Source organism: Aethalodelphis obliquidens, unplaced genomic scaffold (assembly GCF_003676395.1).
Source record: "Aethalodelphis obliquidens isolate GAN/ISIS:26980383/991018 unplaced genomic scaffold, ASM367639v1 scaffold25, whole genome shotgun sequence".
In the NCBI taxonomy this organism is placed as follows: domain Eukaryota; kingdom Metazoa; phylum Chordata; class Mammalia; order Artiodactyla; family Delphinidae; genus Aethalodelphis; species Aethalodelphis obliquidens.
In genome coordinates this window covers 6,244,304-6,372,050 of record NW_020837969.1, presented here as the reverse complement: position 1 = coordinate 6,372,050, position 127,747 = coordinate 6,244,304, and the positions used below count along the sequence as shown (strand labels likewise).

The window sequence follows — 127,747 nt, the reverse complement described above, 5'->3', positions numbered from 1 at the left end:
GAGAAGGAGGGAGATAACAAAATGTAAAAAAGGTGTCTGTCAAAGACCAATCAGGCAGCTAGGGACAAGTTCCCTCTCTGGTCCAAGCCTAAGCCGGGACCAATCAGCAGGAGAACACAACCAAATCCATAATTTACATACGGGGAAGTGGGAACCTATAAAACTGACATATTCGCGCCCAAAAGGGTTCCTTCTTCGACCTCCTGCGTGAGGACCAAGGAACCCCGGTGCACCGGCCTTCAATAAACCTCTTGCGTTTTGCATCGGCTTCCGACTCTTGTTGTTTCCTGGGCGAGTCGAAACTCCTAGGAGACCGCGAAGGTCTAACAGCAGCGAGTCACAACTACTGAAGCCCGCATGCCTAGAGCCCATGCTCCGCAACAAGAGAAGCCACCGCAGTGAGAAGCCCCTCTCACTGCAACTAGAGAAAGCCTGCACACAGCGATGAAGACGCAACGCAGGCAAAAAAAAAAAAAAGAATGACTGAGGATTTTAGCCACCAGTAGATTAGAACTGCTGCTTACTGAGCTCCTTCCTTCCTGCCTCAGGACCTTTGCACTTGTTCCCTCAGCCTGAAATGCTCTCATCTTCCTTCTGCTCATCATTCCAGTTTTAACTTAAATGTCTCCTCCGTACAGAGGCATTTCCTGACCTTATGATTTAAAGGAACTACTTCACAACTCTCTCTCACACCTCCCTATTTTAATTCACTGCTGCCCTTGTAACTGGATCCATCTCTCACTGCTGACATCGAGACAGGGACCTTATCTGCCTATATGACCAGGTCCTAGACCAGGGCCTGGTACATAACAAGCACTCAATAATTGATTGAATGAGTGAGCAAATGAATGAATGACCTAGTGCCAATGGGTGTAGCAGGAGAGGAGCAGGGAAACAGAATAGCCTCTAGGTTTCCAGCAGGGAGGACTGAGTAGATGAGAGGTGAAACCCACCTCAACCTGGCTTTAATAGAGGCTTCTTTGTTCTTTAACTAGAACGCTGAGAGATGGGCTGTTGAATCAGATCAGCTGTGAAACACACCCTAAGGATTTCAAAGCCTTCATGTCCTATTTCTTAGCTCTGCCTTCAGGTTGAAGCCGACTTCCTGGCTGTAGAGTGCCAAGTTTCACCCTAATATTAATTCATCAGCCCAAAGAGAGGAAGGAACATTTCTGGTAGCATCTTTGGCAGAATCAACAAGCTTCATTTCCAGGACCCACAATAACCTCCACTTCAGTCTCAGAAGCCCTAAGGGGGTCCTCCACTTCAGTCTCAGAAGCCCTAAGGGGGTTAAGTTCATCCCTAAACAATTTTTGTGTGGAAACAGAAGTAGGGCTGCTTTGATTGTCCTAGAGGAGTGGTTCAGGAACCCATTACCCGTTTTTTACCTTGTTTTTTTAAACCCAGGTTATACTTACTGCTATTTACTATACTGGAAATTGAAGTGGAAAGTTTAAAATATTTAGTAAGTCCTTTTAGAGAACAGTAAAGTCCATTGTATGTTAATATTTATGGAAAAAATTCAAAACAAAGAATTTAGAGGAGTGGCATTGTTTTACATTTTTTGTTAAATCTCTTTAATGTCTGGCTTAATTGAATACAGCTGGATTCTCTGCATTCCATCTGCTGCCATGATTTTTTGGTTGAGGCATCTGAAGAAAATCCAGCCTCAATCAGATATGTGATTAGAAAAGGGAAAGAGTTTTAATAGCCTTCAGATAATGTGAATATTATCTCGTATTACACTAAAACTCAGGAACTGGTCATTTCTTAAAGGTTGTTAGCAATGTGGAATTTGACATCAAATTTCTGTACCCTGTTACATTAAAATCCATTTGTCTGTCTTGCACTTTGAAATAACCATTTACCCACACGTGATTTTTAGAGTCCAAGCACTGATTTATAAAATATTGGTTCACTGAGTTATGCAGATCTTCTAAATGTTGACATACAATACTGAAAGCACAATAAGTAATATCACCACAGAACTAAAGAAGTCCAGCTACTGAGAACATGTCAAGTTCATGAGAGCAAATCTAGGTTTTCCAAAATTCTAATGTTCATTGAAAAGCTCGAGGTTATTATCAGCAATACTATCAGTTGTTTTTCTCTGAAGTGACAGAGACGGTTTATTCATTTTTGATAAAATATCTACCAGAATAACCATAGCTTATCTATTATTCAAGTAAAATTATGTTCTATGAAAACACTAGCTAGTTGAGCTCACAAATCCATGTTTTTCCTCTAGAGAACTACTATACATTAATCAGGGTGCAAACATGCTTCACACATACTTACCTTTTACTCACACATGTTAAAAGGATGTGTACTCAAGGGTCAGGATTTAATAGAATTCATGTTTATTGTTTTGTCAAGGGTATTCTTAAGTGAAATGAGTGGTTTTTCACCGGGAGTCCATGGCGATGAATGCGTGGCCACCATGCACTTTGGTATCACTGCCTTGATGCCAAGGTGCTAGCAGGTTTACCCACCATTACTCCAAATTCAATGCAAATACTGTTTCAGTGTCATTGTAAATATACTTTTGACTTTGGACCACCTGAAAAGGTCTTCAGGAGCTTCAAGGGATCAATGTCCAGACTTCAAAATGAAAACAAGAAAACCCACAAGAAACCACTGCCTTACATGGATCATGGCCTCTCCTGAGACAGTGGATGGAATCAACTTTCCCCAAAGCACATGAGTTCTGTTGGGGAGCGGTGGATATCTGATCCAAATGGAAATCTTAGGGCTCAAGAGCGGAACAGGGCAGGGCACGCACAAACATCCACTGACGGAAGCACAAGAAAATAACTAGAAAGTTATGTTTATTACAACCATAACCTCTAGGTGTTCATTACAACCATAACCTCTAGGTGAGTAAGTCGGATTCGAGACAGCAGCAAGAACTTCATTCAATATTCAAAACAGTGTTTAAATCTTTTAGAACAAGAATGCCTTCTCTTGAGCTTCCCTGGTGGCGCAGTGGTTGAGAGTCCGCCTGCTGATGCAGGGGACACGGGTTCGTGCCCCGGTCCGGGAGGATCCCACGTGCCGCGGAGCGGCTGGGCCCGTGAGCCATGGCCGCTGAGCCTGCGCGTCCGGAGCCTGTGCTCCGCAACGGGAGAGGCCACAACAGTGAGAGGCCCGCGTACCGCAAAAAAAAAAAAAAAAAGAATGCCTTTTCGTTTTAGTTTTACAGATAAAAGTAAATGAAAGCTCGAATGGAGGCTGAACAAACACAGGCAGTGCTGGGCTACATTCTAAGTTGTTAGTGAAGAGAAGGTACTCTTGTGCCCTTCCTTCACACCGAGACAAGCTTCCCTTTGCTTCTACATTCAGATAGCACCCTTCTGTTCCCACTTAACGGTAGTTAGTTTACAGTACAGCTGATCATGTTACAGCTTTCTTTAATTACATTCCACACCTGAGTTCAGGTAGGATCAATTTAGGTGTTCCAAGGCCCTCACACACACTAAGACCTCACAGCATTCAGGCTGAACGTTCGTGGTTTTTCAGAGACACAAGTTTATTCAATTCTGCTGTCAGATTGCTCCGTAGAGACGCCAAGATCACATGAGACTCAATACTTTGTCTTAGTATCATGCCAAGTAAAATCTCCTCCTCGTGAAGTTTATCAAACGATTACCCTGTATCTTTTCTAGTATTTTACTTTTTATTTTTAAAATTTATTTATTTATTTATTTTTGGCTGCGTTGGGTCTTCGTTGCTGCGTGAGGGCTTTCTCTGGTTGCTGCGAGCGGGGGCTACTCTTCGTTGCGGTGCGTGGGCTTCTCATTGCGGTGGCTTCTCTTGTTGCGGAGCACGGGCTTTAGGCACGCGGGCTTCAGTAACCGTGGCTTGTGGGCTCTAGAGCGCAGGCTCAGTAGCTGTGGCGCACGGGCTTAGCTGCTCCGCGGCATATGGGATCTTCCCGGATCAGGGCTCGAACTCGTGTCCCCTGCACTGGCAGGCAGATTCTTAACTACTGCACCACCAGGGAAGCCTGTTTTTAACTTTTTAGATGAAGTTTTATGTTTAAATCCTCCCGTCTGGCTTTTATTTGGGTGTAGGTTGTCGAATTTGTTTATATAACATTTTCCCCAAATGTACAGAGGTAGTAGCATTTTTTGACTAATTCATTCTTTTCCCTCAGATTTTAAACGCCACTTTCATGAGACACAATACAAAACACACGTACACAGCAGCACCTGTGTCTCTAGACTCTTCCTTTTGCCCCGCTGAGCCGTCCGCTTCCACACTAGCAAGACATTATTACTGTAGCGTTACACTATGTGTCGGTACCTGCCGGAAAAATCCCTCCCTCCATGGACCCGCTTCCTATTGTTGCTATCAAAAATCACCACCTACTTAGAAACTTAAATAAAACCAACGTATCTTACGGTTTTGAGGTCAGAAGCTCAAAGCAGGTGTCACTGGAGTCGGCAAGGTACCGAACAGAGCTGTGTCCTCCTGGGGCTCCGAGAGACAGTCCGCACCCGCGTCCCTTCCAGGCTCTGGAGCCTGCCTTCCCTCGCCGGCCCCCTTCTTCCGTCTAGGAAGCCAGCGAGGGCGAGCGAGCCCTGCCCCCAACACGTCGCTCTCCGCTCCTTAACTGCCCCCTCCCACTTTTAAGGCCCCTCGTGACTACATTGGGCCCACCTGGAAAACCCGGCATTCGCTCCGTAAGGTCATGCGTTGGCAATCCTAAATCCACCTGTGCCCTAAATTCTCCTTTGCCAAGCAAATTAACGTATTCATGGGTTCCAGAAATTACAGGGATGTCTTCGGATGGCCGTCACTCCGACTGCCATGCTCAGTAGCCCTCCTCTTCAAAAATTTTTGAGTCGTTTCCCTACATGAATTTTACAATGCGTTTGTAAAGTTCCCTCTCCTTCACACCTCCCCCTCTTCACGAAATAAACCTAGTTTTACTGAAAATGTACTAAAGTCATAGTGTGAGGTTGAATATCATGCATCCTGACAATGAATGATAAAAACCAAGTTTACATTTATCATGCTAGAAAGGCAATTACTTTTCTGTAGAGAAAATGCAAAATGGTTTTCACAGTCAAAAGAAAGGTATACTTTATCACTGATCTATGATAGTTACATAATAAGTTATTTTTCTGAATATTTTATTTTTGTGATGTCAGCTTGTAAAAATTTATATACTTAAAAATTATTTTTCTCATTCTAAATAAATATCCATGTTCAAATCCAATTTTTTATTTGTAAACTTGTGTTCTTTTCCTTGAAGTGCTCTCTGCAGCACAGGCTGATTGGAAGCTCTGCGCTCCGCAGAACCTGTTTCCACTCCTCGTAGATGAAAGCAAATGCCACCGGGTTACTCAAGCCTGCAACTGGGGAGGCATTCTTCACCCTCCCTGCCCCTCCTTATCACCAAGGTCAAGGCTCCCGTGGATCCCACCTTCTAGTTATCTCCTGCAAAAGTCATCTCTTATTTTTCTCCTTTATTTTTATTTGCCTCTGAAATAAATTAATCCCACTGCCCCACACCAGACCGCAAGGGTCATGACCTCAGGGCCTTTATCTGTTCTCTCTCTTTACCTGACACCCAGCATGAAGTGGGATATGGAAAACTGGATACATATTTGTTGAATCAATATTTCTTTGTAAAAACTTGAAACAGTACAGGAAGTCCAGCTGAACTTCATCTAATCTTACTTCCCCTCCCCTGAGAAGACCGCCATCATCAGTTTTTAGACATTTGCATCTAGAAATATATTGTTTTATTTTTTACAGAAATGAGGTAATAGTGCACGTATTATCCAGCAACTTGCTTTTTTCACCTAACGTGCAGATCATTTGGGTACATTTAGGTACATTTGGGTCTACTTGGTCTTTTTCTAACTGCTGCATAACATTTCATGTGTCATCTTTGTGTATTCATGTAACCACTCTGCTACTGACTGTTCATTTAAGTAGATTTCTTGATTCCAAAGTATCTGTCCATTTGATATGCCTGAGAAGATTCATGGAGTACAGACCACCTTGCATTTCACAACCGTCCTGCCCACTTGCTCCACTGTTCTGCAGTGAGGTGGGAAAGGTGTAATAACTTTAGGACACCAGAGGATAATTCGCCAATTTCTTTTAATTAAGGTACCATTAAGATAAGCATTTCCAATCAAACTTTACCTTTATTTACAATAATTATCAGATTTTGTGATATACATTGATTAAATTGTATATTGCTAACAAGAGTCATAGCTCAATCCAGAAGAAATTTTAACTCTTAGGATCCTGATGACATAGTCTGATCAATAAAAGACTTGGAAGCATAAAATATATTCCATTAAGATAAAATTATGTGGCAGAAGTGGAATGAAAATGTTTTCAAGGAGACAAAGGATCAATGTAAAATTCTAATTGGTAAAAATCTTTTTTACATGGAGAATGTTGGTATTAAATCACTATGGTATTTATAACCCATGGGGTCCACTTAAAAGATTTCTGTAATTTTAACTATTTTTTAATTCCGTAATTAATTTTAAAATTTCACTTATAACTCATCAGAACTTATTTCTTTTGTAACTAATTAAACTTATGATAAAAATAATTTTAGCTATTAACTTACAAATGTGTGAGGGAAATACACAGCACACTTCTAGGGGGCATCCGAATAAAAAACAGAGAAGAGCGGCTCATTACCATGCTGCACACACGTCTCTTCAGCCTTGAGAAACTGTGGGCTCTTAGCTTCAGTCCTTGAGACTCGCTGCTCTCACTTGGAAGGCTCTTCACCTTCCTTCCCTTCTCTAGCTCTCATCTAACTCCACCCTCAAACTTCATCTCAAATCTCTCTCTACCTGAGAAGCCTTCTATGTGCCCCGATTAAATGAGATCTCGTTGGTATACGTCCCCAGTGTATCCTGAATATCCCCCTTTACGTAAAGCTCACCCACACCTAAGTCCCTGCTAAATGCAATCAGTCTTTTCACTGTTATATCCCAGAGCCACTGTATGCAGGCTGGGTTAGACGTGCTCTTTACAAGGAACCGTTTCAGTAGAGTGGTGGAAAAGGAAGTCAGACTGCAAGGGGTTAAAAAATGTACACCGTAAGGAAGTAGAGGCAGAGGGTGCGCGCTGAGTACAGCTTGAGAGAGGGGAAGGCAGAAAGGAGGGTAAATCTGTGACCAGCAGGGAGAGAGGAGGCTGAAGAGCACAGGGGATAAGTGAGTGTGTCGGGCCGGGTTTGGATATAAACAGGGGACGAGAGAGGCTCACATTCTCAGTGTCCGCATGTCAGAACCTGGCACAAAACTCTACAACCAGGTGACTAACAGTAATATGGGGGTAACTCACAGGAAGTAACATACTTACACATCACTACATTTACTGACTGCATGTGTACAGATTGTAACATTAACACTGAACCAGCTTTATCTCTTCATACATTTTCCTAATTGTAGGGATGTCTGGTCTCAGTTAGTTAAAGGAAGCGTGATTAGCATTGGTTGTGCACAGTATCCATACCCGACTTTTTCCCTCCGGAATGAGTCTAGCTCTCACAGGGCATTACTTTCCACAGAAAGAGGGGAAACCGCGTTGAAAATCTTTTGAGTGTTTAATGCTTCCTGGTGGCAATATACCTGTCCAAATAATTGTTCCTTGAGCAATCTCTATTCACCTGGACTTGTCCCTCAAGGTCACCATTTACCAATCACGTTACATGATGTCAATCATGCAGAGACAGTCAAATCAAGCAGCCACCGTCCTGGCCCTGATTAGAATTTTCCGCTAAAATGTCTTCCTGCATAAAGCTACGCACAGGCTTGCATTCAGGCAAAAAAAAAAAATTTTTTTCCCATTTAAATCATTCGGCATTCTTCTGAAGTGCAAATATCCCTGGAAAGGATTACACAGTAAACCACACTCACTGTAGCCAAAGGGCAGTAGAAGGATTCAGAAGGCCTCAGAGTCTGTTTTGACATCAATAAAACGGCTGCCCTGATTTCCCAGATTTTTGTTAAGGTCACAGAAGTAAGTTAGTACTTTATCCCACATGTGCACTCAAGTACCTTCAAGAACTACTCAAAAACTGAGGCTCATCATAAACTATCAGAAGTTAAAGCGCCAGGCCTGGGGAGGTGAAGCAAGAGTGAATTTGATATAAGGCCTGATAAAACAAACCAGTGTGTCAAGCACCTTGTAAACAGGCTGTCCAGCTGTGCGTAAACTTGTAGCGATGGGAAGGCAGGGGCCTGACTCAGAAACATGCAGGTGGGCGAGTGAAGGGCAGGAGAGGAGACCCTGTGCACCCGGCTGGGAGAAGAGGAGGAAGCCAGGAAGGCGGAGGGGGTGAGAGCCACCGTGGAGAGGAAGGTGAGCCTGGCCCGATAACCCAGGGCTGACGCCTTGACAGCGCTTATCGCACTGCTGTCACTGCGGGCCTTCCCACAGCAGGCCTGACCAGTCTCCGTTGCCACCAGGAGTCCTCTTAGCCGCCCGAAGCCAAGGTCTGCAGCACCTGCGAGGTACCGCTGGTCACCGGTGCGCCCCTCGGAAGGGGACATCTCGGCTTAAGGGTCCATCCCGGGGTCCAGGGGCCCTCAGGTGTGCAAGCAGGAAGTGGGGCGTTCCCTCAAGCCAATCTGCGCCCAGAGCCGGACCAAGGGGCACAAGGCCGCCCGGGCCCCTCCTCGGCCGACACCCACCTTCAACCCGTTCCGCCCGGAAGTCGCCGCTTCCCTTTGGGGAGGGGCCGGGGGGAGGGCAAGCTTTGGAGCATGCGCAGTAGCCAGAGCGGGCAGTCCACGCGTCCGGGCGGCAGTTGCGTGTCGACTGTCAGCACGACTCGACCAATCGGGAGACGAGTTCTTGCCGCTGAGCCCCGCCCGCGGAGGGGGACTATGGTAACGGGCGGCCAATCAGGAGTCGTGTTGTTGGCGCGGAACCCCGCCCCCGGTAGGGGCATAGGGTGACGGGCGAGGGTCATGGGGTGTGAGTGATCCTGAGCTCTCGACCCCCCGAGGGCCGCGTCTTCCTCTTGCCCCGTGGCCGGGAGCAGCGCGCCGGGCCCCTCATTCGCCAGCCCGCCCACCGTCCAGCGGCGGCGCGGCCCATGCGGCTGGGGGCGGAGGCCGGATCCGGCGCGGGCTGGGCGTCTCAGGGGCGGCCGGCGGCCGGGCGAGGTGAGGGGGCGGCGGCGGGGCCCGGCCCAGCCCGGTGATTGGCCGCCGACTGAGGGCCGCCGGGCGGCCGGCGGCGGCGGGGCGGGGAAGAGCCGGCGGAGCCTTCCTCGTGCGGAGCCGGGAAGATGCTGCTGTCCCTGGTGCTCCACATGTACTCGATGTGCTGCGTGCTGCCGGCCGCCGTGCTCCTGGGCACGGCTCCCACCTACGTGCTGGCCTGGGGGGCCTGGCGGCTGCTCTCCGCCTTCCTGCCCTCGCGCTTCTACCAGGCGGTGGACGACCGGCTCTACTGCATCTATCAGAGCATGGTGCTCTTCTTCTTCGAGAACTGCACCGGCGTGCAGGTGAGGCCCCGCCCGCCGCACCTGCAGCCCCTCTCTGCGTCTGGGGCTCTGGGGGGTCGCAGGCGCATCCCCCAGCTGCCACCCACCCAGCGTCCGTCCAGCTAGTGTAGGCTCGCCCCGCCGTGGCGGGCAGATCCGGCCCCGGGAACACGTGCCATTACGCCGTCCTCCCACCGTGGGGGCAGCTTCACGTTCTCGCTTAGGGTTTGGCCAGGTGCTTCCTTGCGGGTACTCCAGGATTACTAGGTAGCTGCGGTAACGCTGCTCTGCGGCCCCAAGCGGGATCCACCGCCCGCCCTCCCCCTCTCTTGCAACTGCCTGTCTTGATGCTGGGAGAAGTAGGTGCAGATGAACGTTTAAATAGGGCAAGCAGTTGACAGCTTCTGGCGTTTGGTCTAAGAAGATGGTAATGGTTGAACTCAACAGTGCGCTTTTAAAAATCGGAGACCTTTTCTTGAAACAGATTGGTGTTACTGTTTGGGCGAGAAATACAACTTTGTTTTGCATTCGTCCGCAGTACAAGTGAAAGCTGGGCAAGGAAATTAATCCATTTGTTACTGTAGAAGCCTTACCGGAGATAAAATTCTTGCCAACTTTGACTAGGCTTACATGTGTGGCTAATCTTTTGTCTGCTTACTTTCTGTTATTTTCTTTCTCTGTAGAGATTGGATTTGTAGATTAAATTTGTAAAACAAACAAAAGTAAAAGGCCCTTTTAACTCTATTTAATTATTTGAAGTCTCTTACACAGGAATAACAGTTGTGTTTTTCTTCTGTTCCCCAATTTGAAAAAAAAAAAAAAAGAGAGCTTAATTCTTGGTTTTCCTTATATTCAGTTAGTCCTCTTCTTTTCTTTTCTTGGTGGGGATGGGTTGGAGTGAATGGGGTGGCATTATTTTGTCTTTTTGTCTTTTTTTTTCCCCCTAGAGCAGCTGCTTTCACCCTTTTGTCCACCAGCTACCATTTTGAATTTATAGTTGCATTGCTGTTGATTCCTGATGACTCTGTGCGTTTGCCCCAGTTGGAGGTTTGGGGGAAGGGAACTAGAAGCCAGGGACTGTGTTTAAATCAGTATCTATAAGTGTTTCCTAGGAAAGAAAGAAAGATCGCTTTTCCAGATACTGGTTTCCTGATAATTGACTTTTTCAATGGGCCACATTTAAAATTTTCACTAATTCAGACCAGTCATTTCCCCACTCTGTTCTTACCTCACCACGTTTGTCTAAATGTATGGTTTTATCATGATAAGTATTCAATTTCACATCATATGACAACTGGCCTGGGCTAGGATACAGGATCAGAATATATGACATTTACCTCTTAGAAAAGTAATTCTACCTATGGCGGGTTTTAAAATTTTCGTTAAAAGCATATAATATGTCCCATGCAATGTAACATATACCATTGAAGTAATTTGTGTTTAGCGAGTTTCTTATTTTAAAAAAATGACTGTAAAATTTCACAGTATTTCTCAAATTGTATATCTTACCTTATATTTGTTCCGTATAGACCTCCAATTTATTGTTTGAGTTCTCAGCACATGGTTTTTAAAAAGTTTAATCTGATTGATCAACGGACACTCAGTTCTAGGATTCCTAACAAACTTCATCAGGGAACCTGCGTGAAATAAAATTTTGAATTATAATTGAGGGCCATCAGACATCCTTTTATAAATACATGAAGAACCAGTATTCAGTTATAATCTTCTAAATGTCAGAATTCATTTTTCTTTATTAAAAAATTTTTTGTTGTTGCTCTTTCCCCTCCTTCTACTGGAATACACCAAAAACTGATCATTGATATTTGCAGGCCAAAATATCTAGTGATATTTATTTCTAGGCATATGCAACATGCCTCGTCATTAACACCCTCTAAATATTTTAGTCACCATTTTCTTCCTGCTGAAATCAATACTTTAAAATATATTTTACACTAATGGCTCTGTCTGCTAATCCCCACTTCCCCAAATGCTAACATGATACATTATAACAATCAAAAGTAAAATTTGATATAAAATAAATTTAGTTTTTCAGCTGACCTGCTTCAAGTATAAATTAGTTCAAATAACACTGGAAGAAAAACATAGAATTTAAGTCTAAGATTTTAACGTTTTATATATATAATGTGTTCAGTTAGAATACCCTTAACTTCTCTAATAATTTATACATTTACTTGAAAGATTGTTTCAGTTTCCTCAGAAACCCTCAAGGCCTGCATGTCTAGAGGCCATTTATAACTAGTTCTTTCTTTTGGTAGCACTGTGTCCTCAAAAATAGTCCTAAACTCTTAATGAATTAAATTTGTATTCTGTATCTTGTTGAAAAAGCAGCTAAACTGTTGTATTTGAATGAAACATGTTTATTTAGAATCAGAGAAGGGACCTCACAAGTCCAACACCTTTTTTTTTCAAGTCTGGATTCTTTCTGCATTTCTGCTAAAATGTTGCCCAGATTCCTCTCAAATATCAGTAGTTCTAGATAGAATATAAATTGTTGCTTGTGTCCTTAATTTTTTTTTCTCTGCTTATTTATCATTCATGTTAAGACCTTTAAAGACCTTCCTACAGTTTAACTGGGAGTAACAGAGCCAGGGAGATCTGGATGTGCTTCTGGGTTTGCTTAAGTAGAATGACACAAACCTTTAAGAGGAAATTAAACATTTCTCAATCAAATGTGATTCCAGTCTAACACAATTTAAGTCTGGCCAGGGAATAGACTTATAAGAAACTCTTAGAGAAATGTAATTAGAACCTTGTTTCTATACTTTCTATAAACATAAATCCTGGACTGCGCAAGACAGTTATTTTAGTTTGCATTTGTGCAAGATTTTTTAAAATACCTTGTTTTTCTGTTATGAGTCACAGGTACAATAAAATATTCAAACACTGCAAAAATATATTGAGAAAGTTAAAGTTCCCCTTACCTACACACACCTTTCCTAGGCCTGCAACAGTTTGGTGTGTAACTTTGGATTTCTGCCAAGAGCTTTTATATAAATGTATGAATTGTGGGAAGACTCCTTCTCCATTAAATTAACTTCTTGGATGGGTTTTATAGTAACACTAAATATACCATAACCTATGGGGACACCTCTGTGCCATTGTTATGGAAAGCAAAAGAAAATATGACTCTCTATACACAATTTACTTTCCCTCTTTCGTAAATTTGTCTAATTTTGTAGAACTGAATACACTGAGAGTGGGCTCTTCTTAAATGGAATTATAAGTTAATTTTTCCTTTGATATTTTCTCATTTTATTATGGTTTTTTAAACAGAGGTTAATATTAGTAGTTAGACGATCCAAAACTAAGTAGTAACGTCTCAGAACCCGCTCTTTATTCATTCATCTGATATTGGAGTGTGCCCTGAATTCCAGGTCCTGTGCTGGACTATATGGGATGGAATGAAGAAAAACATAGACAAGGTCCCTGCCCTCATGGAACTCACATTCTAGTGGGACACGAAATATAAGAAGAAAGTTAAAATGCACTGTATTCTGTGACTTTGTTAACCTAGTGGGTAGAGGTTGGGGGTTTGGGGAAATGTCCCTGAGCAAGTAACATATGCATTGAGCTCTGAAAAGGGCCAGTTTGGGAAGTATTGTAGCAATCTAGGTGAGAGATTATGGTCAGAGTCGTGGAAAGAGTGGGCACGGAGAGAATGGAAAAAATCCCAGAAGTATTTTAAGGTAGCTGATGGGGCTTTGTAATTGGATACGGAGTGGAAAGGAGAGGATTGTGTTAGCAACACACCTAGCATTTAGTGAGCGCTGACTGTGTGCCAGGTACTGTTGTCTTATGTGAGTCATCTCATCCTTACCAGATAGGTGCTGTTTTTCCCATTTTACAGATTAGACAACTAAGGCACCCGGAGTTCACACTTATAATGGTCAAGCCAGGATTTAGTCCAAGGCAGTCTAGCTTCAGGGTCCATTTTCCAAAGATGCTTTGCTAGGTGGTGTGGTTATATTTGTTGAGAGAACAGCCCCACTCTCAAGGTGTGCCTTCTAGGAGTGCCTTCTACTGTAACTGGCAAACAGTTACAGTAGAGGATAATACTGAAAGTAGAGTTTTTGTGTTTATTAGCTTTGTGCTGCAAAGGGAATGTGACTCTGCTGGGTTATTCAAGAAGCCATATCAATTGTTATGAACCTCTGTGAGTTTTTACTTCAAGCAGGAGTAGCATGGTGTGTTAAGGGAAAAGAGGTTCTCAACTGATAACTGAATGAAGATGAATACTCCTAAGCATGGCATTCAAGGCTGTCTGAATTCTTCCCTGGCCAGCTTTCCCATTCACTGATTTCACTGTAGCCCAACTACTGCTTCCTCACCAGTCCCTCCCCTAAATTACCAGTGCATTCTCAAGAATGTGCTTTTGGACTCCTCTGTACACTTCCTTCCAACTCGGGCAGCTTTTCCTCATCTGTCATGATCTCACCCCATCTCCATGTCAGGATCACTTATATGTCATATTAACATAGCATTAGCTTATTTTAATATATATGTTATCCCCTTTACAAGATTGTAGCCCCACGGAGGTGGCAATAAAGTGGAGAGTGACTTGCCTTGATTGTTCCCTTTTAACAAAAGGGCAGAGCACTCTGCAGGGAACAGTGGTCTGTGTTTCTGTGGAAATGTGGAAGAGAATCTCACTTTTAAGGCATGGGGGCTCTTGAATGGCCCTCTAGTTGACAAGTTTTGATCTAACAGGGTCAACAGGTGGACTGAGTCAATTTGCTTTCTTTACTTAATAGATGGGGGGAGAAAACATGCACTCCACCCACAGAAGTAAGACTGAGAATAAGGTCAGAGAGCTTATAAAAGAGGGGATTCTGGAACAGCTAGCAATGCAGAGAAGGCTTTGTTTACTTGTCAGTAAAAACCTGTACTTTTTGCAAGTTTTAAAGGTAAGCAATTCTGTAAGCTTTGTTTCCTCTGCTTCTTTGCATGGTCTAGCAGTGAAAACCCCAAATAAGCAGTGTTCCATGGGGATTTAGAGGGCTGTATGTGTGTGTAAGTGTAAGTGATAGTTGGAGGCAGAAAGAAATGAGGCGGGTGGTACCTGGAAAGGGGAGTTATGTTAAGTGCTAACCACATGTGAGGCACTAGCATTTACATTGATAAATTAGTCTCTACGCTCAGCGCACAGTTTAGCAGTTAGAAAGAGGTCAGTTTTTTAAAAAATATATATTTATTTATTTATTTGGTTGTGCCAGGTCTTAGTTGCAGCTCGTGGGCTCCTTTAGTTGTGGCTCGCGGGCTCCTTAGTTGCGGCACATGGGCTCCTTAGTTGCGGCATGCATGTGAGATCTAGTTCCCTAGCCAGGGATCGAACCCGGGCCCCCTGCATTGGGAGCACTGAGTCTTAACCATTGCACCACCAGGGAAGTACCCTTTTTTTTTTTTAACTGAAGGTATAATGAGATGTTACGAAATGACAAAATGAGCAAAGAGCTGAGGAAATACAGGAGTACTACAACTGAATGCAAGTGGTTGCTTAACTGAGGGGAGGTGTGTGAATATAAGGAAATGATTCTTCCACGTTAGATGCGATGCACTGAATGCCAGCTCTTCGTGTGCTTACGTGTTGCTTTGCTCTCATTCTTAATTTGTATTTTTCTGTAGGAAAGTATTTTATGTCAGTTTTTCTTGAGTTTCTTATCTCCTTGTGGTTAATGTTCAAAGTGAAAGAATTGCATAAGCTTCTAATTTATGGGAAGCCTCATTTGACATTTTTTATTTGGAATTTTTGCAGATAATAATTTTGTTGTAGTCAAAAGATTTTTGGATCTGGGGTGAGAAACCTGGGTATAATTCCTAGTTCTTTGCTATTCTCTGTCAGCTTGAATAAATCAACTTTTCAACTCAGCATTCTCATTCTTAAATGGAATACTTATTGTCATGTTATTTTGTGAAGACTAAATGAGATAATATGTGAAACTGCTGAGCTCAGTGACATCATAGATGCTCAGGAAAAACACGCCCTGTAAATGAGGACAATACAGAGAGACAGATATGACGAATGTATAAAAGGAAGTTTGTGATTTGTATGGTTCCATTTAAATGTTGCATAATAATTATTTTTGTGTACTGATTATTAGACAAATGACTATGTTTATATTTTAACATTGTTTCGGAGGGGCGTCATACTTTTCCTATTCAGGGAAAGCTTTCAAATTGGGCAGAAAAAGACCATAGTTTTGTGTGTATTACGGTAGAGGTCTTGTACTTGATCTTGAAATGATGTATTTCATTGGCACAGAAATACATTTAAAAATCATTTCAAATAATTATAAACGTCATAGAGTGTAAATTATATCTGCAAACTTATTTATGCTGCATTTCTTTATGGCTGCATTTGTATGTAATCAGAGACCTTTTTTTAAGGAAGAGAAATTATATAGATGTTTCTCCTATCCATTCATCATTTAACACGATTTTGAGTAAACAATCTGACTTTGTTGGATAATAATAAGAGCAACAGCTAACATTTTGAGGGACAGTTCCTATGATCCAGGAGTTGTGGCAGGTAGCTTACATGGTCTTGTTTACCTCACCACACCTGTGGTGAGTAGTTACCATTATTACATTCACTCTACAGGTAAGGAAAAATAGGCATGGGGAGGTTAGGGACTTCTGCTGCAGTTCACGTAGTTGGTGAGGGGATGGGCTAGTGCTCAGGTCCGAGGCTCAGTTTAAACCCAGGGTTTCTGCCCGGGCCCTTAGTGACTGGTGTGCTGTGCATAGAGGAGATAGAGCTGTCTGTAGCTGGGCCCGCAGATCAAACTGACAAGGCCAGATCCGCAGGAGAAGAGGCACACAGATTTAATGGGCGTTGATACTTTACGTGTAGTTTAATATTTTACACGCTAGGGTTTTTACTGGCCCCTCTCAGAAAAGAAGGGGAAACTAAAAGAGGCGGTTAGAGTCAGCGCAAGGCAGTAACCTGTGGAGGCACAGCTAGGTGCAGGAAAGGTGGGTTTGGGCTCCTAGGGCTGGTACATTGTGGGACGGTCCCTAGGAAATGTATGGTAGATAAGGACTGTTAAGTAAGGCTTGCTGACTCATCTCCGTGCTGTCTCTGATCTTCCTGGTCCTCTAGGAAGGAAAAGCTTTACGAGTGTTTTTGATGTCACTGTTACAAAGTGAAGTTTAGGCCTCCTTTAGGCGGAAAAGGGGAGGGCAGAGAGCTGTGTGTGCTGCTTCTCAGTTGCCCTCAGCTCAAAATAATCCTCATGTCAAAGTGGCATGTTTTGGGGCGGCGTGTTCTGATCCCCTTCTACAGCATCATCTGTATCTAAGGACAGTGAAAGAAGTTTTTTAAAAAAAATTTCAATGTGCATGTGGAAAGGAAACAAATATTATTGAGATAAATAATATCTCAATTTTTTCTTCTTTTTTTGAAGAGGAAGAATGCTGTGCCTTATGTGCCCAAGGTGGTGTTGCTTAGATAGCCCACCGCGTTAGACACGTGGTTACTGCAGAGTCCATTTTACCACCTCTTCAGGATACAAAAGAGGGAGCTTATCAGATCATGGGAGCAAATCAAAAACAAGGTGAAGAGGCGAGCCCCGTGAGAGGAGAGTGTCTGCATTTAAATCCAAGTCTTCTGAAAGGCGCTTTGTCCAAGATAAGCAAGCTTGTTTGACTAAAGCAGCATTGTAACTAGTGTGTCAGTCGCAATGAAGATAATCATTCAAAGAGCATTTTTACTGAATTAATAAAATGAAGAGAGAACATTGTTATTTTTCTCTAGAGGGACTTTACATGAGTGTTTTAAAAATGGAGGACCCTCAACTTGAACAATTATGATGACTTAAAATTACTTAGAGAATGAGGAAGAACCAAAAAGCCGTGTTTTTCACATGGCTTGTTCGAAGGAACAAATTACCTGCCGGAAAGTGATTGTAATTTGAAATACATGTACTAGAAGATTCACAGAATGGTGCCTTTAAAACGTCACTGGTGCATTTAAAGTATTTGTTTATTCCCCGCCTCTTTACTGTTGAAAATGAGGTTTAGCTTATCCACTTGTGAAAAATAAACGTGCAGCTTCTTGATTCAGTGAACATCTGTTGAAAAGCATTTGAGTGCTGGGCTCTGGGTCAAACAAGGATGCAGTCCTTGCCCCTGAGGAGGCTGTGGGCCTTGAGGGGGATGTGATGTGAGTTGGAAATAAGGATGCACAGCGTGACCGGGTTCGTTGTAATGCAAAAGGGGGAGAGATTAATTCTGAGGTCTGGGTTAGAAGGCAGGGGGGCTTCGTGAGGAGGTAAACAAGCGGAAAAGCTGATCTAAGATGACTACAATGAGAGAGCGCAGGGGGCTTTTAGGTAATCAGAGAGTCGTTTAAGAATTTATTTGTAGGGGCATTTTGTAAGTTATTATTAAATTTTAAATTCGGAAAACACTACAGTTATCTTATTAATTACATACTTGTTAGTAAGATAGTAGTAACTGTCTTATTAAGTATTTTGAGAATCTGTACTCTTAAATGAAAACTTTTACTTGCCCTCCATGTTAGTAAATTTAAAAGCAAATAACCTTTTCACTTCAATGAACAGAAGAAGTTTGATAATTTTAAGTTGGAGTGAAATGCTTTTTCATTGAAGCCTCGGAAATAAATTAAGTGAAAGGCCTTAAAAACTGCATATATGTGGTACATAAACATTGTAACCATGCATTCCTTTCTTTGGATAATCAACATTTATTTGAAGTACTTAATAATTTGCGTCTATTGCAGTAAGATTTGCAGTTCATCATTTCATTTACTTTGCTTTTAGAGCTTGTAAATTTTTAAATACGAAGGGCTATTCTTTGTAACTTTTTATTTCTGTTGAATTCCAAACAAGTGATAATGACAAATAAAAAAGAAACAACTTAAGAGGCAACCAATCCAAATACCTACTTTGAGATCCTAAATTATGTTACGTCAGAGGCTTACCATCTTCTTTTGCATCTTAATTGGAAATAGCTTTTATTTCAGTGAGATGCATACTGAAAAATAAACTTTAATGAACTTTATGAACTATGTATTTATTATTTTCCCTTCAATGGCTAGGAATTAAGATTTTGTTCCTTTCACATTTCGCCCATCTGTTTTGCCCACCAGAATTCATTACTTATCTTACTTTCTCTAGATAACCACTGAAGATCTACTTTTAAACACTGGGCATGTTTAACTTTGTTACTGAGATAAGCTAAATATAGAAAATGTCGATTGTTTGGAAGCCATTTAGGGATGGGGAAAATTAGTGAGTTTTACAGGGATTGCAGAGATGGCTTTCCTGCAAAGCTTTTCAGTTCATGTTTGTGTCTGTAAACAAAGTGGAAAACTGTGGCATTTTAAGGCCAGCTTGGTATATAGTATATGGACTAAGCCCAAGTAGTGGAGGTGTGGCATCTTAAACTGGTGGTGCCCATTAACTGATCATGGGTCACTGAACAAGGCGACTTGGTGGTTCTGTGCCTCAGCCCGCTAAAGCGTGAAATCAGAGAGCTGGACCAGATAGCGGCCAGACGTTGTTCTGGTGGCAATGCATGTACTGACTATATTCACTGTTGGGAATTGTTTGTCATGACATTAGATGACTGTGCTTATTTTTGTGGTTTCCTTTTCACCCTCAACATGCTTGTTTTATTTTAAAGTGGGATATATTGGGTTTTATAGGAGATAAAGTTTGCAGTGCTGTTTTCTGTATGATTGACACTGTAAATCTTGTGAGACATGCACATTATTTAAATTTTTTTAAAAATAGATCTTTATTGGAGTATAATTGCTTCACAGTACTGTGTTGGTTTCTGTTGCACAACAAAGCGAATCAGCCATATGCACACACATGTCCCCATATCCCCTCCCTCTTGAGCCTCCCTCCCATTCTCCGTTTCCCACCCGCGTAGGTCATCACAAAGCACCGAGCTGATCTCCCTGAGCTATGCTGCTGCTTCCCACCAGCCAACTATTTTACATTCGGTAGTGTATATATGTCCATGCTACTCTCGCTTCTCCCCAGCTTCGCTCTCCCTCCCCGTGTCCTCAAGTCCATTCTCTATGTCTACCTCTTTATTCCTGCCCTGCAACTAGGTTCATCAATACCGTCTTTTTTTAGATTCCATTTATATGTGTTAGCATATGGTATTTGTTTTCTCTTTCTGACTTACTTCACTCTGTATGACAGACTCTAGGTCCATCCACCTCACTACAAATAACTCAATTTCGTTTCTTTTTATGGCTGAGTAATATTCCATTGTATATATGTGCCACATCTTCTTTATCCATTCATCTGTCAATGGACACTTAGGTTGCTTCCATGTCCGGGCTATTGTAAATAGTGCTGCAGTGAACATTGTGGTACATGACTCTTCTTGAATTACGGTTTTCTCAGGGTGTATGCCCAGTAGTGGGATTGCTGGGTCATATGGTAGTTCTATTTTTAGTTTTTTAAGGAACCTCCATACTGTTCTCCATAGTGGCTGTATCAGTTTACATTCCCACCAACAGTGCAGGAGGGTTCCCTTTTCACCACACCCTTTCCGTCATTTATTGTTTCTGGGTTTTTTGACAGTGGCCATTCTGACTGATGTGAGGTGATACCTCATTGTAGTTTTGACTTGCATTTCTCTAATAATTAGTGATGTTGATCTTCCGCCCATTTTTTAACTGGATTGTTTGTTTTCTTGATATTGAGCTCCATGAGCTGTTTGTATATTTTGGAGATTAATCCTTTGTTGTTTCATTTGCAAATGTTTTCTCCCATTCTGAAGGTTGTCTTTTTGTCTTGTTTATGGTTTCCTTTGCTGTACAAGAGCTTTTAAGTTTAATTAAGTCCCATTTGTTTATTTTTGTTTTTATTTCCTACTCTAGGAGGTGGGTCAAAGAAGATCTTGCTGTGGTTTATGTCAGAGTGTTTTCCTCTAAAAGTTTTATAGTGTCTGGTCTTACATTTAAGTCTTTAATCCATTTGGAGTTTATGTTTGTGTATGGTGTTAGGTAGTGTTCTAATTTCATTCTTTGACATGTAGCTGTCCAGTTTTCCCAGCACCACTTATTGAAGAGGCTGTCTTTTCTCCACTGTATGTTCTTGCCTCCTTTGTTGTAAATTAGGTGCCCATATGTGCGTGGGTTTATCTCTGGCCATTCTACCCTGTACCACTGATCTGTATTTCTGTTTTTGTGCTAGTACTGTACTGTCTTGATTGCTGTAGCTTTCTGGTATAGTTTGAATTTGGGGAACCTGATTCCTCTAGCTCCCTTTTTCTTTCTCAAAATTGCTTTGGCTATTTGGGGTCTTTTGTGTTTCCATACGAATTGTTAAATTTTTTGTTCTAATTCTGTGAAGAATGCCATTGATAGTTTGATGGGGATTGCATTGAACCTGTATATTGCTTTGGTTAGTATAGTCATTTTCACGATATTGATTCTTCCAATCCAAGAGCATGATAAATTTTTCCAACTGTTTATGTCATCTTTGATTTCTTTCATCAGTGTTTTATAGTTTTCTGAGTACAAGTCTTTCGCCTCCTTAGGCAGGTTTATTCCTAGGTATTTTATTCTTTTTGTTGCAGTGGTAAATGGGAGTGTTTCCTTAATTTCTCCTTCTGATTTTTCGTTGTTGGTGTATAGGAATGCTAGAGATTTCTGTGCATTAATTTTGTATCCTGCAGCCTTACCAAATTCATTGATTAGTTCTAGTAGTTTTCTGGTGGTATCTTTAGGATTCTCTATGTATAGTATCATGTCATAGGCAAACAGTACAGTTTTACTTCTTCTTTTACAATTTGTATTCCTTTTATTTCTTTTTCTTCTCTGATTGCTGTGGTTAGGACTTCCAAAACTATGTTGAATAATAGTGGCGAGAGTGGACATCCTTGTCTTGTTCCTGATCTTAGTGGAAATGCTTTCAGTTTTTCACCATTGAGTATGTTTCCTGTGGGTTTGTCATATATGGCCTTTATTATGTTGAGGTAGGTTCCCTCTATGCCCATTTTCTGGAGAGTTTGTTTCATAAATGGGTGTTGAATTTTGTCAGAAGCTTTTTCTGCATCTATTGAGATGATCATATGGTTTTTATTCCTTGATTTGTTAATATGGTGTATCACATTGATTGATTTGTGTATATTGAAGAATCCTTGCATCCCTGGGATAAATCCCACTTGATCATGGTGTATGATCCTTACAGTGTGCTGTTGGATTCTGTTTGCTAGTATTTTGTTCAGGATTTTTGCATCTATGTTCATCAGTGATATTGGTCTATAATTTTCTTTTTTTGTGATATCTTTTTCTGGTTTTGGTAGCAGGGTGATGGTGGCTTCGTAGAATGAATTTGGGAGTGTTTCTCCCTTTGCAATTTTTTGGGAGAGTTTGAGAAGGATAGGTGTTAGCTCTTCTCTAAGTGTTTGATAGAATTCACCTGTGAAGCCATCTGGTCCTGGACTTCTGTTTGTTGGAAGATTTTAAATTACGGTTTCAATTTCATTACTTGTGATAGGTCTGTTTATATTTTCTAATTCTTCCTGGTTCAGTCTTGGAAAGTTGTGCCTTTCCAAGAATTTGTGCATTTCTTCATGGTTGTCCATTTTATTGGTATATAGTTGTTTGTAGCAGTCTCGTATAATCCTTTGTATTTCTGCAGTGTCAAGTGTGATTTCTCCGTTTTCATTTCTAATTTGATTGATTTGCGTCATCTCCCTTTTTTCTTGATGAGTCTGGCTTTATCTTCTCAAATAACCAGCTTTTATTGATCTTTGCTATTGTTTTCTTTATTTCTATTTCACTTATTTCTGCTCTGATCTTTATGATTTCTTTCCTTCTATTGACTTTGGATTTTCTTTGTCCTTTTTCTAGTTGTTTTAAATGTAGGGTTAGATTGTTTCTTTGAGACTTTTCTTGTTTCTTGAGGTGAGATTGTATTGCTATAAACTTCCCTCTTAGAACTGCTTTTGCTGTGTCCCATCAGTTTTGGGTTGTCGTGGTTTCGTTGTCATTTGTTTCTATGTATTTTTTAATTTCTTCTTTGATTTCTTCAGTGATCTCCAGGTTATTTAGTAGTACACTGTTTAGCCTCCGTGTATTTGTGGTTTTTTACGGTTTTTTTCCTGTAAACTGATTTCTAGTCTCATAGCATTGTGGTCAGAAAAGATGCTTGATATGATTTCAATTTTCTTAAATTTTCTAAGGCTTGATTTATGACCCAGGATGTGACCTATCCTGGAGAATGTTCCATGTGCACTTGAGAAGAAAGTGTATTCTGCCACTTTTGGGTGGAATGTTCTATAAATATCAATTAGATCTATCTGGTCTATTGTGTCATTTAAAACTTGTGTTTCTTTATTTATTTTCTGTTTGGATGATCTGTCCGTTAGTGTAAGTGGGGTGTTAAAGTCCCCTACTATTATTGTGTTACTGTCGATTTCTTCTTTCATGGTTGTTAGCATTTGCCTTATGTATTGAGGTGCTCCTATGTTGGGTGCATAAACATTTATAATTGTTATATCTTCTTCTTGGGTTGATCCTTTGATCATTATATAGTGTCCCTCCTTACCTCTTGTAACAGTCTTTATTTTAAAGTCTGTTTTATCTGATATGACTATTGCTATTCCAGTTTTCTTTTGATTTCCATTTGCATGGAATATCTTTTTCCATCCCCTCACTTTCAGTCTGTATGTGTCCCTAGGTCTGAAGTGGGTCTCTTGTACACAGCATATAGATGGGTCTTGTTTTTGTAACCATTCAGCCAGTCTGTGTCTTTTGGTTGGGGCATTTAGTCCATTTACATTCAAGGTTATTATCGATATGTGTGTTCCTATTACCATTTTCTTAGTTGTTTGGGGTTTGTTTTTGTGGGTCTTTTTCTTCTCTTGTGTTTCCTGGCTTAGAGAAGTTTCTTTAGCATTTCTTGTAAAGCTGGTTTGGTGGTACTGAATTCTCTTAGTTTTTGCTTGTCTGAAAAGCTTTTGACTCCTCCATCGAATATGAATGAGATCCTTGCTGGGTAGAGTAATCTTGGTTGTAGGTTTTTCTCTTTCATCACCTTAAGTGTATCCTGCCACTCCCTTCTGGCCTGCAGAGTTTCCACTGAAAAATCAGCTGATAACCTTATGGGGATTCCTTTGTATGGTATTTTTTTGTCTTTCCCTTGCTGCTTTTAATATTTTTTCTTGGAATTTAATTTTTGTTATTTTGATTAATATGTGTCTTGGTGTGTTTTTCCTAGGGTTTATCCTGTATGGGACTCTCTGTGCTTTCTGGCCTTGGGTGACTGTTTCCTTTCCCACGTTAGGGACGTTTTCAACTATAATCTCTTCAAATATTTTCTCAGATCCTTTCTTTTTCTCTTCTTTTCCTGGGACCCCTATAATTCGAATGTTGGCACATTTAGTGTTGTCCCATGGGTCTCTGAGACTGTCCTCAATTCTTTTCATTCTTTTTTCTTTATTCTGCTCCTCGGCAGTTATCTCCACCATTCTGTCTTCCAGCTCGCTTATTTGTCCTCTGTTTCAGTTATTCTATTATTGATTCTTTCTAGTGTATTTTTCATTTCAGTTATTGTGTTCTTCATATCTGTTTTTTTGTTCTTTAGTTCTTCTAGATCTTTGTTAAACATTTCTTATATTTTCTCAATCTGTGCCTCCATTCTGTTTCAGAGATTCTGGATCATCTTTACTATCATTACTCTGAATTCTTTTTTGTAGATTGCCTATTTCCTCTTCATTTATTTGGTCTTGTAGGTTTTTACCCTGCTCCTTCATCTGTGACATATTTTTTTTGCCATCTCTCTTTTTTTTTTTTTAATGAGTGGGGCTGTGTTCCTGTCTTACTGGTTGTTTGGCCTGAGGTTTCCTACACTGGGGTTTGTAGGCTGTTGGGTAGGGCTGGGTCTTGGTGCTGAGATGAGGACCTCCATGAGACCTCACTCTGATGAATATTCCCTGGCGTCTGAGGTTCTCTGTTAGTCCAGTGGTTCAGACTCGGAGCTCCCACCGCAGGAGCTCTGGTCCGACAAGGGGCTCGTGAACCAAGATCCCGCAAGGCATCTGAGGCAGCAAAAAAACCCAAAAAACAAAAAAAAAACAATAAAAAAAATAGCAAAGTAAAAAATAAAATTAGACTAGGAAACTAACAGGTATGTTAGGAAGAATATAAAAATAAAAATATAGCTGAATCAACAACCGGAAGGTACATTAGGACCACAATAGTAAAAAAGAGGAGGAGGGAAAAGAAAAAAAGGGGGCGGGGGGAGGCCTTGACTGTGGAGGGCGGGGCCTAAGCAGGGGCAAGCTTTGGGTGGTGGGCGGGGTCAATGCTCAGGACCCACAGGGCTGGAAAAGGCCCTGGGGGCTGTGGGCAGTGGGGCTTGAGCTCAAGGAACAAAGGGGCCCAGGCGTGCCCCCCATCCCTGGTCTCAGAGGTCAGGGGACCTCACCCGGGAGCCCAGCAGGCTTCCTGGGCTCCAGTGGGCGGGGCAAACACCCTCCTCTCCTCTCCTGCTCCTGCGGTCTGGGAGGGCCCCTTCCACCTGCCTCTCCTGATCTGCCCGGCCTCCATCCTATGCCCCCAGGGACCTACGCAGCCTGGAGGGGGCTTTGGAGGGCAGGGGATCGGCCTGGGAGCTCTCCCATTGTTTAGATTTTTAGTTTATTTTTCAAAAATATAAAATTATACATATTTAAGGTGTTCAATGTGATGTTTTGATATACGTATGCATTATGAAATGATTACCACAATGAAACTAAAAAAAATGCCTTTTAATAGCTTGTATGCCATTTACCTTAAAAGGCTGTAGTCTCTAAATGAAGCTCAGAGCAAGAAAAGGGAAGGAGAGTCTCCTAGTGGTTCAAGTTCTGTCTTCAGCCTGGGGGCAGGCAGGTCTCCAAAGAGTGGTATTCAGATTGAATCCGTTAAACCACAGCCTTCCATTGTGAATGTCTCATCCACGGAAGTCAAGCCAGAAATACTCTGTTGTGTAGCTGCAGTACTTTAAACCCAGTACGTGCCACCCAATGGTCTCAAAGCAATTCTGGCTCGTTGGTAGGAAGGGGCATTGCTCACACACCAGGACTCCACTTTTAACCCTGCGTGGATCAAGTGATTGATTTCGTCCTTTTGTTTTGGCACTGATACGCTTTCTTAATGAAAAACTGTTGAGGAGAAATCTAAACTCATATTACCTGCATCGCACTGTATAGTTTTCTGGGGAAGATATAAGAAATCTCAGTCTGAGTCCCTGGTCTCCAGAACTTTGTCATCTAACTCTGTTTATCTACAGAGAGGTTGGCTTAATGTCTTTTTCTTTGTTCTGTTGTTAAGATATAAATGAGTAGTGGTGTGATCAAAAGATAATCTCTGTGGCTATCTAAAAAGATAGATCTGTAGCTAATTCATAATCTTGAATAATCTGTGATGACAAGATACAGAAACAAAAACGCCCTGAATAAAAAAATACCACTGTTAGGAGTCATTTCGTTTGAAGTCTTTAAAAATGTACTTCCAATTTCTTTAAATAATTTATTATGAAATATTTGAGACAGAGAGAACTACAGAAAGACTCATAAGGAGCACCTGTGTACCCACCACCCAGCTAAAGAAAGGAAGCACGACAGCTGGAGTTGCAGCCTGCTGTGTACACCCCGCCCTGTTGTGCAGCTTCCCCTTCCTAGAAGCCACTGATCCTGAACTCCCTGTGCTCTGTATAGAGATGTAAAGAGTCCCAATCGTGTGACCAAGTTTCCCCATTACTTACAGAATAAAGTTTTCATCTTTAGCTTGGTATTCAGAAGACTGTACGTTCTGGTTCAGATCTCCTCCGGTCCGCCTGCACCCCTCACCGTCTCTAGGTGCAGCCTGGGTGTGCCGGCACCCTGCCAGGTGCACCCTTACTGGCCTCAGATGCTGCTGCTTCCATTCCTTTGTTCCTCTCTTCATGAACCTTCTCTGCTGAAACCACACCTAATGAATGCTACTACTGCCTGCAGTTGACAGTTCTTTAAAATAGACTGTATTTTCATAATATCTGCATTATGTCTCATCACAGTTATTGTATGCACGCCTGTCTCTTCCACTGCACTGTAGACTCTTTGAAGGACGCTGTACCTTATGAACAGTGTTTCAGATGTTGTGAGCAGTCAGTAAAAACTCAGGAGGATACTGACCATTGCTTTACTTTATGACCATTAACCTGCCCTGCACTCAACTGCTTTATGGACATGTGCTGTTTATGGTCTCTGAGACTCCTAAGAGAAGTCTAATAGTTGTTAATCATGGGTGGGACTATTCATGACATCGCGTATTTGTCAATTTTTTGACATTGTCATATTTTGTATGTTACAGTAGTACATGTTTTAAAATATCAAAGTAATGTCTCTCTTTATTTTATCTTTTAGATATTGCTGTATGGAGATTTGCCCAAAAACAAAGAAAATATAATATATTTGGCAAATCATCAAAGCACAGGTTTGTATTTCATTTGCATGAAACAGGTGTCTCTACGCACAGTAGGAAAGTAATTCAAAGTAATGTTCTGATATTTTTAAATGGATTTGTTGTTGTTGGTAAAACATGAATTTTCAATGCAGATATTATATGTGACCTCGTATTTTTGTGATTTTAGTTTTTTGGAAAATCAGGAATGTGAAAGCTATGAATTTTCCTTTTCCCTCTGCTGGGTGTATATAAGCTATTTTCTTTCCTTTTTTTCTCTTTCTTTGAATATTCTTCCTTTTTAAGTTTTGTTCTTGGAAGTGGAATTTGTGCATCATACTGTATAAACATTTTATATTTTTGATTGTTAAGCTGCAGAAAGGTTGTACTGATTTGTGAGTACTCATTTCCTTAAACACAGTATTAATTACTAATGTCTGCAGTTCCTTTTGCTTCTTCAAATGTTTGGGTTTAATTATATCTTGCTCTTCTATCAGAGGAATCACAGAAGACTCTGCTCTCCAGTGTAGCGCAGTATATACGTTAAATTAGCTCAAGGTACTTAAAAAAAACACTTTTTATATTGAAATAATTGTAGATTCACAAGGATTTACAAAAATACTATGTAGAGTCCATTGACTCCACCAAGTTTGTCCCAATGACGGCATCTTATACAGTAACCAAACTAAGAAATTAACAGTGGTTAAGGTACTTTTCAGTTCTCCAAATAATTCAGTCCAAGAAACATCCCACTTTATATTTTTTCAAAGCTGTAACTGCTTTTGATACACACTTCCTAAATTCTATTTTTATTACTTTAAAAAATGTAGTACCCAGAAGTTCAAAGCTAAAAACAAGCTGATGAATGATAACACATGATTGAGAAATCACTAATGCCTGTGGCTGTCCTTTATCTTCCTCCTGTCAGCTGTGTTTCTTCACGGTTACTTTTATTACTACGGATACCTTCTGGAAGGTAAAGAAAGGTAAAGAAGTTGAGGTGCATCTTTCTCAACTTATCTTGTTACTGATTACACTCAGTTTTCTAGGTCAAGAGCTGATGCTCTGAAGGGTGAATAGGAATTTGATGTATCTGTATTTCCCTGGCTTTATTACCATGACTGCTAAGACTATTTGATTTAATTACATTTGACTTTAGCAAAGCAACCAGCCCTGTGGTCAGGGTCTACTTCTAACTCTGACCTATAAAGCAGCCTGACTTCCTCTTTATTTTGACTGTTTCTTCAGTCATATCGGGCTTTTTACTGCTAACACAGTCTTGCTATTCCTGTTCTGCTGCTGATGGCATATGTCTACCAGGGTTCCAATATCCAAATAAAAAGGATTTGTGGGTCTAGGGCAGGGAGTGGCTCATGATAGCGCAATTTCCTTTATGTTGCGCCCCTGGTTAATTTCATTTAGAGTTTTCTTTCTGTTTAAAGAATTCTCTCTTAAAATTCCTTGTTAGGTTCCATGCCAACTTTCCTTTTTCCAGGTTTCAATGGAAATAGTGTTCTGCTAACAGAGCTTTGGTACTAGCACAAACCTGTGGAATAAGTACTCCCTGAACATTCCTGGAGGTGGGAGTAGTAGCAATAAAAATAATAATACAAAAATTATAGCCACTGCTGTCATTTGTCTGCTTACTATGTGTTGGCCTTTATATCCATTACTTCAGAGTGAGGACTTCTGGGAAAACATTTGGAAGGACACAGAGTTTTCACGATTCTGTGTTTGGACCTGGAAAGGTAAAATGGGAAGTGTGAGCTCCTTAGGCAGCCCACGGCTGACGTGAAAACGTTACCTGTCTCATCACAGAGAACCAGTCTGCATTCCCGTCCTCTCACCCGACCTCTGAGTGCCTGGACTTTTAGTACCGGCCCCATACCAGTCCGTCATTCAGGGTTAAGAAGGTTGCTTTTTGAATGCTTTAAAAAATCCATAATTTAGGAACATAACTAGATAGTGACTTTAAATTACTTTAGAATTATAGGCTTCAGTTAGAATATGATAGAAGATACGTAGCCTTTTCCCAGAAAAATGGGCACATAAAACTTTGCCTAGAGTTTGAGGTTCCAGAGGTCCCTAAAGCTTATCCAGGGACATGGCTCGTTGGCCTGCTGTGTCTAGGTACCCCTTTTAAAACCCTTTTGAGGTATGAAAAACCACAACCGAGTAATCTGAAAATGTCAGTAGCAGAAAGAACAGAAAGCTGCTGTTCGGCTTAGGCTTCCTTGCTCTCCCTCTGCGAGGCCTGCCAGAATACAAGAGTCTTTCCCTGGCCGGGCAGCCAAAGAATTGGCATTTGAATTCGCCCCTCTGGTCCCGTTTTCACTTGATGTGCCCTTGCTGTCTCTGCATTCTTAGTCTCTGTTAACTTATTTATCTCCAGAGTCAGCAAGGCTGCAGTGACCACTATTCCTTCCTCTCGGCCTTCTTTAGCTCTCTGCTTTGGACACTCTGTACCTTTTTAATCTCACGAAGGTTCCCTTTTCTTGGTTTAGGTGACATTTGTCTTGACTAACAACATGTATGGGGAGGCCTGGGCTGTGGAGTCAGAGCCCAATTCATAAGCTATTCTGCAATAGGCTGTGTGACTGTGGGCAAATGACTTAGCCTCTCTGAGCCTTATTGGTCAGGTGTGAGTCATGTCTGCTGGTCAAGGCTTTTAGGCAGTTTCCATAGGCTAGCTCGTAATCTCACAGAGAGCCCGGCTCACACGGGCAGCGAACAGTAGGGGTGATGATGATGACAGCTAATCCCGAGGGCACGCCGGATCCGTGTTAGGCGAGTGCTCACATGCAGGATCTCCTTCAGACCGCGCTGTGCCCTTATGAGTTGGGAGCTGTTGTCACCTGATAACACAGATGAAAAAGCTGTCATCTTCTCTTGCTGCCTCTCCTCACTGCCCTCCCCTCCTCTCTTCCCAGTTAATGGGAACAACGGCTTGGGCCGGATCACCATAGAAGAATTCTTACACAGCTGCATTTCTTGATCTCATGCCAGAACACAAAATGTGTGAATAGTTATTATAAAGGTAATACATTAGCATCTCAGCCGTCAGTAACTCAGCTGTAGTCTAGTGTCTCCTATCTGAAACCTAGTTGAGAATTTAAAAAAGTAAAAAAGATAATTGAGTAGCAAAAAATGATGGCACAAAGCTTGTGTCTCTTGACTGCTAAATTAGTTCTTAAAATTTTTCCACTAAATATTTCAGAAATCTAAGGGTATAGCCAGGACAGTCCGTTACAACATGACATACTTTGTAAATTTTACACTTTCTCTTAAAAGTTATTGGAAGATGTATCCTAGCCTACCATATAACCATGTGTGTTTTAATATAAAAATGAATTTTCAAATTCTTCCACATTTTAAAAAATGATTGTTTCAGGAAAAGATACCAAATCTTGTTTTTAGCCTTGTATCCCAAATATGTTCCAGAATATACTGTAGCCTGGAAACCATACGCTAAGTTCTCTGAATTTATTCTGAGTCTGTTTACTTTTACATTAGGTATAGTTATAACATTAGCTTGATTATTTAGTTTCCAAGACATGGTTAGAAAGAAATGTGTTTATCAGTGACTGTTTAATTGATCTGAATTACAGGGAAGGGGATAGGGAGAGGGCTTCAATAGGGAGGTACATACTTTAGAGAAAAGTGATAATTGATAGTTCCATAGAGTAGGCGTCACCAACTGGTAGACACCACTGCTGGGGATCATTTACTACAGGGGAAAATCTTTGCATCACTCTATTTAAAGGAGCCATAATAGGAATTATAGATGTAATCATTGTACCTCTTAAATCATCAAGAAAGAGTTAATTATGAATGATAAAAAAGATTAAAAAGAAAGATTTATAATAATTGATAAAACATTTTTGCAAAAGGATAATTTTTAATGTTTAACTTGGCTAATATACTTCTTTAGGATATTCTGTCCAGTATGGTGCATTGCCTAAAGAATATCACACAGCTAAGAGTTAATCTTCCTGTAATCCTGTGGAAAACTGTCCCTTTTGGTTGAAATTTTATTGTTACTCCGTTATTTTCTTGGTTTTAATTTCCTACCGGGTTTTTATTAAAAAAAAAAAAAATTTCCTCTCGAATTTGCTCCTTTTGTTTTCATTTCCCTGGCCCTGAATACACTTGTGATCCGATGACTGAATCCTTTCACAGATTCTTATTAATTTTTTTTCAAGTATCCCATCTTCCAGTTCATCTGTAGATACGAGAAAAGTCTCCCTCACATTTCTTTTTTTTTTTTTTTTTTTTTTTTTTTGTCGTATGCGGGCCTCTCACTGCTGTGGCCCCTCCCGTTGCGGAGCACAGGCGCCGGACGCGCAGGCCCAGCGGCCATGGCTCACGGGCCCAGCCGCTCCACGGCATGTGGGATCTTCCCGGACCGGGGCACGAACCCGTATCCCCTGCATTGGCAGGCGGACTCTCAACCACTGCGCCACCAGGGAAGCCCTCACATTTCATTTTTATCATTTTCATTTTTATGAAGAAAGAGGGTAGTTGGCAGCCATTTATTTTCAAATCCAGATCTCTCTGGTCCTCCAGACCCTTTACCATTTGCTGGCTTAACTTCATTTTATTTCCTCTTGATCTCTTTAAATCATCTCTTCTGTTTGCCATCTTCTGTACAGTTTGCTGGTCTCCGGTTCTTTGCTTTGGCAGGAAGGCTAGTCCCAAGGAAGGGCTACTTCTGTTCAGAATTTGCTCCGCTTGAAAGATCAATTAACAACCTGTTTCTTCCTATAGGTTTTTTGAGTTCTTTGTTGGCACCTCACTTGTGCCTTCTTATTTTTGTTTTTTTTGAACTTTTAGTCATAACATATCTATGGAATTAGAGTCATTAGCAGCCTGGCTACGTGTCCTTTGATTATGTAAAGAACACATATGTGCCCAGCATAGTTGTAAGCTTTGAGAGATCTTTGTTTTGAATTCCATTATAACCTATTATTGTGTCCTGAAAGTCATTGGTCAAGATAAAATGTCCGGGCTTCCCTGGTGGCGCAGTGGTTGGGAGTCCGCCTGCTGATGCAGGGGACACAGGTTCGTGCCCCGGTCCGGGAAGATCCCACATGCCGCGGAGCGGCTGGGCCCGTGAGCCATGGCCGTTGAGCCTGCGCGTCCGGAGCCTGTGCTCCGCAACGGGAGAGGCCACGGCAGTGAGAGGCCCGCGTACCGCAAAAAAAAAAAAAAAAAGATAAAATGTCCTTGCCTCTTGTTGAACATATTGGTATATACAGAATATTTACTTGCACATGACAGCTTCATTTAGCCATTTTTTTGCTTATAATTTCATGTTTTCTAGACGTCAAGAATGAGAGAAGCCTATTTTATTTTGTTCATGCTGCTTTTGGATTACTCTGATGGTTTGTGACTTTTGCATTTTATCCCTGAGACGAGAAGCTTTTCAAGAACCGTAAAAACAAAAAAACCAAAAACCAACTAAAAAACTCCACAGAATTTATATTTTGCAAATGTCTGAGGTTGTTTTAAAGTAATTTAACAATTCCAACCCTAATATTTTTCAAAGCATATCCTCATACAGTCTTGTGAAGAGGCATTTTGTGTTTCTGTGGAGGGGATGCTGGCGTTCAGCCAGGGCCGCTTATGCACTAATTGGTTCTGTCTTTGCAGTTGACTGGATCGTTGCTGATATGTTGGCCATCAGGCAGAACGCTCTCGGACACGTGCGCTATGTGCTGAAAGATGGGCTCAAATGGCTTCCATTGTATGGGTGTTATTTTTCTCAGGTAACTTTCCCATGCTTCTTTCTTTACATATATGTAGCTTATGAAAATTTTAGATTTTAAAATTTTACATACATTTAATATGAATGTATGAGGTTTTTTGGTTTATTTTTATGGGTTTAATAGCTTATTCTAAATTAACATGATTTTGTCTGGCATTTTTAATGGTGTGTGTTTATATATATATATATGGTTACCCAGATTGTTAAATTAAATAGAAAAAAATGCCAATGTACAAAAACCAAATAAACAGAAAAATTTAAAGACCTAGAACTTGATGGACACTTACCTTAAGAAACTAAAAAGTAATTATCTGTAGGATATAAAAAAACAGTGAGCTATATATGTAAAGTGCCTAGCATGAGTGTCAAGTACATAATAAATATTCAATATATGTTACTTTATGCAAATCCTTTAAAATTACATAATAACCATCAGGTCATGGAACTATATAACAGGCTCTTTGATATTCAGAAGGGGATTACTAGCATTTTTCTATGCCTTTTCTGAATATATTATTTGATATGTAATTTTCTAAATATTAAGAGTGAAATTTGTATGGAAGACAGACTTGTTAATAAGACTTTAATAATCGATTAAAGAAGAAAAGCTAAAGTTATGGTGAGCTCTGAAAATATATAAATCTGAAAGTCATCCGCTGGACACAAGACAGTGGTACCACCGATCCGTGCTGCCCCAAGTCCCATGATCAGTGACCCTGTGGTGTTGGAGGTTAGTGTACTTACTGCCCGTCTCCTTTCCTCTTTTCCTGAGTCTTTTAAAGGGAAATAAAATTCATATATATTTTGACAAAAAGTATTTTAAACTACTGGGTGCATGTATAAACGGGAATAGATTAATAAGTAGTGGAATTTATGCCACGAAGTAAAATTTTCTTTTAAAAGGATTTTTTTTTACAGTTTGTATGAAACAGAAATAATGCTATTCAAAAATAGTTATTTACAAGCAAAATACGAGGAAACAGACTCTCCAGTTTTATATTTCTTATAATTATTGTATTTATAAAATATTAAGTATTTTATATGTGTAGAAAAATGCATATTAATATATAGACATTCAGAAAACTAAATATTTCCAAACTGCCAACTTGTGAGCATTATAAGGTGCAGATTAACTGTAGCATGCAGAACAGAGATCTCTTTGCTCCCTCATCCCAACCAAAAGCAGGTGTTTTGGGAACCTTACTGTTGGGTTAAATTAAAAAATAAATAAATAAAAAGGGCAATAGCGAGCTTTTGCTCATTTAAGCCCTGTGAGTATAACTAGAGATATGTATGACAGCTGTGACTGACCTCCACTCTCTTTCCTCCACTCTGCTTTCGTGTCTGGCTATCTTTATTATAACACTTATCAATTTTCTTTATATCACACACGTATACATATTTTGCTTCCTCACTAATCAGGGAGTTCCTAAGGAAAGATACCTGGTCTTCACTTCCGTGGCTTCCATATACCTGGGAAAGAACTCAGATGTTTTTTAATTAAAATAGACTTTAAGGGACTTCCCTGGTGGCGCAGTGGTTGGGAATCCGCCTGCCAGTGCAGGGGACATGGGTTTGATCTCTGGTCTGGGAAGATCCCACATGCCGCGGAGCAACTAAGCCCGTGCGCCACAACTACTGAGCCCACGAGCCACAACTACTGAAGCCTGTGCGCCTAGAGCCTGTGCTCCGCAACAAGAGAAGGCACTGCAATGAGAAGCCTGCGCACCACAGCGAAGAGTAGCCCCCGCTCACCGCAACTAGAGAAAGCCTGCATGCAGCAATGAAGACCCAACACAGCCAAAAATAAATAAATAAATATATATATTAAAAAAAAGAACAAAAGATGCTCCTAGTTCTCTAAAAAAAAAAAAACTTCAATAAGCAAATTAAATGACTGGGAAGAAATAGTATGTGAAGAATAGACGTCATGGCATTGAAAGCTTGGGAAAGTGTCACACTGCAATATATGCATTCTTTGGCTTTAATTCTAAAGAGTTAGTGAAGAATGAATTTATTCTCATCAGCCCTCTTAGTTTGGGTAAATAGTGACATACATTCTGTAGAGCATTTTGAGTTTCTTCTCCGTACTCAGGCAAGCCAGTTCATATGTGGAAGGAACCATGACCAGAATCTAAGACCATCCTTCCTCTCCTCTTTATCCTATCCCCTCCTTGCTTCTCTTTATTTCCTTTGACTCATATTCTTGATTAAGACAAAATCAAATTCATCCAGTCGGTTAATTTTACAGATGCGTTCAAATTAGTAGAAAGGAGTACAAAAAAATAGCTGACCTGATGCAAAGTTTCAATGAAGTGCACTTATGAGGTTTAATTAAGGTTACCTTAATTTTTATGAAGGTGCCTGTATTAGCCTGCTAGGGCTCTCATAATAAAGTATCACACTTTGTGGCTTAAACAACAGAAATTTATTTGCTCACAGTTCTGGAGGCTGGAAGTCCAAGATCAAGTCCTGGTGTCAGCAGGGTTGGTTTCTCTTGAGGTCTCTTTCTTTGGCTTGTAGACAGCTGCCTTCTCCCTGTGTCTCTCCTTTGCATGCACTTGTCTGTGTCCTAATCTCTCCTTATAAGGCTCCATTCCTGTTGGATCAGGGCCCACTCTTATGACCTCATTTATTTTCCTAAAAGCCCCATCTCCAAATACAGTCACATTGGGGGTTAGGGCTTTAACATAAGAATCTCGGGGGGGAGAACAGAATTCGGTCAATGACAGTACGACATAAATATGTAGCAGGGTCAGTTTCTAAAATTTCGAAGATAGTATTTGTTGAAAGGAGAATTTTTAGTTATTCCATAATAAGTCATTGGAGAAATTGAGAGCTAAGATCCATCTGATTGAATTTTTGATTTTAAAAAAATGTATTTTTAAGAAAGAAAGCATTTTTAACTGCCAAGAGAACTAAACATTCATGTGTTTTCCAGTAAAATGTCGCACACAGTTTTATTTGAATTGTATTAAAAACGTAGGAGAATCTTCAGCTAGTGTTCTCTAGATGCTAACAGATGAATGTATTAAATATAATTTAATTCCTAAAATGTAATTTTATTCTTCACTCTTTGGGAATAAAGTTAACCCTTTTGATGACTGGCCGTTGGATATTTTAATAGTAAATACGTTTTTCCCCTCTTTTTTTTCCTTTTTTTCTTTTTTATGTGGCAGCATGGAGGGATCTATGTAAAGAGAAGTGCCAAATTCAATGAAAAGGAGATGAGAAAAAAGCTGCAGAGCTACATCAATGCAGGAGCTCCAGTAAGATTACGCTCATTTTCATTAATTTTCTTACCATCTCTCATTCTTTAACTTAAACATTAAATTAGCATTTAAGAGTTGTTTTGAAAATATAGTATCCTGTGTGTAATAAATAATTCAGAGTTTTCAAGGCAACAAAAACCCTCTAAATATAGGTAAGCAGTTATTTTTGGCCACCAGAAAGATTGCGGCAGGCGATTGGATCCTTTGCTGGTAGTTGTCAGTATTGACCTTAAAGAGGAGTAACAACATTTGCTGTCTTCAGTCTATAAATAGAAAACAGAACTGCGCTTGTAACCTTAGCTTCAGGCACTTCAGAGCTCCTCCAACTCCGCTTCTTCGGTCACATGGAGTTTTAGAACAGCTGTTTTCTGTCGGTATAAATTTGGATTTCTTGTATCTGTTGAGTTATTTGAAAAGTCAGGAAAAGTATGAACATCTACAAATGAAGAATCATTGAGTGTAAATGTTACTTATAAAACCTTGCTCCGCCCAGAAGGAATCTCAATATTCTTTTTGAAGAATGCCGATTGCTGCCCTATAGCTTTTCCCCGGCGCTCTCCGAGGACAGAGCACCATGACGGCAGTGACCTCCTGAGCTTTATTCCCCAGTGCATGGCATGCTTTTCTGTCCTGGTGCTCAGGGGCTTAGCTCCCAGTTACCAGTTCTTTTCTTCTTTCCTTCCCGCTCTCCTCCTCCCCGCCCAGTTGCCCCCTCTCTCCACCTTCCGCGTCTTCTCTTCTTGCTCATGGTGCCTTCTTTCCTTGTGTGCTTGGTGATCTTTGTCTGCTCCTGATTGTACCTGGAAAATTATTTGCAGAAATCAGCTCAAGCGTAAGATGAAACTGCCTTCCCCCAGAGAACGGTGGCATTTGTTTTAGCTGGGCCCCTCGAGGCGCCTCTCGTCCGGCCCGCCCAGACCAAACGCTGAGCTTGAGGCTGACTGGACCACCCAGGCGACGCAACCAAGGTGGCAAGTGCACGTGAGGCCTGGATTGCCTGCTTTACTTTTGCACCAGGAGTGAAGCCCGTGGCGTTCCCTCCACTTCTGGTTCACTCTCACTGTTTCCAACAGGAGGTCTGTGGCCTTCGATTTCGGTTCCCCTCACCTTTTGAATCTCTTAGAACGAAAGTTCTTTTCTGGGCTTACTTCTGCCTTACTGTGTTTGCTTTAATCTTGGTCTTACCATCTTGTCAGCTCTTGGATACTTTGAAGATGATGTTATATCCAGCTTTTTAAGTTGTTTTCAGTAGGAAAGTCAGTTCAAATAACCTAATCTTGGGCCACCGGAGAACTTTTCTGTTTTTCAAGGGCAAGAGTCTAGTGTTTTGATGTTCATGCAGTGATGCTGAATGGCAGGCTCGTGAGGCAGTGCTGTGAGCCGCTGTCACTTCAGGTCACTACAGGTCTGAGGCCGGTTTCTTAGAGTCTGGATGAATCGTCTTTTTTTTTTTTTTTTTTTTGCGGTACGCGGGCCTCTCACTGTTGTGGCCTCTCCTGTTGCGGAGCACAGGCTCCGGACGCGCAGGCTCAGAGGCCATGGCTCATGGGCCCAGCCGCTCCGCGGTATGTGGGATCTTCCCGGACCGGGGCACGAACCCGTGTCCCCTGCATCGGCAGGCGGACTCTCAACCACTGCGCCACCAGGGAAGCCCTTCATTTTTTAATATTAAAGGCTATGAAACATACATAATCTCAGACTCTTCATTATGCTCTTCTGTTTCTGAAAGTTAATCACATAATTGACAGGGTGGAATATATTTATCAAGTCAACTTCCATATGGCTTAATTTTCCTCAAAGAAATCTATGGTTAATCATTAAATCAGCTCTTATTATTCACTACTAGTATTATTTGAGAGACTGCAGAATTTTGTTTCCAAAAATATGTCTGAATTATCAATTACTAAGAAATACATCTTCTCAATAAATATTGCTGAGACAATATTTTTATAAGGTACTTATCAGTTGGGGGTGCAAATGAAACATTTATGACAAAAATAACTACTTCATCTATAGAAGTCACTTAGTCAGCATTGGAGCCATGCAGTTTACAGCAAAATATGGAATCTTGTGCTTTGTTTCTTCCCAAATTTAACTCAAGTTCCTTTTCAAATGTGAGGTAACCTAGTGCATAAGAGTATTGGCTTTGATACCAGACTTGAGTTTAAATTCCAGATCTGCCATTTAAACTTTGTTAGTTTGTACATCACTTAACTTCTCTAAGCTTTAGTTTCCTTATATGGTAAATTTGTTAATATTTACTTAATTTGGTAGATAAGATTAAATAACATGTTTGAAAATTATGCTTATTGTATTTTCCTATTGCTGCTGTAACAAAGTACCACAAACTTACCAGCTTAAAGTAACACAAATATTGGATATAACAGCAAAAGCACAGATAACAAAAACAAAGATAAACAAATGGAACTACATCAAACTAAAAAGTTTCTGCACAGCAAAGGAAATAATCAACAAAATGAAAAAGCAGCCTACAGAATGGGAGAGAATACTTGCAAACCACATATCCTATCCAATAAGGTGTTAATTTCCAAAATATTTGAGGAACTCATGCAACTCACTAGCAAAAAAACAAATAACTCAATTGAAAATGGGCAAGGGACTTGAAAAGACATTTCTCCAAAGAAGACATACAAATAGCCAACAGGTGCATGAAAGGTGCTCAGCATCGCTTATCATCAGGAAAATGCCAGTCACAACCACAGTGAGTTATCACCTCACACCTGTTAGGATGGCTGTTACCACAAAGTCAGAAGATGGAAGTGTTTGTAAGGATATAGAAAAGTTAGCCGATGTTGGTGGGAATATAAGAATTCCATAGTGGTACAGCCATTATGGAAAACAGAATGGAGGTACCTCAAAAGATTAAAAAAAGAACTACCGTATGATCGAGCAATCCCACTCCTGGGTATATATCCAAAAAAATAAAATTACTGTCTTGAGGAGACATCTGCATTCCCATGTTCATTCACAGCAGCCAAGATGTGGAAACAACCTAAGTGTGCGTTGACAGATGAATAGATAAAGAAAATGTGGTGTACACAGACACACACACACACAAAATGGAATTTTTTCAGCCTTAAAAAAGAAGGAAATCCTGTTCTTTGCAACAACATGGATGAACCTCAAGGGCATTATGCTAAGTGAAATACGCTTGACACAGAAAGACAAACACTGCATGGTCTCACTTATATGTGGAATCTAAAAAGGCTGAATTCATAGAACCAGAGGGTAGAGTGGTAGTTCCCAGGGCTGGGAGTTGGGGGAAATGGGGAGATTCAGTTACAAGATGAATAAATTCTGGAGATGTAGTGTACAGTATGGTGACTATACTTAATACTAACATATTGCGTTCTTGAAATTTGCTGAAAGAGTAGATTTTAAGTGTTCTACCATAAAAAGAATACGGTAACTATGTGCTGTACACGTATAGTAAGGCATCGCATTGTACACCTTAAATATATACAGTTTTTATTTGTCAATCATACCTCAATAAAGCCAGAAAACAAAATAATACTAATTTATTATCTAAATCATTCTGGAGGCCAGCAGTTCAAAATGGGTCTCACTGGACTAAAGTCAAGGTGGCAGTGCACTGAGGTCCTTAGGGAGATTCCGAGGGAGAATCCATTCTCTTGCCTTTTCCAGTTTCTGGAGGTTTACTGCCCTCCTAGCTCACGACTTCTTTCTGTCTGCAAGGCCAGCAGTGGCCGGTCTGTCTCCTTCGTGCTGGCCGTGTCTGTGGTTCTGACTCTTCTGCCTCCCTCTTTCCTGTCCTTGTGATCACGTGATCGCATTGCCCCCACCCCCCCACCTGGCGTTCTACGATCAGCCCTTACCCTGAGGTCCAGTGGCTGGTAGTCTTAAATCCCCCTTTGCCGTAACCTGCCCTATTCACAGGTTCCGAGCATCAGAAGCTGGACGTTTGGGGGAGGGGCCGTTATTCTGCCTGCCACGCCCGTGTGCATCTGTGTGATTTTATCACTTTTCTGATCATACATAGGGCACTTGCATAATTAAATAATATACTCTTTGAGGAAAGAGATACTTTGTATCTTCCACATTTTTGTATTCTTTCATCTGTAAATGTGCAATGGAATTTTTAATGGGTTGAATGTTTCTGATTATAAATGTAGAAAACTTTGTAAAGAAGTTATACTGTGCTAGATTGGTTTAATTTGGGAGACAGAAGGCAGAGAGGAACCATCTTATTTATATTCTGTGCATCTCAGTATGAAATAGCTTTTTATTTAAAGAGAAAGCAAGTAATTAAAAGATGTCTAGCTAATCAAAACTTATTACGTTCTGAGATATTATTTCTGTATAAATGCGCCTGCTTTGGAACTCTTCAGTAAACTAGTAGAATTTTTAAAAACCAGCGGGAGAGGAAACAATATGTTTGAAGAGCTGCCACACAGGGCTTGATATTCTCACATATTTCCTTTAATCCTCACAGCAACCCTGAGTCTTCATTTGGGAGTGAGAAACTGAGGTTCACTTAAAAAGTAAATTAACTTTTCCTAAGCATGGAGAAAAGGCTGTTTTTAGTAGAAAATCATCAGTTCAATAGTTGGTTACAATTTGAATATATTTTAAACTCTTAAATAGCTCTTTTCTTTTCGAGTAGACTGTTAATGTGAAATATAGCCTGCTAATTTTCCGGTAGGGGCCAAAGTGCGTGTGTTTAAAGTGGTATGTCACATCTTGAATATAGATTTTTCCTATGTGGAAGGTCATCACTAAAGAAAAACAGACTCTGGTTCCTTCCAAATGAAAATTTAGCAGAATAAAAGAGTTATATGAACAGTAGCAAAAATCTTTTGCATAATTTGATTGGTTTGTGACAGTTTGTCAGTTTTTTCCTGTCCTCCTCATTGCTTCCCTGTCCTTGAGCAGGGATTTCACTTATATTTTCCTTAATTGAGAAGCAGGTCCAGAAATGTCAGTCCCTGTGGCCATTCTTCTCTTGCCCTAGTGCTCTACTTTTAGTCCCTCCACTTCCTCTGCTGCCACCTTCTCTATTTCCAGGGGAACTAAAGAAGGGAGCAGCCTTTTGGTCAGCAATTTGAAAGCCGTAGCAAGGAAGTTATCAGATGAGAACACCTCTGTTGTCCTGGGCTCTCATTCCTGAGAGAAGCAGAACTGCTTTGTCTCATGGCCTTTGGAGGGAGTTATTGAGAAGGCAACACACCAAGCTGGTGGCAGGGAAGGCAGGTCCCCTCGGTCAGGGTGATTAGCTACTCATGTCACGTTGTTCTTCTTCCCACCAGATGCACCATCGCAGATTTCTAAAGCAGATCTGTTTTCACTGTAACAGCAAATTGCAGCGTTATTTTGCACCAGGCACCGTACTGAGTAGACTATATGACTTACCACCTTCTTTTTTTTTTTTCTTAAGAAGCAATATGAGTTTAATTACTCTGGAAACAGTCACCCCCCAAATGATGCCTGAACCTGAAAGGTACATAAAAATGACCAAAAATATCTTAAAATAATAGAGCTGAAGGTTAATTGTCGTTTTTCCCTCAGAGCAAGTGTGTGTTCAGCTGGACAGTAAATTACAAACCATGTTAAGGCAGATGATAAATCTGGTTGCATTTGTTATGACTCCCGGGCAAGTGACCTTGTGGGAGCGGGGCGTTCTTCCTCCCAGCTGTGTGGTCAGTCGGCCCAGGATGGGGCAGCCCTGGAGGCAGCAGGTGGAGACCAGGCCCTGCCTGTCTGGCCACTGCTCGTCCTGCTGACCCTCTGTGACTGAAGTGGACACAGCGCCCTGGCCCTTGTTGACATCACTGATGCACACCCACTGCCCGTCGACCCGACTCCTTCCACAGGGTCACCCTGTTGTCTCCCCTTGAGGCGGCCAGGATGTTGGCTGTGATGGGCTGGCTCCCGTGCCATACAACATCACTGAACTTGTGCAGCAGTTTGGGGGACCACGCACTGCCCGAGGCACCATCACAGGCCCAGATGAACACTGGGCCATCCTGGGAGCAGCTGGCAATGGTGCTGGTGGGCAGGCCGATGGAGGGGGCCCAGGCCACATCTCAAACCCAGTCAGTGTGCGCTTCCAACTTCTGCCCTTCCTTCCACTGCCGCCCTCCTCCTCCGTCCACGGTTTGATGAGGTTGTCACAGCCAGCTAATGCAAACTTCTTGATGTAGTTGGGCTTCTGCCCAGATGGCTGGTCTGTGAGGCTTCCAGATCTGACAGCAGGGGCCCAGCAGACGGCATTGCAGCCAATAGTGTGAGCACTGTTGGTCTTCTTCACTTCCCACCGGCCCAACCTGGTGTAAGTCAGCAGAGAAATGGCCCCATCCGAGCTCCCACAGGCTAGGATCGGGCCGTAGTCATGGGGGGCCCAGCACACAGAGTTTACTGAGGAGTCGTGTCCCGTGAGCTCATGCGTCTTCTCCCAGGTGCCATTTTCCTCTTTCCGGTCGTAGGAGCAGGATGCCAGGACATTGCCATGCATGGGGTGGGCCCAGGCCACTCGCCACACAGGACCCTCATGACGCCTGAGGTCGGCGACGAGGATCTTTCCTCCGCTGAGCACGTCGAAGGTCTTGACGGGCCTGTCATCAGATGAGCAGGTTGCCCGGCGGGTGCCGCGGTGGTCCGCCTGGGCATCTCGCTGCAGAGGGAGGGCTGCTCCGGAAGCCTGCGGAAATCACGCCCTCATGGGGCGTGTCCGCAGTGGTAATGACTGACGCCACGGTCACGGCAGCTCCAGGCCTTGGACATGGCAGGTCCCGGCGGCGCGTCGACTTACCACCTTCTGTCGTTGTAACATCCCAGTGAGGCGTAGGTGCCACTGTTGCTTCATTTTATAGATGAGGAAACTTAGGTGCAGAGAGGAGGAGGTCATCCAGGGCCACAGGGCCTGTGAGGGGAGAGTCGGGATTGAAGTCAGTTATTCATACTGCTCTGTGCTTTCTCTAGTGACAGTCTTTGTAAATACAATTTCCCATAGAAGACCACCTACTCTGTGGCGTAATGGCCATAAAATAGCTTTATTTATTGTTTAGCCAGTGACCTTAATAATTTAATAATAATTCATTGTGTGACTGTCATATTTTACTTTTTTAATGTAACTTTCATTCTGTGTAATGATTAGTTTCTTTTAAAGTTTGGAACCCATTCGCTGACTTGTGGAAGATAGTAATGGGCTTTGGCCTGTTTATTTGTTTATTGAGATGTAATTCACATACTGTGAAATTCACCATCCTAAAGCATGCCATTCAGTGGTTTTCCACGTATTGGCCAAGTTGTGCAGCCGTCACCACTATGTAATTCCAGAACATCTTCATCACCCCAAGGAGCCTGTGCCTCTTAGCAGTCGCTCCCTGCTTGCTCCTCTTCCCATCCTGCGCCTAGAAAATCTGTACAACTTGTGTGGTCTAATTTTGCTTCATGCCATTCTTCCACTTCCACATTGAGTTACATTGGCTTTTTCTTAGTCCTGCAGCGCCCCAGCTCTTCCCCACCTGAGAGTCTGCACACAGTGCGTCTTCTGTCTGGTGGCTCCCTCGCTCTCTTTTACTGAAGTACTGTTGGTGAGGTGTGATTGACGTGCAGTAGGCTGCAGACGGTTACTGTGCAGAATTTGATGAGTTTTGGTGTCTGTATACAAACCATTGCCACAGTCGAGATACTGCCCATATCCACAAGCCCCAAAGGTGTCCTTGTGCCTCTTTGTGCCTGCTCCGTCTCAAGGCAGTCACTGAGCTGCTTTCTGTCACTATGGATTAGTTTGTACTTTTTAGAACTTTATATAAATGGAATCATACAGTTTGTACTCTTTGTTTGGGAGTGAGTTTGGCTTCTTCCACTTAGCATAATCATTTTGAGATTCCTCCAGTCATTGTATGTATCAATAGCTTGTTTCTTTTTACCACTGCTGAGCAGCCTTGAATAGAACTGGTGAGGGTGGGCGTCCTTGCCTTGTTCCTTGTCTGCTGGGGAAAGCACCTGTTCTTTTATCATTCTTTAGGCCTTAGACCCATCATCCATTCTAGTTTCCCTCGTGTCATTTTCTTTCATATCACCTTGTTCTTTTTCTTCGTAGTCACATAGTGTGTAATTATATATTTGTATTTGTTTAGTGTACTTTTTTCTCACTTGTCTCCAAAGACCATATTGTTTTGTTACTCTGTATATAGCACCTGGCACATAATAGGTGTACAAGAAATATTTCTTGAATGAACCCTGCATGAATAGTTCTTTCTTACTTTCTTGCTAACCGTCAGTGTTTTGTTTTGTTTTTTTTGCGGTACGCGGGCCTCTCACTGTTGTGGCCTGTCGTGCTGCGGAGCACAGGCTCCAGACGCGCAGGCTCAGCGGCCATGGCTCACGGGCCCAGCCGCTCCGCGGCATGTGGGATCTTCCCGGACTGGGGCACGAACCCGTGTCCCCTGCATCAGCAGGCGGACTCTCAACCACAGCGCCACCAGGGAAGCCCCCGTCAGTGTTTTTTAAGTAAAACATCTGAGAGACAGAAAATAATACCACATGAGTTATTAACCATTCCAATCATGAATTGTTTTATTTATAAATGATTGAGTGAAAAGCTAATAACCTTCACTAATTGCTTTCATGGCTTTGAATACAAACTTCACTAATTTAAAATGTTTTCTCATGAGAATGAATTTGTGGTTTTGGGAACTAATTTTAGTATTTTTCTTCTGGTTTTTCCTTCTGGCTCCTGGAACATAATAAGGAATTCTTAATTAAAAAAATTTTTTTACCCAGTTTTCTACATTTTTTGACCACTCTGAAAAGATAACCAAACACAACCTATTAATTTCTAAGTTAGGCAAAGATAGTAGCTTCTAAAAATTATATATGCAGATAGATAAAAAGCTTCTGCATTTGCATGGAAGTTGAAAACACAAAATTGCAGAGCCACCATTATACCAGCTTTTCAGGTTAAACTTTGGAAGAGAATGATCGTATGTTTATCTAATGAAAAAATTCAGATTTTCACATAGGTTCATTTATATCTATGTGAAAATCATAGATCATTCATATAAAAGAATATTTCTGTGCTGGACATCTAGGTAGATGGTCTTACCTGGGATCTGGTAAGGATGGATAAAATGAGCATACTTTTCTCTCATGAGCTCCTTAAGTTTAGACTAATTGATTACTTAGTAAACATCCAGGTTGATTTATAACTCATTTATAATTGCATTGTTTTAATTTATGAGGCCACTTGTAAATTGAGTCATTTAAAATGCATTAAGGGAGTCTTATAAAATAAGAATACTGTGTGAATCTTTTGAAATACAAACGTCTATTACCTTTTATATTGTGGAAATTTATATAGTTATGTATATAACTATATATCTCATCCCTCAAATGAGATGTACTTAGGGACCCTGATGTCTAAAATTTACACGTTTTCTTTTTATTTATTTATTCATTTTATTTATTTATTTTGGCTGCTCTGGGTCTTCGTTGCCACGTGTGGGCTTTTCTCTAGTTGCGGCGAGCAGGGGCTACTCTTCGTTGCGGTGTGCAAGCTTCTCATCGCGGTGGCTTCTCTTGTTGCAGAGCACGGGCTCTAGGTGCATGGGCTTCAGTAGTTGTGGCGCACGGGCTCAGTAGTTGTTGCTCGTGGGCTCTAGAGCGCAGGCTCAGTAGTTGTGGCGCACGGGCTTAGTTGCTCCGCGGCATGTGGGATCTTCCTGGACCAGGGCTTGAACCCACGTCCTGTGCATTGGCAGGCGGATTCTTAACCACTGCGCCACCAGGGAAGTCCTAAAGTGTACACCTTTTCAAAAGTCATTTTGCAGAATCTTAGGGGGAAAAAAACCTCTTTCATTGATGAATTGAGGCTTTGTATGAGTCATTTATGGCCAGTTTTTAAATTAGTGAATATTTGCATGTAATTAGAAATGTTGGATTCTTAATGACTGACCTACAAATGAATGTAGGACTGTATTTCACATATAGTCTATGTTAATATTAAGACTTAATTGAATTTGTGCATTTTGGTTGTTCTGCTTGAAATGAAGGTCATAGGTAATTGAATATACTTTTTTTTTTCCCCACCATGGGAAATACTCTTAGGATTAATAGGGTTAGCATTGATAAGTTAACAGCAACAATAAAAACACTCACATAAAACAAACCAAATTTTCTTTATGGCTTCACAGATGTATCTTGTGATTTTTCCAGAGGGAACAAGGTATAATCCAGAACTAACAAAGGTCATTTCAGCTAGTCAGACATTTGCTGCTCAAGAAGGTAAGTAAAACATTACCTGTATTTGAAAATAAAATTTTTAAAGATAATGACCTTTTAAATTTTTGTTCCTAGAGAAGATATTTATGTTTTACGACAGATGAAATGAATGAATGTTTTTATTCCTTGAATGAATGTCTGTATTATTTCTTAGGAAATGAAGTTTCTTCTCATTAATTCATATGTATGTTATTCTATATGTCTGAGAGCTTAAATTCGAGTGCTTCCTACAGTACGTATTTCGGTGCCGTGGATTTAGGCAAAATCTATCTGGGCATGTGATTATTTAGATGGAACCTTTTTCTGCAGTCTGGGTTCTGTGTGATGGACAGAGTTTCTATTTTGTAGGTTGACAGACCTAGATTGGAATCCAGATTCTGACATTTATTAGCAGTGTGGCTGCAAGCTGCCTGATGTTACTGAGCATGAGTTTGCTCGTCTCTTAAAAAAGATCTGTGGATTCTGCATCCATGGATTCAATCAACCACAGATGGAAAATATCTGAAATACATTTTTTTCAGGAAGTTCCAAAAAGAAAAACTTGAAATTGCCATGCTGGCAATTATTTACAAAGCATTTACGTTGCACTTACAACTATTTACGTAGCGTTTGTGTTATATCGGTTATTAGAAGAGATCCAGAGCTGATTTAAAGCATACAGGAGGATATGTGCAAATACTAGGCCGTTTTATAGAAGGGGCTTGAGCATCTGTGGATTTTGGTATCCAAGGGGTGGAGTTGGGATTGGGGCTAGTCTTAGAAGCAATCCCCTGTGGATACCAAGGGGTATGCCTAAGTCTGTGTAAGAATTAAAGTAGAAGATATGTGAAGTTCCTATTGGAGAATATTACACACAGTTAGTTCACAGTTCTTAAAAGCTATTAATGTCCCCAATAATGAGAATGTTCTTAACATCATATTTTAGAAAATTGGATAACTGATACACCAATAAGCTATACAATTTAACCAAATTGGCTGTGTTCTCAAAGGTGTCTCTAAAGATTGACCGTGGATTAGCACGTGGTCTGCCTACTTTGATCAGCAGCGCTACCTGAACAGATGCCCTGTTGCAGCGCTCTGCCAGGGCCTCTGAGGTTATGAGAGCCTGCTGCAAGGGTGGTACTGTTCTGTGTCTGCTCTGACCCATGTGGTAGTGATCATTCGAAATGTGGCTGGTGCATCAGAGGAAATGCATGTTTAATTCTAGCTGGTTTGAGTCAACTCATCACGATCTGAGACGGAATTCTCCCCTTAGACTTCCATCTGGCTAGTCTCCATTTTCCTCCTACCCTCTGGTGCTTCCCGCTTAGTCTCCTTTCTAGCCTCCTCTTCTGCTTCATTCTTTCCTGTTTCATGTTATTTCTGGTGTCTGACTTTGGTCTTTTTCATTTATTTCACTTTCTGTGTTTTTCATGGTGGCCTTCATCTAAAATCCAGAGCTGTCGCCACCATGTATTTCACTGCAGATGACTCACAAAAAGCTTTCTCCCATCTGCACCTCTGTGCCTGACTCAAGACCTGTATTCACAGTGGCCCAGCGGAGAGCTTCACCTGACTGACTCAAAGGCATGTCCCAAACTTGGTGTGTCAAATACAGTATTTACCTTTCCACTCATGCGCTCTATCAGCTGGGCCTCTCTCTTCAAGGTTCCTTCCGCTTTTCTTTACAGAATATACACGTATCCCTCTTGAACTAGTATTTAGTCTTAGATGAACATTACCACTAGCTTTGGGCTGCATTCCCAAGCACATATTAATTCATATAACCTTAGGCAGGTTACTTTATTTTTTTCGGTCTATTTCCTTATCTGTAAATCAGGAATCATAATATCTCCTTCATAGGGCTTTTGTGAGATTCAGTGACATAATGTTTATAGAAAGCCTGGTATGTAATATATATTTACTAAGTCATTACTGCTAACTTAGAAAATGGAGGAGAGGTACCACCACAGGTAAATCTATTAATAATGGCAAAAATTGATAGCCGATCCTGAGGGATAAAACAGAAGGGCTAATAAAATTGGATGTAAGAACTCCAGTCATTACCATTTGGAGCTATTATGTAAAAGGCAAGCAAGGCTATGTCTTGTAACCACATTCCTTTAAGAAATATTTATTACAAAGCAGATATGAGTCCTTATCCAATCGAGGATAGATAAGAACACACGTATATGATGTACAAAGAGATAAGATGTGAGAAGTACAGATAACACTCCGTGGGAGTTGAAGGAAAAGAGAACTAGTGACACACAGGGTGTCTGGATGACTGCCAAGAGGAGGTGACGTCGGAAATGTAGAATTAGGGCCGACACGTATGGGGAAGGGAGGGAATAAGAAATAACAATAGCAAAGACATGGAGTTAAGAGCAAAGAGTTTGATGTCTTCAAGCAAAAGATGAGTGAAGGAGAGCTGTGTGAGTTCAGTGCGTCAGGCTGGCGTGAGTATCAGTCACGGAAGGCGGCGAATTTTAGGCTTCGTGGTCTGGACGTCACTGCAGGGTTGAATGGAAGTCATTGAACAGTATTCTTTGTAATTAGTTCATTATGTTTTATTTAAGAAGTCACAGTCTTAATTCCATTTTTCTAAAAGCATGTTCTATAACTGAGCCCACAAGATATTTTGGGGAAAAAAAGGGTTTCATGTCCAAACGGGTTTAGAAAATGTTGCATTGTGTATCCTTTCCTTAGGGAGTTATAGTTCACGTTTGTGTATTAGTCTCAGAAAAGTACTGTTGTGAAAATGTCTTATTTTGTTTAAGGAACCGTTTTCTAGATTTGTATAAGAAAACAATGATCTAAAATGGTTACACAAAATTTGGGGTTTTCATGAAGTAAATTTTTATGGTTTCAGAAAATTGCGGCTCTCCTGAATTATTCCTTCTCTAATGATTCTAGGTTGCTGAGCCCTGACTTTAACAAAATATATATTTTACTCTTTGAAGCTTAAAATAGTTTATAGATGAATTAGTTTGAGACTCTTCATAAAAACTTGAGTTATGAAGGCCATAAACTATATAAATTTTCAGTTACACTTGTGTGTCACCTCTTATATCCACTTTAATTCTGTTTAGGAATTACAATTTTATGTTAGATGAGATGAAAGGGAAACAATAAACTTAATATTTGGGGATTTTTTTCCTGTTACTTTTCATGTGTCTTGTAAAATCTGATGCATTTTGTTGTCATTAAATAATCAACTACATCTTGGAACACGTGTTTTCAATGAATTGAACAGAGAGCTGAACTCTGGAGAAGTTGACCTAGAGTGCTTTAAGTCCTCACAGACTGTGCTGATTTCATTTTTGATTTCTAACATGTAACACATTCTGCTAAGGTGGTACAACTAGCCATAATATCTTCTAGGAGTTGATAATTTAATAGGAGAGAAAAACACGATTGTGTTTGTTATCTATTGAGGTGTAACATATTATTCCGTACCTTAATGGCTTAAAATGACAAACATTTATTATCTCACGGTCTCTGTGGGTCAGATGTGTTTAGCTGGTGGCTTCACGCTCAGCGTCGGTCTGAGGCTGCAGTCAAGGTGTCCGCCGGGGCCGTGGTCACATCCTGGCTTCCCTGGGGAGGAGCTGCCCCCGCGCTCATCACACGGCTGTCAACAGGCCTCGGGTCCTCTGTGGCTGTTGGCTGCAGAGTCCGTTTCTTGACACTTGAGCCTCTTCACAGAGCTCCTCACAACAGGACAGCTTGCTCCTCTAGAGCGATGGATCAGGGAGGGGCGGGGACAGGAAGAGGGAGAGGTAGTGACAGTGGGAGCATAGGGGAGGGTGAGCGAGACAAGCATGGTCTTCTCAGAACCTAACGTCAGAAGTGACACCCCGTCGCTTTTTCCATATTCTCTTCGTTAGAAACAGTTCACTGAGTCCAGCCCACACCCCAGGGGAGACTGTACAGGGGTGTGACTGCAAAGAGGGCCGTGCTAGAGGCTGCCGACCTCAGTGGTGCTCAAGTAGGAGTTTTGCGTAAATAGTGACATCGCGCTAGACTGTGATGAGACACCGATGAGCAGAGTGCACTTGAGGTTAACTCAGTTCCAGATGCGGGTTCGGTGAGGCTTCCTGGGAGAGGAAGCATCTGGGCGGCTGTAAAGAGCCTCGCTGGAAGAGGCGTTGGTCGTGGGGAGGCTGCCTTTCAGTAGGAAAGCGTGGCACGAGCCCAGGAGCGCTGAGAGCTCTCTGCTGTCTCAAAGCACAGTCAGTGTGTGGGGCGTAGGGCAGAGTGAGAGCCTGGGGGGCTTCCCGCTACTGGCAGGAAGGCCTGAGCGCGGCTCCGCAGGGGCAGTTGAGGTCCTCACAGTAGTAACCAGATGTCCAGAAACTAGTACGCTGTTTTCAACACCTTCGCCTCTTACAACCCTTTTATAATGTGTGATGGACTAATTCATTAAATATATTAAGCAAGTCAGAATTAGCCCTGGACATTTTATTGTATCTTGTCACGGGCCAGATCACTAGTTGTTGTTGAGGTATAATAAGTTTGCATGATGGAATGAGTATAATCCCAGATTACTGTCTGTGTGGAGAATAACATAGAATTATTGTGTGTTTTGGCTTTGAAGGACTAATGATTTCTTTTGTACAATTTACGTGTGTGTGTGTGTGTGTGTGTGTGTGTGTGTGTATTCCTATTTAAATATTGGTGTACTTTTTTCAGTTGGGTGAGACAAATGGTTATTTGCAAATAGATTTATTTACTGTGTTATGTTTACGCAGATTTGTCATTTCAGTCCAGGTTTTAGGGCCTGTGTTAGTCACCTCGGGCTGCCGTAACAAGCCACCACAGACTGAATGGCTTAAACAGCAGACATTTATTTTCTCCCAGTTCTGGAGGCTGGATGTCCAAGATCAAGGTACCAGCAGGGTTGGTTTCTCTTGAGGCCTCTCTTCCTGGCTTGTGGGCAGCCACCTTCTTGCTGTGTCCTCACATGACCTTTCCTCTGTGGGCTCGCTCACAGAGCGAGGTCTCAGGCATCTCTTCCTCTTTTTATAAGGACATCAGTCCTGTTGGACTAGAGCCCCACCTTTATGACCTCATTTAACCTGAATTACCTCCCTAAAGACCCTTTGGGGTTAGGGCTTCAAAATGAATTAGTGGGGCAGGGGTGGGGTGGGGACAGGGACAGACACTTCAGTCCATACAGGGCCTTAAATTATTTTTCTATATGTAATTACATTTAATACTAATATTTCTTAATTTATCATTTTAAAAACAATGTTTATAAATACATTATATAAATATTATTACCTTATAAATTTAATAGCTTATATATAGCTACTAAAAGTTACTTATTTTTAAAAATGCACACTAATTTTGTAATGCTAAAACAAGTACTTTTTTTTTTTTTTTTTTTTGCTGTACGCGGGCCTCTCACTGTTGTGGCCTCTCCGTTGTGGAGCACAGGCTCTGGACGTGCAGGCTCAGCGGCCATGGCTCACGGGCCCAGCCTCTCCGTGGCATGTGGGATCTTCCTGGACGGGGGCATGAACGCGTGTCCCCTGCATCGGCAGGCGGACTCTCAACCACTGCGCCACCAGGGAAGCCCTACTTAAAAATTTTACCAGAATAAATATTGCTGTTTACTCCTCCTGCCTTTTCACAGTCCTTTCAGCTGCTTGCGAATTCTTGATCCACTCAAGCCTGGTCTGAACTCTCAGTCAGCAGTTCCCAGATTGGTGCCGGAACCAGCAACATCAGCATTGTCCAGAAACTGGCGTGAAATCCAGATTCTCAGGATCCACCCCAGACCCACTGCCTCAGAAGCTCTGGGGCTGAGGCTCAGCCTTGCAGATGACCCTGAGGCATCCCAAAGTTTTAGAACCACTGGTCCAAGCGAGATTAGTTGTGTGCTCAACAGGCTAGTTGGGTCAGATTCTGGTGTTTTAACTAGAACATGTGGATCTATTATTTATTGGTAAACTTTCATTTTATTCTTGTTTCATTAAGAAAAAGAAAAAAATAATAGCAGTTACTTACCCATTGTAGGGAACAGACATGGGGAATAGGGAAGGGGCTTTCCATCTGGGTCCTGTAAACTTCAGGTACTGCTTTCCTAATTTAAATCTTTCTCAGTTATGTGAGGTGTTTCATTTGAACTCATTTTCCTTAGAAGCGTTTTAGATATTTTGCTAGGAAAATTGGCATCTTATGTACCTTAATCTTCCCCCTGCAGCTATTAAAGTGAGCTCAGAAGTGGTTTTTACCACAGCAGCCAGCAGGATGATAGACATAAACTTTTAGAACTCTAGTAGTAGAAGACAGAAATTTTAGTGACACACCTATAATGGCAAAACGGATACCTAGAATTTTCATGTTATTGAGCAAGTTATATTATTGATCAAGATCTTTGTAGTTTTAAAACTCTTTAGGATTTGTGGAATTCAGCTTTCATCCTTTGAATAACACTGCCTATTGTATAGGTTTAAGGGTCCTTTCAAAACATAAAAGCAAAAGGATTTTTTTTGGTAGACTTCACTCAGTAGAAGTTATTAGTATATCTGGAACATCATATAAACAAATTTAAGTGGCAAATGGCAAGCTAATAATATTTGTAATATATGGCATATTAATAAACTTAGTATAGAAAGAGATCTTGCTAATTAGTAAGAAAAAGACAAATGAAATAATGGGGAAAAGGACATGAATAGGAAATTTAAGAGATATGAATGATCCACACCAGTGAACAAATGTCCTTCCTCCCTAATAATCAAAGTAATACAAATTAAATGCGCATTGTGAGACCAGCTTTTGAAGGCCAACCTGGCAAACATTAAAAAAGAAAGTTACTGCCCAGTATTGGCCCAGGTTTGGTGGAAAACACACACTTCTCTTTCTGCTGGGCGCTAAGACGACATATTTGTTTCCCGTGGTGCTGTGACAGATTGCCACAGATGTGTCCTCTTACAGTGCCGGCAGCCGGGAGTGTGAAATGGGTCTCACGGGCTGAAATCAGTGTGGGCATAACTAGTTCTGTTCGTAGGCTCTCAGTGAAAGTCCGTTTTCTTGCACAGGATCCAGTGATGGTTTAATGCTCTGCGTTTATGGTCTTGAAATTGCACTGGGTCCTGCAGATTATGTAGCTGGTTCTGCCTCTACCTCCTCCTTGCTGTTCCTTCCTCTGAACCTTTTTCTTTTTTGGCTTAATTCTGACCTGTCTTTCCTTGGCCCTGCTGTAACTCTGAAGGCCTTTGGGAGCTCTCCTGTGTCTCCTGGCCCTGCACTCTGCTCCCCCCACCTGGTACTTCCCGTCCCCTGGCCTTTTGACAGTCCTTAGCTGTCAGTAACCCGGCTTTTTCTACCTTCTCAGCAACTGGGAACGTGATAAAAATCCATGCTGATTGCCGTCTGCAACCAATCCACACCATCAAATCTCAGCTGAGCCAATTACGCTGTGTTTAGCGATTCTTTATTTTTCTCTTTTTGACTATCTGTTCTGTTTTTCAGATTTCCCCCCTCACATCTCAGGGTTTCTCTGCCTTGAAGAAGTTATGTTTCTCTGACAAGATTGTATCATACAATCATATTTATCTCTCTTTCAAAATCTTAATGTTGCTGCTTCAGCAGTTGCCTTTTGCTCGCATTACCTCCACACTGTTCCCCCGGTTCACAAGCACAGCCTGTTTCTCACGTGGATGGATCGTGTGTGTGTGTGAGAGTGTGCACATACACCCCACCTAAGGCTTTGCTGTTGTCTCTGTCCTTTTCTTTGGCGCTAGAGAAGTGTGGGCCCCATGCATGCTCACATTTACTCCACCCAGCCTCCAGGAGCTAATCCCAGTGAGCTCTGACTCAACGGAGTGTCACGTCCCTGTGGTCACTTGTCGTATTTGTTAACGTGCACGTAACATACAAAGTCATTCCTCATGCTCGCCTTGTCATCTCTCCCTTTGGTATTCTCAGTCGCTGCCGTTACTTCAGTTGTCATGTCTAGTCAGATGATTCCCAAATGTTTACTTCTGCCATTTTATAGACCATATTTTCAACTACTTGTAGAGCGTTCTCTCCAACTTCAGCTTCAGCGCCCCAACTGGACTCACCTTTTCCTTGTTAGCTGCCTCGTGTTCTGCCACTCGTGCTCTTTCTGCACGATGGGTATCCGCACACACGTTGACACACACACACCCTCCGCCGCGCTTCCTCATGCCCATCTCTTCCTATTGATGGCCCAGCCTCGTCTATGTCTTCTAGGGCAGAAGCCTCGTTACTTTTTACTCCGTTTTTTTTTTTTAACTGCCACATTTAATTTTTGCTGAATCGATGTGTATTTGGTTTTTTGAACATCACTTGACTACATTTTCTCTTTCCAGTTGCACTACTTCAGTCCTAATTCAGGACCTCATTGCCTATGACCTGATGTCCTAAACTATTTCTGAAACCTAAACCGTTCTTCTTAGCACCTAGATATTATTTCTCCTTTGGCCTAAAATCCATGGAGTCCCACAGACCAACATAAGTACATCCGCCCATCGTTCTAAAGCCTTCAGCAGTGTCTCCCGGTGCACTTAGCAGTCTTAACTCCTTACTGGCTCTGGACATGTGCTCCACAGACCTTCCACATCCTGCCTCTCTTCCTTCATTCATCCGCTAGGCTTTCCCCCACTTTCTACCCTACTAGCCTCCATCCTGGCCTCGCTCCAACGTGCTGTTTTTCCTGAAGCCTTTACCAGTAAGTTATGAGAGAGTGACAGTATCTTTTAAGTGTGAGTAATATTTTTACATTCTGAGGATATTTTTAATCTCTTAAGACATTCTACCGTGTACTATAGCTATTTACTTTATTGTCTCATTAACCTCTAACCTACATGTTTATAGTTTTAGAGTAGTATCTTGTTAATAATTACTGAATAAGAAAGTACTGAACAAGACATTATAAAGTCTTGTGAGCTGTGTGACTTTGAGCAAATGATTTTATCCCTCTGAACCTTGGTTACTTAATTTGTGGGAGTAAAGTGAGATGATAATACGTATGTGTGTGTGCATGTTCATATATATTATATATATATAGATATATATATAATGTAGAATCTCCTGCATGGATCAATAAAGATTTTCTGTCCAATGAGTATCATTCATTTATGTTTCCAATATATAATACTAACAACACAATTTCAGTTATACCAACATCACTATAATGGCCCTCGGGGAGAAGCTTGGTCAAAAGGTAAAGTAGAGTATCGTTAGTACCAACTAGAAGTTCAGGAGATCTAGAGATGGAAACAAGGCACAGCAGATACTAGAACAGGCTAGATATTGACCAGAAGCAATTTAATTAGCTACCATTTTCCTATTTAGGGCTCAGGGGTTTTCTCTTCCGTAGAGGCAGAGGCAGTCCTCAGTGTGGTGAGCTCGAGCCCAAGCAGTTAATTATAAGTGCCTGTTATCTGGCTCTCTCTGTACTGAAACTCTAATTGGTCTCTATAGTGTTATTATGAAATTGGTTTTATTTTTTATTTTATATTTATTTATTTTTGGTCGCGTTGGGTCTTCATCGCTATGCGTGGATTTTCTCTAGCTGTGGCGAGCGGGGGCTACCCTTTGTTGCGGTGCGCGGGCTTCTCACTGCGGTGGCTTCACTTGCTGCGGAGCACAGGCTCTAGGCACGTGGGCTTCAGTAGTTGGTGGCACGCGGGCTTAGTAGTTGTGGCTCACATGCTCTAGAGCGCAGGCTCAGTAGTTGTGGCGCACGGGCTTAGTTGCTCCTTGGCATGTGGGATCTTCCCAGACCAGGGCTGGAACCCGTGTCCCCTGCATTGGCAGGCTGATTCTTAACCACTGTGCCACCAGGGAAGTCCCTATGAAATTGGTTTTATAATAATGACCCAAGGTTTGGAGCGGCCCCTAGTACATTCCTCAGTGAGAAGACTTTGCCTTCACTTTGTCTACATACTAGTGATAGGTATTTCTTATTCATCTGCCACAAAGTTGATTTTTCCAAACCTTCACTATAACTCATTTTTAGGGAAGTATTACTTTTCTGTCTTCCTATCTTCTTACTGACTTAACTTAGATTCTAATAATTGTTCTTACTGAATACCACAGTGTGATTCTGTAGAACTATGGACGTAATAAAACTGGGTGAGTTCCAATAGCAAAGAAGGAAGTATTAACTAATTTAATTGACAAACCAATGTTTCCCAGCCTGGTATACTATTCAGATTTTTGTTATAAGTTTGTGAATAAATTAAACTGTTTCTGCCCTAGGGACTCAAGTCAGACATGTGGTTGTGGGAATCTTTGTCTTTCCCACACCACTCTGCATTTTAAAAATTCTTCTGCGGGAAGATCCCAACATACTATAGCTGTTCTTTCTTACGCAGCTAATTTTCCCTGGAGAGAAGCCATAGAAAATCCAAATCAAGTTTTTTTCTAGTCTATTTTCATGTCACTTCTTCGGAGAGCTACACTTTTCTGTTAAATTGTCAATAAATATTCTAATCCAGGAAAAGGGGGACAGTAGGAAATAGGAAGGGGAAAGGAACAAATTCTTAGCGTTAGCAGGCACACTAATGAATGTGTGATGAATTATTCTATATAAATTGCAATATTGTCTCACTTAAAGAAGCTTTTGAAAGTATAGGTGTGGTATATAACTGATTCAGTTTGCTGTACCCCTGAAACTAACACAACATTGTGAATCAACTATAGTCCAATAAAAATTAAAAAAAATAAAAGTATATGTGTGTGTATATATATAAATAATATACTCAAGAGAATTGAAATCGTATGTTCATACCAAGACTAGTCCATGTGCAGCATTCATATGCAGTTTATATGAATGTTCATAGCTGCATTGCTCACAATAGCCAGAGGGTGAAAACAACCCACATGTCTGTCAGCTAGTCAGTGGATTTACAAAATGTGGCATATCCATACGATGGAACATTATTCAGCCAGAAAAAGTAATGAAGTACTGATGTATGTGCCGGACACAAACGTCCACATGCTCTGATTTCATTTACGTGAAATGTTCGTAATCGGGAAATCCATAGAGACTGAGAGTAGATTTGTGGTAGTGGGGTGGGTGTGTGCCGGGGAGGATGGTGTGCAGTGTCTGCCGTGGCTGAAAGGTGTCTTTGGAGTGGTGAAAATGGTCTGGGATTTGTTAGTGGAGAGGGTTGTATAGCTCTTTGAATAAACTAAAACCATTGAATTGTATGCTTTACAATGGTGAATTTTATGGTATGTGAATTAGAGTTCAGATTTTTTTTTAAAGTTTACCGAGGAATTAGATTCTTTGGTTACCCTAAAAGTCAGGCCAGTATTTCATGTTATATAGACCACATCAGCTCTTAGTTCAAATATTGTACACAGTGGGGGTCATTTAGGTTCCCACCGCATCTCTTTTGAGTAGAAATAGAACTGAAAGAATCAGGGACTTGGAGTCAGAAATTAGGGAATTGTTCCTGAATCTTGAGTGACCATGGGCAAGGTGCTACCACCTTTATTCTGTTGCCAGAAATGAGGATCATATGTTTACTCTTGTCAGAGTTTTCCAAATCAAAGGGTTTCTGAGAGGCCATAAGCTTCTTGAGGGCAGGTTTTCCAACAGCTTCCCACCGGGTCTTAAACATGTAGATGTTTAATAAATGTGTATTAAATGAATGTTGATTTAAATTGAGAAAGTCATGTGAGAGTGCTGTCTAAACTTTTAACGTCCTGTAGGTATGAGATTTAACCGAAAGTGTATACTGGTCTATTAGTGGAAACTTAAAACCAATTTAGATGTTATGTTCTATTTCGAGGGTGTTCTGTGACTAATGTATGGCCACACTGAATCAACTTCTTTTCTAGGCCTTCCAGTATTAAAACATGTGCTGACACCAAGAATAAAGGCAACTCATGTTGCTTTTGATTCTATGAAGAATTACTTAGATGCAATTTATGATGTTACAGTGGCTTTTGAGGGGACTGTGGATGATAAAGGGCAGCGGAAAGAAGCGCCGTCCATGGCTGGTAAGTTGGTTTCGAGTGAGTCATGTATGTTCACCCAGGTAGAGTTATTCTTTAAAAAGGTGGGTGTGTTCTACTACATTACATTGATATGGTTTCCAAGTATATATACTTGTATTTCTCACATATTTTTTATTAATCTGTAACAGTTGAAATTTCATTAGTCCTGCTAAGTTTGGTACTTCTTGGCTGTCCTATTAGTCCTTGAACTTGCCCAATATCATTAACTCAGCCTCTTTCCTCCCAAGGTTTACACCAAGAAATGGAAAAGTTACATAAATCTAAGGAAGGAGTGAGGCAGGAGAGTGGAACCTAGCAGCGCTGAGGTGTGCACTGATGCTCAGTGTCTATCTTTGTATGTGTTTTTCATATAACATCGGTGACATCTAGTGTCACTAACAGTTACGTGACTTTTTCTTTTTTTCAGCCATGTGCTAGGTATTAGGGACCTTTGAGCTACCGTTTATGTCAGAATAACCAGAAAAAACTAGAATTGTAAGCAAGCAGAATGTTTTAGTTAATCATACCCACAGACACTTGTGATTGCTGTCGCCGTTGGGACGTGGGGTGGGCACAGGACGCGTGTGGAGCCGCCGTCCCCTCCTCGGGGTGTCAGGCTGGGGCCTCACGCTTCGCCTTGGCAGCTGGCGGCCGTGCGACTAGCTTGCTTGTCAGGTGCTTCTCTCCGTAGCAGCTCTTGAAGGCGGCTGTTCAGAACGTGTTCAGGGGCACAGAGGGTAGCTCCCGGACGTTGGGAGAGAGGACAGACGGCTGAGGCGGGAAGGGACTAAAGGTGGAGAATTTGATGGTGGCGGGAGGAGGTCAGACCTGGGGCGGCTGCACCTCAAGCAAGACCGACGGACGCTCTCGTGACCGCCGTCAACTCCGAGGAAAGCCGGAAGCTCACGCTTCTTAAATTTTATTTTCAGTGTAATTCTTTGGCATGTATTATACATCATACAGTTTAAAAATCAAAAGTATATAAAGTGTACAGTGAAACGGCCTGTTTCCACCCTGTCCCCATCCACCTGGTCTCCCCCTTCCCCTCCGCAGCGGTAACCACTTTTCTTCCTTTCTTGTGTATCGTGTGTACAAATTTACTGTCCATCCCTCTTACAGAAAAGGCAACGTATAATACTTTTTTTCTTTTTTAACCATGGAAGGAGTCATTCACCCAGTTCTGCATTTGAGGACAGTGCATTTAGTTATTCAGCAGTATTGCCATCCATTTACCAAACGTTGTTCAAAAAGTAAGATTAAACACATTTTTATTGTTTATGAAAACCAGATCTAATTCCCATAATAACCTTTTAAAAATGCTGCTTTATCATGTCACCATCCAGCCCTAGGAACTCGTGGGCTGGGCCGCGCCCACGGGATCAGCGCTGGCGTCCCGGGACTCAGCATCCTGGTCCCTAAGCCCCTCCTTCACATCGTTTCCTCCTACTCTGTGCTGCTCGCTGGGTGGGCCCGCTTTCCTCGCTGTCACTGAAACCCTCCTGCACCTCCATGCGGGCTCTGACCGAGGGCCGTGTGTAGGCCAGGCCACCTTCCCCTCTGTTGCTGTCATCCAAGTCTGCAACCTTGTCCCCATGAAGGCTTCCCCCGCTCCTCTGCTTGCTAGCTCACGAAGCTTCCTCTTGCTCTCCACTCCCGTGGCACAAAGTGCATGTAAGGTTAGCACTCGCATGTGGCTAATCTGCCCCCGCCCAGGTAGATCAGAAGTGCCTTTGGAGGCAAACCATTTTCAGCTGTGTCTCCCGGGCTCCAGACCCAGCGCCCCATCTCGTTGCTCCACTTGCTCTGCACCGTAGCCGACGGGGCTTTGTGTATTCATGACGGAGGGTCTCTGTTTTTGAAAAGGCTGGCTTTCCTAGCTGTCACACTCAGAAGCCATGTGGAAAACAAAATGTGTCATTTCGTCAATTAAGAGTAAATATTTCCGCAAGGAAGCCTACAGCAGAGTAAAAGCAAAAGACAAGCGGAGGGTTGCAGAGAAAAAGGCTGATTTCCTTACTGTACAAAGTGTTCCTATAAATTGATATGATCAGTAGTAACTCAGTAGAAAAATGGGTAACGGGCAAGAACAGACAGTTCACAGAAAAAAATTGTTCAACCTCATTCATAATAAGAAAAATTAAAACGTATAATGAGATACCATTTTTTTACTATCAGACTGGCAAAAATCCCCATTAACAGGTTAGATAACAGGCCCTGTGGGTGAGATTAAAGTATCTCAGAGACTTTCATACTTTGCTGGTAGGAGTGCAATACAGTACAACCTCTGTAGAAGTTGGCCAGACAATGTCTATCAAAGTTACAAAAGCATTTACATTCCCACTGCTGAGACATTATTCTACAGATATACCTGTGCATGTAAGAGATGACATCTGTTGTGTGTTGATTTTGATTGTGAGTTGAGACCTGTAGCTTGAAAAACTCTCATTATTACATAAACTGATTGATACGCTGCTCTACTTAGTCTAGTATAAATTAAGATTCACTGTAAATTTAGATGTAAGTAGGGTTAAATATAAAATTCCATAACTTGGAATATTGTAGGTACCTTGTGGCTGAGTTGCATAAGTATTAAATGTTATCTCCATACACAGTGGGCTGTTATTTAATATTCATATTTGATAGCCCAATTAAAAATTTTTTTCCATAAAGTTGCTAGATTGTTCATAGATATGCCGTAGACTGGTGTTTCTCAAAGCCCTGTAGGAGGATCGAGGTTCCATCAGAATTACCTGGGTGGCCTCAGCTGCACTGCAGACTGCTGACGGGCTCGCTGCAGCGGGGCTGAAGCTGCGTGCTGGTGGCCCTGCAGGGGTCCTTGCGGTGGCCAGCGTCTAGTAGTGTGGGTCTCAGGAGGCCTCGTGTCAGAGAGGGCGACTGCAGGTAGTGAACCGTGTCCTTCCCGTTTCGTGGTCTGTTTCATTAGAATGTGGGTATGGCTCAGAGCCATCTGGGCGTCCTCTTGTGGTTCATCTGGTCTTTTCAGCAAAGTCTGAACGCTTTCGTGGACAGCGTCCATTGGGCAGAGGTGAGACAGGGCAGTTTGATTGTAATTGATTTATAAATCCTGTTTTTAAAATGGGTGGTGTACCAGAAGAAATTGTGAGCTAAAGGGCAACAATTGATATTCTGTTTAAGCGTTTTATATGGTTCTAGGTAACTTTTTTGTCTTAATATTTTCTTATACGAAAAGAAAACATATTCAGAGGGAAAGAAGGGAAAAAACTCTACAAACTCACCTGTCCAGATGCAGCCCCAGACAACAGTTCAGATGTTTCCCTCAAAGTCTTCTTTTCTGTAATGTCTGTATGTTGGCGTGATGTGCCTTTATGTATTTTTTTAAATGAGATTTTATATATGTATATATATCTTCATATCCTGCTTTTTTCCCCCTTAATAGTGTGTCATGAACATCTTTACATGTCAGTATATACACTTATGTAATTTTTGTATAAGGCTACGTAGTGTTCATTGGTGTGAATATACAACAATGTATCTATCCAGTTTTTGTTGGATTTAGGTCACATTGGTTTTTTGTTTTTGTTTTCAGAGGGAAGGGGGCAGGTTGTAAGGCGGACGGTAAGCAGTATGGGCACCACCTGCGGGCCCGGCGTGCAGAGGCGCACAGCTCAGCCCGCACACATCCTGGGCCCCGCTGTCTGTGCTCTGCCTTTCTCGCTAGGTTCCCCAGGCACAGAGCACTCGGTCTCTGAGAGACTAGACCTTGTGACATGTGTGGATACTTGGAAGACTTTCTGTTTGGCCCTAGCGTATCAATATACTCTAGGGACCTGCTGGAAAAGCTGTAGTTAGAAAACAATTACACCTTAATTTGAGTACTTTCCTACATTCCCTAAATATTATGGATAATTGTTGCTCATGCCCTATGAAATGTGCCCCAACTAAAAGCGTTTTTACTAATATAGACACAAAAGCTTTATTGACTATCGAGGAAAGTATTCGTTATTCATTTCTTATCTTTGGTGGGAGAATCTCCTGGGTGCGCTGAGAGTTGATCTGGTGCTTGTATGGTCTGTATCTGGACGCCTGACCACAGGGACTGGGCCAGCCTGTCTCCACTGCTGACGACACTGGGCCTTGGTTCGTTCATCCCCACGGGGAGACAGCAGTCCTTGCCTAGAGAGGTGCACGAAGGTCCAATGAAGTGACGTGCACGAAAGCGTGGTGTAAATACCACAGTACCGTGTACATTTTAGGTGGGAAAACCTAAAAGCACCCATGCGAACTTCAGGGCCCTTTCCTCACGCCAGCATCTTACTAGAGGCCTTGCTGACACGTCCCAAACACTTGAGTTCACAAGCATTCGTTCCTGACGCTGGAAGTGCAGTCGGTTTCGTTTCCTTGCAGACTCTGTACGTCTGTGCACGGGACTTGGAATATCAAGGATAAACGCAGTGTCAGTTGGATGACCACTTAATTAACAGAAGTGTTGAGGGGCAGGCGTAGGTAATTAAGTGAAGGTAGGAAAGTTGGTGTCGGCATCCGTGTTTTTATGTATCAGAAATAGAAATAGGAAGGTGAGGTGAGAAGTCACGTGCAGCCAACAGATTCTGGTCAGTCACCTGCAGCGCACGCATGTGTGGGGTCCTGTCCCACGTGCTCCCAACACCCTCACGTTGCAAAGAGGAATCAGAGGAGGTGGCTTTCGGTGGTCGGCTACGTCTTGTTTCCCTTCATAATAGCGTAGCTCATGACAACCTCTCAGGCAGGGGCTGCTGCTGTCACCTCCCTCGTAGGGACGTGGAAACAGGCACAGAGAGGCTGACAGGTATGCGCAGGGCTGACAGGTATGCGCAGGGCTGGTGAGGGCTCAGAACCCAGGCCGCTGGCTCACTGGCTGTGCTCTTGGCCCATGCCCAGTTCAGCTCCTGAAAGCACTTCTTAAGCCAGTCTTTGATTTAAAGGGAAATGGAACTTGAGGAAAATTAAGAGAAAAATATTGAAAAAGTAAAATCTTCCCTGTGGCAGTGTTTTTGCACATTTATCGTCAAAGCCAATTCATTCCTAAAAGTGTAGAAAAAATGAGAATCTTTGATGACCTAAATGCAGCATGTTACTCAGAGCAGTTGTAGCGAGCACTTAGCAGAGAGAGGTGTGTGTGGTCCAGAGGCGGAACCCTCTTTAAGGGTTAGCTTAAAGTCTTCCGCAAACTCTGCAGCACACTAGTCACCGCTTCTCAGAACACGTCTTTGGACGCATATCGGCTTGAGATAAAAGGGCTCGGCCTCCTACTTGCGTACCCACCCAGGGAACATAGTCTTCTCTTAAATCTCGTAGCAATATTTCCTTGTTCTCCAGGAATTTAAGTATGTTAATATGCTCATGTCTCCACAGAAAGCCACCTGCAGAAAAGGGTATTTCCGGACTCAAAGTTCTGTCTTATCTTGGAATAAATCCTGACCTTATCCCTTGTGCCATGTGGGCTGCAAAAAGGACCATCTGCTTTTTTCAAATTAGCATGTTTTGGGAGCTGTAATTATTGAAGGGCTCATAGCTATTCCACGGAAAGAAATTTGGTTCCCGAACCACGTAGAATACGTTAAAATACAGCAAGGATCAGGAAAGCAAGGAGTACCAGTGAGTAGAAACCACTGGCAGGTCACAGAGGAGCGGGGAGGACTGTGGAGCCGTGGAGGCAGGGCCCGGGCCGGCCCAGCACTAGGACCGAGGGGTTAAATGCCCCTGTGCGCCCAGTGCTGCCAGCGACACCCATCCCTGCCCTGTGGGGCTCACCGCCCAGTGGGAGCAGCGGGGACGCGCGACAAGCCCTAAGCTTGGGACTGGAGGCTGGTGGCCCCGTGAAGGGGATTGGTGGGTCTGATGGTGGTTGGCATCTGGGGATCCCTTCGGAGGGTGGGTCCGTGCTTCTAGTAGAGGCCAGCCTCCTGACCCTAAAGGTTGTTGTATGGAAAGTCACGTTTGGTTGATTTAACTCGTGACCTAGTTAACTGTGGAAGACTTGGAAGTTATTACTACTTCAGCTTGAAACCCAAAACCACCAGTTTATGATCTTTGTTTTCTTCTTCTGTTTTTTTTTTTTGGCTAAAGAAAAAATCTGGTCTTCATTGTTTTTAAACTTTTTTAAAGCTCATTTTTATCGTTTTATGTAACTGTGAATTCTAAAATAATAAAAATGAAATATTTTTGTTTCTTGTTAGAATTTCTCTGCAAAGAATGTCCAAAAATTCATATTCACATCGATCGTATAGACAAAAAAGATGTCCCAGAAGAACAAGTATACATGAAAAGATGGCTTCATGAACGTTTTGAAATAAAAGATAAGTGAGTAACGACAGTTCTAGCCCTTCAGAAACAGTGGCTCAACAGTCACTATAGTAAACAGCGTGAGACGAATGTAAACAGTTTTATTATCTTAAAAAAGCCTTTTATGAACTCAAGTCAGATCTCATTCCATGCCTCCTCTGTCCATGTTTTAAACTTGACTGTTACAGGTCACTGTGAAAGATCTTGTTATGGGGGCTGTCCTTTGTTATTTACTGCATTTCAGTAATTTGTGTATAAAGATATAAAATTTTTTAAAGAAGAGAGAGACACACAGAAAGCTTTGTACTGTTGAGCTGCCCCAGGCCCGCCCTCCCGGGTCCAGGGGAGTGTGTGCGTGCTGAGGGCAGGCCGGCAGGCCAGCGGTGTGTAGAGAATCGGGCTGTGGGGTGGAGGATGGTGTCTCACGTGTATGTGGAACTGACTCCAGTGTATTTGTTGGAAGAAGAAGGGGCGGTTGACATTTTCACGAAAAAAGTGTCCTTTTGCTTTTAGTATTTTGGGGCCTAAACCGTTTCTGGGGTTGGCCTTGTGTTTCTCCCACCAATAACATGACTTGGGAGCTAGTGCAGTGTTGGCCCCTGGCTGAGAGTTGCTGTGAGTTAAGTTCCAGGCGGGGCCTCTGGATGCCTCTGGCAAAGGCGGAGCTCGAGGTCAGATGAGGGTGCGCCTGTTAGTCTCCCTGTGATTTACACAGATTTCTAAAGGTAGAAATTTTAGAATTTTCTTCTCTTTTCAGGAAGATAAAAACTGGGTTCTTAGGTTTAGACATAATACTTAGAAATTGAATTTCCGTGGATGAAAATTTCAGCATATATTATTTATTTACTATTCGTTTTGTTTTCAGTGGAAATTTTATCCTTTTTGTTTTTTGAAAGATGTGTTTTAAACATCTATACTTTTTTTCCTCTTTCTGAAAAAAATGGCTCTGTGAGTTATAGGATGCACCATTTAAATTTATTAAGACCACATTGAAAAGAATGGTTTTTAAAGGCTTTAGAAAATACTTCCAGGGCTTCCCTGGTGGCGCAGTGGTTAAGAATCCGCCTGCTAATGCAGGGGACTCGGGTTTGAGCCCTGTTCTGAGAAGATCCCACATGCCGCGGAGCAACTAAGCCCGTGCGCCACAACTACTAAGCCTGCGCTCTAGATCCTGCAAGCCACAGCTACTGAAGCCCACGCACCTACAGCCCATGCTCCCCAACAAGAGAAGCCACCGCAATGAGAAGCCCATGCATCGCAACAAAGAGTAGCCCCCGCTCGCTGCAACTAGAGAAAGCCCGCGTGCAGCTACAAAGACCCAATGCAGCCGCAAGAAAAAAATACTTCCAAAATTCTGTTTATGTTCAGAAATTTTACCTGTGTTTTAGTCTCCTAAAATGCTTCTTCTCAGGAAACTGCCATTGTTTCTCCTCTCCTTGTTGTATGGCAGTAAAATATTTCCTAATTAACCCTCCTAGATTAACTTTAACAAGTGAAAGCTATTAAAAATGTACTGTGTTGAAAATGAAACTATATGAAGTTTATAAACAAATTTCTGTATTTCATTGACTCTCAATTGTGCATGACAATGTGTTAAACCAATTAATCAGCGCTACCCACTTTGGATATGGAAGAAATTTTAAAAGTACGATTTATGTGTTTTGACATGAAAATCTGTTATCAGAAAAAAAAACCCTGAACAATATGATTAATATCCTATGTATTTTGTGTTATAGGTGTTTATATGTATATTTAGAATGAGTCTGGACGTTTTAAAACAGTGATTTTCTCTAGGGAGTGTGAGTTGAAAGGCAACAGAAAGACTTTCCTTTTTTGTACTTTGTGTTTCAGATTTTTATGTTGAGTGTATTCTGCTATTATAACTTTACATTTTTAAAATAAGGAAACTGCATTAGCTATGCTACTTTTCCTTCTTTTACCTGCTGTTGTAATTCCATGCGAATAGGGGCGCTGGGGGGTAACTCTCCATCTATAAGAGCTGCTGGTCTTTTCTCTGACTTGTGGTAGAATAGGAGCTGCGCTGAGGAGTGTCTGGAGGGGTAAAGACGGGGGAGGCAGAGAAAAAGCCCGTGTGCGTGTCAGGTCCCTGTGAAGTTTTAAAGATCTAAAGTTTAAAAAACATCCCCATAAAGTTACTTGAAACCATCTGTCTTTACATATTACATATAATTCCTATACATTAATCATAGAGCATATTAAAGATATTTTTAGTGTCTAGAAACTCCAATTAAACCAACTCTCTGGGTGTTTCCTATAAGGACCTATAACTTCTCCAGCATATAATAGGCAGCCAATAAATATTTGTTGAATTACAATATTGAAATGGCTAAACCTGAAAGTTAACACTTCTTTTTTTTCATTCTGGCCATAGATTGCTTATAGAATTCTATGATTCACTGGATCCAGAAAGAAGAAACAAATTTCCCGGAGAAAGTGTTAATTCTAAACTAAGTCTCAAGAAGACCTTACCATCATTCTTGATCCTAAGTGGTTTGACTGCTGGAATGCTTATGACCGAGGCTGGAAGGAAACTATATGTAAAAACGTGGATTTATGGAACCTTAATTGGCTGCTTGTGGGTTAGTATTAAAGCGTAAACGCGTAGCTGTCTCCAGGCAGTGGGATGCGCTACGTTGTTTATTACTGGCGGCTGCATCCGATTGTTCCTGAATTTAATAAGAAGTGTAAATAAAGCCTTGTTGATGGAACATTGGATGAAACAGAATTTCTGACTAAAGCCGATATGCAGTTGGTCTTGGGCAAACATACATGGTTTTACAACTTTAGTCCAGAAGCTGCTGGAAAGGGAAAAGATAAACAGAGTTTATGTTATAGTTGGCATTTCCTATGAACTAATGTCAACTCCAGAAGACTGTTAGGATTATATATTTTGTTACTGTTTTGTAATTCCGATAGCTGCATTCATGAACGTTAATTTGCAGTACGTGTCACTGTATTTGTTATCTTCAGTTTTTTACAACTTGACTGGTCCAAACTCTTATCACTGAAATATTTAGTGTCTTGCAGCTGTGTAATATTCTGCCTTGTGTTTAATTTCTCCAAGTCGATGAAAGAAATTGTAGTTAAGTATGGAGAAGGACACGAGGAGAGGCTGAGGAATGCTGGTGAGGGGAGCTCTGGTTAGCGAGGACTTGTATTGTGTTGTCAGCTGAGTTCACTTTATGTTGGCAAAGTGATTAGCATCTCTGGTATTTACTGAAACAGCTTCATTTGCACACCCTGTACTCTATACAAAAGAATAATGTATAAAAATACGAGAATTAAGTTTAAGTTAAAATTGTGATCCTGATTCATTGTAGCAGAACTTTAAACTGCTCAGCTTTTTGAAGATTTAAGCTAAGCTCCTAGCACTTCATGACATTTGTGCCATAAGTACTTGAAAACCTTAAGATTTCCTGTTATTTTTTATATCGAAATAATCAGTGTGAACCTTTGTTGGACCTGAGTCCATAGATATTTGAGATGGTGGGAGCTCTCAAACACCTGACTAGGTTTATTAGCATGTGCCTTTTGCCTGTTACTCTTGGGTTTAGCAAACTGTTTAATCCCCAAATCATTTTGTTTATGTCGTCGTGGTCGGTTTCCACTGTATTCGTGTTCTTTTCCTTTGGATCACTGGCAGGGGTGCTGCTCAGGGCTGGGCCAGGGGCTCACGGGAAAGCGCTGTGTCGCCAGCCAGCGTTGGTCCTGATGCGGAGTTGAGCCTTGTAAGCTCTCGTGAGCAGCCCACCATCCACAGCAAAGGCATTTTGCGTTCGTCTTATGTCAAGAAATCACCTTCCTCAAGCCAGTGAAGTACAGGCTTAATCCATCAGGACGGAGTGAATTTGTTTCATTCCCATTGGTATTAATGGGGCCACACAATTCATCTGTATCACCTGAAAAGAAGAGCTTTGTTTCAGGAACCAAATCACACAATTTTCAGTCATGGAACGATAAATCCCCTAGAAGAGGACCTTTTTTAAAGTGTGATCTGCTCTATTTTTAATGTTACAATTCAAGCTTGATTGCCTGCTGGTCATTTAAGATACCAGTTCTGCTTCCGAGTAATGGATTTTCATCACCATTTAAATCATGATAAACAAAATGGAAACACAAATTAAGGGAAATTTGGTCTGATTTTCCAGAACCAGAGTAAGCCATTTCAAGTAACCCCTCTGAAGAGTTGGGTGGTGTGAATTGGTTTGTGTATGTTAGTATGTGTGTATGTATTGATACACACATTCCCACAGGACACAGTTGGCTTCATTATGAATGGGGGTGCAGGTAAAACTTGTTCTCATGCCAAACTGCAATTTTCTCTTACCCTGTAAAGTGCAATTTAGATCAACCCCATGTCTTCGTTAAATACTCTTTTTAACAGTCCTAAACTTAGAAACTATTTCTAATTAGATCACAATAAATGTAAGTTGTGTAACTTACTTTGAATGTCATGGATATGTTCTCAATTTAAATTTTAAGAAGCAGTACCGTTGGAATCATGCTGATTATAACTGATTTGAAGAAGGCCAGGTGACCTGCATAAGATCACTTGAACAGCACGTTTCTTGTAACTATCCTTATATTCTCGCAAAAGGTCTATAAAATATTTGTTTAAAATTTTTTTGTATCAAAATATTTGGAAAATTAGAAGCTTCTTTTTAACATGTATTGATATGACTTGAATTATTTTATGAAATTAAGAGCCCTGTATACCTGTAAATCTTTTCACATAATATCATTTAAGCTTTTGTTTGTGCTACTGTTGATTTACAGCTTAGTTGGTACTTGGTTTATCTTTAAAAGAATGCAATCAATGTGCATGCTTTTATGTTTTTCGCAGAAGGGTGTGTTGGGATGAAAGTAAAAGAAAAAATAAAATCTTTCACTGTCTCTAATGTCTGTGCTATTTTGTGACCGAAACATTCACCAACAGTCTCTTATTCCATAAAATAGGCTTCATGGCTGGCCTTGTGTTCTGAATATATAAAACTATAATAATTTTTCTTAAGTATTGGGCAAGTGTTTTTTTAATACATTAAAATCTTCAAAATTGTGAAGCAGTATATTTGGTTAACTCATCCTATACTTTATAAGATGTATGGCAAATATTAATTACTTAACAATTCTGTGATAATTAGGATACCTCACAGAAACATGTCAGATGCCTAAAATTAGCCAGGTTGGTGAGTCCAGTGTGAACCTGACTAATCCTTACATCACACATACCAGTGATTTCTTTCATATGTATCATTTCCGTGTGATTTTTTTTCTCATTTAGAATGGTACAGTTCTCCTTTATAGCCAGATTATGTAAACTTTATCGTTTCCTTAGTAATATTGTGTGGTTTATACTTAGTGTTCACTGAATAGGTCCATGTCAATAAAATGATCTGAATAAATTGACCATTAAAACAAAGAAATAATATAAAAAATTTGCCCATCAAGTAAAATTAAACTGTAACCTTAATCGTATTTGTTCTTGAAGTGTCAGATGGGGAAGAGGTTTCCTTGGCCCCTATCCAGATGTCATCTTTGCTTATAAGTAGGTTTTCTTTTTTGGGTAGGGACATGTTTTTATTATGAATTACACATATTTTTAGATTGAAGATTAGCTAACTTGGAATATTATGTTACCGTTTGGTATAACTGGCGTTATAAACACACTAACTTAACCTAACACCTAAGCATTAGACTGAAAATTGGTACTTGGCCAAACTGATAATTGGAAATATTCAGATAATTGATGTTATATAGGTAAAATCTGCATTGACGGAATCTACAACTTTTCATTCAGATGTTTTGGAGCGCCATGTTTGCAGTCACTAATTTATGTCAGGTTAGAGTAGTTATGATTTGACATTATCCCTAAGATTTCATTGACACCTTTTCCAATTTGTGGATGATAAAGTAAATCCATTACTTCTACCAACTGGGGGGTCATTTTTGACCTCATTCATGCCTGAGGTCAAAGAGACAGATTCCTGGTTTTTATCCTGAGTAGAAAGAAAAAACAAAAAACAAAAAACTTTTTCAGAAGGCCACTCTAGATAGAAAGCTCAGTACCTTCTACTGTGTGGGAGAAAATCTGATGTGGGCGGCAAACTCTCAGTAAATGTTTACTGATGGGGACGAGACGGGTCAGTCATTCATCCAAATTAGTGACAATTCATGATCTTATGTGTGAATATGTAAGAGAGACATGTTCTCAAATTTTAGTTTTATGAATCTTTACATCTGAAAAAAAAGTGGAAGAAGTTGCTGTGGATGTTCTCCGCGTGTCCAGCAGGAGAGAATATTTACTAACAGCCTTGTCTCCTTACGGTATGTTCAGAATAAATTCTGACTTATATTCTTGGGCTTATTGGTGTTTCCTTATTTCAACAAAAAGGAAAATATAAATCTCAAAAGTTATCTGGTGATATATGGGATGGTAAAGGATATATTTGGTTACAGTTACTTCATGTATATGTGATATGTAAGTATGTTTTATTGACACCTGTAGCGATAGAATACTGTATATTGTTTTAAAAGCTCATTTTGCTTTTATACTTGCCAAGACTTGTTGAGTGCTTACTACGCGTTGGGCGCTGTGCTTACCCACAGGCGTGATCTCTAATCCTCATAATAGATCCCGAGCAGTGGGGATCTGTTGGCCTTTGAGAGTAACAAGTCTGTAGGCGGACTGCCAGGTTTGGGGTCCTGGTTTTACCACTTGATATCTGACCTTGGGCAAGTTAAAGTTTCTGTGACCCGATTTTTTCATCTGTAAAACAGCGATACTAATCGTGTTTACCTCAAAGAGTTGCTGAGGACTCAGTAAGTCAGTGCATCTGAAGCACGACATGTAGTGCATGGAATGTAGCCGGTGCTAAATAAGTCTTGTTCTTGGAAGGTTCCTCCTGCCTCCGGTTTTACAGATGAGGAAACCGAAGCTCAGAGTTTGAATAAAATAATACAAAGTCACATAACTAATAATTCGGGCAGAAAAAAGCTCTCCCATTCTTTTCTGCTTAGTGACGATGTAACACAGTACTTCAAGCTACTTAAGTGCCTTTAAAGGTGGATGATCGTAACTACAATCATAGTTATTTAAAGATAACAGGTTTTGTTTTAAATCTAGATCAAATAATCCAGAGATCATAAAAGGAAAGATTCTCCATATTTTCATAGGAAAGTCTCATGGTCTCTCCAAACTGACTCCACGTTGGTCCTGAGAGCCAAGGAGGTGCCTGTCCTTCAGGTTGGTAGCACAGCATCCTTCCCACGTTGGTAAAGGTGAGGTGTAACAGCAGGTTCAGAGGGCTTTCCTTACAGTGGCACAGAGGAGCGTAATGTTTGAAATTATCCCACCTAAGTCCCCTTACTAAGGGAAATCACAAACTGTACAATAATCTGGGCTTTATCACTACATGTTTATAATGTTAGAAAAATTACCTTCCCTGTTTGAGCCCTCCTTTATCTATAAAATGAAGAGAATACTTACTTACCTCACAGAGTTTAGTAAGAGTCAAATGGGTTAATAGTTGTAAAAATGCATCCTTACAGGGACTTCCCTGGCGGTTCAGTGGTTAAGACTCTGTGCTTCCACTACAGGGGGCCCGGGTTCAATCCCTGGTCAGGGAGCTAAGATCCCGCATTGCTGCACAGCACGGCCAAAAAAAAATACATTCTTACATAAAGTTCATGAGTGAGATGATTACAATTCTTCCTAAATTACTTCAGCTTTACTTGCTGTATAATATGTGACTAAATAATTATTTTCTGATGCACATAGGAATATTAAACATTTTTGAGTCATTCAGGATCGTGTTTATGTTGTGTTCTGTCCATGCATCCTGGAGTTACTTGCCATCTGCATCACAGGACAATTAGCCGGTTTTCATTTGTTCACGACTGTCTCCATCTTTTACGAGGTCTTTGGAAGTTCGTTTCGGGGAAGGTGCCAGAGAAAGTTGTGTTTTTCCGACTCCCCACCCCGTCCCAGTGTCTTATCACTGCTCAGAATGGGAAATACCGGTAAGCACATTTGGAGATCATTTCTTGCTGTGTATAATGGAAACCAGGATGAAGAAAGAAAGAACCCAACTTAGAAGAAAGAGCAGTTTCAAATTGAGGACCCGCTGAAGAGAACTAGAAGTAAAGGAGCATTTCCCTGTCGAGCTGCTGTGTATGGGGTGTGGGGAGCTGACGGAGAACATTCTGGAACCCTGGAAGGTGTCTGAAGAATATCTACGGGGCTTTGTCCCGTGCCTGCTTTGGCTGATTTGATCTTATTCTTGGTGGTGGTGGTTACAGTTTGACCTTCTAGCTGAAAGGCGATCTCAAGAGCTAGCAGCACAGTTACTGTCACTTAAAGATTTCGGGGGTGTGATTGTTGTTCCCCAGATTTTCTACAGCTGCAGCCAGCATTGCGCATTCACCTCACAAAATATCACGGAGCACCTGCGAGGGCTGAGCTGACACAGCTATTTCCAGAGGAGCCTACTTAGGGTGCAAGGAGAGATGGTGAAGAATCCGGCAAAGCCAAAGACATCTTAGGAAGCAGGTGATACTACTGGACACGGCCACCCTGCCACGTCCCTCGTTCAGGTTTTCGCAGAGCACGATGGTGCTCCGAGGACCTACACGGATGACAGCTGTTGGTGACGCCATCCATTGCTGGCATGTTCTTCCGAGAGGCAACTCACCTGGAACCAGGAAGAGTAAAAGCAGTTGCTGCGGGCTTCCCTGGTGGCGCAGTGGTTGAGAGTCCGCCTGCCGATGCAGGGGACGCGGGTTCGTGCCCCGGTCCGGGAAGATCCCACGTGCCGCGGAGCAGCTGGGCCCGTGAGCCATGGCCGCTGAGCCTGCGCGTCCGGAGCCTGTGCTCCGCAACGGGAGAGGCCACAACAGTGAGAGGCCCACGTACCGCCAAAAAAAAAAATAAATAATAAGAAAAAAAAATAAGTGATAGGGAAGTTACTATTTGGAAGGACCATCCAGGAATTGATGTTCAAGACAGTAAAGCACAACCAAGGAACAACAATCTGAGGCAAATAGGACAATGTTGAAATGTGCTCATTATGGGTTGGGCTTAGAGCGGATGCTACCTCAAACCATTTTCTGTGCAGGGAGAGGGGGATTTTTTTTTTTTAATCTATAAGTTTTTCCAAATTAAAAAATGTTACATTTTATCAATACTAGGCACATAGGTTATTTTGTTTAGCAATGTTATCTGAACATGATTCCATATGGTATCATGATGACTAGTTAAATGTCAACACTTTTTCATCATTACTGATCAGTAAAGTCTTAAAATCTGCAGGGATTGAAAAATCCTCTATCTGGTGTATCTAAATGAATGTCATCGGTTAATGTTATGTGGTACAGTGTTTCCAAGTAGTTATTGGAAATAGGTGTGTGCTGTTGCGTCGGCTTCTAATGAAGAGCTAAAATCTTGTCACTTCTGTCTGCTCCTTTCATTCTTCCCAGAGGGAATTACTTGGGATAAATTGTGTTGAAAGGCAGTGTGTTTATAATGGCCTCAGAAGACACATTAAAAATGCTGACAGCAAAAGAATGAGACTTTTTAAGAAGGTTGCGGTTAATTTCCAGCAGTGTATAGGAAACAAGATAATTCCCCCTGAGTTGTTAGAACAATCTTGTAATCTCCTGAATAATGTTCCACTGTAGGTTAAGACTAATAGTTCCAGTATCAGATCAGTTTCTAAATAGCTCAAGGCAGTGATACAATAGGGAAGCTTGAGTTGGAAAAACCAAGGAGAGAGAGAGAGTCAAGCACTCTGGCTCACTTTACAGAAATGACCGTGACGACCAAGGAAGCATGGGGACTGGATTCAGATCTCACAGGCAGAGGGGCGAGTGGTGATGCCAACCAGAGCCAGTTTGAACTGTAATCATCAATGTTGGTGGGACTTTATTAGGAGTATAATATGTTCAAAAGAATGTACAGGATGTAGAAACCTGAGTTCATATTAATGAGATGTATGTGTGTATATATGTGCACATGTATAAAAAAATATGATTTACAATTGATGGTCAGGATTCTCAGGCAATACTGAATTACCTCTCTTCACATCTTTAATGTTGAATCCAGAATCTTGGGGACCTTCTCTGAAGAGTCCTTTCACACTTTTTGAGCTGGTGACCTCCTATTCAATGGCATAATAAACTCTTTAACCAACCTCTGTCCTGAAGCCTCCTAGTTAATTTGGAGACAGCCGACTTTTTTTTTTTTTTACATCTTCATTGGAGCATAATTGCTTTACAATGGTGTGTTACTTTCTGCTGTATAACAAAATGAATCGGCTATACATATACATACATCCCCGTATCTCCTCCCTCTTGCGTCTCCCTCCCACCCTCCCTATCCCACCCTCTAGGTGGTCACAAAGCACCGAGCTGATCTCCCTGTGCTATGCGGCTGCTTCCCACTATCTCTCTGTTTTACACATGGTAGTGTATATATGTCCATGCCACTCTCTCACTTTGTCCCAGAGACGGCTGACTTTGATACATGACTTCTTGTGTTCTCTGATGTCCATCCATGCCCTGTTACTGTCTCTCTTACCTCGTAGAAATCTTTCTTTCCTAAAACACACTACATTTATATGTATAGTCATGCCATGTGTATCTGTCTTCGCTAAACTAGGGCAAAAATGTTTAATCAATAAAGGGTTTCACAGCTGACAAAATTCTGAAATTATCAGCCACACCCATATTCAAATAAAACCCCATCATAATAATTAGAATAGCTCCGTTATTTACTATCTGATAGACAACGTGCTAAGTGCTCTTCATACATTCTACTTAAATTCTCACAGTAACCTTGGGAAGTAGATAGGGGTCCCTAAAATGTCCTAGTCATAAGAATGAATATTTATTACCTTTGAAAAATCTCATCCAAAAGCAGAGCTGGGTCCTAAGAGACGCCTGACATTTGCTCTTATGTCCATAGAGGATGAAACAGGTCTGCAGAGACAAGGCCAGCTGGAAAAACACCTCCCCTGCCTCTGGGAGGGCAGGGGTTTACAGGGTAAAAGAAGTCACCAATAATTTCTTTTGGAACCGTGAACATGTAAGAAAAGAAATGGCCTAGTTCATAGACAGTATTGCACAATACCTTAGATTTTCACGATACAAGTTACTTTGAAGCCTACTTCCAGATACCCTGTGGGTAGTGGTGGGTTCCTCTAGGTTCACGGACTTTGGGGTAAGAGGCGGGCATCAAGTGTAGACAGGGTGAGCAGGAACGCCGCCCTCGGGCCTTTGTATTCCAGCCCCTTTTCCATGACTGTTCGACCCCCACCTTGGTGGCCACTTGCCGGCAGGAGCCTTGGGGGAGGCATTTGCCTCATCCTCATTCACGCTGACGTCGGGGCAGGAATGGCGGCGGCCCCGTGCCTTGGTCGGGGTGCCTTGGACAGCACCTGGGGTCTTGTTAGGATAGGGGTGATCTCCTGCGGCCAGTGGATAGACTCGGCCGCCAAGGCTTCGGGGACCCCGCGGGGCCGCCTCCGAGCCGGGCAGACGGAGTGGAGGTGCCTCTCAGGTGAGAGCCGGAGGCCACGTGGGTGAGAACCTTCCCCGGCTCACCTCCTCCGGGGGCCCTGGACCCCGCGTCCCTGACTGTCCTGCGCCACGTGTGCCACGGGGACGGTGACGAGGGCACAGAGGCCTCAGCCTGGCCGGCAGGGGGGCCGCGATCGGGTCTCCCCAGATGCCGCAGCGGCCGAGGGACAGCCATCCCGGGGCAGTGGTCCCCCTGGACCCAGGTGGCAGGGTGAGGGGCACAGCGAGGGCATCCCAGCACGACCCCCACCTGTGGCCCTGCTCGGGCCTGGGCCGGGGGGACCCTCGGGCTCCGTCTGCCGGCTCCGGGCCCCTTGGCGTGGGGCGCCGCCGTCGCCTCGGCCCCGGGCCGCCCTGGCCGGCAGCCGCTCAGCCCGAGGGTCCTGGACGCCAGGGTGGCAGCAGGGCCGGCCGGCTGTCTTCGGCGGCCCCGGCGGGCGGAGGGTGAGGTCCTGTGTTCCCGGCGGGAGGGCTCGGCCCCCAGGCGCAGTGTGGCCCGAGGCCACCCCAGGAGCGATGGGGAACGTTCGGGCGCTGAGCCCAAAGCCCGGCCCTTCCCGCGCTCGCGCCTCGGTCCCCGCTTTGCATCGAGCGACCAGAGGCGTGGAACCCCCCGGGGCGCCTCGCTCCGCGGCAGGACCCCGGGCCCCTGGCCCGAGGCTGTGGCCCCGCCTCCGTCTCCATGGGGAGAGAGCAAGGGGGGAGACGGTGCGTTCTGCCTAATTCTCCGCGGCCCTCAGCCTGGACCTCGCCCGCGTCCCCCCGCCCCCCCGAGGGAGGACCTCAGGCAAGACTCCTGCCAATTTGCAGCTGAGCAGGTGTTAGGCACGTTCCTGAATAACAGGAGGGACAGGGTGGTGGCGCCTCACGAGACTCCAGCCTCACTGGAAGGGACAGTGACGCCTCTGGTGACACTGCTGGAGAGCGGGCTGGCGGCCGGCGGCCGCGACAGCTCAGCAGTGAGGGTCACACTCGGTCCTCCTGGGTCCCGCTGGGCCACCTCTGGCCCACGGGTGCCATCACCACACAGCCCGGGGGTGACACATGACCAGCCCTGGAAATGACCCGAAACCTGTGAGGTGTCAACTGTTTCTCATTTCCAGGGGGCACTTAGGCCTGGCAGAACAGCCGGCTCTTGAGCTAAACTCGAGGAATTACAGCAAAAACGACTCGCGTCTGTTTTATCTCAAGTGCCAGTCGCACGTCTGTTGTTTGACATGTTTCATCCTCACCGTTTTATAAAGCAGGCATCACTGTTCCCACTTTACAGATGAGAAAACTAAGTCTCAGAGCCGGGAAGGGACACGCCCGAGACTGTAGACCTGGTCATAGATGAAAAGCCCTAGGAGGCAGAGAGGCGGAAAGGGAAGGTCGTTTCCGGCAAGGAGAGCACGTGAGTCGGCCCGGGCCTGCCGGTGGGGACAGCATGTGTAGCGGTGACACCACGTGGGACTGCGGGGACGGAGAGGATGTACGGCTCACGCCTGGGACACAGCGGTGCCGCGCTGGGGACTTAATTGTGCACTGTCCCACTCATTCCTTACAAAACCCCAGTGACACAGAAGTTTGTCCTGTTTTAACAGCTGAGGCAAGTGAAGCTCACACAGATTAAATAACTTATGCAAAGTTCCTGAAAGAGTCAGGGGCTGAGCCAGGTCCAAATCGGTGTGTCTGACCCCAACACCAGGGCTTCCCCCCAACCCCCAAAGCCTCTGATGAAGCTCCGTTGTGAGGCCTCCAGAACCATCACCGGCTGGAAATGAGGAGAAGCAGCTCTGGTGTGGCCCTGGCTTTGCTCTGCTTGGCCCGGCACCCGTGGCTCTGGGCTGTTTCCCTCGTCCATGGGAAAGTTGGTGGCTTGAGATCATCCGCAAGGTCACTTTCACTTTAGACTCGAGAAAAGGTCAGTTTTCTAGAAAAGTCATCCCAACCGATGCCTAATTGAGAAGCTCTTTGGCTGTGGACTGCACTCTGCCCATAGAGCGAGCCTGGGCAGGTGACCTGGGCAGGTGAGCCTGGGCAGGTGACCTGGGTCATAGCCCGCGTGCTATTGTGGAGCAGTTCTGTTTTTTTGGTTTTTTAATTTATTTTTCGCTGCGTTGGGTCTTTGCTGCTGCGTGCGGGCTTTCTCTAGTTGCGGCGAGCAGGGGCTGCTCTTTGTTGCCGTGCGCGGGCTTCTCATCGCGGTGGCTTCTCTTGTTGCGGAGCACGGGCTCTAGGTGCGTGGGCTTCAGTAGTTGTGGCTCACGGGCTCAGTAGCTGTGGCTCGCGGGCTCTAGAGCGCAGGCTTAGTAGTTGTGGCGCACGGGCTTAGCCGCTCCGCGGCATGTGGGATCTTCCTGGACCAGGGCTCGAACCCGGCTGCTGGGGCCGGAATACTCGCTCAGGTGGGTCAAGAATACACAGAAACTGTCTAGACAGAAATGAACTGAGATGCCCTTGAGGCTTTTCCGTTTCCCTTCCATCCTAAAATTGCTGAGATCTATAAACTTCTTATTGTTGACATTCTAAAAGCAACTCAGCAACTCTCAGTCTTGAGATCTCTGAAGGTCCATTATAGGGGAACAGTCAGTCTGGAGGTTCTCCAAGGACTGACTTCTGTGCTGGTCTCTGAGGGACACCCATAGGAGCTGAGGCAAATGCTTTTTGGAGGAGTGATTTATTGGATGGATTTGTTCATTGTTTCACTCTTTGAACAACTGAGAGAGATTGATACTACTTACACCCTTGGATGGGATCCCCTGTCCCCTGGTCTGTAATGTCCCTGGCAAACTCCTACACGTCTCTCAAAACCCAACTCAGGGGTTTGTCTCCCCCAAGTTGAGTTGACTAGTACCTTCTTAAAACTATCCCTCCTTGTTAAACCTCTTAAAACTATCCCTCCTTGTTAAACCAGGTCCGGGTTGCTCTGGACTGAATGTTTGTGTCCCCCCCGAAATTCATATGTTAAACCCCTACCCCCGAAATGTGATGGTATTTGGAGGTGGGGCCTTTGGGAGGTAATTAGGTTAGATGAGGTCAAGAGGGTGGGCTCTCAAAATGGAATTAGTGCCTTTAAAGGAAGAGACCGGAGCAGGCGCGCTCTCTACCATGTGAGGGTACAGCGAGAAGGCGGCCGTCTGTGAACCAGGAAGCAGGGCCTCACCAGACACCTGATCTCAGACTTCCATCCTCCAGAACCCGGAGAAACAAACGTGCGTTGTTGCATTTTGTTACAGCAGCCCAGGCTGACTGAGATGGTCTACGGGGACCCCTGGGGGGAAGCAGTTTTCCTCTCTGCATGGGGCACAGGCCTTGGAAGGATTTCCATTAACACGAAGTGAATTAATGAGTCACCAGGACTAGGGATCCCGCCCGCGAGCCTGGAGCAACTTAGGAGGTGATGTTATATAAGCTTAGGGCCTCATTGTTTCTGTTCATTTTACTTCAGAGGCAGAAGCAAACAAACTGGTGATGTTTTAGGAGGCGAGGAAAAGCCTCTATCCCCTCCGTGATAAGAAGACCACTCTCAAAGGTGATCAAGGTGAAGTTCAGGGAAGCTGGGAATGTTGCTTCTTCAGACCTCTGCCCAGGCCTTCCTGTTTCTCCTGGGACGGCAGCATCCTGCGGGCGCTGACGGCACCGGATGCAGGAGTCACAGCTGCCTGAGCCAGTTCCCCTGCCGCCTGCCGCTCCCAAGGGCCCTACTCAAAATTCACGGCCCGGAAAGGCAGTTTCCACAGGACGGGCCACAAAGGTGGTAGCTTTCTGCTCATCAGGGGATGAGCCTGCCCTAGGTGCTAAGGGATTCGCAACCAGCCTGGCGAACACTGGAGGCCGGAGCCTGTCCTGTGGACGCAGAGGCACCGACAGCTCGGGTTTCCTGCGGGGGATGGAGCGGCTAGAAGGACCAGGCTGATGGGAAAACAAAACCAACCGCCTGCTTCCGAGCGGAGCCCGGGAGAACGCAACTGCGGTGGAGACAGGGAGTCAGGGAGGCCCGTGGGCGGCCCCGCGGCTTCCTGGCGGTGGGGGGCCCCCGTTTCATGTAAGATTTTCACCTTTGGGGGCCTGAGCCGATGCTTCCCATGGAGAGCATCCCGGCCTCTGTGACCCAGGAATTATTTTGGCTCCATACTCTTTCCCAGACGGGCTTCCAGATGCAGCACATTTGCCTTTGGCTCTTTTTTTCCTGGATGCTTTCGAAATTCTCTTCTGGATTGACTCCCCTGCCCGTTTCTCTCCTCTAACCTGCCTTCCCAGCCAGGGTGGGCGCTGGCCCGCAGCTCCCGGCGGGCGAGGGGCAGAGACCGGGGTGGGGCGCCATCTAGTGGCGAGCGGAGAGACGACTGTTCAGCCCCTCGAGGCGGAAGGTCTGCCTGAATCCAAGTCGTTAGGTAAATACGAAGCTGCAGAGGACAAAACAACAGCAGTGACAACAAGAGGCCATCCTGTTAACACGGAGCGACCCTGTAGCCGCCCCAGGTCTTGGGTTCTCTCCTGGGCCCTCGCTTGCCCCAAGGGTGACCTGGTCCTTTCGCCGTCTCCCTCCTGCCTCCCAGTTGCTGGGAGGACAGAACTGACCTTCTGGCAGGACAGCTCCCCAGCCCTTAGCAGTCACCCCTGCCTCGCAGTGTGGGGAGAGGTGGGGTGGGACCCGGGAGGTCTGGTCCTTAAGCTCCCAGGCCCATCCTCCAGAGACGGGGTCAGCAGGTCTGAGATAAGCCCAGAAATTCACTCTGATCACCACCTGTCGGGCGATTCTGACACAGGTGGCCTTTGGATGTAGGAATGCGGCCCGTGGAGGAGGGGAAATGGCTCATATGATAAACGCCGAGGACAGAAGTTCCCCTGTGTACTGTGGACCTCATACCTTGGGCCGGAACCTCCCACTTTCACAGTCTCACACACCAGTAACGCGGGCCCCGCACTTCCGTTAGGATACAACCCCGCCTTTGGGTGGCTGGGGGCTTCCTTCTCCCAGAAGGAGAGCTGCTGTTGCTGGTAAGTGGTGGAGGCCCAGCTAACACGTGCTGGGGAGACTGGTTTTCCCTCTGTGCGGAATACCTGTAAGTAGAGATATCTGCTTTCTCTTTGGACACCAGAGGAAAGATATTCACTGCAAGCATAGAGCAAGGGGACAGCTTCCAAGAGCTGCAGAGAGGGGAATCACAGAGAGCCTGGCCTCAGAGGCCTGCGGTGCTCGGGGATTTCAGAGGCCAGGAGACACAGAGGAAACACCCCTCGGTAATTCCCCTTCCACAGACTAGTGGAAAATCCTGCCCCTAAATGCACACGGCAAGGTCTGAAGAAGGTCTTGGGAAGAAATGCATTGTGGAATATTATTAAAATACTTAGGGCCCCATGTCTAATCTGCAACAGATCCTAATTCTTGGGGTTACTATTGAAATGCGTTCCTTTCCAGATTGAATGAAGCTGGCGTAGACAGGAGGGGCATGGAGTGCGGGCTTTTGCTCCCATGTTTAGTGTCCGGTGGTCATATAAGCCTGGGCCCCCTGCCCTTACTGAGTGGCTCTGGGGAAGAGTCTCTCTGAGGCCTGGTTTCCTCATTTGCAACCGCAGAAGGTAACAGTTCCTTCCCCGTTGGCTTGTTGGGAGAATCAGATGAAACGGTGCATCAGGGCTGGCATATAAGTGCTTGATAAATGTTTGCAATTATGACCTGAAGACAGTATAACATTAAAAGAAGTTCATGGAAATCAAAGTAAATTTTAAGCTGGTGTGTTTTTCGGTGACTGGGAAGCTATCATCTTTAGGCTAAAAAAAAGAACCGTGTTATTTTTCTTTTTTGGTTTGGTTTTTCCTGAAAAAAAAGTAAAAAAAAAGCTCTCCCCGAACTTAAATGAGCCAATGAACTGAAGGAAATTTACAACTGCATGAGCCATTAACTTTCAAGGCCTCCCTGGGGGCCGGGGAGAAGCCATTGCTCCATTGCTCCAGCTCATGGAATCACTGGAGAATGCCCTTCCCGGGACTGGACAGAATGATGCAGGCCAATTTTCCATCTGCAGTGCTGTGAGGACTGTTCCCACCGGCCACTGACCAGGCCTGTGACTAGGTGATGGCTTTCCTTCCGCATGGAAAAACCGCATTTAGTGGGAGAGATCACATCACGGTCGTGGAATCCTTTGCAGCTCACAATGGACAGAAGCATTTCCTAGCTCATTTCCCTGGAGTCCGACCGCCAGAAGGCATTGACCCCGTTACAGACACGAAAGTCCACCTGACATAACGAGAGCTTTCCCCAAGCCACAGCCATCCGCCTCAAGTTGGGAAGCGTCCTTAACGTTATTCCTACGGGGGCTGCTGCCCAGGGTATGAACAGGAATGGCCTGCGCACAGGCCGCTTGTTGAAAGAGGGCTGGATCCAGCGAGTCCAGTCTTAAATCCTAACGGTTACTTACAAACTGTATGATCTTGAGAAATTCTTCTTTTTCAGCTCCCGTGTATTCATCGGTAAAGGAGGTGATTAAACCATCTAACAGAATAAAACCGAGGGAAGTGACATTTTGTTATACAATGCTCGATGCATAGATATTAGTTGAATATGAGTATGTGGGAGGGGAAGGGCTCAGGTTAAGAGGGTTGTGGAAACCGTAAGAGCAAAAGCTTGTAGAACGTTCATAACTAGAGGTCAAAGGCGTATAGTCATTTTTCCAGTAAGACAGGTCAGCACCAGACAACATGGTCCGTATGGGTCCAGGAGGAGGAAGTCTGTTTCCTGGAGACTTCCAGAAAAGTCTCTGCAACATTAGATGCATGTTATATATGAAAAATATGTAAGTCCTAATTGTATTTCACGTACATAATGATAAACACACGTGCAGCAGGAGGGTGAAGTGAAGACACACAGGAGACACACACGATCCTCCACGTGAAGCCAGAGGGTTGGAGACTGGCGTCCACAAGCCAAGGGACGCCAGAGCTCACCAGCAAACCATCAGGAGGGGTTTCAGAGGGGGCGTGGCCCTGCTGACACCTTGAGTTTGGATGTCCAGCCTCCAGAGCTGAGAGACACTACATTTCTCCTGTTTAAGCCCCCAGTCTGTGGTTCTTGGTTATGGGAGCCCTAGGAAATGCATACAGGTTTGGGGTGGGAGGTTTAACTGATTTAATGAGGAATTCTAACTCAGAATAAAATTAGGTGGAGAAGTTGAGGTTCCCTTGGGTCTGATCAACCATTCTTATACGTAGCAAAGTTGTTGGACCGAAGAAAAACCTACTGCCAAACGCAGTTAACCCTACTTGCAGGTGAAGTTTCCAAACGCAGATAAACATGCAAGCTGGCTGGGCAGACCAATATCTATGAAGGGACAGGATTCGAACATACATAGTTTTCTAGATGAAGTAAAACTGATAAATTAGAAAATTATTGTTTGCTTTCAAAATACTAGCCAGCCCACTTAAAAGATATAAAGGATGCTTTAAACATAAGTTTGCTGAAGAATCAAGATTACTTTGTTACAAATAGTATTTTATCTTTATACAATATTTGGGTTGCATGTCTAGTATATTTTTTTAACATCTTTATTGGAGTATAATTGCTTTACAGTGGTGTGTTAGTTTCTGCTGTATAACAAAGTGAATCAGCTATACATATACATATATCTCCATATCCCCTCCCTCTTGCGTCTCCCTCCCACCCTCCCTATCCCACCCCTCTAGGTGGTCACAAAGCACTGAGCTGATCTCCCTGTGCTTTGTGGCTGCTTCCCACTAGCTATCGATTTTACATTTGGTAGTGTATATATGTCCATGCCACTCTCTCACTTCGTCCCAGCTTACCCTTCCCCCTCCCCATACACTTGAGTGTCCTCGAGTCCATTCTCTACGTCTGCATCTTTATTCCTGTCCTGCCCTTAGGTTCTTCAGAACCTGTTTTTTTGTTTGTTTGTTTTTTAGATTCCATATATATGTGTTAGCATACGGTATTTGTTTTTCTCTTTCTAACTTAACCTCACTCTGTATGACAGACTCTAGGTCCATCTACCTCATTACAAATAACTCAATTTTGTTCCTTTTTATGGCTGAGTAATATTCCATTGTATATATGTGCCACTTCTTCTTTATCCATTCATCTGTTGATGGACACTTAGGTTGCTTCCATGTCCTGGCTATTGTAAGTAGAGCTGCAATGAACATTGTGGTACACGTCTAGTATATTAAGTGCTGGATATCAGTGATTCAGTGCAGCAGGGATCTGTTGTAGCCCTCAAATGTGTCTGGGGACTCTTCCACCTGCTCTCATCTAGAGAAAAAAGCAGAATTCACTCAATCTGGTAACTCTAAATTTTTCTGCATCTATTAAGTGTTTATCTCAGGAAACATGTAATTGTGCCAGTTATTACGAGTACCAATAATCATAAAACTTCATTTTTAAAAGCATTTGATACAGACTGAGAAGAAATTACATTAAGACAGGCAGTAGAACTGCTTGAACTTCCAGCTGGCATGTTGAATCCTTTCCTATAAATCGCAGAGAACAGAACGCTTTATCACTCAGTTATGACTTTTTCTGTGAACACAGGATCCTCGTGCTAGATCAGAATTTGCCAACATGTAGCAGGAAACCCCTTGGAAACAGCCCCCCCGCCCCCAGATCGCAAGCGTGCTTTGTACAGGCTGTGCAGTAGTTCCATACCTGGAGACAGAAGTGATCACGATGCGTCCATTTCTTTTTCGTCGTCTAAAGCAAACTGAGGAGACTCAGCCTTGCCTGTTCTTATCTGTGTCCATGTGGAGAGAAAAGTTGAAAGAGAAGATTATGAAGCCAGATGTCTGCTCTTTCCACCTCCGTCATGTGCTGATAACTGAGCAAACACTAGGAGAGGATTTGGGGTGGAAAGCCATACTGTCTCTGCTTTGGGAAGTTGCTAATGATGTGAGTCTATTGATATGTTCACCTGACATTCATCCACTCATCCAATCATTCATCCATCCATCTATCCATTCACTCATCCATCCATCCATCCATCTGACCATCAAATCATCCATCCATCCATCCATCAATTTATCCATCCATCCATCCATCCATCCATCCAGTTGGCATTTCTTAAGCGATTTCTCTATTGTGCCTGATACTTCCTTACCATCAGATGATTTCTTTCTCTTCGTTAGCACAGAGGAAGTCCTTGCTGGGCACCTGTGGACAAGAGTGAACTGTCTTTTGGCCACTGAGTTGCCTGCCCACTCTGGACCAGCCAGCTTCAGCAGAGATGTTTTTTCCTCAAGTTCTCCACTCACCACCTTAAATAATTCTGTCTGGATGAAGAAAAATGGAACCCCTTACGGGGTCCCCCAGAGGTGTCTGGCAAGGTTCTCTAAGTGTCGGAAGAGACTTGTCAAACTGCTTCCAGACTACTTGTCTCCCAAGGAAGGCACCAAAGGCCACAACATTTTTTATGAGGCGGCTCAGGAGGAGATGCAACTGTTATGGAAAGATGGTCTAGAGGAAGATCAGAGAGATAGTGCCATCCTGGAGGGTGACAGGAATGTTGCTCCGCGCAGGAAACTTTCTCAGAGAGAAGCTGATGGAAGCTGAGACAAGGCTGGGGTCCAGCTCTCTTGGAAGCAGGTCTCCTGGTGTCTTGAGTGCTATAGAGACCCTGCCATGTTGCTTCCAGGACCATCTTGATGTGCCTTTTGATGCTGCTGTTTTGACCCAAAGGAGATCATATTTTCTTATGATATAAGCCAGTGTACAGAGGATAGACTGGACTTCACACAACAGCAGAAACTTTTTTTAAAACTCATTTCTTTAGCGCTCCCCGCAAGTGGTATATGTTATCTCATTCAATTATCTTAGTATTTGTTACTCTTTCCCCCATCGTTTTTATTTTATTACTTTATTGTTAAATAACTTTATTGACATGTCATTTACATATAAAAATTGTGAATATTTTAGGTGTACAACTTGATGTTTTGACATATGTATGAATTTTGAAAACGTTCGAAATTGACTAAATAATTTATCCATCCCCTCTGCATAGTTACCATGTGTGTGCGCGTGAGGTGAGATGATGTAAGGTCCATCCTAACCATTGTCACCATGCTGGAGGATCTCAAGAACTCCTTCCCCCTGCATAACTGAAACTTTGTACCCCTTGGCCAGCACCTCATTTCCCCCTCCCCCCATTGTTTTAAGTAAATGACATCAGAGAAGCTGTGAGAGATTAAAGACCTTGCACAGAATCACAATGTTACTAACTCTTGGAGCTGCCAAAGCCCTTTGCATTTTAGTGTAAAGGGAGGGTAACAGGTGAAACAATTTCCCAGTTTTTACCCCAACTCACATCCAACCATATACCTAAAAGCATTTTTCCGGAGAGGGTGGTAGAAAGGACTCAGAAACCACTGCTGCACAGACCTCAGGCAGCGGTGTGCAGAGCCGGCTGGCATCTAGTGCATACCCTGAATAAAGCTTCCAGTGTCCCCCTCTTTGCTCCGTTTCCCCGGGCGGGGAGGAATGGCTCAGTAGGGAGGAAGGGGGGTGGGAGGGGAGGGACCACAGGGCATACACCCGCCTGGAGGAGGCGTGGTACCCAGAGCCAGGTAGAGGGTGATGTGCGGTGAGCTGGGGCTGGTACCACTTTGAACTTTGCACAGCCTTCCGCCTGTGGTACCTGCTCTGGGAATGGGAGGAGGCCTTCCCCAAAGACCAGTAACCATGTACCTTTCTTTCCTTACTTACTTGAAAGAAATTATGGTAAGACATACATAACATAAGATTCACTCTTTTAACCATTTCTAAGTGTACAGCTCAGTGGCATCAGTTAGATTCACATTGTTGTGCGACCATCACCACCACCATCCCTCTCCAGAACTTTTTCATCTTCCCGAACAGAATCTCTGTCCCCATGAAACACGAACTGCCCTCCCCCTCCCCCAGCCCCTGGCCCCCACCACTCTGCTTCCTGTCCCTGTGCATCTGATTCCTCTCGGGACCTCTCGTAAGTAGCATCATACAGTATTTGTCCTTCTCTGTCTGGCTTACTTCATTTAGCTTAATGCCCTCGAGGTTCATCCGTGTTGTAGCGTGGGTGAGAATCTTCTTCCTCTTTAAGCCTCATTAATATTGCAGTGTATGGATAGACCATACTCGTTCATCTGCCCATCGTTTGGTGGACACTTGAGTTGTTTCCACCTCTTGGCTGTGGTGTATCTTCCTTAAAGACCTCACTCACCCCAGGACCAAGGGCTCTAGGGTATGTCATCCTTTTCACAAATCACCACGTATAGTTACTAGTCAACTTGCCATTTATAAACAATGCTTTTTCCTTAGAAATGACTTTGGCTCGTGAAACTAGAAACAGATGCAAAGCAAGAGAATGATAAACCCAGCATTTGTGAGTGGAGTCCTGTGTGGGTGGGGGGCAGTGGGATGGGTGTTAGTGGGTAGTGATGACCTAGTTCTCAGGTGAAGCAGTGGTCTCCCCACGATCGCTATTATGTGCGCACCCTTGTTTTCTCTATCAAACACAAAAGCAGTAATATAGGAAATTTTTCTCCAGCCTAGTAATTTTCCACATTGGCTCTGAGGTGAGATGTAAATGGTACAAATGACTGGCGGACTTGGCTGAAGTTCACCTAGTTTTGCTTCGGGAAGGGACCACCCCGAGTTCAGTGGCAGGTGGGTGGAGCAGGGAGGTCTGTGGGGTCTCTTCCCTCCCAGCTGTCTCTCCCCTGGGGACCGTTGAGCCTCCAGGACCCGTGTGGCCAGGTTCAGGTTCAGTCGCAGGCTGGGGTCCTCCGGAAGGTCAGCTCCAGTCTCTGTTGGCTCCGGAGGGTGGCCTCTGGGGTCACCAGCGCCCACCTCATGAGCGCCCGCACGGCCCCGGCATCCCTCAGTCCCATCCCTCTCACCCTGTGTTCTTGGCCTCAGGAGAGAAGCAGGACCGCCACGGCCCTGGGTAGTGCTGGGATGAGCACATGGTCTCCAGCCCTGTCTTCCTCTGCAGCCCACGTGCCGGCCAGTGGGCAGGTGTGATGCTGGCAGGAAGTTTTCTCCTTGAGGACACTCCTTACTCCTGCTTCCAGCTCCTTGTACAGCGATGCCTCCCGCTTGCTACACCTTTCCCATATCTGAGGGCTGTTAGCACATGCCCTGCCCCCTCAGTCCCAGTGTAGTGAAATTCTGCAGATCTAGTCACTCCGTCTTCCTTCAAAAACCAGTCCCTCCTTAGATTGGGATTGACACATACACACTACTATATACAAAATAGATAACTAATAAGGACCTGCTGCATAGCACAGGGAACTCTACTCAATACTCTGTAATGACCTATATGGGAAAAGAATCTAAAAAAGAGCAGATATATGTTTATGTATAACTGATTCATTTTGCCGTATACCTGAAACTAACACAACATTGTAAATCAACTCTATTCCAATAAATTTTAAAAAATAAAAATTAAAAAAAAATCAGTCCCTCCTTGTTGGTTATGTAGCACAGGGGACTCTGTTCAATACTCTGTAATAACCTAAATGGCAAACGAATCTGAAAAAGAATAGATACATGTACATGTATAACTGAATCACTTTGCTGTACACCTGAAACTAACACAACATTGTTAATCACCTCTATCCCAATACAAAATAGAAGTTAAAAAAAAAAATCAGTCCCTCCTGTTCACTCATCGTTGGGCTGTGCTTTGGACTGTCTCCGCCACGCACACTCACACACACACACACACACACACACTCTCATGCACACACTAACATGTACACACACAGACACACTCCCAGTCACTCTCACACCCCATGGGGCACGCACTTATCTCACTTCTCACGCATTATCTCACGTCTTCACACGCTCTTCTCTCCCTGTTTCAGAGTCAACACATGTCCCTCACCTGCCGGGAAAACTGTGATTTGCCAATCCCGCTAGAATTCTTCTCGTCAAACAGATTTTTAAAACCACAATTCAGTCTGATGCCTTAACTCCTTTATTCTCACAGATGCTGTCATCATTAGGACGAAATAGTTATTCTTAGTGACCAATTGGTGATGCCGGGGGTCATAAGAGGTTATCGGACAGCTTATCATTCGCCTGGGAAGAGACTACAGTTTAAAATACGAGGTGCGGTTTGTGCTCAATACCTATGGCTATTGCATCATCGTAAAGTCAAAACCTTTTAAGTAGAGCTGGGTACCATCTCTGTACATATCTATAGATAGAAGGATAGATACGTTTCTTCCTCCATTCATCCACTGACGGACCCTTAGGTTGTTTCCACGTCTTGAATGTTGCAATGAACATGGCGGTGCGTGTATCTTTTCAAGGTCGCGTTTTCCTTTCCTTGGGGTAAATACCCAGAAGTGGGATTGCTGGTACGTATGGTGTTGTATTTAGTTTTCTGAGGGAACTCCATACCGTTCTCCATAGTGGATGCACCAATCTATATTCCCAGCAACAGCGTACAAGGTTCGCTTTTCTACACATCCTCACCAATGCTTGTTCTCCCTTGTCTCTTTGATGATCCCCATTCTGACAGGTGTGAGGTGATATCATTGTGAATTTGATTTGCATTTCCCTGATGATTAGTGATATTGAGCACCTTTTTTTACACCTGTTGGATATCTGTATGTCTTCATTGGAAAAATGTCTATTCAGGTCCTCTGCCCATTTTAAAAATCAGATTGTCTGGTTTTTTTGCTATTGAGTTGTATGAGTTTCCTCTCAAACATTTTAAGGGTACAGTTCAGTGGCATTAAATACATTCACGTTGTTCTACTTCAATTATCACCATCCATCTCCAGCCTTTCTTCCCCTTTTAAAAAGACTTTATATTTTAGAGCAGCTTTAGATTCACAGCGAAATTGAGGGGAAGGTGCAGAGGGTTTCCAGACACCCCCTGCCCCTGGACTCAGCGAGTTCCGAGCGGCTGCTTCCTCACTTCTCCTGCCGTAAGGTTTTTTTTTTTAACATCTTTATTGGAGTATAATTGCTTTACAACGTTGTGTTAGTTTCTGCTATATAACAAAGTGAATCAGCTATACGTATACATATATCCTTATATCCCCCTCCTTCTTGCGTCTCCCTCCAACCCTCCTTATCCCACCCCTCTAGGTGGACACAAAGCATGGAGCCGATCTCCCTGTGCTATGCGGCTGCTTCCCACTAGCTATCTATTTTACGTTTGGTAGTGTATATATGTCCATGCCACTCTCTCACTTTGTCCCAGTTTACCCTTCCCCCTCCCCGTGTCCTCAAGTCCATTCTCTACGTCTGTGTCTTTATTCCTGTCCTGCCCCTGGGTTCATCAGAGCCATTTTTTTTTTAGATTCCATATATATGTGGTAGCATATGGTATTTGTTTTTCTCTTTCTGACTTACTTCACTCAGTATGACAGACTCTAGGTGCATCCACCTCACTACAAATAACTCAATTTCGTTTCTTTTTATGGCTGAGTAATATTCCATTGTATATATGTGCCACATCTTCTTTATCCATTCATCTGTTGATGGACACTTTGGTTGCTTCCATGTCCTGGCTATTGTAAATAGAGCTGCAATGAACATTGTGGTACATGACTTTTTGAATTATGGTTTTCTCAGGGTATATGCCCAGTAGTGGGATTGCTGGGTCATGTGGTAGTTCTATTTTTAGTTTTTTAAGGGATCTCTATACACTTCTCCATAGTGGCTGTATCAATTTACATTCCCACCAGCAGTGCAAGAGGGTTCCCTTTTCTCCACACCCTCTCCAGCATTTCTTGTTTGTAGATTTTTTGGTGATGGCCATTCTGACTGGTGTGAGGTGATACCTCATTGTAGTTTTGATTTGCATTTCTCTAATGATTAGTGATGTTGAGCATCCTTTCGTGTGTTTGTTGGCAATCTGTATGTCTTCTTTGGAGAAATGTCTATTTAGGTCTTCTGCCCGTCTTTGGATTGGGTTGTTTGTTTGGTTTTTTTTTATATTGAGCTGCATGAGCTGCTTATATATTTTGGAGATTAATCCTTTGTCAGTTGCTTCATTTGCAAATATTTTCTCCCATTCTGAGGGTTGTTTTTCATTTTGTTTATGGTTTCCTTTGCTATGCAAAAGCTTTTAAGTTTCATTAGGTCCCATTTGTTTATTTTTGTTTTTATTCCCCTTTCTCTAGGAGGTGGGTCAAAAAAGATCTTGCTGTGATTTATGTCATGGAGTGATCTGCCTATGTTTTCCTCTAAGAGTTTTATAGTGTCTAGCCTTACATTTAGGTCTTTAATCCATTTTGAGCTTATTTTGTGTATAGTGTTAGGAAATGTTCTAATTTCTTTCTTTTACATATAGCGGTCCAGTTTTCCCAGCACCACTTATTGAAGAGGCTGTCTTTTCACCATTGTATACTCTTACCTCCTTTATCACAGATAGGGCGACCATATGTGCATGGGTTTATCTCTGGGATTTTTATCCTGTTCCACTGATCTATATTTCTGTTTTTGTGCCAGTACCATACTGTCTTGATTACTGTAGCTTTGTTGTGTACTCTGAAGTCAGGGAGCCTGATTCCTCCAGCTCTGTTTTTCTTTCTCAAGACTGCTTTGGCTATTTGGGGTCTTTTGTGTTTCCATACAAATTGTGAAATTTTTTGTTCTAGTTCTGTGAAAAATGCCATTGGTAATTTCATAGGGATTGCATTGAATCTGTAGATTGCTTTGGGTACTATAGTCATTTTCACAATGTTGATTCTTCCAATCCAAGAACATGGTATATCTCTCTGTATCATCTTTAATTTCTTTCATCAGTGTCTTATAGTTTTCTCCATACAGGTCTTTTGCTTCCTTAGGTAGGTTTATTCCTAGGTATTGTATTCTTTTTGTTGCAGTGGTAAATGGGAGTGTTTCCTTAATTTCCCTTTCAGATTTTTTATCATAAGTGTATAGGAATGCAAGAGATTTCTGTGCATTAATTTTGTATCCTGCTACTCTACCAAATTCACTGATTAGCTCTAGTAGTTTTCTGATAGCATCTTTAGGATTCTTTATGTATAGTATCATGTCATCTGCAAACAGTGACCGTTTTACTTCTTTTCAGATTTGGATTCCTTTTATTTCTTTTTCTTCTATGATTGCCATAGCAAAAACTTCCAAAACTATGTTAAATAATAGTGGTGAGAGTGAGCAACCTTGTCTTTTTCCTGATCTTAGAGGAAATGGTTTCGGTTTTTCACCATTGAGGACGATGTTGCCTGTGGGTTTGTTATATATGGACTTTATTATGTTGAGTTAGTTTCCCTCTATGCCTACTTTAGGATTCTGCAGTATATCTGGATCAATCAATGTGATACACCATATTAACAAATTGAAGGATAAAAAAACCATATGATAATCTCAGTAGATGCAGAAAAAGCTTTGGACAAAATTCAACACCCATTTATGATAAAAACTGCTGTAAGGTTTTAATGCAGGCAACGCGACGGCCCCTCCAGCTGATGCCATTCTTTCTAGAAGCTGCCATGTTCCCAGCTCATGCAGGGCTGTGCTCCAGCAGACACCCAGACCCCCACCAGCAGGAATTTTTGGTTAGGTTTTGTGAGGGGAATTCAAAGGCCTGTCTGTGTGGTTCTCTGGCAAAGATCCCAGGCCCCAGGGAGGCCTTTTAAACTGGGGACCTGGCGGGAAATGAAGCACTGAAAGCAATTACCTACTGGCAGAGAGTGAGACCCGTTGATCAGAGAACCGAACATACAAATCCATTTACACCTGGTCTTGATGCTGACCAGGTGGGGCTGCAGCAGTCAGGGCCGCTGGGGCGGGCATCACTGTGGAAGCTGTGTTTTGCAGCAAGCGTCTGGCTGGGGTGAAGGACAAGCTAAAACCCAACCAGACAGGGCAGACTTTCCTGCCGTGTAGGACGGGGCGACGGGAGCTGGTGGCGGTGAGGGCGGGGGACATGGAACCAAGTTAAGGGCTGACGATCCAGAGAGAGGAAGAAACTAACCTCGCGGAGGTTTACGCTACAGTATTTCAATTTAGGTTCTCTCTTGCTTCCTTTTTTTGGTAATTAGTATATATTGCGAGCCTCACATGCCAAACACCACGGTAGGCCCGTTCCTTGTGTGACCTCAAAACGGCTTACAACCTCCCTGCAAAACAGGCACTAGCGTTCAGCCCACTTCCTGGAGGAGCAGACTGAGGCAGGAGGCAGGGACCCCGGCTGAGGTCACGGCAGGCCCGCTTGACACAGAGCCGAGCTCTGCCCTTTGCATTTCCCTGCCCCTCCTGGAGGTCCAGGTCTTGCTGCTCAATGATGCATTTATTTTCCACCCTGAGTTTATAGATGTTGTGTACATTTTCAGATAAAAATAGAATCTTTCTGGGAGATGGCCAAAGCATGATGAGAAAGTATCTTGAAAATTGCCAAGTGTTACAAAGAAGGTATTTTAAACAACCTCATTATACATTTCTGCACAAAGTGTTATTGTTTCTATTATTAGGGTGCAGTGGACAAGTTCTAGAATTCTTCTTTCTTTTTTTTTTCAGCAGGACTGTCTTGGGGATATGTGGGGAGGGAAAGAAAAAAAAAAAAACAAACATTTCCCTGATTAGCTCTCTAAACAGAGGATGTCTAAGTCTTATGCAGCAGGTACAGTGGTACTGCATCCAGCATATCTTCTACCGGACAAACGTACGGTGGTGCTTTAACTCAGGACTTGAGACTGATGCGAAAAGAATTTGTTGAGGATGTAAATCTGCCCTCTGGAAAGGGAACTATGTTCTGTTTAAAGGAAATTATGAAAATATTCACACTTAACAAACTGATCATTGGATAGTAAATTATTTTAAAATGTCTTTTGCCTCAACCCTTTTCCCCACTGTCCAAGGAACACGGGCTCTGTCTGTGTACACTGCCTTCATCATTATTGCAGAAACGCAATGAGATGGGAGAGACTCCCCACCTCAAGAGCAGAGCCTGGAGAAGTAAATGCAGAGAATTGGTTCCCTGTGTTAAATCACAGGAGGAGAGGAGTGCTGGCATCAGGATGAAGTGTAGGGTTGGAAGGGCTGGCTATGGGGGAGCTAGGGGGTTAGGGAAGAGTTAGTGTCCAGATGGCAGCATCTGTGGGCCAGTGGGGAAGGGGCAGGCAGGGGAGGGAACCAGCCCAAGCAGGAGCCTTCGGAGAGGCAGGAAGAGAAGCCGGTGAGCTGTGGAGTGGGAAGTCTGCTGTGCTGAAATGTGCGCGGTCCCGGGATGCGGAGCTGAGTGGGATTGGAGAGCGCTCTGAACGGAAAAGGGGAGGTCAGGGTCCAGATCCTGAGTCCACCTTAACTCCTGCAACTCTGGGCCAGTAACGTCACCTCTGTTGTCTTTCAGCCTTGAAAGGAGAGGGTCAGGTTCGATGGCCCCTGAGGCTTCTTCGAGACCAAATACATTCTCTGTGTCAGCTGGAGGCCATGCATCGGGTTCGGGTTAGGGTTAGGGTTAGGGTTAGGGTTAGGGTTAGAGTTAGCCTCAGGGAGATCCCGAGGATGGGGGCTAGGGTTAGGGTTAGGGGTAGGGGTAGGGTTAGGGTTAGAGTTAGGGTTAGGGTTAGGGTTAGGGTTAGCCTCAGGGAGAGCCTGAGGATGGGGGCAGCCTCAGGGGCTGAGCTGGACTTGGAGACGCAGCAGAAGGGAGAGAAGGTGGCCTGAGGAGGCGGCAGGGCCGGGGAAGGGTTAGAAGCAGTATTTCTTTGTGTGGACACTCAGGTGTGTTTTGAGTCTTAGCAGAAGCATGTAGAGAGAGGTGGTGAGGATAACTCATGGAGGGAGGGCGGGGGAAGCAGGAAGGGATGGAGGTGCCAGGGTGGGAGACGGGATCCTATAAGGAAGAGGACAGGAGATAGAAGAGAGGGTGCGTGAAACTCCCAACCGCTTTCCAGGGGAAAATACGGGAAGTTCAGAGGCTCCCCTGATGGGGCCCAGCTTCCCAGCTCGGTTAGATCGAGGCACAGGGGAGGGTGTCAGTGGCAGTGCCGTGGGTGCCGTCGCAGGGGAGAAGGGGAGGTGGGTCACGCATTTCCGAAGAAGAAGCACAAAGAGCCCCCCTCAGAGTGAAGAGGGGGGATTTACAGTGAAGCTGGTTTCCTGCTTTGCGGGTGTCCTCCCAGAGCCTGGGTAACAGCTATCAGTGTTGGAGGGTGAGTTAAAGTTGCCATCAAACCTCTCGAACTTCTGGGCGACGGTCCGGCCTGTGGGGACCAAGGGGAGGTGGCTCGGGGCCCTCAGCAGCTGCACACGCATCCTCTGGAGAGGGGAGCACAGGGGCCCCTCAACAGCTGCTGATGAGGGCCTTGTCTCCTCAGGCTCTGGAGATGCCCCTCACTCCAGACTCACCACGCCAAAGAGGACCAGCTAGGGTCTCCTTGCTATTTCACTGCACAGACAAAGACATCGAAAAGTCATTTATTCAATAAATGCATATTGAGTACTTAAGGTATTAGAACCAGGCAGGGTCCTAAGCCCCGGGGTGCAGTGCTGGGCAAAGCCACCCCGGGCCGACGTCTGATGGGAGCGATCAGAGGCCACGGTCACCACCTGTGCAGGGAAACAGCTCACAGGAAGGAGAACCTCCAGCGGATCTCCTTCACCCGCCGCGCCCCCCGGCCCTGCGCTGAGAGCTGGTTACCGTTCCGTGTGCAGGAGGAACAGATTCCAGGAGGCCAGCAGGTCCCTCGCTCAGCAGCTGGGCTCTGGCCAGGCTCTGCTCTCACCCCAGGCGAAGCTGTTTTCCTGCGGGTGGGGCTCCCGAACGTGCAGGTGCAGCGGCTTTGCCCTGCGTCCTGCTTTGAGCTCAGCCTTGTAGGTGAGGACGACAGGCAGGTGGTGGGTCACAGCTGTTGGCACAGACACGCCACCGGGGGTGTCCACGCCTTCCCTTGAAGAAAGGGGACCATTGCCCAGCCTCAGGGCCTTTGCTTCGGGCGCAGAGCCTCTCCAAACGTTGGGGAACTCTCTGGAGGAGGAAAGAAAGGAAGACACCAGGCACCCTCATCACCATAACCCCTGACAGGGCAATTGGTTAAAAGCAGGAGACAGTGGACAGGGGGTCACCTTCCCGCCCAGACTGGAGCAGGGCCTTGGGGATGGGCCGCAGAGAGAGCCCCAGTGGAAGCCGGTTTGGAATCTCAACTGTGATGCCCGAGACCCCTTTGTCTGGGCAGCAGCAGTACCATCCAAGCTGGGGGCGGGGACATGGGGTAGGCTGCAGCCCCAGCCGGGGCCACTTGGACTTATCATGTTTTCCTCTAATCCCGCTGTGGTCCCCACCCCCGGAAGCCTCTAATCTGGAGGCTGTGCTCTCTGGAGCAGCTCCCAGGAGACCGAGCTTTCTCCCAGGGCTGGAAGACTTTCCTCTGTGTGTGATGCTGGAAACATCCCAACTGAGGCAGGAGGAGTCCCCCCCCCCCCCCCCCCCAGGGCCCCTTTGTCCTTCCTTGCAGACCCGTGGAGAGTGTGGTCCCTCGATACCTGCCACCCAGGCCCTCAGGCCTCTGAGGAAGGAGGGAGGAGAGACCATCTGCAGTGCTGGCTGAGAACAAAGCGTTTCCTGTGCACTTTGCTGGGCATGTTCTGTGAGACTGGTTTGTATTCAGTGGGTATTTTCCTTGGCTCGTCTCCAAAACACAGCTTGCCTGGAGGTGGAAGAAACCAATTTGTTAACAATTCTCAGAAAAAAAGAGGCCAGGGCAGATAGAAGAGGAATCTAGAGGCAAAATCCCAGGGCAAAGACCACAGCCAGATGAGTGAGGCCCTGGTCCAGGCCCGGCTTTTGCCTCCTATCCAGCCATGGGCCCTCACGCCCTGCAAGGCCTCCTCCACCAGGAAGGCTTCCTGCCTGTCTCCATCTTGTGACCAACACTCTTTGCCCTGCAGGATGCGTCCTCCACAGCAATGAGCCGGATTGCTCATTTTGATGTACTTTGATGCTTGTTAAGATGGTGAAACCCTGCTTCAGGGTGCCTGCTCTCAGGCCACTGGGGTCGCCGTTCCCTGAGTCCAGGGCACCTTTGATCATTTGTTTTCTTTTTCTTAATAGTCTTTATTTTTTGAGAGCAGTTTTAAGTTCACAGCAAAATTGAGTGGAAGGTGCAGAGATTCCCCCCAGATCCCCTGCCCCATCCACACACAGCCTTTCTCACCAGCTGCACCCTGAACCACGTGCTACCCTTGTTTCAATCAATGAGCCTCCACTGACAGATAGATCACCATGACCCAGAGTCTGTAGTTTACATTAGGCTTCGCTCCTGGGGTTGTACATCCTATAGGTTCGGACAAATAGATAACGCTGCGTTTCCACCACTATAGCATCCTACAGAGTATTTTCATCACCCTAAAAACCCTCTATGTTTCACCCCTTCATCCTTTCCAACCCCCAACCTGTGAGGATCTTTACCATCTCTATAGTTTGGCCTTTTCCAGAATGTCATAGAGGTGGAACCAGACAATATGAACCCTTTTCAGATTGGCTTCTTTCACTCTGTCCTATGCATTTAAGGTTCCCCATGCCTTTTCATGGCTTGACGGCTCATTTCTTTTTATCACTAAATAGTATCCCGTTGTCTGGATGGACCACGGTTTATGTATCCATTCACATACTGAGAGACATCTTGGTTGCTTCCAAGTTTTGACAACTATGAACAAGCTGATATAAACATCTACGTGCAGATTTTTGGGTGGATGTAAGTTTTCAACTCCTTTGGGTAGATACCAAGGAGTGTGATTGCTGGATCACAAGGTAAGAGTGTGTTTAATTTGTAAGAAAGAAATGTTGCATTCCCACCGGCAATGAATGAGAGTTCCTGCCGCTTCGCATGCCCATCAGACACTGATGTCAGTGTCTGGATCCGGCCATTTTCATAGGTGTGTGGGGTCTCTCGCTGCTGTTTTAACTTGCACTTCCCATATGATGTGCAGAGCATCTTCTTTCATGTGCTTATTTGCCATCAGAGCTTCGTTTCTCCCACACAATGACAGCATCGTACTGGGCAGTCACTGGGATCTGAGCACTGGCCTTGGTCTCACGTTCCTTATTCCTGAAATTAGGAAGAGAGCTTACCGAGGGCAGAGTCTACGTCTCCTAGGTCGGAGCTTATTCCCGAAGAGTCTGGGCACCTCAGGGCAAGTAAGAGCATGTCTGTTTGTGTGATCACGGAGAAGCCACTTCACCCACCTGAGCCTGGGAGAAGCCTAGGACCTTCTTGTTTTTCCTTTCTTTTTGCTGCGCGTGGGCTTTCTCTAGTTGCGGTGAGCGGGGGCTACTCTTCGTTGCGGTGCGCGGGCTTCTCATTGCAGCGGCTTCTCTTGTTGCAGAGCATGGGCTCTAGGCACACGGGCTTCAGTAGTTGTGGCACACGGGCTTCAGTAGTTGTGGCTCGCGCGCTCTAGAGCGCAAGCTCAGTAGTTGTGGTGCACGGGCTTAGTTGCTCCACGGCATGTGGGATATTCCCAGACCAGGGCTCGAGCCTGTGTCCCCTGCACTGGCAGGTGGATTCTTAACCACTGCGCCACCAGGGAAACCTCTAGGACCTTCTTTAGAGGGTTGTTTCCAGTGGTAAACCTGCTGATGTATATAGCGTAGCTCGGAGCCTGGCACGTGGGCGACCCTAGAAAAGATCAGTGGACGGTGATGAGGATTGCTCAGTTTGCATTTTGGAGGAATGACCGTATTCCATTAGTCCAAATAATAGCTGAGCTGCGATAAGGGAGCTGAAATCGTTTTCCAGGAAATCTGAAGCCAGAAACCAGGGTGTCTTCTTGTGTTGTTTCATTATGAATATTTTGTTCTAAAATGGGTGCCTAGGAGTTTGGGGGTGATGAGTAGATAGAAAAGGTTAAGACAAAGCATAGTTATGCCATGGCCACAGCTCAGTAAACTCCAACTCCTGAAGCACATATTTGGATGGAAAAACACAGTTAGGACTTGAGAATGAAATCTAGAGATTAAGAGAAAATACCTATTGGGGACTTCACCCAGGAGTCAAGCTCAGATATCAGTAAAGGGGCTAATAGAAGGGGTTAATAGCTGGTTAATAGAAGACTAGTTCCCGCATCCCTCGCTCCCTTTCTCGACTCCAGCCAAGGCCAGTCCTGGCCTGGCGTCTTTCCTCACACCATCAACACACAATTAATGAAATGCTGGAACAGGCCCAGACAAAAACTTGTTTAGGACACTTCCTCCCCACTTCACCAGTACAAACATCTATTCTGGGTATGGGCTATTTTCCAAGTTAGGTTACATGATAATAAACAAGTTTTTTTTTTTTTTTTTGGTGAGTGAAACTTTAACTGGGTACTTTGCAAAACACAATTTAAAAAATTATTTGGAGAAACTATGAAGTGGAAAAGTTCGAGACGTAAAGAATTGCATGCAGTTATAAAAATGTTTTTCTCTAAGCTCTGTTTATTTCTTGGCATCTGGAAAGACCTGCTTGGACATACTTCTGACCAGGAATATGTGTTTCCCATAGATGCTGGGACTTTCTTATATAGGCTATCAATAATTACCTATCTCATTTTAAGGATAAAAATGGGAATTGAAAAGTTCAAGAAATCAACGAGCTGGCTTAAAGTTGCTGAAAAGTTCAGAATTCATGACTGAAATTTACAAAGTAAATCAACACACTGCAAAGAAGTAAATTAACCCAGAATGACAAAATGAAAGGATGGTTCCCATGTAACCTCATAAATTCCCTGCCTGATGCATTTCAAGTCTCTGATTTCTAATAAAATTCTCATGAGAACATAGTATCGCTCCATAAAAACTCCTGAACTCTCCCCATGAGAACCGGCTGGTTTATAAGGGCACATGGGTTCAAGCCTGTGGTTTATTTATTAAAAATTTCTCAGTAAATATATCATGGTCCACTGGAGAGCACACCACGGTTATGGGGTGGCCGTGTGTCATTTCTGCTGTCCCCAAGTATGAAGAAAAACAAGAAGAAGCACGTCAAAAACTCTGAACCATGAAAAAATTGTAATCTTTCTTTTCCCCCTAAAGAAAGTTCTATGTGAGCTACTCCTGGCCTTTATCTTTGGTCCAAAAGACCTTGTAGGAGTTTCACCTTGGCCTTATGGGAGTCTGAATGGTTGACAGCGAGCCCGCAAGGCACAGGGTGGAGTCTTGGTGTCCTTTCCCTACCATGGGGCATCCCTCGTGGGCCACCCATCCTGGGGCCTCCCTCCTGGGTCACCTCTCCTGGGGCTTCCTTCCTGGGGCATCCCTCCAGGGCACCCCTCCTGGGAGCACACGGCAGGCAAAGTCTGCCAAGTGGGTATTGCACATTTCTAGGGATTTCAAACGTCTCAGAGAAAAGATGTGGTTTTAAATGTAGGCAAGAAAATAATGAGTTCGTGGCTTACTCAGCTCTCCCCACGTGCCTACCACCTGGGAAAGTAATCTTTAATAACCTTGTGTTTTTCATCTATGCCAAATACTTGGCCAGAAGCTTGACGGGTCTTACCCCACCCGATTCTACACACGATCCTTTAACACGGGCTGTTACTATCACCCTTGTTTCAGAGCGAGGGAACGTCACACAGAAAGGTTAAGTTGCAGGGATCACACGCTCTCTGGGATGGAGCAGAGACTAGAACCCAGCTAGGCTGACTGCAACGCTGACCGCTAACCACCAGACTGGACTTGGAGGGGATGCCCGCCAAGGAGATGGCATGACTCCTGGGACACTTTCCAGGTTTTATCCTACTTGCCCCAAGGTCCTCTTTAAACAAACTGGCAGGTTTTCAGATCTAACATTTGCAAAGCATCTGTAATCGGTTAAAAATGTTGCTGACCTATCCACGGGTGGGCTACATCTGATGCTCACAGCCTGCAAAGGAGACAAGCCCTCCGCCTTTTTGGTGACCCTCTTCGCCTGACTCCAGTACTCGAGCACTTGGTGGAGGGCCTGGCACATACAGGTACTTGAGGAAACGTTTGGAGAGATAAAAATAGGTTCTGCTTCATGGCTGAGAAGAGAGAATAATTAAGAATTTTTAAAATATAGACTTGGAGAGATGGACTGGGAGTTTGGGGTCAGCAGATGTGAGCTTTTATATATGGAATGGATAAACGACAAGGTCCTACTGTAGAGCACAGGGCACTATATTCAATATCCTGTGATAAACCATCATGGAAAAGAATGTAAAGAAAGAATGTCTATGTATGTATAACTGAATCACTTTTCTGTGCAGTAGAAATTAATGCAACATCGTAAATCAACTTTTGTAGATAAAAAGTATTAAAACTGAAAAAGATAGACTTCTTTTAAAGAGCAGTTTTAGATTCACAACAAAACTGAGAAGAAGGTATAGAGAGTTTCTATTTAACTCCGGCCCCCACCCATGTACAGCCCCCCGTGTTATCAACATCCCCACCAGATGATACGTTTGTTACAACTACGCGGGCACATTATAATCAGTCAGTCTATAGTTTCCATTAGGGTTCACTCTTGGTCTTGTACATTCTATGGGTTTGGACAAATGTATAGTGACGTGTATCCATCATCATGATATCATGCAGAATAGTTTCACTGCCCTAAAAATCCTCTGCGCTCCACCTATCCATCCCTCCCTCTGCCCCCCTCCCTTGGCAACCACTGATCTCCATGGTTTTACTGTCTCCGTAGTTTTGCCTTTTCGAGAATGTCACGTAGCTGGAATCACACAGTATGTACCCTTTTCAGGCTGGCTTCTTTCACTTAGTCATCCGCATTTAAGGTTCCTCCGTGTCTTTTCATGGCTTGATAGCTCATTTCTTTTTAGTGCTGAACAGTATTCCATTGCCTGAGAAAAGCATACTTTTCACTGCATAGAAATGAAATGTCCTTTCTAGGTCCGTGGGATTCAGCCTGAACCTGGGAGCTGGGGACACCACAGAACCGATGGTACGCCACAGAACTCACTGTCCCTGAAGAGACACAGAAATGACTTCTTTTTCCTTAATGACCATAGCAATGGGAGCCTGACTCATGGGTCCCCATGATAAAAAAAACCACCCCTTTGGCCCTGTTATATGAAATGCGGGTGAGGAATTGTGTACGTCTGTCCCATGAATGAACTCCGTGAATAAGTCATTTCGTAAGGGCTGACTTCTAAGTTAAGACCACTTACTATTGACAATGGACATTTATTGTACTCCTTCTATGGGGAATGGCTCTGCCCTTAACACTCAATTATCTCAATAAACCCTCAGGCCTACAACTTACAAGGGCAGGGCCTCAGCCGGCTGGGAAATGCAAAGGTCCCGCATAGCCTTTCAGAGCTGCTGGTACCATCCAGGCGGGGCGTTTGTGTGCCTGACTGAAAGCAATGGATTAAAAAATCAACCAACTAAACTTATCCTTAAGGGATGAAAGATGGAGCATTAAACAGAACAGGGTCTCCAGGCCAAGATGCGGGCTGATGGAGGGGCAAGGGCGCCACCTACTGAGTCCACGCTGCCCTGCAGGTGCGGGGAGCCAGCCTGCAGCTGCAGTTAACATGCCCTCTGTCCGCTGCCCCTTCTACCCAGCGTTGAGGATCATGTGAGATTACAAGAGCGTTCACTCTTAAAACAGAACATGGATGTACAGTATGCTTAAATTCATAACATACACCTATTGAAACAGCCCGGCACAGCACGCGTTCATTGCAAAAGTCAGTAAGATCTATGGCCGCTTAATGCATTAACATGTCATGGGATGTTGATCTCTGCATAGAACGGGCTGCTTGCAACTTAGAATTATGGCTAAGCTTTGTCATGAATTAAGTGAGAGAAGAAGGCAGTTGGCCATTTATTTCAAACCCAAGTCAAAACTAAGCCAAATTAAGCCTTTTAGCTGATAGTTATTTAAAATAAATGACCCAAATCCTGAAAGTTTTTATAACCTTACAAAATGCAACTTGGACCTCTGTCCACCTCACTCCGTTACTCAGATTAATCACATTGCTTCCTGACTGCTGGGAAAAAAAATATTGACCTCCAAATTCTTCAGACGTTTGAGAAAGGAAGGTAGGGTCTGAATATCTAAGGAAAACTTTATCATTCACTTTGCCATCGCTGTGATTTAAAGCAAACACAGGATTGGAAGCCAGAATCAATCTCTTTCCCTCCAGTATTCCTAGAAGTTCTGGGGTTATAAGAGGGGAAGGCTGGGACCTAACATTTTGGGAATTCCTGTTTTGTTTGTTAGTCGTTTCCTAAGGGCCATTTTATCATTGGTCCTGACGATAACCCTATGAGCCTACAAGGTCTGAGAAGGGTCTCGGCCCCCAAGCAGCAGGACTCTGTGGAGGAAATTTTTGCCCCTTGTGCCTTGCAAGGTCACAAAACCGTGGCAAGATGCCCCGAGATGAGTTTATGGCTTTGGAGCAAGTACTGCAAAACTTTTTAGTAAAAACAAGTTTAAGCCTCCATCAGGATCCGGGATGCATTGGCTCTGGGGTAACACAGTATCCCAGGGGTGGTGGTGTCTCCCTCCTTCCACGGTCTGAGGGACAGAGGACCTCCACCCACACAGGGTGACTCAGGCTCCACTCTCTCTGGAGGGTGGCTGGGACACTCGGCTTGGGAAATGGGACAAGCAAACAGAAGGACCCTGTCCCTTGGGTAAGAGAGTTCATCTCCCATTGGCTTTGAGGCCATACACAAGAACTCTGTAAGTTAGCCAGACCAACAGACAGTATCCCCGATTTACAGAAGAGGAACTCAAGCCTCAGAATGATGAATTGATTTCTGTACAGTCAGAGAGTTAGCTGGAAAGAGAGCCAGGTCTCATGCCCCCACCGCCATCTCCCAGCTCAATGCTTCCCTCAAAGGCACAGTGGGCCAAAGCGCGTCTCTTCAGCGACTGACCAAACTTCGGGTATGAGAAAAAAAAAAAGCAAATCTCTATTCTCTTATCGAATGCTCCATCTTTTAAGGTGAACTAAAGACAAAATGTCACCTTGAAATCCAGAATTTTCAGATCTGGATGACCTCCTCAGTTGACACTGGGTGGTTATTTCCTTGTTGGTCTCTGTTCTCCTAGTTTCGGCTGAAAGGACACACTAAAAACACAAATCCATGTTGCTTATTCTCTTCCTCTCTCTCCCTTCCCCCATCCCCAGCCAATTTGTAAACAAATCAGAAAAATCCCCAATGGGCTGGAAACCTGTCCACGGTTTGCTCCAGCTAGAATGCTTTGCGTTCCACCAAGATTTAGACCCCATTTATAATGGAAACCCCGATGGGCAGTGTTGTAAGTATAGTCTTGCCATAATGAAGTGGTCAAAGTCAATGGATTTTTCCATAGTATTTTTCCACTGGAGATTTCCTTCCTGAGAGATGTTAAATTAAAATCTGGATTAGAGCTTTGACTTCAGAGCAGGACGTCTCCTGGCCTTGGTAGAGATTAAAGTTGACCATTATGTTGGCTTTGGTAGTCATGATGAGCAAGGGGGACAGTAGTCAAATTGATTTTTGCAAGATTGATGGGGGTGTGGGTTAGGGGTTTGGTGCTGGAGGACATTATTTCGGCAAACTTGCATTGTCGCCCAGATTTTTAACCAGGGAATGTTTTCTCTGCTCTCTGAGTGGCTACATAAAATAGAAAAAGTGACTAGGGTGAACAGGTATCAGGACCAGCCATCCTGATCAGCCTGGGACTATCGGGTTTTAGCCCTAAAATCTCAGATCCCAGGAAACTCCCTGTCTTAGGGAAACAAGGATGGTTGGTCATCTTAAAAAGTATGGAAAATTGAATCAAACTCTGGAGGACAGAAAAGTTAACAGCCTATTTTATTTTTTAACTTTTTAATTCTTTAGCCGTGCCGCGCAGCATGTGGGACCTTCGTCCTCCAGCCAAGGAACGAGCCCGCACCCCCTGCAGCGGAAGGGTGGAGCTTTAACCACTGGACAACCAGGGAAGTCCCTGTAGTCTATTTTAAAGAGAACAACCAGACTGAGTTTTAAAGTAAAGTCCTTTCTTGGTGCTTAAAAGAACTTAACCACCTAGTGGGGTGGGATTGGGAGGGTGGGAGGGAGATGCAAGAGGGAGGGGATATGGGGATATATGTATACGTATAGCTGATTCACTTTGTTATACAGCAGAAACTAACACACCCTGCAAAGCAATTAGACTCCAATAAAGATGTTTTAAAAAACAAAAGTATAAACCATAAAAAAAAGAAAAAACTTCAGTGTCATCAGCTTTTAGCTTGAGAACTGATTCAGGGCAGTCTCAGAAGGAATGTAGAAATCTCACGCTTGGCGTAGCGGAATATAATATGAAAAACCAAAGACACTGCTGCTCTGCCTAGCAATGTCTTACGCTAGTCTATCCTCAGGTCTCTTGAGGCGTGAACAGAACAAGGCAGTTCCTGGTGTGCGGGCTTTCCCAGGAGCTGCGGCCGGGGCCCCTCTCCTCCAAGCCTGTCCTGCAGGCCCTCAACGGCTTGGCAAACACCCTTCTCTCTGCTGGAAGACAAAAAAGATGCAGGAGAGGAGCACAGGGGCCAAGATGTGAGCTGGGGTGACAGTACCCTGCCCCAGAGGGTGGCTTTCTACGTCTTCTCTTTGGTCACTCTGATGGCCATCAGAGTGGAAACCTCCGACTTTTAGGAACTGGTAGGCTGACTGCGGTAGGAAGAAAGGAATGAGTATGGAATCCAAACTAAGGCAAACATGGCCAACACAAAACCCCCAAACGTTAGACACTTCTGCACAGGGGTGAGGGGAAGTGTGCGTCAAAGCTCTTTTTGGACTTGTAAAAACAGATGTCTCGGGGCACGAATATTAAATCCACCTTTGGAGTTATAAATGCCGAGACTTCTATGAATAGAAGCTGTTTCTGGATTTATCATTTCAGAGCCTTTGGAAGGTGTGTGTTAACTCTTTCTGCTGTTACAGATTCTGTAGCTATGAGGTCCAGGATCGTGAGATGGAGAAACGGGACAGGAGTGTAGGGAGGATTTTGACCTACTGGGGAGATGGCTACTCAACCCTCGCCCCACAGAACTTGGGTTTGGCCGTGTGGCCTGCTGAGGCCCTGCCCCTCTGGGAGTTCCTGGCCGGTGTGCCCACTGCCCCTCAACCCCAGGATGTGGAGCACACGTGACCTTGACCTGCAGCCTGAGGGGGGGACCCATAGATGACCCACAGACCTGAGTGACAGATAAGTGCTTGTTGTTTTATGCCACTGAGATGTTAGGCTGTTTGCTTTGCATCCAAAGCTGACGAATACACCTGCTTTTAAAGAAGGTGTTGCCTCATTACGTCACGTCTGATTCTCTTCCCCTCGGACCAGCCCGTGTGTGTCAGGTCTTCAAAGCTGTGTTCATTCTAGGGTCTCTTCTAATGTCAGAGGTGGCAGGAGATGTAAAGCTTCCATTCTTATTTATCTGCTTCTGGTTTTTTTATTGAGGTATAACTGACATATAACGTTATATTCGTTTCAGGTGTACAACATCACGATTCGCTCTTTGTACATATTGCCAGCTGACCACCACAGTGATACCCCCCATCACCACACACAGTTCCACATTTTTCTCTTGCTTTTCCTACTTATTAACAGAAGAACTTGCAATGAACTTTGTCACTGTGCCTGCAAAGGCCATAGAAAGATATTAACCAGCAATCCAGAGTCCAAGTAAACTAGACATATAAAAATAAATTGTTTTATTTCCTTTTGCATGAGGAGTGAGGAAAACAGTGAAAAGCAGACGCACATTTAAAACGGCCACGTCACAGCTCGGGGGTGCTGGGTTTAGAGGCAGGTGCTCTACAGCTTGTGAAAGAAGCTGAGGGCATTGCTGTGGGCAACCGGGCGGTTATGGTCGGTCCCCCCCAAGGCTGGCCTCCCTCGCTGCCGGGCGAGGGGTGCCCACTTTTAGAGACTGCACGGAGAGTCCGAGTCCGCTGCCTGCCCGGTGGGTCCGGCTCTGGCAGTGCCAGTGGAGAGTGGGGACGGGGCCTTCGTCCCTTGGGCCTCCTCCTGCCCGGTCACTGCGGGCTGGCATCGGTCCTCACCCACAGCACAGCAGACCCAGGACCCCACTGCGGCTACAGGTCCCCCCTGGATCTGGTGGCAGCCTCCCTCTCTTGCCCAGAGGGGCAGCAACAGCAAGCTGGGGTGCCCTGAAGCCCCTCCTTGGTTCCTGGACCTCCACCCACAATGCTGCCAACAGTCTCCTTGTCACTGTCAATCACCCTGTGAGCAGGACACAGAGGCGCGCAGGTGCTGAGATCTCAGAGACCTCTGCTAAAAAGGCGGGCATGTGCAATTGTCTCACAAAGACCCACTCCCCAAACGGTTATTAAGATGCTCTGCTCATGAGAGGTAAAATCCCTAGTCATTCAGAAACATCTAGAATTGCAATTCCACCTACGCGTCTTCACTGAGAGTTTGCTGTGAGCTGTCCGTCAGCCGGGACTCGCCAGGCAAACAGCTGAAGAAAATGGGCTGCCGCAAGGGGCGAAAAATCATGATAGAAACGTTCATGGAAACCGACCCTAATGTCCTGCCGGCGCTGGCCAGCCGGCTTTCCCTCTTTTGTGTCAATGGACTGGAGGCGATGTGCAGACAGTCTGTAGCACTGAAGGATACTAGGAGTCCTTTCGTTGCCTCCTATGTAGCTTCATGGGAGAAGAAGGGAGTGAGGTAGCCGTAAAAAAAAATTAAGAAAAGCAGGTGTGACAGCAAATATAAGATAAACGCCCTTAGAGTAAGCACCATGGGGGTAGCAGACACTTTTGAAGTTCTGGGTGAAGGCCACTTACTGAAGCAGTAACATCAATAGGATAGATCTGACATAATGACACTTAGCCTAACAGACAGCTATTCAGCTACTACTAATATCGAGGGAGAAGAGAGCAGCCCCTGACATCTGGGAACTCATCTGATGCTCCCAGCCAGGCCATGTGTTCTGTTGGACACAGAGGCTCTCGCAGAATATCCTCAGAAGAGGCCACGTGGAAATGGTGATAGAGACAAAAGCAAGGTCACCTCGCATCCCACACCCGCTTCTACCCAAAGCGGCAATGGCTGCTGTTAGCAAATAGGGCTTCCTTCTCGCTCTGGTCCGCCCTCTCTGCAGGTGAGAACGATTGTGAGGCTCAGCACAGAATTGCACCCAATCCAGAGCGAGCCCCGGCTGCCCGAGGTCCTCTCCAACTTCACCCCCCACTGTCCCCATCCTCGGTCCTTCCTCACAGCCTCATCCTGAGACGCCCCGTGGGTGCATTCTCCCTCGCTGTGATGTCATAAACCCAACTGGTTCAAGTTCAGTGGGTTCCCAGTGGTCACTGGCACTGTCATCTCCAAATGTCACCCTTGTGCTCCGAGGGTCCCGGCCATGGAGATTCAGACAAGGAGTAATGTAGGTGCTTCATCCCATAACCATTTTCTCAAGGTGGCAGTGAGCATGCAGTTCCTGGTGAGCCTTTGGCGTGGAGGGGAAAGGCCAGACGTCCTGGTCAGACAAGGCTCTTCTCCCGTCCTGGTCAGACAAGGCTCTTCTCCTGCCCTGGTCAGAGCCACCGATGCCATTCTCCATTCCTCCTGACAGAGTCTCTCCTTGACCAAACCCTGCTCAGGCTCCCTTGAACTTTTCAACCAAGTCTACTTCCACGTTCCTCCCTGCATTGTCCAACTTTAGCAGGAATCCTGTTGTCAGTTTTAACCAGAAACCCTCACCCTCCACATCTGATTACCTTCCCTATCTGATTAGGTTCCTCACCCCTTTCCAGCCCGCAGGTGATGTCTGACCTCCCTGGCCTGCCTTCAGAGAGAATCTGTTAGGTCAGTTTAGCCAGAATCCCCCTTTACCCCGATGCTGCTTCTTAGTAATTTCCATCCACTGAGCTCCACCTGCTCCTTGGCTATAAACCCCCACTTGTCCACGATGAGTTCAGAGTTGTGCTGGTTTTATACTGAGGTCTCTTTCTCTATTGCAATAGTTCCTGAATAAAATCTGTTTTCACCACTTTAACTCTGTCCAGCTCTGGTTTTTCTCTGGCTCTCCTTCCACTGGGCAGAGGCCTGAGATGTCCTGAAGTTTACCAAGGAATTTCATAAAATAATGCAGTTAAAATACATTTTAAAAAACTGGATTAATAACCAGTGTCAGGAGCTTGGTGTATCATGAAATCCCAGAACAAAATAGGACTCTGGGATTTACCTTTGAGTTTCCTAGGAACCACAGTGGGAGACACAAAAGGACCATAGAGTTTGTAAATGGAAGCAGTCAATTTTTTTTTTCCGTTTTTTTTTTTTGTGGTACGCGGGCCTCTCACCGCTGTGGCCTCTCCCGTTGCGGAGCACAGGCTCCGGACGCGCAGGCTTAGCGGCCATGGCTCACGGGCCCAGCCACTCCACGGCATGTGGGATCTTCCCGGACCGGGGCACGAACCCGTGTCCCCTGCATCGGCAGGCGGACTCTCAACCACTGCACCACCAGGGAAGCCCAGCAGTCAATTTTGATTGGAAGCTTTATCTCTACCACCTTCTACACTGTGTTAGAGAATGACTCCTGTGTATATGTGTGGCATGTGGTGTTTGCAGGGGATCTTATCTAATCTAATCTGGTTCTCTCATTCTCTAGCTGTGTGGACAGAAGTCCAGAGGGGATGTGATGTACGCAAGGGTGTAGGTGTCAGAAGTGGGATTCCACCTATCCCGACGCCAATGACCAGCTTGATTAGCTGGTCTGTTGCTTTATCTCACAGTGACTGTGGTCAGATGAAGAAACTTGTCTCGGTCTTCAGCCTTTCCCTCCAGCTGCTGTCCCTGTGGGTGGACTCAGACTTGGGGGTGGACGTGAGGCAGGGCTCCACAGCGGGCCTCGGGCTCACCTTCGGCCATGGCATCTGTGTGCCAGCAGTGGCAGGATGGTTCTGGTCCCTCGCGGATTCCTGCTGACCCCCGTGCCCTGAGCCACCCAGGGCTCTGCCACTAGGATGGAAGCTTCTACCTGGGCCGGTGCCTAAGATCGGGCTGATGTTGGCCATGGTGGCGGGAAAGGGCTTGGTGGCCGGCAGAGGTGAGGCAGGCCGGGCAGGGCTGCCCTCCCCCAATCTCCTCCCAGAGACGGACATCGTCAGAGTTGCCCTCCCACCGTCTTGGTGTGAGGACATGGCCCCTTCAGTGGTGGCACTGAAGTAGAGTGTGGAGCTCTCCTGTCCTTCCCCTCCACCCAGCCACCCCCCTGCACCCCTCCCCTGCACCCCAGAAGCAGCCCCATCTCCTTCCTTCGGGCTGCCCTCCTGCTGCATAGCTGACGGCTTCTGGGCAGGAGTTTTGTCATGATCATTGCTGGCAAAAGAGACGTAATTTGAAGTTTCGTCAGCCTCTGCTCTGGGGACAACTCGAAGCTCAGAGCCTTCCTCTGAGGTTAGGGGTTTGTGGGGTGACAATGGGGGCTCTTGCTGGGAGGATGGGGGCTTCCTCTCCTGGTTGCAGTGTTGGCTCAACCCCCATGGAGGGGAACAAAAGAAGCCAGGATTGTCTTCTCCAAAGAGTGCGTTGATCTTTGACACATTTCCCGTTTTCAGGGCAAGTTTCACCAATAGCCAGTGGTGATGGCTGAGGAAAGAGGCCTCCCCAGCCATCTGGCTTTCCATCCCAGCCTGTGGGGGACCCCACTGTGGGCCGGGGGGCTTCCCCAGGCTTGTTAGCACATCACTTTCCTCTTGGCAGGTCCCCAGGCTCTCCGGCCCCTCCCCAGCTGGCCCCGAGGCCCGGGGAGGAGAGTCTCCCTCTGCTTTATCACCCCCTGCAACGCCACAGGACTTCCTTACAAAGCCCTGCCAGATGTCTGTGGATTTAGGATGTAGCAGGCTGTAATAAATGACCAGCGAGACGCTGCCTGAAAAAGAAGAAAAAGAGCACAAGGTTATCTTCTTTGAAGTCCTGTGTCCTCGCTGTGGTTTGTAGAATTCCAGGTTCTGCAATTTTGAGTGGAGTCATACAACTTAGGATCCAAAACAGGACTCGTTGGAGCACCAGAACTGGATATTTGGGGGAAATTTAAGTCTTCTCCAGCTCCCATAAGCTGCAACTGCGTCTACACCTGAAAATCTAAGAACAAAGTCTAAGTCCTGAGGATTCTATGGCTTCGTCCTTGAGGGATACTCCAACCGAGTCCTCTAGACGTGTGTGAGAGAGAGAGAGGCAGAGAGAGGTTTGGTAGAAATGATCATTTTACTCTCAGAAAACTGGGTCAGATACTCAGAATTCAACCATCTACTCACCGGTTGATGGATTCCAAAGCGAGGGGAGGGGGAGGTAAGGAATCATGTCAAAAACAAGACCCAAGCAGAGGTTAAACATACGCATCAAAAACCTCGTATCAAGGAATTTCCATGAACAGCAACAATACTTCCTGTGTGCATAAACATCTTAATCACATTGTTGTCAGGTTCATTTATTTTGATCAGAAGTGTTGGCTACGGCAATAATTCATTTAACAGAGCTTTCCAGTAATCCTCCCACGTTATTTCCAGCTTCCTGTTGTACTGGACCAGGCGCCTGGTTTCAGGGCGCTCGGTATAAACAGCGTGAAACCTGACATAGGCGGGGAAGGAGGGGGGAGAGCATCGCAGGGGCCAGGAAATCGCAGCAAGGATGGAGCTAGAAGGAGCCTAAGAGACGCCCCCTTGCATCCTCTCAGGGTACCTTTGGGGGAATGGAGACAGAATTCCTGTGGGATGTGACCGAGTGTTGTTTCTGCAGGGGGCTCGGCTCTGGCCGTTTCTATACGTTGTTCCAAGTTCTCACAGCCAGCGTGAGGGAGGTATTGTCACTCTCCTTCTACAGTGAGCCACCCGAGGCCAAGAAATGGGAGCTGACCCCCTTCCCCGCCATCCTGCAAGTCCCAGGTACATGTGTTCAGCGAAGGTAGACTCTCCCTGAGGCAGCGTGTTTCACCGGGTTCCTGGTTGCAGCCCCAGGCTGGCATGCAGTAGGTACTCAATAAATGCTTATCAAGGGAGCTCAAGATGGCAGCCAGAGTTGCTTCTTTATAGCCTGTGCTCCGCTGACTATAATTCATGTCCCATGTTCCCACTGAGGACTCCCTCCAGCACCACAGGGGAATCAGCTCAGGCTGCCCCAGGAGCCCCACACATTTTAGGAATGGTGTCCGACATCTCTTTTCCAACTGGAGCGTGAAGCAGATTGGGCGGGGGGGACCTTTTTACGTCCGCCCCCGCTGTGCTCACAGGACTCAGTGAGAACTGGAAAATCCGAATGAGTGGTTGGGTTGCCCGGCTTCACCGTCCCTTCATCCCAAGTGTCACGGTGCCCACGCCCCCAGGAAGGGTGGCTCGAGCAGTGCTGGGAGCTGCCATGTGAGAGAGCCCGGCCGCTTCATGCCTGGGCACCCCGGGCACTTCCCTGCACCCTGGCGCCTGGCATAGATATTATTATTTTAAAAAGGACCAACCAGCTGTCCTACGATAGGCAGGTGGTGGCACACTGAGCTTCATCCAAACCACGGACCAGTCCTCAGCAACAAAGGAAGGGACACTGATACACACGAGGGCTCAGAAGAACTGCCGGGGAATGGCGCTCCGTGAACCAAACCAATGCCCAAAGCCACACATTGTACAATTCCAGCTGCATAACATCGTTGCAGTGACCAAATCATAGAAATGGAGGACAGGTTAGCGGTTGCCGGGGGTTACAGAGGAGGTGGAGGTAAGAGGAAGTGGATATGGTTTTAAAAGAGTAACAGAAGGGTCCTTATGGCCACAGAAGAGTTCTCTCTGCGTCTTGAATGTGTCACGTCAACATCCTGGTTCTGACGTTCTGCTTGTAGTTTTGCGGGAAGCCACCACTGGGGTACGGGGGAGGGATGCAGGGATCTCTCTGCGTTCTCTTTCCCCTCCCTCCCTCCCTCCCTCCCTGCTACCCTTCCTTTTTCCTTCTTTCCTTCCTTCCTTCTATTCTTTACTCTCTCTTTCAAACTCTCTCTTTCACGCACAATTTTGAAAATTTTCCCTGTTCCTTACCATAATACCTTCCATCCATCCTCCTAGATCCGACTCTCAAGTTATCTTCTCGGTGAATTACTTTCATGCATCTCCAGCCACATTAGCCGTCCTTGCGTCATTTCTCACTTTACACTCTTTAAAATGTTTTTAAAAAAACATTTATTGATGTGGAGATCTCTGTATTATTTCTGAAAACTTCAATCATCTCAAAGGTAAAAGTTTAATTTGAAAAAGAAGGGCTGACTTGGCCACCGGCATCTCTAACGAGCCTTGGTTCCTGACAACGGAGGGGGTCGAGCTTAAAGGCCACCGCTGGTTCGTGGCCCTCGAATACCTGTTTTATGGCCACGTTTATGAATCTGCTCCGTCCCTGGAAGAGTCATCTTCATGTCTCCAAATGCTGGAAGCTCCGGGGCGTTTCCTCTCCCTGGTCAGTGCTACCCCGACGGGCCAGTCCAAGCCCCGGCTGCTGGCCAGGTAAAAGGACCCTACTCCCCGCCACCCATCCTCCTGCGTCAGAGGTCAGGGCTGCCCGGCGGTGCCCCGACTCCCACGCGCTCCCCCCGGGATGTGGGTGGCCAGAGGCAAGGCCTTGGGGCGCGCGCGGGAGCTCGGGCCCCGAGTTGTTGCGAACAGCAGGAGAAGCCTCTGCCCTGGACCGTGTTTCAGAAGCGCAAGGACCCGCGTGGAACATTCGGGTGCTGTCCTGGAAGCTCTGGCAAAGGCTGCAGAATGAGGGCGCCGCCATCGCCGGGCCAGCGCGTGCTGGGGCAGGAGTGCGGGGAGGAGGCCGACAGCAGGGGTGCGTCTTCTGTTATTTTCCAAGTGCAGGAGAGGAGCTCACACCCGATCTGCTAAGCCGGGTTAGCGTGGTGGGCACAGCGTGGACCTTGGAGACGTTCCCTCATCACAAGAAGTAACCGATCATCTTAAACTGCCAGGCCCTGTGGCTCTGCCACTCCCAGACCGCCTGACCTCGCTCAGCCCCTCTCCCAGGGTTCTCGTCGAGACACCGCACATGTGTGGAGCCAGGAAGGCCCCTGCTCTGCCCCCTGCGCACCCACTGCCTCGATGCTGGGAAAAGAGCGGGAGCTTACGTCCTTGACCCCTGCCAGCGCGCCAGAGAGGGTCCCACCCCCGAGGCAGCCCCTGCCTCACCAGCAGTTCCTCTGAGCACAGCCAAGCAAGGCAGACGGAGGCTGATCCGGTTTCTCGTGCCCCTGTGGGAGCGGCCTTGCTGCCCGCAGGGCAGGGAGCTTCCCTGGTCTCCATCCAGCTGCTTCTGAGCACCGTTTCCTACCCTTGGAGGGAGCTTATTGTAAAGAAGCAAGTTGGGGTAGGGAGGGAGGGGCTAGGAAGGAGATGTGGGGTCTTACCGATCAGAAATCCAGACAAGACTCCGGCTACCGTCCACAGGCTGGTCCGCGACGCTCCCTGGAGAAAATCCGTGGCCAGCAGCACGAGGATGGTGTTCTCAAGCAGCATGACCTAGGGCACCAGAAGGAGAGTCAGCACGCTTGGTCGGTGCAGGCGGCCTCGGGACGCTCCCGTCCTGCGATCCGCCGCAGCTCCCTTCAGGGTTGGGGGCTCTGTCCTCATGCCCACGGGGCCCTCCTGGAAGCAGGGTCAGGGTCGAGTGAGCCTCTCTAGCAACGGGGTGTTCTCCCTGCTCTCAGTGCAGCTCATTAAAATGTCTGCAGAATCATAAACGCACAGGAAATGTAAAGGCACAGCTCACGAGGCTCGGGGGATTCCCTCCGGTGGGTCAGGTGGGGCTGATAGCGACTTTTATTTCCTACTTTATATGCTCCACATTCTCATGTTACATTAACTGTATGCACCTGTTGGCTTTACCATGCAATAATTAAAAGTATCTGCAGAGCTCACAGTGACACTGAATTCCAGTAAGCCATACTCAACACACTTTCGTTAACAATCTCAGAATATTTGTTTCGAATATTTACCTCTTTAAAGGTAAATCTGGCCCCTGACCACCAGGTGGCAGCAGGGGAGGTACTCTTGCTGGCTGAACAGGGAACCTTCCTCCTGGAACTGAAATAAGGGCAGCTCTTAGAGAAGGCTCTCCGTACCTCCCGTCCAGGCGGGCTTATTAGCTAAGGTTTCCAAAGCTAATAATTTTAAATATAAATTAATATAAAATATTTTAATATAAAATATATCAATATAATACAAAATATATTTCTTAAAATAAGTAAATAAACGGGATGTAATTCAAAGATGATGTATTTAAACACTGTGTAGGAGACATTTTTTAAAACCCTGAATTGTCATACTATTATGCTAAAAGTCTTCCAAGGTTCGGCATAGCCATTCACTGGCATCATTTTAACTCTAGAAAGGTCAGATAAGGAGAGAATAAAAAATGATATTAGGGGCTGCTTAAAAATCCTAAGAATACCCACCTCCCCGTGCCTTAGGCTCTGGGCAGCTGTGTTTCAAGGGTCCAGCAGGTGTTATTTCGGTTCTAAACGGCACTGCCCAGCAGCCCAGCCTGCAGAACTTGGAGGTACTCTCCTTAAATCAACCACATCTCATCAGCTGTCTGGCCCTCTTGACATATACAAACTCTTAAGTTTGTATATGTCAAAACAAAACAAAACAAAAAAACTGGTAGTGCAGACTGTGGGAAAAAAAAATCCATCTCCTTTTTCCCGTCCTTACTGCCATTTCACAGTTCTTAACTTGCTACTTCCTGTCAGGGTTCTACTGCAGTCTCTCTTCCCCACCATTGTCGGGGTGACCCGTTTCACCTGCACATCAGGCCTTGTCATCCTCCCTAACACACCTGGAAACAGCCCCACCTCCACCCAGCGTCGAGCGTCCACTCCTTGACAATGCAGCGGTCCTCTCGACAGTGTGTCCTGACTCTCCGGTCCAGGGTCACCTTCCTACAGGCTGCCCCTAAAGGACTGTGACTGTTGATGTTATGTGTCTACTTGACGGGGTCAAGGGATGCTCAGATGCTGGTAACACATTACTTCTGGGTGTGTCCGTGAGGATGGGAAGAGATTAGCATTTGAATCAGTAGTCTGAGTAAACATCACCTTCACCCATGCAGGTGGGCTCCGTCCAATCTGTTGAGGGTCCGAATAGAACAAAAGAGAGGAAGAGGGAATTCTCCTTCTCTTCTTGAGCTGAGACATCCACCTTCTCCTGTCCTTGGACACCGACCTCCTGGTTCTTGGTCTTCTGGACTTGGACTAAATTACCACGGGCTTCCCTGGTTCTCCAGCTTGTGGATGGCAGACCGTGGGACTTCTCAGCTTCCATAATTGCATGAGCGAATTCCTATGACAAATCTGCTCTTACACATCCATACACATCCCACTGGTTCTGTTTGTCTGGAGGACGCTGACAAACGCAATGACTTTCCACTGACAAAGACCCTCTTCTTGACCAAACGACTCAGACAGGCTCCCCTAAGCCCTCTTCTGGACGAGGCCTCAGCCTTGGCCTATAAAAACTGCAGACTCGTGGCGGAAACGATTTTGCCCACCTCTGCACATTAAGAGACCCAAAGCAACACTACCATAGTTTCTAACAGCTCAAGGCTGCCCCCCTAGAATGATGACCCCAGCTGCAGTTAAGTCCCTGCTTAAGAAAGCTCAGGGCTGCCAGGAGAACTTACCGTTCATTCCAGCCAACATCTGGTCACAGGCAGATGGGCCCTGAACCTCCTCTTAGGGGGCGTTACCTCAGAAAATCTGCAATTATAAATCCTTTCTCTGTCCCTTTGAAACGTACATCTTTTACCACCCAGAGCTGTCTTCTCCAGGACCTGAGGACCATCTCTCTGAAACCCACACATCCCAGGAGACGACTCTCCCAGCCTGTGAGCCCCTTGCTCTAAGGTGTGTGAACACTCTTCACGACAGAGACGGGAAGTGTGTTTCTCATCCCGAAAGTGCCAACTAACACCCCAGATGGTGAGGTCGCACTGACCACACCCCTTCACTCCCCGACTCTGCTGGAGCCCACGCTGTCCCACGCCATTCTCCCTTTAAAATATGCAGTCACCTCTGCACAAATTGAGGTCAGCGTCAGTCCACGCTGGACCCCTTTCCTTGTTGCGACTGAATAGAATCTGTTTTCATCGCCGTCAACTGGCGTCCGGGTGTGTTTAACTCGGTACCGTCCACACTGGCTTTCCTATGGCCTCCCCGCACCCCGTGGCCTTCATTTTGCTTCTGCGTCTTTGCCACTCCACACTTGAAACTTCTGTAGCGTCTAAGTTCTGTCTTTTCCTATTCGATCACTCTGAACTCAGTGGTCCGGTGACTAGGACAGCTGCAAAGAATTAAGCATTTGTTTCCCTTCCTTATGTAACAGCCCCCAGAACTCCTGGCACAAGGGTGTGAACGTGACAAAAACAAAGAAAGAAAAGCAGCAACTGTGAAACGTCTCCTTACGTAGTACTGCTTCTCAGGCCGCCCATGGGCATCGGCACGTGAACACGCTGCTCCGGTGAACGGACGATGGAAAAGTGACCCTCAGGTTTATTCACGGTGCATGGGGGCGGGGCCCTGCCACACACTCAGCCCTCACCCCCCGCAGTGAGATGGGCCTTGTTACTCCCGGTTTCCAGATGTGGAAACTGAGGCTTGGTGGGGCTCTGTGACTCGTTCAACATCACAGGTCCCCTTTGGTCTGTGGGTCCCGTGGTCTATGGGGTCACCAAGCTCTACGGCGCTCTCCTAAAACCAGGAGGTGAGCAACGCCGCCCACCTGCTGCTAGACAGGAGCTGCACCTCCAGGCTCTTCTCTTTGTTCCCCCCTCCATCCTGGAGCGCCTGCACCCCTGAAAGTCTCTTCAACTTTTTGTATTAGTAACAGCCACTATTTGCTGGTTATTTCAGCCCAAGTTGTTTATTATTTAATCTTCCCAGGGACCCTGAAAAGCAGGTAGGTCTTATATCACTGTCACAGGGACACCGAGAGGTGGGTGGCTATGTCCTGATGTGCTGATGAAAAAATAGGTCCAGAGAGTTTAAATTCTTGGCCACGTCATTTGGTGACAATTAATGGTACAGCCAGGGTCCCACGTAAGCCCGTCTGATTCCAGAGCCTGTGCTCCGAAGCCCTGGCTGGTCCTCTCTCCTTTGCCGTTTGCAATGCAGTTCAACTTCCCCCTTCTCATCAAAAGTATCCCCGGTCATCCCAGTAGGAAGTGACACTCCTGTGGAATTCAGACGCTGCTTTCTCTGCCAGCATTTGTCCACATTCTGCCTCTTTTAAAAACTTGTTTGGGTAGAAGCTTATCTCCTCCATGGGACCAGAAGCGGCCTGCAGACAGGCATTACGTCATCTTTGTGCTTTTCACACTATCTAGGACCACAGCTGTAACTCAGTGATTGAGCTGATTAACAAGGGCATCGCGTATATGACACAGAATAGAACTGTGATTGTATTTATCAGATGGGCTGACGTAGAGAGCGGCTGAAAAACATCGCCAAAGGCGCCACAATCCTTGCCGCAGTAACTACGTGGAAACGACTGGACGTCAGGTTGCTATTTTCAGAGCCCATCATCTCTGTTCAAGACTATAATTCCCTTTAGATTTTTTCCTAAAATTAAGCTATTCCTTCTTAATAGATATGTGTGCTCAAGCGCACACACACACACGCATGCACGCACACGTGCTACGTATACAGTAAAAGCTGGGATTAAACAAAACCGTCATCACCACTTGCCGTGTAGAACGTGGCCATCCGGCTTCGGGAAGGGCTGTCCCAGAAGTTGAGGTAGCAGAGGATGTACACGGCACCCGTGAGCAGGTTGAACAGCCTCCAGCGGCAGGTGCTGTCCACGATGTCACTCTGCTGAGCCACGAGCCAGAACGTCATCACCAGCCAGTGGGCACCTGCAGAGAGCGGCCTCGGAAGTCAGGGTCCTCGGGGTGGGGGGCGCTGAGGGAGGAGACGGGGCGGGGGTAGGGCAGGAACTTGGAAACCAGGGCCTGTAGCCCTCCTCTCTGTTCTGACTGCATCTGACTCGGCACCCAAGAAAACAAATGAAAACCCAGAAGAGATTCAAGGGCCACAGAAAACCCACACTTTTTATTTTGATCCTCATAAAGGGTAGCTGACCTAATTTGGGGATGAGCAAACAAAAACTAGCTTCCGTAACACTCACTAAATATTGCGTACTTAGGCCTCTTTAGTTCCAGAAAGTGTTTAAAGAGGCAGTGACAAAACTGCTCACTGTTTTTTAATCCCTCCTCGAAGGGCTAAAACCCTCCACATCCAAAGGAAAGATCTGTATGCAGCCCAGCTGTGATATTTGTTCCTATAGTTTAGGAGGAATAATGTCATACTGGAGATTGAACTGAACATTTTTTTAAAAACGAATTAAAAAAAGCTAATGTCTCTTTAGGAACACAATTTCTTTCATAGATTTCTGCTTTCTGCCAATAAATGTATCCGTGCTTGTTCTAGGCTCAAGTCTAAGTATCTCTCAGTGCTTCTTGTTCCTTCTTGTAGAGGGTGTTCCCTGATGACCGGAAGAGATTCCTCTCTGGGCAGGGACACACAGGCCCCCTGCAGGCATCCTGCATCATCAGGCAGACTCCCTGTCATCACTGGTCAAGCCAGGTGCGGCTAGACTGAGGGCTGAGGGGGGCTTTGGATTCAGTGGAAATGTCCTGTTTGAAACAGAGAAGACGGCTAAAACTCAGCATTTGAATAACATGGAGGGCTTTGGGAGGCTATGAGTGACAGCACAGTATGTACTGCACGTTTCTGTATTGCGTCAGGGCACGTGGGACCCTGTGCCTCCCTCCTGTTGAAGTGTCAGTTTTACTGAGGATTTTCAGCCCATGATACAGAATGTGGAGCCCTCACAGCAGCTAAGGCTGCGCTCTGGGGCTGGCTCGTCCTGTGAGTGCTGGGCTCTCTGAGCTGCAGGTGCGTTTCTCCAAAGAGACCCTGCATGCATTCCTCCTCTCCCTGGACACTCGTGGGCTGAATCTATTCCTCCACATTCTTGAACTTGGGCTGGCCGAGACCGCTTTGCCAGGCAGAATACAGCAGAAGCCATGCTGATCCAGTTCCGGGCCATTCCACCCCCTTTCTCTTGGAATGCTCAGCTGACATGTCCGAATCCAGATGACTTTGCCGAAGAGAAAGGGTGGAGGAGCCCTGGGTGCCAGACGTCTGTACAGCCAGCCCAGTGGCCCCGGGCAAGAACCCCCGGCGGAGCCCAGTCAGTCCTCAGAACCGGGGCTGTTGATCATGAATGGTTCTTTTTTTTTTTTTGCAGTACGTGGGCCTCTCACTGTTGTGACCTCTTCCATTGCGGAGCACAGGCTCTGGACGCGCAGGCTCAGCGGCCATGGCTCATGGGCCCAGCCGCTCCGCAGCATGTGGGATCTTCCTGGACCGGGGCACAAACCCGTGTCCCCTGCATCGGCAGGCGGACTCTCAACCACTGCGCCACCAGGGAAGCCCTATTGATTTGTTTTTATAGACACATGCAAAGTACGATTAAGTAAAAGGTTGAATAAGAAAGTCAAGTCTACTTTGGTTTTAGGTGAAAACTACATGGTGGTGTGCTACGTTATCATCTGTAATTTTAGCAAATATTTTATAATTTAAAAACATTTAATAATTATAATAAATGAGTTATATTGTGCTCAATATAAGCGCTCAATAAATACAAGGAACTATCACATTCTTATGTTAGAAAACCCATCTTTAGATTGGTAACAAAAAATGCACAACAATTTCTAAAACAAATGTGATGGTTATATATATATATATATATATATATATATATATATATATATATTTTTTTTTTTTTTTTTTTTTCGCGGTACGCGGGCCTCTCACTGTTTTGGCCTCTCCCGTTGCGGAGCACAGGCTCCAGATGCGCAGGCTCAGTGGCCACGGCTCACGGGCCCAGCCGCTCCGCGGCATGTGGGATCTTCCTGGACCGGGGCACGAACCCGTGTCCCCTGCATCGGCAGGCGGACTCTCAACCACTGCACCACCAGGGAAGCCCCATGAATGGTTCTTGTAAGGCATTAAGTTCGGGGTGGTTTGTCAGGCCCCAATAGATAGTCGGAACGTACGCTCAGCTCACCTGCAACAACCAGAACCCAGACGCGGTAAACTTGGAAGAACAGAACCAGACTCAGAACGCGGGCTCCCACCATGCCCATCCTCCAGAGCAGCTGGCAGCCGAGGGCCGTCCACGGCATGGAGAGGTGACCCGGCTTCATGGCGCCCATGGCACGAGCATAGCACACTAGGGCCCAGGACAGCACAGACCAGGAGCACAGCGCACTCATCCCTGGAAGCGAAGCGCACAGGACAGCCTAGTATTTACAGGACGTTAACCCTTAACAAAATCTGACTTCTCAGAGGGCATCGTCCCCTCCGTGCAAACACGCACGTCTTTCTCTGAAGAAATGAGGGCGTGCAGGAGAGCTTTCCTCTGCTTAACACGTGGGCGCTCGTCCCCTCAGGTGGGCTGGGCTCTCCGTGTTCACCCTTTAAGAAAAGCATCCCAGTCACTGCTCCTCAGGCACCTCTGGTTTATGACGAAGCAGATCCTAACGGCTCTGAACGTGCTCTTTCATCCCAAACGCACTTTGCTATTCAATCCATATAAAGGAGGTTTAATCAGAGAAATGAGACCAGGACATCCAATGGTTCCAGCCCACAGGAGAGAGCCTGCACCCTGGAGTGAGAGCCAGCAGAGGATGCACGTTTGCTGGGGCCCGAGTTGCTGTTTCCATGGCTCTCGAGGTGTGAGGCTCAGACTGCAGAGTTAGTCCCGGGGGAAACAGACACCCTGATTTCGCAAGAGGCAGCACGCGGCACCTTCCCAAGGTGCTTTCAGGGTCATCCGACTATTTCTGTCCCATGGACTGAGCCCCATGAAGGAAGCCGACCCCCGGGAACTCATCGCCCCAAACAAAAGCCAGTATTAACCATTCCCTTGGGCTGCCCTAATTCTCCCAAACAGGAAATCTTAGGTTGCCAGGTTTTGCTAAATAAGGGGTTTCCTTCTGTCCGCCTTGAGAAGTCGGACAGTCTGAGGTCAGTGGTAGGAGACACTCACCCGGCACGATACCAGTGAAGTCCGAGGCGAGAAAGACGTATGTTTGAAGCAGCAGGTGGGGCCCGACCTGCAGCAGGGCTTCCAGGAGGCGCAGGGCCGACAGGTCGGCCTCCTGCATCCGCAGCTGGTCCGAGGCGGGGGCCTCCCTTTCGTTTCGGAGAACAGGGGCCACGGCGTCCCAGTGCCTGAGGAAGAGGAGAGGCCAGGACTCAGAACCACACCGTGATAACTTAAACAGGAACCCCCTTCTCTGGCTTATCGCATAGAGACCGATAGCTTTCCAGGGGTTAACCGATCGCACCTACACCCCAAGTCCCTGAGCTCTGACTCCAGAGTGAAGGTGGCACGTCTGACCCAAGTGCGGCAGCAGGTGACCTTGCCCAGCAAGGCCTGGCCAGCGGAACACACTCTGGCCACACGTGGACGGGGTGCTAGGCCGGGAGCCTGGACCACACAGGTTTGCTGCGGGCTCTCTCTGAGCCCCGCAAAGTTTAGAGCTAACCCTGAACTACCTCCCCGGCCCCAGGGCCTCTCGGGATGGGAATTAATCCACTTCCGCTGGACAGCGGGAAGGGCAGGGCACCATCGTGGGGTGTGCAAAGACGGGCTGCCCTGGCTGCAGGGACACACGTCCAGGAAAGGGAGTCAGTGCAAGAGAAGAAAAAGGAGGAAGTGCGCCTGTTTCATTCTACTTCCCCCAAAACCCACCCTAGAAACCTTTCTGATGCTTCCATCTTACGAAAGCCGTCTGGAGGCGCCATGGGTCACTGTCCCGTGCCCCCAGGAGGGTCGCGCACGTATAAAAACGACACCGTTCCCCAGGCACGTGTGGGCTCTGGGGACTTCGGATTTTCACAGCAGTTTCCCACTCACGCGCCCAGAAGCAGGAACACGGTGATCCCTACACCTGCCTGCAGCAGGGGCTGGCGTGCCTGCCAAGTCCATGTGCAATTGCGAACTTCTGTCCTGTCCAAGTTCAGAAAAACTGGGAATCGTTTTAATTTACCGACTCCTGAAAGAGAGCTGAGTGCGCCTTTCAAGTTACCCCGAACGCCCCCACCTCTGATCTCCGGCCAACATTTCTACGGCCAGAGCAGAAGGGGGTCCTCTTTGAAATGGCTTTGTTCAGGGTACACAGGGCCCAGGAAAGACACTTAAGAAAGACAGCTTTCCTCTTTCATGATTTGGATCCTGGAGTGAACTGATTTCTTACTGAGTCTTTGAAGCCGTGATCTCTGACCCAAATATAATGTTAAGAAAAAGCATATGGGGCTTCCCTGGTGGCGCAGTGGTCAAGAATCCGCCTGCCAAGGCAGGGGACACGGGTTCGAGCCCTGGTCCCAGAGGATCCCATATGCCGCGGAGCAGCTAAGCCCGTGTGTCACAACTACTGAGCCTGAGCTCTAGAGCCCGCGAGCTACAACTACTGAGCCCGCGAGCCACAACTACTGAAGCTCGTGCGCCTAGAGCCCGTGCTCTGCAACAAGAGAAGCCGCCGCAATGAGAAGCCCGTGCACCGCAACAAAGAGCAGCCCCCACTCGCCGCAACTAGAGAAAGCCTGCGTGCAGCAACGAAGACCCAACGCAGCGAAAAATAAATAAATTAATTTTTTTTAAAAAAAGCATATGAAGCTGAATACGGTAGCTTCCCTTTCAGTCCTGAATCCTCCATTCTGGGGACGTGCCAATCTCCCTTCCTACCCTCCCAGCCGCCTCCATTCATTCCATGTCCATCCTTATTGGGCTGCTCCCACCTGCTGGAGACTGCAGAGGGTGCAAACGAAATTGAAGACCTTCTCCGGAAGCCCAAGATTCAGTTGTGGAAAGCGAGCCATACACACGCGAAATGTTTTAAGCAGGAAGAAAGACGTGTGAAAACGAGAGGGGCGGAAGGGGTCCTGGGGTGAGAGGAAAACATATTCGGGGAAAGGAGGGACGGGCATACTCAGGACAGGGACAAAGCCTGAGGGAGCACGGTGGCGCCGGGGGGGGGCAGGAGAAGGGCCACTGAAATGGCGGCCCATCCTGGGGCAGCAGAGGCCTCTTCTGGCCCAGCTGAGGAGTTGGGTGTCCCTCCTGGACCAGTGGGAAATGGAGAACCAGTGGGAATACGATTCACCTGGTTTTTGGAATCGCGTTTCTGGAACCTGCTGCAGGCGGAGGGACTCAGGCTGAGATCACTGGTTAGGGGGCTTCGGGGGGCCCAGGTGAAAGCGGAGGTACGGGGCGGCGAGTGGGAGGAGGAGGGCGGAGGTGGGAATGGATGCTCTCCTTCCAGGTACTCACCAGCTCCTGCCCGGATTTCTGGCCGCCTGCCTGGCCCTTGGACTCTCCCTTCTCAGTTCCTTTCCTGTGCCGTCTCTAAGGGCCTTATCTGACCAGATTACTCCTTTACTTAAACCCTTCCAGTGGCTCTCAAACCCCTTACCTGGTGGACAAGCTCCTTCATGGTCCAGCCCAGTCTGTCTCCGTCCACATTGCTCTCGTCCAGAAAATCCTTACCCCGCACTCACAGCACAACAGACTTCTAGTTTTCCAAAACCACCACTTCCAGCACTTCCTTCTGCAGCAGCTTTGCTGTTGCCTGGGTCCGAAGTGCCTCCCCTTCCCACACGCTTCCAAGTCCACCTCATTCTTCAGCCCTCCCACGACGGCTCCTGTGTCCGGACGGCGGTTCCAGACGTGAGCACCATCAGAGTCACCAGGTGGGCTGTTGAAAGACAGGTTGCCCGGCCCCAGGCCTAGAATTTCTGATTAAACAGACGCGTTTGAAGAATTATGAGGAGTTTGCCGTGATGCCATGTGGGTCCCGGTGAAGCTCGAGAATTTGCTTTTTTAACGAGTTTCGGGTGATGAAGACGTCGCTGGTCCAGGGATGTACCGTGGCAAACCCCGGGGCTCCCAGCATCCTGTGAACATCTCTCTCTTCTTCTAATTCACTGTTCCAGCTCTGTTCACAATTTGGCCTCAGACTGTGCCTTAATCACGTGTCTCCAGTCCCTTTGGTCACACAAGGTTAGTAAACATGAACGAATAAATACCGAGCATATTGAGCTGTGTTGATGGTGGTCTAAGATTTCTCGTTGCACTAAGGACAACATGCACTAAAAATTGACGTTTGTTAACACGTTTAATTAAACTAACTTGGTCTTTGGAATGATGTCTCTCAGCAAGCTCCACTGAACAGCTTAAATAAAAAACCAAACGTATCCGCTTCCCCCGGCATAGTCTATCGTAGCCCCACAAGGTGAAGAATTAGTGATGCTCCTCTCCGTCTTAACACTTTATGGTGACGTGAAAGCTGAGGCAGTGAACGGTGGAGGTTTCCGCTAGGACTGTACATTTTTTTCAACTTTTTAAAATTGCTGTAAAATGCACATAACATAAAACACACCATCTTTACCGTTTTATGAGTACAGTTCAGTGACGTTAATAATTTAAATTTCCTAATTGAATAGATTATCGACAATTTGCAATAATTCATAACGGTGTGCCACCGTCACCACCATCGTCCTCTGTAACTCTTTTCATCTTGTAAAACTGAAACTCTGTCCCCATTAAACAATAAGTCCCCGTTCCCTCCTCCCCCGGCCCCTGGCACCCCCCATCCTACTTTCTGTCTCTATGAACCTGACTCTATGAACCTGACTACTCTAGATGCCGCATGTAAGTGGAATTATGTATTTGTCTTTTGTGTGGCTTACTGCATCATGTCCTCCAGAGTCATCCACGTTGTAGCATATTACAGAATTTCATTCCTTTTTTCCATTGTATGTACAGACCACATTTTGCTTATCCATCATCTGTTAATAGACATGTGGTTTGTTTCATGTTTTGGCTACTGGGAATAATGCTGCCAGGAACATGGGTGTACAAAGATCTCTTCCAGACCCTGCTTTCAACTTGTTTGGATATATACCCAGAAGTGGAATTGCTGGATTATCTGGTACTTCTATGTTTAATTTTGTGAGGAACTACCATTCTGTTTTCCACAGTGGCTGCACCATTTTACATTTCCACCGTCAGTGTGCAGGGGCTCCAACTTCTCCACATCGTTGCCAACACTTGTTTCCTGGGGTTTTTTTTTAAACAGATTGATGTTGAATAGAACTTTTTTTTGTTGTTGTTGTTACCTGGAACTTAGATTATGCAATCATTCCAGTACCTATTTAATTAATTAATTTATTTTTGCTGTGTTGGGTCTTCGTTTCTGCGCGAGGTCTTTCTTCAGTTGTGGCAAGCGGGGGGCCACTCCTAATCGCGGTGCGCGGGCCTCTCACCATCGCGGCCTCTCCCGTTGCGGAGCACAGGCTCCAGACGCGCGGGCTCAGCAGTTGTGGCTCACGGGCCTAGTTGCTCCGCGGCACGTGGGATCCTCCCAGACCAGGGCTCGAACCCGTGTCCCCTGCATTAGCAGGCGGATTCTCAACCACTGCGCCACCAGGGAAGCCCTGTGTTTGTTTTTTTTTGTTTTTAAATTTATTTATTTCTGGCTGTGTTGGGTCTTCGTTGCTGCCCAGGGGCTTTCTCTAGTTGCTGCGAGCGGGGGCTGCTCTTCCTTGCGGTGCACGGGCTTCTCATTGCAGTGGCTTCTCTTGTTGCGGAGCACGGGCTCTAGGCGTGTGGGCTCAGTAGTCGTGGCTCGCGGGCTCGAGAGCGCAGGCTCAGTAGTTGTGGCGCACGGGCTTAGTTGCACCACAGCATGTGGGATCTTCCCGGACCAGGGCTCAAACCCGTGTCCCCTGCATTGGCAGGCGGATTCTCAACCACGGCGCCACCAGGGAAGCCCTACGTTTATGTTTTAAGTCCTTGCCTTTTTTACAAGCCACTTCATGAGGTTTGCGTTTAATTGGTTTTTTGTTGTCAGTAGATTCTTCCGCTTTGCGCTACAACCCCTTTCTAAATGCTGTTTGTATAGGGCTGTGCAAACAGAACTGTTTTGGCTCCTCCTACAGGTGCTTTCGCTGAACTGCAGTTTTCTGAGCGGCTTCTCTGCTGGCCCTGACTGGGAATCAGTCTTGCGAAGTTCCGTGTGGATGTGCTGAAAGACACTCCATTACCCAGTGTCTTCTTTGTGAAAGCCCAATAAGCTGGTTGCAGGATAGGGAATAGATTTCTTGTTTTCCACTTTAACTTTCAAAGTTTTCTTCTAAGGAAGTAGATTTCCATTTGTTTGGTTTATTTTCTATCGCAGAAGCATTGCAAAACCATGTAGCTTCTTATGCTTGTTACAAAACTGAGAGACAAATCTGCGGTTCACCGTGAGCAAGGGTAATTGTCCATATTCTGGCGTTACCTTCTTTTCCAACATCCCCTTCCGTTTCCTGACTCTTCTCACTTCTTTTCTTTTTTCATGCCTTTTTTTTTTGTCCTTTTAAATTATACATATATATTTTTAGTCACCTTAACTTTTTTTTTTTTTTTTTGCTGCACAGAGCAGCATACGGAATCTTAGTTCCCTGACCAGGGATCGAACCTGTGTCCCCTGCAGTGGGAGCGCAGTCTTAAACACTGGACTGCCAGGGAAGTCCCACTAACTTCTTTTTTTAAATAAGAAGAGATATAGATGACTAGTTGTTTTTCCTAATTTTCCTGTCTCTCTTCATTTACCCATTTTAGTTTTAAAAATATATATATTTAGTATTCATGGCATCATCTGAG

General features: G+C 45.0%; 2 protein-coding genes and 1 pseudogene across 6 annotated transcripts in view; 1 reads left to right on the top strand and 2 right to left on the bottom strand.

The window, feature by feature from the left end:
• The first annotated feature begins 8,926 nt into the window (after positions 1–8,926).
• AGPAT5 (1-acylglycerol-3-phosphate O-acyltransferase 5) lies at positions 8,927–69,409 on the top strand. 5 transcript variants are annotated; one of them, XM_027122533.1, is made up of 9 exons: positions 8,927–9,502; positions 14,254–14,406; positions 26,879–26,948; positions 32,568–32,683; positions 35,862–35,951; positions 46,133–46,223; positions 58,131–58,190; positions 64,385–64,508; positions 66,883–69,409. In XM_027122533.1, exons 1-9 carry the CDS (start codon positions 9,284–9,286, stop codon positions 67,106–67,108), a joined length of 1,149 nt encoding a protein of 382 aa, XP_026978334.1. In that variant the 5' UTR covers positions 8,927–9,283; the 3' UTR covers positions 67,109–69,409. The 5 variants fall into 5 exon arrangements, with proteins under 5 accessions (XP_026978334.1, XP_026978333.1, XP_026978336.1 ...); XM_027122531.1 differs by having other exon boundaries at positions 8,930–9,502; positions 58,029–58,190; XM_027122532.1 differs by lacking the exon at positions 35,862–35,951 and having other exon boundaries at positions 58,029–58,190.
• LOC113628995 (protein SEC13 homolog pseudogene) lies at positions 41,460–42,840 on the bottom strand (annotated as a pseudogene).
• A 39,994-nt stretch (positions 69,410–109,403) lies between the features above and the next one.
• XKR5 (XK related 5) overlaps positions 109,404–127,747 on the bottom strand; it is a 22,039-nt gene continuing 3,695 nt past the window's right edge. Inside the window, exons 3-7 of the mRNA XM_027123022.1 lie at positions 122,087–122,271; positions 121,103–121,312; positions 118,714–118,883; positions 114,379–114,490; positions 109,404–110,874 (exon numbers count right to left, since the gene is read on the bottom strand). Coding sequence (XP_026978823.1) covers positions 109,745–110,874; positions 114,379–114,490; positions 118,714–118,883; positions 121,103–121,312; positions 122,087–122,271 — 1,807 coding nt within the window. The 3' untranslated portion in view covers positions 109,404–109,744. The remainder of the gene's footprint in view (positions 110,875–114,378; positions 114,491–118,713; positions 118,884–121,102; positions 121,313–122,086; positions 122,272–127,747) is intronic.

What these genes read in the sequence shown, in the direction of transcription:
- AGPAT5 (XM_027122531.1), top strand. Translation starts at nt 9,284, where the DNA reads ATGCTGCTGTCCCTGGTGCTCCACATGTACTCGATGTGCTGCGTGCTG. An exon ending in AGAACTGCACCGGCGTGCAG is followed by an intron (nt 9,503 to 14,253) that starts GTGAGGCCCCGC and finishes TTTACTTAATAG; the next exon opens with ATGGGGGGAGAAAACATGCA. An exon ending in GACATTTGCTGCTCAAGAAG is followed by an intron (nt 46,224 to 58,028) that starts GTAAGTAAAACA and finishes CTTCTTTTCTAG; the next exon opens with GCCTTCCAGTATTAAAACAT.